The following is a 144,179-nucleotide window of genomic DNA, read 5'->3' as shown; positions in this document are numbered from 1 at the left end:
TACTTCGTTCTCAGCAAGGAAAACCATGACACTTAATCTATATTATTTTAAATCTACCATGTAAACATATTTTTAAAAGCCTTTACATTTGGAATGTAATTGCTACTAGCTCTTGATTACATAGAAGCTACATAATCTATCATTGAATCAAATAATCACTATTACTGCTGGGAAATAGGGAATTATACAAGAGACTAAAGGAGAACTCTACATAGCAGGCAAGAAACAAACAAATCAGGGGTGGGTAATCAATCTTTGTACCATAAAATGCTAATGTTGTCCTAATAAATAAGAATTCTCTTCCATTGCTTGATATGCTCCCTACCAAGCATGTCACTTAGCCTGTGGTATGCTTTAGTTTAGTTTAAAGTGGCACTACCATTAGAGATTTCGGAAAATAATAATAGTTCCCTTTCATTTTCATAAAAGTAATTAAACTTATCAGTTTTCTTGTTAATGCAACAAGCCAACCAATAAATGGGCAAAAAAAAGTTTAATTTGTGGTATTTTCAAATTAGCATCCTATGCACTAGGGCTTATTCAGATATGAGGTTCTGAATTAATGATTTTTATTAAAAAAAAAAAAAAAAAAAAGAGGAAATAAGAGTGACATTGGAGGAAAACCATTCCCGTCAACTCCTGTGTTGACAAAATGGTATTAATTATAGGATAGCTACTAATACTTCATTGCAAGTTCACAATTTCTTTAGATAAACTTAACCTGATGACTCCAGAATGACACAGAAATTTAAATTGCACTTAAATAAACCAATACCTTACCACGGTGAGAAGTGAATTGCATGTTAGGATGGAGTTGAACTTTTCAAGGTGCATTGAATCTAGAGGATACACTGAATGGAAGGATGTGTTCTGCTCATGGAATATAAATTAAAGAGCTTTGAAAGGAGCTGCGCCATGGAATCTGCTCAGAGATATAGCAATGAGTGAAGAGACAAAATAAAACTCTTGGAGAATCTATAATTTACATTGACCAAATTTCTATCCCCTCATGAATACAAATATATATTTTAAAACAAGTCCTAACATGTTACTCAGAGACAGGAACAGAAGTCTCTGCTTGATTTATGATGTTAGGGAGGGAAGAAACAAAAAGATGGGTCGTCCCCAAGACTATTTTGCCCGGGTGATAAGTTCCCCAGTCTGACTTTTAATGTTCAATGTGATGAGATTCCCTGTGCCTTTGAAGGTCAGTTATGCCAGAACAAAACTCCAGCAGGGACTTTCTGCTGATCTTCCAGCCATATGCTAGCAGGCAAAGGGGGACATGTGCAAACTCAGCTGCCTCACTATATAATAGCAAGAGAGGAAAAACAGAGATATGTGTGTTAAACTCCATTGTTTTCACCTCATCACACCATGCTGCCAGAAAGGATTGCGGTTTGGATGTGTTATCCCTGCCCCTCAGCTCACTGGTTATGGACAGGGACAAGGAAGCTGTTAGAAGGAAACCTAGCAGAGTATTTCTGATCCCCAGAGGCTGACAGCAAGGAAGGCTCCTGTGGGTGTTGCCAAATTTTCTGAGTAGCTTCATTTAGACTTTCTGACCCAGGAAAGTGATCAGTGAGGATTTGCACTATAACACGAATTTTATTTTTTTTCTTTTCTCCATGATGCTTTCATAACCTCCTTTAACAAAATATTGTGCCTTATAGTCATTGCTTGACAGTCCAAGATGCTTTATGTGACACAGGAGACACATAGTCCTTGTTTTATTACAGACCCAGTCTTGGACCAGCCCTAAAGGTACATATATGTTCCAGCAACATTTTTAAGTCTACTAGCTTGAAGTACTTCCTCAGTGGTTTCACTCAGGCTTATGTACTTCAGTTGCTTATATATTTGCACAACTGAAAATCTCACAAGATACCTATATTTATCAGCCTGCTTTGCCCTTAATTTCTCAGTATAACAGCTGTCTTTAGCTGATCTTAGTCTTTAGAAAGAGTAGAAAATATCTTCCTCTTTTTATATAGATATGTATGCAGCACAGCATGAGCAGGCAACAGGGCTTCTGTAATAACAGTGAACAGTGTTTCTGCACTTAATGGGATGACCATAAGATTTGGGAGCAAGAAGATTGTCTCTAATCAACACAATTTCTAAACTAGTGTTTCAACTGCACTTTCTGCCTTCATAAACTGGAAATGAACAGATCCTTCTCATTTGGAAACCTGTGACCTTAGCGAATACTGGAACCAGAGCACATCAGATCCTTAACTTTTGAAGATGTTTATGGAATAGGGCTTTGTTTTGACTGTCTGGCCACATCTGATGACAATCTTGCATTTTTATCAATTTATGTTCTTTAATATGGCCAGGAAGACACATAATTCAGCATCTAAACACTTCACTGGGAATGGACACATGAACAGATTTCAAACACAGAAGTTTTCATCTGATTTACTTTCTTATATAAGAGAGGTCATGGTGTTTAGTAAAAGATACCAATTTTCAAGTTCGAAGTTTGTAGCTAACACTTAAAGGAATCTGTTACTCTATTTTGGAGAGATACCGGGTGCAGTGAGATTGAACTTTAGATTCTCCAAAATTCCTTTAATTGCTCAATATGTTAGGATAGCTGGACCTGTGTGACTCATGCAAAATAACACACAGAGCCAGGAATAAAATATGGATTTTGGTACAGTGTTGTCTGTGGAAGGAGTCTTGACTTCTATTAAAACAACACAAACATCTGGGTTTTCCCGCAAGCCTCTGACACCTACCAGGCCAGCAGAAGGGTCGTAACTACTGCCCATACACTAAATCAAAACAATAGAGTGTGCTGTCAAAACAGCACATTTGTCAAAGAAACATTTGAACATTTTACAATATTTTAAGAGAGTGAACAAATCTGTTTTCCAACAGCTGAAGTGATTACTCGCCCCACCACAAGTTTTAATGTCTGTTTAAGCGATAATCTCTGCTGCCTTGAAATACACAAAATAATGAACAGCTGCTGTGGCTGATCAAATGCAGAAGCAAAGTTGAGGTACTAATCTCTCGTAAAAACAGTTTATTTTATGTGAAATACAAAAGCAATAGGGGGTTATTGTTGATGCAGAACAAACCATAACAGCGATAAGAACTGAATAAATGTAGCTTCATCCCTTTTCTGAAATCTGACTATGCTACCTCTGTAACAGACATTTGGATGATGTGCACATCAACTCGGTTCTTGGGAGGAATGATCTGTATTCACTATCTGGTGCTGTGTCTGGATATAGTGCATTTACCTGTCTGCATCATTTAGGCTAGCATTTAGTTACCTATTGGTTATGTTTTTGAAATGCAGGTGAATTATGTCTGCTTTTCTTTTTACCCCCCCATTAATTGTTGTTATTCTAACCAAAGCTTCCTAACTTGGAAGGAGAGGAGTGCGCAAAGAACACAAAAGATGACCTGAAGAGGAAAGAAAAGTTTAGAAGCAGCAATGACTATGAACTTATCCTGACTGTACTCCAGACTTAAAGGAAGTGTAATAAACCTGGCCTTATTCTGACCTTATCCACACCATTTTTGGATTGGGAGCAACCCCATTTGAAATGGTGGAATGAGATCTGGGGAGATATCTTTACCATTAAGGAACAGTAATATTTCATAGGACTGAAGATGTGACATTTGTCAAGGAGGAGGTAGTAAAAAGGGAGCCTTCTCCTCTCCTGAATATTGACTCCTCAAATCTTGCACATTTAGTCTGCAATTTTTTCTTTCAGGCTCCTTGTATAGGAGAAGTCCATCTTCATCTGTGCTGATAACTGGTTCTTCCCCACTTTTTTCTTTTTGGCCTCCTGGGTGAAGAAAGAAGTTCATAAGTCTGCCTCAGTTTGGGGTCTGCAATTCTCCCATACTCCTATGCAAAGAAAATGGTACTGTATATCCACATAAGACCCAAAGTGTGACCCATCCTCATCTGGGGCTTGGTCCTGAATCCCCCATGGACCAGAGTACTGCTGAGAGAGGAGACGTTAAGACAAACACAAGTTCTGAAATGAACGTACTGGCTCATAAAGCTTGTCAGATATTTTCTCGCCCAAATGCAGGAACAGAGATGGATTCTGATTCTTGCTGACGTACGAGGGATTCTCACATTATGGCCAGCTTTCAGCTGGCATAGATATAGCAGAGTTGCTTCCTGTCCTAGCAGTTTGATGGGAAAGGTGGATGTACGAGATGGGCATAATGCAAATTCACCATACGTTTAGCTGGTTTAAGAGTCTGTAGGTGTTTCTTAGTTCATGCTGGCTGAGACCAATCCACTCAGGCAGAGGGGTTGCGACCTCCCCGTGGTGACTTTTCGCCTTTGCTGCACTGAGCAGAAACTGGGTACAGAGACGAATCTGTCTTCTGGGTACCCAACCAGGGCAGTGGAAGTGAATTGCCAAAGGATGACTGCTTTTATTTGAGAACTTGAATTATAAGCCTTTCTGTGCTTTATTGTTTTTAAGAAGATAGGTCACATATAAATCTTGAAAAAGTCATGGATGTTCAGTAAATCATCTATGTACATGATGGGTTATATAAAGAAACAGATACTTTTAGACTAAAGTGACAGTTTAATTTAAGAAAGCTCTATGTGAATATTTTATACACTTATGCCTAATGATTTTATTGAAAACAATTGAAACTGTGTAAGAAAGAGAACAAAATAACACCATGGCTTCTCAGAATAGTCATTGAATAGATAAGATCAAGCAAACACTGTCACACAACAAATTTTATCCAGGGATTCAAACACATCAGGATATAATATTTACTTAAAGAAGGGTCAGGTGAAACACACTCGTGGCTCAAACAGAAGCAGGGCTGTTGCCAAAGGATATTCTCAGGGCTGGTGTGTGGCACGTCACTTCCTAGAATCAATCAAAAGTTAAGACCACAGCAAAACAAGTTCATGTAGCATGATGTTAATTGGCTTAAATTGTTGGGCCAGAACAACAGGTGGTGAAAATTTGTTAAGCTCAGTGGAGATTTTCAGAAACAGGGGATCTGGCTATTGTTACTTGAAGTTTTTTAATATATGGATGCAAATGACAGAAGCATTAAAAATGAAGTACCTGATTGTCTTCTCGCTTATGTCAGTGTTAATCAGGAGTAATTTCACTGAATTTACTTAACACACTTCTTTCTGCCCTCTGGCTTGCTTGTAGTTAGTCCTAATTAGAATTATGCAAATAGTTGTCTGTGTGGGTCATTGTCTAAAAAAATAAGATAAAAAGGAAAAAAAAAAAAAAAAAAGAAAAATCTTAGATTGAATAAGGGAACTCGGATACCATTTGTTGAGCCAAAGGGGGTTTCTCTTGGCTTGCAAGAGAGAAAATGTTTATCTAAGAAACAGAGACTCGAATTTCTTTGAGGCTTGAGTGGTGTAAGCTGAGATCCAGAGAGGTCCTGTCCATACTCCAAGTCAGGTAAGAAGCAGTTTGGATGTGGACTTTCCACATGCTGCAGGATATTGCAGTATCTGAGGTCTATGCAAAAACTGGGAAAACAGTCTCCAGTTTTGTTATTAGTACCTCTTTTTCTAAATCTTGCCTCCCAGATAATGACATGCTATTGTGGAAATGTTAAAACAAAATCTTTCAGTATTCTGAAGAGGTTTTTTTTTTCTTGTTGTAAAAATGATGGTTTGGATCCCTGAAAACATCTTGTGTAGGACAAATTTGGTAGGGTTGTCTTTTTCATTTTTTATTATTTTTTTCCCTCTGGATAATGTTAATTTACATCTGTGTAAACGAGAAAAAAGTCAGACCAATGGGATTATGCTGACAAGTGCCTGGTGTAAGCAGAGGCGAATGGGAGCTGGCGTGTCTGATGGAACCAGACTGTTCCTCTCAGCCCAAGTGAGTAAAGGTCCATTATTCCAGGGCTGCAGCATCAGCAAAGCAATTAAATTAAGGAATTCTAAAGACTTCCCATGTAGTTAAAATGAACGAAAACAGATTGAATTTAGAGCATTACACACCAGGGGAGCAGAATAAGGAGGGTGGGATTAGAAAATGAAAATCCCAGAGTACAAAACAAAGAGAAGTAAAATGCTCAGCCACAGGAAATGTTTATTATGATAGTGAAAAAGAAACATATTACTGCTTGCAAGGATTTGGGTTCTATTTTATGAACCCTGTTTTGTATTTATGACCTTTTGACTTCTCTGTTAAGATAACCGTGCTCAATTCTCCATGTGCCATCAAGTGTTTTATTAGGCCATTCATGTCTGATTTAATCTAATACTAGTTGTAAGACTGGGGATACGGAAATTTCTAGCTGCTCAATAAATAAATACTGTAAGCACTGTCTGTGAGGACTGACCAGCTTTTCTCTTAGAGCTGTGAAGCTGCAAGTGTATGCCTTGAAGTTGCATGGCTCCTTCTGGGACTTCTTTGAATCCAAGTAATCTCCTTGAGCAATGGATTCACTTGATGGTTCACAGTATTGCTGCCAAGAAGAGATTTGTCATATCTTTAGAGTAAGAGGAGAAATTCTGCAGTACTAGCTAACTCCTCTCCACAGGGGAAATCAGCATATTCTGGTTATACTGCAGTCCTATGATCAATATATTTGTTCAAATTTAATGCTACACGTGAAAAACAGCATTCTCATTTTGACAAACAGCTGCAAGAAAATAGTGGCCTATATATGGGATTTGTCTTCTTTCCAACTTTATTCTTAACAGAACACATCTGGAATTAATTGTAAATATCTGGATTTAAAGGTGTCTTGATTTTTGTGGGGGAAAGTTGGCATTTAAATTTTATTCTGCCTAGCTAGTCAATAACAATTTTCTTAGCTTCTGAAACTTGGGCAGATTTATAGCTTCAGCAAACTCTTCACACTGCCATTTTTAAATACGCATCATATACTACACAGAGCTCCTCATCAAAATTTTTAGGCACCACAACATGATTTAGAAGTCTAGAATGTATTTAAACATGATTGAAGAATACAGGAAAACAAACCTCAGTGACTTTCAGTAAGATTTAGACCATCCAGAAGTTAATTTCCAAAACGACACATATGTCTAACGTAAAACCATTAGGTGCTCTGATACCCATGACCAAGGTATTAACCTTAAGATTCCATGTTATTAAACCAGTGAATGACTGAAGTCATTGACAGCTCAACATCTTACTGGAAGAGTCTGTCAAGCCCATATATTTGTGCTACTCAGCATACAAAAAAACAGTGAAACACTGACAGTGCTGGGAAGAGCACAGAATCTCATGGCTAAGTACCATCTGGAGCAATGAGCAAAGCACCTACCTCTAACTTAGCCCAGTGTGGCAGCAGTCCTTACACACCCCCAATATATGGATAAGCAGCAAGAAAAGAGTGTTTCTGTTTTCCCAATAACTTGATTGTATTCAAATGAGGTGTAGAAAGACTGTTTAGGCTCAAATGCCACCACTCTCCGAGAGGGACGAACTTGCAGCTGTCCTGTATGAGGACCACCTGTATGCAACCACCAGGCTCTCTCTCTGCTGAGGCAGAGGAGAGAGAAGTATCAGGAAAGGGATCTCTGAGCTGCTCTTTTGAAAGTTTCTCACTGCATCTGTGACCATTAAAGGATGATGACTGAGGTCAGAATGAAAAGTTGGTGAGGAGTCTTTACCCAGTCATGTAAAGTAGATCTTGACTGAAGCACTCTCCCTACTTGCCTCCGAAAAGATGCTTAAAAATTACTTTGGAGATCAATATCTATTCACAAAGAGATGGAATTTGTGTCAAGGTGCCTCTCATATCTCCATATACTATTTCTAGACTACCAGGTAAAAGATGACCTCCACAGGGGTTTGATTCAAACCCTCAGTCCCACTGTGGAGTGCTGAAGCCAGTGAAACTCTGCTTTAGAGATGACTTTTTTCCTTCTTTCACTTTTCTTTTTTTTCTTTCTTCTTATTTAGGACTTCATCTGATGCAGGGCGGGACTAAGCCTACAGCATGTCTACCTGACATTTTTGTCAGTTCCACAGCAGTGGTAGGAACTGCAAAATGATCAAGAATGTAACATTTCATGCAATCAATGGCTACTGAGGCTTACAGCTCTGGACAAGGCTTTCAAGGATCCAGGGTGTTGACCCTGGAAACTCTGAAAATACTTGAATGGAGCTAGGCATTTAGACCGAACTGCAGACAGTCTCAGTTGCTGCAAAGCTCCTGAAACCTGAAGTGCCTTTTCTGCTGACTGCTCCAGACTCTCAGATCCTGGGAGCCTGTCTCATGGCTTCAAGCCATAAGTCAGCAGTGCAGTCCACCTGAACATTTTAACAAATCTGGCTGCTTTGAAGTCACAAACCCTAGGAAGGCTGGCATATTCAGTCCTATAGGTTTTATCCTTACAGCAGGATGTTTTTGGGCAAAACTTCTGTGGCTCAATGAATACTGAAAGCCTATTCAAATGCCAGGCCCAAAGGTTTATGGCAAAACTGGACTGCAGGTTGTTAAGTTGCAGTGATTTTTAGAAATATTACTTGATGTCTTTCAAACTTTGCACAGTACTTAGACCTACGGAGTTATTAAAAAACTGGAGACACAGTTCTGGAAAACTGACTCTGGGTGACCCTGCTTGAGCGGGGCTGGACAGGATGACCTCCCTGGGTTCCTTCCAACCTCAGTCATTCTGTGATTCTGTGGTCACATAACTATAAGTATCTACATCAGTTGAACTGACTGATGACTGTTCTGTGAAGCTTCAAGATAACTAAACAAAAAACAGTGCTTTTGTCATCAATGCACTGGATTTTATTGAGAACAAGATACTGCAAAAGAAGTGAGATGCTTCATCGTCTAATAACTCAGTTGTCTTCATTTACGTTGACTGGATTCTAGTCTCATAGTCTCATCATACACCGGAATAACATCTGCAGTGTTAGTTGATCCAAAGAAGAGAATTCATTCAAATTCAAGGAGAAATATAACAGCTGAAAATGCTAATTTTCATTTAAATCAATTAATTTAAATCATAATTTCAATCTTTAAACAGAACATTACTTCAGACTTCATAAACTAGCAAGACTTAAATCGAATAGTTGTTCTCAGAGATTCAGGTTTGAAATAGTTTAATACCATAAAGAACATCAGGCGAGTATCTTTTATTATCGAGCATTTCCCTATTTTGAAAGTCTGGTGATTCCCAAATCAGTTTATCCAAAAGCAGAGTTTCATTCAGCTGTTGGAAAAGATCGGATGTTAGTATAGGTTGGTGACATTAAGGTTGCATGCAGTAATTTTTGGGCAGCATTTTCCTCTACCAAATATACTCTCAGAGCGCTAATAAATAAAACTCTCAGTATTACTCGAAGTGAATATCTACACAGATTCCGTTTAGATATCTATTACATATCCCACAGTTTTCATGATGTAGGTGCAAACTTATGTAACTGAGGACCATCATTCACTCACTAAAATGAGTTAATATTGTAGTTCTCTATGATTTCCATACTCAGGTCTTCTGAGTTTGCTCTTAGTTCCTCCTACGAATTATCAGAGGAAAAAGCCTATTCTTGCTAAGAAAATACCAATCTGAAAATGCTTCATAATATTTTGTAGGGAAGGATAATTTCACCTGGGAATGTTCCAAGAAAACTTGTCCTTGGACAAGTTTCACTTTCCAGGGTCAAAAATCACAGTGCAAATCTGTCTCATCATCTAAAATCTAAAGACCATTTACATAAGGATAATCGGGTAAAGGACAGAGCGATCAGGGTTGAAAATGTCTGAAAATAAAGATAAGACCAGATCTGCTGGTATGAGCTTTTTGTGTGGTGCATCTCAGATGACGGAAAGTAGCTGTAAACTGGTACAAGCAGCGTTTGTGATTCTCTGCATCAGTGGAGCAATGCCAAAGAGCTCTGGTGTATCAACAAATCCAGGGCAAGTGGCAGCTGCATCTTTCTAGACAGATAAAGCTTCTTCTACTGAACGTAGTTCGAAGAAAACATTTGTGTATATACAGTAGCGTATTTGTTTGTATGTGTGCATGCATGTGTGCTTACACATACACACGCACAACTCTGTGAGTATGTGGTGGGCCTGGTAGCACCATCTGGTATTAAATTTACCCAACATCTCAGCTGACAAGGGCAGTTGCCTACAGACTTGCTAAATGCTAATCAGAAAGCCTAAGTCTTCCATAGTATCAATAACACTTTTTGGACTCAGGTAGAATAAAGGAGAAAATTTAAAAAAAACCCTAAGAGCTAGATGAGCACATTGGGTCAAAAGATCTGGTGGGACTGGGCATGAGGAGCACAGACTGGAACTGATTAACTCTAGGTGGATGCTGGGACTGGTATGGTGCATAAAATGGCCAAAGAGCCATGAAGGGATGGAGTTTTGGGTAGTGAGACAGTTTGGAAAGTGTTGCAAGCCCATTTGTTGGTGCACAACATGGGGGTAGTATGAGAATCTGGAATCTGGAACATATTTGGGCAGGATGGCTAAGGGCTACAGATCAAAGGGAATAAGAGTGAACATCAAAGTACAAATAAGGAAGACCTTATGGCAGTAGGAGAAGGGTGAATGATGGCAGTTGTCCAGGAAAAAAGGCTGGCCCAAGAGACCAGGAAGGGGAAAAAAGCGTGGGGGTAGGTCAGTGCTGGACACGTCTGTAGTCTGAGAACAGGCTTGAGCTGGGGCTCAGAGATGTGAGAAGGTAAAAAAAGAGGAAAGTCTCAAAGAAGACTGAAGAAGAAGCTGTCTGGCCAAAGAGATGGGAACTGTCTGGGGCATACTTGTTTTCTGTGTGGGAAATGATGGATGGGACACTGATGGGCCATGCTGGGACTGAAGGATGCTGAGGGGGAAGAGAGTACTATTGCTAATTTCAGTTGCTAGGCTCAGAATGATGTCTCTTAAGCATCCACGAACCGAATTCTTTTTCCAAGGCTTGTAATTTGCTCATCTCTTTGTAGATTTTCTTACACTGAGTAGAATGGCTCAAATTTCAAATCCCTCCATAAAGCATCCTAGAACTATCTAATCTTTCTAAGAAAAAAAAAACCCAAAACATTCCATGTGGTTTTTTCTAATATTGAACAACAGTATTCTCAGGAAAGCCTTAGCTCTTTTGATTCAAACAAACTAGTTCCGAGTCTGACTGGATAGTACCAGCATGGAAAATTTTTTAATTAAAATGTTTAGGAAAGTTATGAACAACTAATAAAAGATCCTAAAACAGGGAGTATCGAGCAACACTAATTACAGGAAATGCTGGAATATTTATAGACACATACACACATATTTGTAGAGCAACCTCTAGGCTTTTAACTTTCCTGGATTAATCTCAGCGGAGGCACCCTTTCAAGTAATAACCTAAATATTTTGGTTCAGTATCTTTATAAGCAACCCACGGATTTCCTTGAAAAAATACATGGAGTGAGACACATAGTTGGGGTTACGGCTGACTCTGTCTTATTCACTAGAGAGTGTTTTTTGCTATAAATGCATTCTTTATGGGTTTGGAAATAGTGGCATTTTGACTTTATGATTTTTTGAAAGATAAGGCTGAAGCAATTTTTACAGTCATGTTTTATTGTCTGCCAACACTTCAGCTAGTGCGTAATACAACGATTGCTGAATTTATCTTTGGTTCAGAAACAATTTATTTTCTCCTATTACAAACACTTTGGGGAGTTCTTTTGTAGCAGAACTCAGAGAGGACCCACTAAAAGAAAATTGGGTTTGCTTTATGTTTTTGAGTGTTAGAATGTTTCATACTGACCTAAAAATTATCCAGGATGGTGTATATTGATGAACAAAGTAAAAATACATTCCAAATGGCTGTAATTTCACATTCAGCCATAAAAGTTGCACGTACAGTTTGGTGTATGGTATGAAAACACAAATCACTAGCCATGGAAAGCCAGTGATATTGTGGTGATACTGGACGGTTATTAATAGAAAAGACTTTTACAAGCCAAGAAATTACTTGTATTTTTCCAATTATAATGGAGCTGGAAAACTGTTGTTTTAAAAATTAAAGCTCATTATACATTCCTAACTCTGTGGCTTGCGGATGAAAGAGCCTGCTTTCCTTCTCCACTCCCTTTGCCTTTTGGTATAAATGAAACGATGTTACTCACAAACCCTTAAATCTTGATTATGATGCCCAGCCTGGAAACCCCTACTCAAACATGGGCGGAAGGAAAGATGCCATGTTGATTCATCTGGCTGCAGGTAAGGGCTATATTCCCTGCTCCTATATTATGTTATAGGGCATCCTGTTCGTTACACCTCAGAGTCTGTGCCCCAGGAACAAGCACTGCTGTGTAGGCATGTCTTCAGGCAAATACTCCAGAGTATGATGTTTACTGAGGTGTTATCAGGCAAAGAACACTTAAGACATGAAACCCAGGGATAGGAAAAAATGTCCAATATTCAACTTTATGAAAATGCTCCTTTACACCAGCTGAAATCCTGGACCATGATCTTTTAGAATAAACATCAGTTTCTCTAAATTGCTTGTCGAGGGGAAACACATAACTACATTCACTGTTACTCAGCTAGCAACTATGTATTTATCATGATACCCAGCTTCAGCTGTGTCCTGCTGCTGATAGGCATGATCTTAATGTTGCTTTAACCTAAGAAAAATAACATTGATGTCATCTTTGAGATTCAGTTACAACTGCAGTTGATAGGTGGAAAAAATATACCTTGCAAGCAACCTTCTTAAAAAAAAAAAAACAAAACCAAAAAAACCCCCTACAGCTCTCCTGAATTGGGAACCTCGGGAGAAATTCATTAGAAATAGTTACAAATAGTAGCAGTAAAAATATTAGATTTTGAAAATATTACAGGTCCCTCACTAGTCTTTAAGTCAAACAAATGTAGGAAAGAAGCAGGCAGTGGTGCTTCTTTTTAGTACTTGCATGAGCCATAAAGTAAAATGTTTGGAAAGTACCAATATTTAATGACAAATGCTGTAATTTAGAGCACAAATGATGTTTTATTTATCAGTAGTGAAATAACATAGCTCAACCCTTCCAACTTCTGTACTAATCTGCCATTTTGTTACCTGACGATGGCTTTGGAGTGAGTAGATAAATAAAATATTTTCTTAAAAACACTCAAATTACTTGTTTCAGGGCTCATAAACATTTTTTATGAACAGCAGTTTGATAATATTTAATGTTAAGTAACACCGGTGGTGCTGTAACTAATTTAGACTATGGATACCAAAGAAACAATGTTTATAGGGTTTTTATTAGACTGATAAATTTGTAAAATTATATCTGCTTTGGGGCACAGGAAGCTTGTGAAGCTTGTCTATTTTTTCCAAATTGATGTGATGTTACTGCTGCACATATTGCTTTGGAAGGCACACAAATGCAAGCAAAAAGTTCTTGCACCTTTTGAGGCTTGATTCTTATCTTGCCTATCTATGGACTCAAAGGAGTGACCACAGCAGGCTTGCCTTCCATCCCCAGCTGGTCTGGATTTTCTGGCACCTTGACTATCTGTAAAGCCATTTTATAATCCTTCTTAAAACTGACCTCTGTCATGATGTACACAAAAGCTGATGGTAGTTATGTTGTTTATGTGCTGTGATAGCATACCATCATATTAAATAATAAGATCTCTTTCTTTCTTGCTACTCTGCATTCTCCTCTCCATCTACTGATTCCTGCCTTACATTTTATATTGTACGTTTGTAAATGTCTTTACAGGACTTATCACACTAAGATCATGGTCCATGACTACGTTACCTATCTCAAAAACTTAAGAAAGAGACCTAGCATTGGTATCAAAGCTACTGCAGTGGTTTTGGTGACTTACTGTGCTGGAAAGCCTGAAGCAGAGAACTAGTCTTGCTACCCAAGTCTGGTAGCCTGTTTATGCTGTGGATAGGATTCACCTTATTCTAAGACAGAGATCTATCACAGGAAAAATCAATTACTCTCAAAATGTGTTTTTTGATTATTTTTTTTTTTCCTCTTCTGAATATGAAAAATATCTAGAAGTTTAAAATTAGGGGAGATGTATATTACCTAGGTGCCTCTGGTATCTGCTGTGTCTTGTCATAATTTTTTATATAAAGAGCCACATCTGTCAGGTCCAGAAAACAAGCATAAATAAATAAACAAAGAAATTCATTGCTGTTCTCTGAAACACGCTGGAAAGTTTAACTCAGGCACTTATATTAGTGGTTTGAATGCAACTGCTATGCATTATAGTAACAGAAACTGTAAGTGATAGCAATAACACTGGAAAGCTTTTATCAAATTAAGTGAGGGGTTTGGATCAGCTCCCAGCAGCTATGGCTTCATTTCTCAGAAACCAGAAACTGGCTATCTGCAGCACCTTTTCTTGCCACTGCAGCAGAGTCCTCGTAGCCCGAATGGCTGGTGGGAACTGCTTCTACAGTGTGATCAGTCCTCTGGGTTAAGGCAGTCTCACATGGCTGTGACTGGCTAGTGATTAGTCCTTTCATTGAAATATTGTGATTTGGAATAGGAGTTGTTGATGTTGGTTGACAGTATCTTGGCAGAGAGGAGACAGGCAGTTCCCTTCTCCTCCCTCAGTAGTTCTTATATCTGCTGTTTTATTAAAACAGCTCATCATATTTATAAGCTTCAATGCACAATTCTTAACAAACTCCCACATAAGGATCCATTGAACAACTTGGATTGTCTCAGCTACTTTTGAGGATAAATATTTCTCCAGGCGTGCTCATGAAACCTATAATCATTAAAGTTTCAAAGATAATAAATATCACCTTCTTCAGCCCATTGCAGGAGGCAGTTTCTTTGCTACTTGGGAAGATAATAAAAGTTAGGAGGAATATCATTGGCCTTAAAAACAATGGCAAAAAGGTAGGGTAGCATGCTAGGGCCTTGGCTCCGGAGTGTGGTAAAAACTGTGAGTTCATTCTTGGAAGGGAGAAGCTGGAGCTAAATCCATGCTAGAGGAAAAAAAATAATCAGTTGCTAATCATACCACTAGCCTTTAAAATGAAGGAATCCCCTTTCACTGGGCTTCTTAGGGGTTATTTCTTTTCATACTCCTTAAGCAAAGGCAACACTTATATAAACCAGACAAGATGATTGAAGAGTTTTAGTGGATAATACAGTGAGAATTTACTAAATAAAGATTCTATAGAGATCAATTTCCTGAAGTGTCTTGTTCCCTTAAATTTGTTCCTACTTTAAAATAGAATTTGGGGGTCACTTAGGCTTAGCCTTGCATCTCTAATAAATTGCAGGACTAAGGTTCTTCCATCCCATAAAGTCTATTGCATTCCAGCTGCCTTAGGTAGCTCTAAAGTAATTTGCTTGGTTACAAAAAGCAGTATAGTAGGTTTGCATGGCGGTTTGCCCAGACTAATATAGCTACTTCTAGCTGTGTTAATTAGTCACAGTGGAGTTCCACAATAAAGTTTGTTTGTTCAGCACTTGCTCAGGTATCTTCATGCTGCATTGCTTTATGTCATATAGGTATAGTCTTGGGTGCTTCTAAAATTGTAACCTCCTGCCTAAGGGAAAATTAATGCAAAAATATCCATGCAGATTCCACATTTTGTAGCTTCTTGTTGATTTCCAGATCAGATGGCCTCAGTCTGGCCCAAACCTCCTCTGCAATACTTCACTTCATCAGCAGGGAAGTTTCAACAGGACTAGGTGTGAACTGAAGCACTTTTTAGCCCTTGCCATGATGTTAAAATGTGAGCCATAAACCCTATCCCTGTCCTACATGGCTCTGTTGACATTACAGAACTAACTCTAATGAAGCATAATTTAAACGTGTAGAAGAAAGGTTGCCTTGAATAAATGATTCCCAGTAGAAGCCATAGGAAAAGGACTTACCAGATCCCTTATATCTATGTTGTAATTCGAAGAATGTCTGCAGGCTTCCTTCAGGGCTGTATTCACCGTCTAATTTGGAAAAAGAGTTGCAAATACAGTGGGAAGCTGTAGACACCAAGCTGCATCCACTTATTCTAATTCAGCTCTGTTTGGGATGAGACTATTAGGAGTTCAGCTTCTCTTCCACTGGATTTATGGCCAGAGAAGCAGTAAGTGACCACACAGTTCACTCCTTTCTGCAGCTTTCTAAAGCCTTTTCTGCTGTCTTTCCCCCAGTCATTAAGCTAGGAATGATAATGGGAAATTCTTAAGAAATCAATATGTTGAGAAAGAGAGGGCATTTTGTATTTGGCCCCTTGTTGGATTAGAATTATAGTTCCATGTTTCCTTTCTCTGTGAGTGTAGCACTGCTGAAAGGTGCTAGGCTGACATGCTTGGAGAATGAATATCTCTTTTTATGCACAGTCGGCATCTGAGCACATCAGAGTTTCTAGGCTAGTAGATCTCCCTAATCCCAAGAGATAAATTCCTGAAAGATGCTGTTGGTAAATGTTAATTATTTTCCCCAAAATGGAAGTGAAAGTCAGAGAGAAAGGAGGTAAAGCAATACAGACATGCCTGGTAATTCTGAACACATCACCAGGAAAGGCCTCTCTGCCAGGCTGATAAGGAAATGTCCTGCTCTCTCACTTTATTTTGAATGTGACCTACCAATTTCATATCAAATGCCAGAGACTTTGACAATCCTGCAGTTGACCCATGCAATGCAAACAAAAAGCTGCAAACTCAAAACTTGCAGCTTCTGGTCATGTATTTTCTTGAAGACAAAACAACTGTGACAGTTTTTCTTAAAATGTGAATTTTCTACTCATGAAAAGCAGTAGTTATAACTGGCATCTTTGCACACCAGAGCTGAGAGGTGTAAAGGAATCTGCCAATTAATTGACTAGGGAACTTAAAAATGGAAACCTGTCAGATGGATGTGCCTGGACTGTAGATGGGGGGGAAAGGAAGATGGAGAGCAGTGTGTGTGCTGGCATTTCTACCCAATCATGTAGCTTGGAGTAGGCACTCTGAGCCAGGTGATACTAATGGGGAAGGAGGTATTGCTCCACATCCTCTCTCCTGTGCCAATGTTAAGTGACTCATTGCTTTGGAAATTCTTGGCTAACATATTCATTCATTTCTCACAGAAACTGAGTGTTGCAGCCAGAAATAAAACAGAAGGTGGCTAGTAGCGACATCTCTATGAAGAATTCTTAATGCATGACTTCGCATCTCAGAAACTTCAGAAAAGTTATAATTTATTCCTTTTCCTGCTCCTCAGTATGTCTAATGCCTTTGGTATAAAAACTGCATGACCCAACTGCTTATATTAACAGCAGTATTGAAAAGTGTTTCTCAGTTATGAATCTTTCATTCCAGCATGCACAATACCCAGGACATTGAACTACTAACTGCACACCTGATGGAAGAAGAATGGTCCACCCTTGTAACATCAAGAAATATGAAACCTGACTTTTTTTAGCATCCGTGCCCTTAACATTCCCCATGTGCAGCTCACAGGACTTCTAACTCATTCCTGATTCCTGGATAGGTTTTCTGGGTAAATAGGATGCTCCTGCACTGGCTTTTCAAAATGATGAATGCTTGGACACGAGGGCAGTACCTGTACTGAGCATCCCTGGCTTCCCTCTCTCATGGGAGGTAAAAAGCTGGCATTTAGGTACCTTTCACCACAGTGGTGGAACTACTTTGAGTCTCTCACCTCTCTCGAACCAACAGTTTTCATCAAGTATGAACTCTATCCTTGAACCACTTGTCTTTTGGTAAAATAAATCTGCTTTTGCATATTAGGTTTATAAATTATTTTGAGGAGGTGATATAATGATTTTTTTTCATGTTAAACACTGGAACAGCCTAAAACTATCTTTGGTGCTGGTACGTTGTCTTTCTAGCCCTAAAATCTCCAGCAAAACTGTTTTTCCTTGGAAAACTGACTTTTCAACAGAAGCACTTTACAAAATATTTCTATTTTAGATGGAAAATTTTGATATTGCCTCCAAAACAAGCTCCCTGTCAAACCAAAATATTTTATGGCAGTTGTGGTTGATGGTGTCTGAGTGCAGTGTACCCTTCTTCTCTAGGTCTTCTCTGCTTCAAACTGACTGCATTGCTGACTGTCAGTTCCCATCATGCACAATCCCCAAGAGAACAGGTTTATGATGCCTTATGGGAGTCAGAGTTTGCTCTAAAGAGACTGTCTGCAGAGGAGAAATGGACCGTGAAGAACCAGGGAGTCACCTCCCATAAGGCACTGCAGAGACATTTCCAAGAAAACATTTTATTTTTGCACTTTAAAAAAGTATTTTGATTTTTGGGAGTAGACCCATTTCTGAATCCAACCAGCATATTTTTGGAAGCTTTTCTTATGAATTATTCAGTTTTTCCTGTGCATCCTTCTTGCCAATAAAACTCTTAGATTGGAGACAGATATCTGAACAGTCTTGCAAGGACAGTCTGCAGTGACAGCAAAGGAAAGATGATGGAGTCAGCCAACTCAACCAGCTGTCATAGTGCTGAGCTGTCCACAAACACAGGAGCATGCCAGAGATGGAGTTATGACCGCAAGAGTCTTGCAGTCGGCGTATTGATTTGGTTTTGGGGAGTAATGGATTTGATGCCATATGGTGGAGTTAATCTTGTTATCAGTGCTTCCCCATACATTTGGTTCTTAGTATGGATTATCACACAAATAGCTACTACTGCTATCTTCTGCAGAGCAAGGGACTGGTGTGAGTGGTCTGAGGAGGTCTCAGCAGAAGAGTACCAGTCGGTGACTGAACCAAGACAAGAAAAGTCATGCTTCCTAAGTTACAGCAAAATGCCCAACATGTGACAGGTAAATAACTCAGCTCCGAGACAGATTTCTAGTAGACCTAGCAAACTGTTTACTTATTTCAGCTCCAGACTTTTACATTATAGTCAAAAGACTCTATCACCAAAGGCTTGGCTATAATGAATTTATTGACAAATCCCTATGTATTCATATACAGGGAGTCTAGTCTAATTCCTAAACAATTGCAGGTTTCCTGTTCATGCCTATGATTCTGTTTTTTCGAGGTTAACACCAATCTATGTTTATGCTATCTTACTGTACCAATAACCTGCCTTTGCAGCAGGTAGTGCTATTTCACTGCCCACCTTGGGCATCTAAGTCTGCATGAATTTGATGCTCACCTCAGCCAAAAGCAACAGGGGATTATTAACCACTGACCACAGACATTGTCTGTGAAAGGTTCATGCCTTGAACTATTGACTGGCAAAGTAAATTCTAGACTGAGTGTGGAAACAAGAGACCTTTTCTCTTAGGCTTGACAAAACTTTGAACATGCTCAAAAGGGCCAAATGCCTTTTTGATACAGTCTTGAGTTGGCAGCAGAGTTTCACCCTCTGTAACTTTGCTGGCACCTTTTCATTCTCATGTATTTCAAGAGGTTTATTATTGATTCCAGTGTGAAGTCTGTCTCTGACTCCAATGAGAGCAGACATTTACCTTCTGCCATTCAGTAGCTACTGGAAGAATGTGGGAGGGGAACTGCTAGAAGAAGGATTCCAGTTACCAGTAGCCTGTGTCAGCTTTGTTCCAGCAGGAACCAGTGGATATGGCAGCCAGTTCACTGCTTGAAGTCCTTGATTCTAATGGGTGAACTTGTATGACATCTTCCTTTTCACACACCACCCTGAGTTATGTTAGGAGGACTACGGGGTGCCAGCTTTCTAATGTCTGTGAGAAGCAGAGCAGTGTTCACACTTCCCAATGCATTAGTCATTCAAATCCACCCTCAGTCTTTCTTCTGTCATACATCTGTTTGTGCATGAGCAGGTAAGCTCAGAATGTTAGAATCTCATCTTGGAAAGAAGGAGCCAAATAAGACATTTCTGCACAGGTTTTGTATTAAAAATCTTGCAACTTCACACATGTGTGTTTCACTTCTGTCTCTGGCCTCTGTAAATTTATCAAGATTGTAAGATATTTGGAAGCAAAATCTGTTTGCATGCTTGCGAAATGCTTTTGAGAAATTTCCTCCTTCTTCTTCTTCTACTACAAGAAAGCAGTTCTCCCAATATTCACAAGAAGGGGGGATAAAGTTCAACCATCCAAATCCACCTTCTTCCTTCTGGCCTTCCTGACACCCACTTGCAGTTCACTCCTAAAGCTTAGTTAAATGCTGTGTAATCGTTGCACCCAACACACCAGCTGGAAAAGGGAGCCTGAATAGCTGCTGCTATCTTGTGTCAGGAGAGGGTGAGGGTGGGGAATGAAAAACCAAGAAAAACAAAGTTGGATGAGAAAGACATTTGGTTTCCCCTCCTTACAAACTCTGGTTCTCTCATGTCAAATCCCAGAGAGTGAAAACACAGCAACAAGTTTAGCTCTGTGAGTGCAGTCTGAGAAAAAACAGTGTTGCCAAACCTGCCTGCTTTTCTGTCAGTCTCCACCTTCTGCACGTTTTATGTATATGTATATGTATATGTGTATACATGTGTATGTCCTGAGGACAGTCCACACTTGTAAGAAGCGTGCAAAGCATTCAAAGAATAAATCTCATTATATATTGTCTGGAATTATATTGTTAAAGAACAAGGAGCAAAGTGTCTGCATAATCCCCAATTCTAGCACCAGGTTAAGCATGGGGAGTAATCTTTTCTCTGGCAGTACAGAAATGAGCAGAAAATTAAAGAACGGGGATCAGTACCCTGCAGCAAGAGCAAGTGCTTTGCTGCTTAGTCTCCAGTGTTTGGAAGAAAACAAGTTCTAGAAAAAAATAAATTTATTTTCTCCAAAATTTCTTTTTTTCCCAGCCAGGTGTCCTTCCTCGGCTAACAGCAAGAGAGTGGTCTGATGGTGGGAAAAGGCAACTCCCAAGACCCCTTAGACCTGCAGTCCATGCTAAAAAGGCACTACTTTGTTTGACAAAGCACTCGAAAAATGAACAGTTTTGGTCGGCAACTACTTGTCTCATTCTCCTGCAGATCTTGGACGTGGCTTTGGGAGAGGTTCTGCTGTCACCATGGGTTGAACCAGCTATGGGAGACTAAGCTTTCTCCTTTTCTGAAAATGAGCGTTTGCCTACATCTTTTTTTTAGTTTGAACCAGGAAGATAGTTTTTGAAGGTGATCCTCTGCCCACTTATCATGCTTCACTTCGCATTGGTGGTCTCAGACCATGCCAATCATGTCCATCTTATATGGACCTAAACCAGAAAATGTGCCAGAGGAATATGCTCAGCGTGCTTCAGCCACTAACAGGTGTTCAATCCACAAGAACAAACGGGAACTGATCCCCACCGCACCCCCCATAAATCAGTCTACAGTAACAGAAGGTCTGTAGCATTAAATGTCGCACCTTTCAAATCTCTTCTATAGACTATACTATTTAGCAATGTAGACAGATGCTTCCTTCCTTCCCACCCCTCTGACTTCCTGCCTTCCTGCCCGCCTTCTTTAACAGGAAAATGAGGTAAAATTTGTGTTATGAAAATAGGTCCCTCATAACCTCAGTGCTGTCTCAGAAAAAGCCAGCACCTGACTAACCTGCTGTTCATAGCCACCTCCAAAACCACAGTCCGTTTCTCCAGGGGTGTATCCTACTCTCTGAGACAGGTGTGATCACCAAAGCAACTCTGAGTTACAAGAGAGGCTGCTAGAGGTGTGAGATTAGGAAATTACACCATTGTAGTTGGAGCAACATGAATTCAGCTAGAGACCATGCATGGGAGAAACATATGACACAAGTAAATTTTATTTGTTTATTTGTTCTGCAAATGTAATGCTAAATTAACTGACAAGGCCAAAACAAACCCACAGAAATAAAATGCAACAAAATATCATGACACCTTTATTTTTTTTTTCAAGTTGCACAAAAGAAATGTTGCTGAAAGCTTTGCCAAAAGTTAGGAATATCACTCCACCACCACCCCTGACCCAGACTTGGAGAAATGCTGTAAATCTCGACCAAAAAAAGGTTTACAATTAGATCCTATTTTCTGTGATTAAACTTGGGTGCAGATGCTCATTGTAATTTAAGGAAAACTTATGTTTATCTAGCTTTACAAACCTTGATTCTTTTATGACTAAGAGTGCCCTCGGTTAGTTCATTCTTAAAACTGCCTTCCACTGAGGACTAAGGAGAGTGAAGTTACTTCCTAGTTGTCAAAGACAGTTTTTGTGGGTCATCACCTAGGCCATATCTCCAAGTTTTCAATTACTTATCAGCTAATAAGGGTTTCCTTACAGAAATGAGCTAAAGAGAAAATGCCTGAAACAATGAGCTAAAAAAAGAGCCACATAAATAGCCTACACTGATGTGTAGATCTAATCTTTGTAGGAGCTATAAATTGTGCTCCTAGAACCCATAAACAAAACACAAAAATAGTTCTGGTTAAAATGTTTGTGAAAAGCTCACTTCTACAAGACCCACTGAAACTTTCATCTCCATAGCTAATGGAATTGTCTGTAGGAAAGGAAAAAAAATAGACATTAAATGTGGGATTCACTAACTTCAGCTCCTTGAAATTTAACTGTCTAAATTAAAGCAGTCCTCTTGGCTCTCTATATTGAGTTTTATTGGTTTTGCATGGAAAGATTTTGGTAGCAGAGGGGCTACAAGGGTGGATTCTGTGAGGAACTTCCCCCATGTCCAACAGAGGCAATGCCAGCTGGCTCCAAGACAGACCCACTACAGGCCAAGGCTGAGCCCATCAGAGATGGTGGTAGCACCTCTGGGGTAATACAGTTGAGAAAGGGTAAAAGAAACTGAAACTGCAGCAATTGCAACCCAAGAGGAGTGAGAACACGAGAGCAACAACTCTGCAGATACTAAGGTCAGTGAAGAAGGAGGGAAGGAGGTGCTCCACGGGCCAGAGGAGAGATTCCCCAGCAGCCTATGGTGAAGACCATGGCGAGGCAGGTTGTCCCCCTGCAGCCCATGGAGGTTAACAGTGGAGCAGATATCATCCTGCAAGCCTGGAGGACCCCAGGCTGGAGCAGTCTATTCCTGAATGACTGCCCCCCATGCAAAGGACCCACGCTGGGGCAGTTCTTGAGGAACCACAGCCCATGGAAAGGACTCACGCTGCAGAAGTTCATGGAGGACTGTCTCCCATGGGAAGGAGGGAAGGACCCTATATTGGAACAGGGGAAGAATGTGAGGAGTTGTCCCCCTGAGGAGGAAGGAGCGGTAGAGACAACATGTGATGAACTAACCACAACGCCCATTCCCTGTCCCCCTGAGCAGCTTGGGGGGTGGAAATAGAGAAATCGGGAGTGAAGTTGAGCCTGGGAAGAAGGGAGGGATGGAAAGAAGGTGTTTTAAGATTTGGGTTTTTTTCTCATTATCTTTCTCTGATTTGACTGGTAATAAATTAATAAATTAATTAATAAATTAAATTAGGTTTTTTCCCTAAGTCAAGTCTGTTTGCCCATGACGGTAATTGCTGAATGATCTCTCCCTCATTACCTTGACTCATGAGCTTTTAATGATTTTTTCTCTTTCCCCCTGTCCAGCTGAGGAGGGGGAGTGATAGAGCAGCTTTGGTGGGACCCTGGCATCAAGCCAGGGTCAACCCATCACATAAGTATAGAGTGGGAGAAATATCTTGAGAGAGTAATTAATCTTCTTTCTTTTATTCATCTGTTTTACACATGTATGAGTTGGCTTCAAGAGGTATGTATGCCTCCCCATTAATTGTTGAGCAAATCCAGATAGCCTTAGTAGAACAGTCTTGACCATGAAAGGTCAAGTTGCTCAGTCTCATGGGTCAGAGAATTGGTTGGTTATGCCCAGGGAGAGTGAAAGGCAGTGGTTTGTTTTGACTTTGACAATAGCCTAGGACAGGGCCCAATATGTCTGATATTAAGGTATCCAATACAAAATACTAAGAAATTATAATTTTTCTACTACTGTTCTAGTATACTACATTTTTCTATTTAAATGACGGTGGTATGTTCTTGTAAAATGGTTGTCCTATGAATATGTAAAGAGAAATTCTGAAGAATGTAAATACATGGACATTGGGGTTTTTGATTCCCCTTAACTGACTCACTTCATTATTTAATGCAAGTGGTAAAGCTAAATTCACTGTAGAAACATTCAGTCCTGCGATGTGTTATGGATTTCCAGTGGTGAACTATTAGGTGTTTTGCAATTAGCACAGCATGAAAGAACTATCACTCCTATGGATCTACGAGTTCACACTTTGCTCTAATGAGACCTAAGATAAATTGTTCCGGTTTCGCTGTATTGGCTACCAAATTGACCCTGGTCCATAGCTCACTTCAGGCTTCTGCAATTCCAATAATCTTGTAGTATGTGCAGATCCACCAACCACGAGAGTCTAAAACTCACTCATGCTACTCCAGGAGCTAAAGCCAGAAGGAAAAACATCTATATTCCACTCAGGTTTATACTTTAGCCCTCTCTTTTCCTGTGCATTATAAGACTTGCATCCATGTACACTGGTATTTTCCCCAGAGATGCAACAGGGTGGAACTTGAACTTCAACGTGTTGAAATTATCCTTATTAACAGGTGACACCATTTCTCCTTCTCAAAGTGCAAAATGCAGAGTAAAGAGGGGTGAAGGGCGAGCGGTAACTCTATGTCCACACCGTGTTTAATAAACCTTATCTATAGAGGAGTCTGACGGTGCACTTTCTATTCTGGGTCCATTTGTATATATTCTTCGTAAGAGGCAGCACGTGAATGAGGCTGATTGTTGCTGTCAGCATCTGAGGTGGACGCTACAAAAGAATGGATGAGGATATTTCTCTGCACATCAGCACTTCCCGAAACTCACTTCAGTGACTGCACACTGAAAAATGTTAGTGCTCATGCTGGGTATGTAGCATAAGGTGCAAAATTCCCTGAGCAAAAGTCTTCCTTAATAGGTATTGGATGGGGCTCCGTGAAGTTTGGAGGAGGTGGGTCATAAGTTTCGAAGATCCTACAGAGCAGCCTGGCACTGCTAGATCCTGAACTAATTTTAAAAAAAGAAGTAATCCTACCTGAGTTTCTAGTTCTGATGAGGGCATATGAACTGAGTGTCACTCACATGTCAAAAGATGTGAGCAATGATTGATGTAGTTGTCTGCTTGTGTTCTCCAAGTTGTCTGCTTGTGTATAACACTGGTTAAGGTGCTGGAGAACTACTTGGACATGAGAACAATCCTCTCTGAGTGACATAGCAGTGTTATATAAGTGTTTTTTGGTCACATCAGGGAAAAAGCTGGCAAGATTCTGGAGGAAGGGAATGATGGGCGATTCTATCATTGGTCTTTAATGTCTGATGCTCAGTATATCTCCTTTTAGAGCCACCTGTAAGGGTGCTGAGAGCACTTCTGTCCCTTCAGGAGGTCAGGCTTGCCTGCTGAGGCTTAGAGTGTGCCCCATGCCCCAACATGATAGAGACAAGCCCCCAACAACCTGTGGGGAGACTACATCAGGACCTACCCTGTTCCAGGGCAGCTCTCACCCTCAGCCTCCACCTGACCTCCAGCCCTTGCCACACCACAGTAAAACATTGAACTGTATCAACAGTGCAAATTAAGCAAACAATTAGCAAAAATCTGGCAGAAGAGTTACATAACTTACAGAGAGTATTTTAAAAGCACATGGCTAGTAACTCTATTTTTTTTTTTTTTTGTAAAGTCAGATACTTTATTATTCGTGGAATTCTGAAGCATTTTCATGGGAACTGTACCCAAAGCAGGACTGCCTCAGGGACTGAAATTTGAAGACCTTTAATCAATGACAATCTGCTTGAAAAAAACCCAAAAGTTTATGCTGTATATTTTCCTGTCTTTGTCTTGATGTTTTAAGGTTATATTCTTTGGTTTTTGAGATGCTCTTGTATTCTCTGCCTGGGGTGCACACATGGTGCAGAGGGGCTGGAGATAATGGTCTGATTTGGGATGTAGTGTCCTATCGTCCTTTTCAGCCTGTGGGCTTCACTTGAGGAAGAAAAAAGATCATTGCAGCAGTAACACGATTCCTAGCCAATGTGGCAGAATTTGTTAGGTTCTCTCCTCTCTGTGAATTACAATATACTGCAATATATTCCCACGTATTCAGGTAGCACTGCTGGATGAAGCAAGGTAGGATTCCTTTGCAAAAGGAACTTAATGGGTTAGGAACAATACTGCCTCAGTGTGTAGCTTCCTGCTGATTTACAGTGCTATTTGATTTCTGTCAGGCTGTCGGAATTTGTAAAATTTCTGCTCATGTTAATGTTAATTTCTACTTAATGTTTAAACCCACCAGTGTTCGGCATTTGTGTTCTTAGGATCTAACCAATAGGTCATTGTCCTTTGCACGGTAATGTCCAACAGAAAGGAAACCAAATCTAATCAAACTGAAGTCTGGATCACAAAAAGTAAGATTTTTGCAAAACTATAAGGGTTAGATGCTTGCTTAATGAAAAAAAGAGTGAAGTGTGATAGTTTTTCTTATATGCCTTTAAGGAAAGGGCTTGTATATCACAGCCCATGATCTCACGTTTCATAAATCTTCAAAAAGTAAATCTGGGAAAGACCTTAGTTGGCCTCTTAATCCCATAAACTGCACCGAAAAAGGCAAGTAATGTGTAGTTAGGCCACTTCTAACAGATATTTGCTTTAAGATATCTAGTAAAGGCAATTCTGCAACCCATCTAAGCAACCTGTTCTAGTGCTTCCTTACAGCTTTAGTTAGCAAGGTTTTCTTAGTATCTAACCTAAATCTTTGTGCTGCAAATTAAACCAATTATTTCTTGTTTGACCCCTACTGAACTCTCTCAACAATTGATCACTCTTCTTTACTTCCTTTATTATTACTGTAAAAACAACTACTGGAAGATTGTTGTCATGGCTTCATTTAATCTTTTATAGATTAAATAAATCCAATTATTTTAACTTTTTATTTTAAGATGTGCTTCCTAAACAACTTCTTATTCTTCAGTCTCCTTTGGACTTTCTCTAGTTTTTCTCAATTTTTCTTATAGTCTGATGTGTAAGATCTTGACAGTTAAAAAAACCATGTTTGCCTTACATACAAGTCTTCTAATAATACATTTTAAGTTGCAATATGCCTGATTAAAAATGGTATACATTTTTGCTTCTTAACCTGTTTGTGATTTGCTGTATTCCTTCAGATTTGATACTGTTTTGTGGCAGCATATTTTTATCTCCACACTGGATATCCTTCTTTCAAATGCAGCATCCTTCATTTTTTTTAATTAAATTTCATTTGCTGATTTCAAACCAAAATCTCCAGTTTACTGAGATCACTCTGTATTTTGACACCTGAAAATACTATTTCACAGATGAAATGCCTTCACATACCTCTGTGAAGCACCACTGACCTGAATAAGACTTCATTTGAAGGATATTTTTTATTGAGATTCTGGATCAGGCCCAGGAATGAAGTCATTACACGGTCAATTTTATGCCAGTCTGCCACAACAGTGTTTCAAACACATGTACTGGCACTTTCTGTGTGTGGGAAATAGGAAGAAGAGGAAGAATTTAAAAATACCTAGACTGACATTTCTACTTTTATATAATAATCTAGAACAGTTTCTATATTTCCATTTTTGTTGATATATATAAATGAACTTGTGCACCCAAAATTAAACACGGTCTGTTTATGTTTTTGCACATTTCTGACATACAACAATTCTTCTCCACTAATTGTTCAGGACTTTTTTGGCTGCTCCAGTGGTCTCTTACACTTATCTAACATTTTTGCATATTTTGGTCTTTTTTCCCCTCCCTGCAATTATCTGTTTAGACTAATGCGTACTTGAAAGTGAATTATGTTTGAAACCAATGGAGCTCAATAGGGGTGGTGACTCAGTATTATGTTAATTCAGCTCTTGGGTCCTTTTATATGTTGTCCAGGTTCATTCAGGTTTAAGAGTGAAGAACAGAAGCTTTTTTGTTGCAATGTTTACATAAGTGTTCCCTTTTTATTGAAGTATAGTGGTTGATATTTATGTTTAATGAAGACTTAACTGGAGGTGATACCTAATGTTGGCTCCATTAAGCTTGAAATCTATCCTAGAAGCAAATAAATAGCATCCTGGCTAAGGGAGAAACTAAATAAAACACAGTGATGAATTAAGAAAAAACAGGGAGAAAATATCTTTCACATATCACAGGGTTTTCTCCAGATTTATGGTAAAACTGAAAAGCGCTTTGAAGACAGGAAATTGCAAATGCAGAAACTGTGTCTTCATATGTCCAATATGTATCTCCACATGCTTCAAATGAATGTGACTGATGGAAGTATTACCAGAAAACTGTGGCCAGGAATCAAAAAAGGGACTGCTGAATTTTTAAATGTGTGATTCCTTTTCATGTCATTAAGGCAAGAAATGCATTTTCTTTTTCCTCTTATCTCCCTCTGGCTTTTGAAACTTCTCCACAGACACAGTGCTCTGGAGGCAAGCTTAACCTTTGGTGTGTTTTATCATTCTCAAGCATCTGACTAGGAGAGGAGAGTGATGTGTCTTCTCTCTTTAAATGTCAAAAAGTCATGAGTCGTCACCTCCATGTATCATCTCGGTTTCTGAAGACACAGGGGAGGTTTCCTTCTGAATGTTTTTTCTAGAAAACCTGTGCAAAAATTATTGATTTAAAAGCAAGAAGATATATTTACTCTGATAATGGAAGACAGACAGTTTTGAGAACTTTGACAGTAACAAGTTTGGCAGAGAGTTTTGCCTTCTAAAAGTTCCTGCTTTTCTGAAAATTCTATATCAAAATAAACAGATCCACTTCCAGACAGCTAAAAATAAACATGTAAAATTGAAGCACTGAAAATCTAAAGCTGCATTCAAAATCTTTCCCTTAGATACCAGATTTCAGTCATATCCTATCTGGTGCCAAGGTCTTAAGGCCCATAGTATCTCTGATCAAAATCACTGTTAATAGGACAAGTTTCCTTTGATGGCATCACTGGTTTCTTATGAGCTGAACAATTTACCCAAGGAATTAATCAACAGGTTGACATTCAGCATAAGCTTCTTGGCAGCCTTAAATGAGGGAAATAACTATCAAATGGGAACTACATCCAAATTTGTATTTAAATTCTTAAAATTAATTTTTAAATTAATTTATTTATTAAATTAATAAAATAAATTATTTTTATTAACAAAATTTTGGGTTTTATTTTTTTAGTTTAACATTTATTATATTTTGATCAATATTTTTTTTATTTATTATTTTAATTATATTTTTATTTATTTATAATTGTGTGATGCTAGTGGCAGAGCCTAAGTTTGTGTCAAAGTGTGTATCAAATAATAAGAAACCCTTATAGTGGAAACACAAATCGTCGTTGATTGACTAATCTCTTTGCTGTGAAGTAGAAGATAATACATTCATCTTTGCTGGACTAAGTGAAGATAGTCTTTGTTATTTTGAGCAACCCGAGCAATCAAAAAATCAAATGCAAAAGTTATGAGTAGGAAGCTGCAGACACTAGTCAGCAATGCAAAATAGAATGACACATGTAAATTAAAGTGCATATGGTATTTTTTAAGATCTAAATCAAATTTGTTGGGATAAAAATGGTGAGAAAAAAAATCAAACGGGCTCAAATCCCATCTTATGAATTGACTTGAGAGTCATGAGGCTTGAATCTCATTTTAGGTCACTGAAACTTAAGCAATTGAAGGGCAAAATATAAATGTCATCATCTGTGCATCCAAAAAACTTGAAATGGGGAATCCAGGCTCACCCATGATGTTTCACCATGACTCAGATTAATTTTACTGCTCCCAAGACCATTTTCATGTTACTGCAGAGGGTCTACACTTCTAATGAGAGTCTGTGGTAAGAGTAGAGCTGATCAATATGAGCTGAAAGAGGGCTGACACAAGGAAGCATGTCAGATACTCCATTCCACTGGAACTCATCACACCGTGCTTTAAGTGGGCACCTGGAATGTGTATGGTAATAACAGTTGTCTAGAACATCAATTAAAAAAGTCTTGATTTGGCCCTAAGTGGTCATAACATTTGTTGTAGTCTCTTCAATCACAAAGTTGTCAAATAACTTTGACTCATATTTTGTTCAATGGTCTGTCCAGTGTTGATTTTGGTGAAAGAAGAATAATTAACTATAGTTAAACACATTGGAATTGACTTTGTGGTGGGCTAGTCCTAGTTCTAGTATCCAGAAGGTTAGTGTTTGTTTTGTCTTCATCAATAATGAGATCAAAAGATGTCTAGCCAAAGAACTACTGGGAATTTTAAAAGACATTTAAAGAAGACAGTTGTCTATTTACCCTGAAGTCTCTTCAGTTTGGTCTTAGCATAGAAAATATCAATTACATTTATTTTAAATCACCTTCATAATATCAATGAAATTTCAAATGATTATTAGCTCTGATGTTTCCCTTGTGCAAGAAAAACATAGCAAATTTAATTTACTTGCTCAAATGTGTTTATGATGTTCATTTAGAATTATTTTGATATAACAGTCCTGGAGGCAGTTCTATTCGTATGTAGGGAACTTTGCTACCTTTTCTACTGTGAAGCAGACTGGGTTCTGATGATATTATGATTTTCTTTTTTTTTTTTTTGATATCAGTGACCTATATAAGGTCTGTGTTATTTTGCCACCTATTAAATGATTTGCCCATTTCTATGTGGTGCAGAAACAGCTTTGGAACCTGCAGGCTTGGAGTACTCATACTACTTATCTTTACAGTGGATATTTGCTGAAATTCCATGATAATTACATCCTTTCTTTGGACCTCCAGAATCTTGAAAAAGATTTTCCATCGAGGATGTGAATGGATTTCTGTCTGTTGGATTTATTTTAAGAGCACAGCAATTGAGGGAATGACATAAAGTGAAGAAGCAAAGACAAGAAAGGAACAAATTACAGCAGGTTGGAGGAGTGTGCAGAGAGAAAGTTTAAACCACAAAGTGGCAGCAATAATGCATCAAGAGGGGAAAGGAACCTAAGACAAATACCTTGGGTGGGTGGAAGGTGTCTGGAAGCTCTTGTGAATGATGGTAGACAGCATATTGCGTGTGGGTGTCTACTGTGATCTGCTTCCCCCCAGCAACACACGAACTGTACCTAGTCACAAAGTCATATTTCCTCATAGCTATAGTTCTTCTATGTGCTCTTTATTTTTATGCTCCATGCCCTCCTGAAATGTTACATTTGAAATGGTTTATGGTTCCTCCTGAACATTTTATTCCTAGAAAGATATCAACAGAGGGAATTTCAAGAGGAGTGAGAAAGAAAAGCTGCAGAGCTGATCTTCAGTGAAAGAAAATAGGCACAATAAATAAAAATGGCTAACTGTGATAACTGCAAAAGCTGCCCATTGTCCAGCAGGAATTTCAGCACATGTCCTTAGAAAACACCCTAATCATTGTTATTTTTTAGAAGACCCTCTGATTTCTGTAATAGTATATTTGGGTACTTGCCAAGATATGGAAAGGGCACAGAAGAATGTCTTTAATCTCTGATTGCTAGAGCTTAGAAAGGGGAGAGGGCAGAAGGTAAACTGTTTTAAATGCAAATGTTCAAGATTCCTCAAAAAGAAAGAAAATGTGGGAAAAAATAATTTAAGAAAAAAACTTCAATTTTGAATGTGGAAATACTGTATGAAACATTACATCCAGATTAATGAAGAAAATCAGCTGGATAAGATAAACTCTGAATTCCAACTCTGTAGCAGAAGTATTTAGAGGTTTTACTCTCTCACTTACATATATCATTCAGGCCAATGAATTTGATGGACATTTGCCCTGGTGTCACTGAGATCACATTTTGAGGACAACGGTAGAATTGAAGAGGAGATTAGGTCATGGTTTGGCTAACTGAACCTCTGTTGTCACCGATGCTGTGTCAGAGAGAAAGGCCCACTGTCAGAAACCAAAGTGGCTCTGGGCGAGTGACTGTGAGGGAAAACTTGTTTTCCATTTGTATGATGAGAAAATCAGATCTACAAGTGAGTGAAGCATGATGAGTAGAATACTGCAAATAGCAAAACAATTTTTGTAGATTTACTATTTAGAGTGGGTACTAAAATCCAATACCTAATATAATTGTTATACCTAATAACAATTACCTAATTACCTAAGTAACAATAACAAATACCTAATAATTGTTCAAATCTTTATTGCTTAGACATTTAGTTCCACGCACTTAGAAATTGTCACTGAACTTGTCTGCTTCGATTTCAGAGTATTCAAATAGAAACCAAGAAATCTTCATGAAGTAAGGAACACCTAATCTCAGAACATTAAGTCACAGCAAGATATTTTGATTAGGGCATTCAAATCTCGCAGCGACCATAAAGCTTTCCACAGATTTGACAATATGGACTTTACTCTTACCTAACAGTAGGTTCCCACAGTTATCTTTGTGCTGTTAGTACTTACAGGTGGATGGATTAATTATTACTTCAAGTGATATGACAAACATGAAAATATAGCAAGAAACTAACTTTGATCTTCTGAATTCATACCTGAAAGTGCCACTAGTTTGCTGAGGGTACTTAAGTTGTACAAGCAACCACAGAAAGCAGCAGACAGTAGGTTTGCTCTACTGATTCTTCCAATCTGTGCTTTCACTATCAGTTTCTAAGCCTTTCTTTTAGTATTTCTTCAGAACTTCAGTTCAAGTTCTGCTGCTGCCTATCAAAATAAAATGATATTTCTGGGCAAAACTTACTAAAGCAGTCATTTAGCACTGTCGTCATATATTAGAGAATGAATTTTAATTTGTCAGGTAGCAAACCTGCTTCGAAAGATAATAATGCAATGGGTATGGAAAACAATTTATGTTAAACGATTTGCCTGAACATATGACTATACATTGTGTGAGCACTGGCTGTTTTGTTCCTTTATAGAGTTTTAACTCCCCAATAGATGCAGCCTGTGGCTTGGCAGGTTGTGCATATCAATGTGTAGGACACTTGGATGTCAAAAACAATTAGCTGTGACAATCAGCTAGTCAGCAATCTTGAACACCTTCCAGCTTTGCTCCATTTATGGTCATAAGTAAATAAAGCAGTGTTCTTAAAGCTGTGTTTTCATTTATTTTTTCTGCCAGCTAGTGCCAGGCAACTTAATGGAGCCTCCCAACATCGCTCCCCTATGGAAATTATTTGAATCAACATTGTATTTTTTTCCTCCAGCATAAAATGTTCCTTCTCTGCTTCATACTCCTTTTGCTTCATGAGCAAAACAGCTTCATAGTAAACAAGGAGAGGGCCCTTGTGACCATTGCTATCATTTACTTGGATTTGTTTATGCTTCTTTTTAAATAAATACTTCTATTCAAGGGGGATGGAGGGAGAAAATCTGATTCTACAGCTGTTGGTCCTCAGTTCATCCCCAGAAGAGAACTAATGGTCTCCAGATAAACATTACAGCTGTTGAACTTTTGAAGTGAAATGGGCTTCAGCCTGGTGCTTACAACTTGAACTGGGATTTGAGCATAGTCATTTTTCTAATAGCAAATGAATGCTTTTCTTGCGTGTCACTTTTCTTCTTGTTTTACAGCTAGGTTCAGAAAATGAAGAAGATGACTTCTCACCCCGCTTCTTTTCTTTCCACTTCTTTCAGGAAAAATTACATTTTCCATCAATAAGCATGAACGTTTTTCAAAGAGTCTTGACAGCTGTAATCAAAAAAATAACAACAAGAACAGCAATAACAAAAGCAACAAAAACCCCCAACGACCTTATGGAAAAAGTGCTGAGATGTAGGAGGGAAATCCTATAGATTGTGTCCTGCCTTTCCACATGTGTTTTCACATGTGACTTCAGGCAAATGACTTGATCTCTCCAGTTCTGTATCCGTACTGGCTTAGCAAATATCTTTTACGATATAGATACACAGCAACTAATATTCTTATCACTGCTGCTCTATTCTGTTACAGTTCAGATAAAACTATCATCATAAGGATTTAACAGTGCTTAATACAGAATTGATTTTATATACAAGTTACATTTATTCCATGAAAACAAATGGAAGGCAAAAATACCTGTGAATTTTCAGCTTATCTGGACAAAGACTTTTATTAGCCATTTCCTTGGTAACTTTTTTGCAAGAAACCTTTAAAGATAATTTTGCATTTGGGAGTAGAGAATCTTGAAATAAGACAAAGACTATTGAGAAGTCTTAATACAAAGGCACAATGTTTCCCAAGAAAGCATTCATGCTGTAGCTTTTATGTCTGAATCTCTGAGGAAAAAATACTCTGCAAAGAAAGGCACAGCATGAGAGCAAAGATGGTCAGATGAATTAACACACGAAGATACCAGCATCAAAGCAGCTAGCTCCTGCTTTGTTTTTGTTGTTTTTAGTGTGGGGTTTTTTTTCTGAGACACCACATGAAGCTCAATAGCACTTCTCCAGCTGGGAGAAGCTGGGGTAAGAGGGAACATATTGGCTTCCTTCACAGGAGCATTTCCTAAGTAGATTAGATGCGTCATGAGACATGATAAAGGGTAATTTGTAGAAGGAAATGATGCAATTAACAACCATGTATAGAAAGCAATCAATAAATATTTCTGTTCCATAACTGGAAACAGGTAAGAGTAACGTACTTATACAATGTAAAGATGATAAGTACCTTTCAGTCCACATATTATCTACCAAGGATAAGCAATGAGGAATTTGGGTTGTCGATATAACTTACACATTGCAGACTAAACTGTTGATGACTATGTTGACAAATCCTGAGGAAAACACAGAGGAAACTCAGAAAAGTGTCAACAACCTGTAAGTCTTTAAATGAGATATTTTGTTAACAATATTTCTGCTTTTCCCAGGCCAAAGGAAAAACAATGGAATTTGATTAGTGAAAATCAAAGGCTTGGAATTTAAATAACACCAGTGTATTTTATGGTTAAAAAAAAAAAAAGAAAAAAAAGAAAGAAGTATTTTCCAGCAGATTAGAATTTTTGGGTGCCAAAAGTACCTGCATTATTCAAGTTATTATTAATTGTTACATTACTTAAGCTTTTGTAAGGATTTAGAACCTTCTGACATTCTAATTAAAAATAGCAGTGTTCATTACCAAGAAGGAGCTGATCAACGGTGTAACTGATAAATGTTAAGGAGTTGTTATTCATGGAGAATTTTCATTATAGCTTTTTTGCCATGGAAAATGTACCTGATACTGCTCAAGATTTTTAGCTGTGATCTGGTAGTAAATATATCATCACTGTCAATAAAGTTCATGGTTGGTGCAAAGACTAGAGGAACAGCAAAAAATGGTGAAGTATAGTAGTCAGATACAATGACCAAGCCTCCCTGGTGAACTGTTTTATTCAATCAAGATGCTTTTTCAGTTCAGATAAGTGCAAAGTTTTATCCATGTAAGTATAAGGAATGCAGGTCATTCCTACAGCAGAGGAGTAGGACTCCAGAAGATGATGTTATTTTAAAGGTTTAGGGATCATAGTAAAGCAAGAATCAGTGGATGCTGAAGTGGTTTTCTGCATGAAAAACCACTCATGTCAAGTATTTTATGTGGCAGCCGTTGAAATTAAAAAAAATCTCCTTCTGTAGTACTGATGAGACGGATATTATGATGTTACCTATAGTTCTAAAGTCTACAATTTCAAAGGAATATTACACATTTGGAAAACAAATCTATTATAGTTACTTAAGATCTGTGGATTATGAGCTTCAGCAAATCATACTGGGTTTTTTAGCTTTTTTTTGGTCTAGCAGGAAAAGACCCACTGAGAAGCCTGGACAATAAAGGTTGTTCAGACAGGAAAGACAGTTTTTTAATACAGTGATTAAGCAGTAATTAAATATGAATGCACTCGAGAAATTAACAAAATTGTACTGGATTCTTCTCTCCTGATTTCCTCATACCGGAGATCTTCCGAGAGGATGCGTTTTGGTCACAGACAAGCTGTTAACTCCACAAAGGAGTGATGTGATGAATCATCAGTATCAGAGATACAAAAAAGTTCAGGGTATAGGCTGATATAATGGTGCCTGCTATGGAGAGTGATGGTTATGTAAAGGGGAAGCCTCCTGACAAAAAGCCAACATCTTCAGATCAGATCTTGGCTGTGTCAGCTTTTATCTCAGTTTGAATAGCTCTAGGCTTGTGGCAAGCTTTAAGTCTGAATAGCAGAGTAATAATTCCCAGTGGCCTATCATTGGCATTAAGAAGTGATTTCTATATCAATATGTATAGTATCATAGATATAATAGAAGTTATGTGTACAGAAATTGTATATTACAAGTTCCTCCCTCTCTACTCATTCCATCAGGGTGGGAGCTGTTGGTAGAAAAGCTTTATAGCTATACCAACGGATGATTTTCTCTGTAGAGGTACTGGGTTAAATCCCAGCTAGATCAGCCAGCAGAACAGCTATCACAACAGCAGCTCCTATGTTGGTAACCAGACAATTTTCTTTACAGCACTCCTGAGTATATATTTTATGTACTACGGCTAAAAATATCAACTTAATTCCTTCTTTAGTAACCTCTTCCAGAGATCACGCATCAAATTACACATCGTATTTCATAAATAATTATCTTACAAGGAAATTTAGCTTGGTGTAAAAATAAAATGTCAATCCAATTTTTCTTCTGCAGAAACGTCTTTATGCCAAGGCAAAATGAATCCTTCACCATATGGCTGTAAATGAAACAGAAAATATGTGATCTAATGGTGCTATGTTAGCAAACTATTCTAATTGATTTATTTTTCTTAGCAATTACACTGTTAGAACATATCTACGCTTAAACTGCCACCAGCTTTGCCTAACATCTCCTATTTTAAAAACCAGGCAATGGATGTGAAGAATTTGTCATGTTGTCACAACTGATGAACTAGGGTTTTATATTTCTAATACTGCCTGAAAAGATTAAGTTTAAAAAAAATTATCTTAATTCTAAAATAAATGTAAATATTTGTTTGAGTCTGGTTATTAATTTAAAAGCCCAACATGATAAAGAACAAAGGCAAAGCACTTCCTTTTTTTCTTCTTCTTCTTTTCCTGAATTTCTGAGTATATACAAAGAAGTTTGGTATTGCAGATATCCATACTACTCTTGTTTCAGTGCTGTTTGGGTATTTTTTTGCTGACATGCCTCACCACAAGGGACTGAAAAGCAGAACACACTAGCAAAAATGAACACAAAAGAAAAGGAGAACAAAAGAGGGAGAGAGCAGTGAAGTCACTAGGCAGAAGTTTTTGCTTTCAAATCACTGAGACAGACAAAATTTATCAGATAGGTGACCTCCAGCTTTTGTACTACAGCTTGTCTTTTTCAAGCATTCCTCAGGAAAGCAGAGAGGAAAATCTCTACAAGTTCATGTGAGCATCCATTGTTTGTAAAATCACTGGGATTGCTCTTTAAAATGACAAATGAAATATTAACAAGTTCCATCAGAACAAACACTAATTCAGAATATAATAGATGGTGCAGTTTTATGCCATCCCAGGAGTTAAAGGTTAAAAATAAAAGGTTAAAGGACATTATTCTGCACCCAGTACTTCCATGTTTGTGGAGGAGATAGTGTGGAATGTCACTACCTCATCACCTCATCTGACTACTACTGCCTGCTGTAAAAGTGTCTTTAGGATTATGGTCTACAGAACATAGTTACCCACAGAGCTGGAAGGGTAATTAGTCAGTAATGTAAATACTTAGGCAGTGCCGTGGCTTCATCATAAAACAGCTCTCAGGAAATGTGTTGCAAATGTGGATTATGGCAAAAGTTAGATCTTTGCTGAATACAACCATGATTCAATGCCTATTCAAGTTAGTCTCCATGGACTTTGATCAAGCACTTAAACCCCTGTCAATTTTTGCTACAGCTGGATTATGTTGCTCTTATTTCCCATTATGAGCTTTACTTATTCAAAGGTTAGAAAACTCTTGATGGACTCCTGCTGGAAAGGTTAAATCATATATTCCTGTGTACCTTTTATTGATTATGTTCAATGTGGTGAAAACTGATGGAGAATCACCTGTTGGACAATGTTGTCTAATTGTAACGGTTGGAAAGTCTATGGCCTCATTAAGAACTATCTCTTTCCCATAAATTCCCTTTGTGATATCCAGACAGCTGTGTAACATGACAACAGACTCCCACTTATCAGCCAAGGTGTGTAATTCATTATTCAAAGCAACCTGTTTTAGACATCTGGGAAAACTGTTGTTGCTGTAGACAAAGCAGCAGCAGGAAAAGGATATTTGAAGTTTGCCATGAAAATGACTATAGTAAAAATCAAATGAAAAGAGCAGGGATTAGAGGTTAGCCAACTACTGGTTGTGAATTTTCAATATTTATCCTCCTAGAAGCACCCAATTTAGGAAGGGCGTCTTGAAAACTGTAGTCCCAACGTCCTGCTCAAAGCAGGGCTAATTGCAAAGTTAGATCAGGTTGTTCAGAGCCTTACCCAGCTGACTTGGCACCGTGCCCCACTATCAAACCCTGAGGAATATCACTCATATCAAGCTGGTTAGCTGGACTTGGAATTGTTGACCACCACCTTTTGAGCCCAACAGTCCAGTTTGCTTTCCATACGCTTTTTGGGCCACCCATCCAGCCTTCATTTCCTCATTTTGGTTACTAGAAGTTTATTGGATACCATGTTTAAAGCCCTACTTAATTTGAGGTGAACAATATCTGCTAATCTCCCTTCATTCACAGAGTGAGATGTTTCATTAAAGAAAGTACTCAAGTTGATTAAACATGACTGATCTTAGCAAATCCATAGAGGCAGTTCACATTCACCTTCCTATCTTTCATGTACCTTTCATGAATCATTTTTCTCTCAATGCACTAATACTGGGCCCTTGTTGACTCTCTTCTTTCCATCTCCCAAATTTTTATGCTGGTCCAAAATTTGACAAAATCTTCTTGAGAAGAATAACATATTCCACATTATATCTTCAGACTGTAAATAATTTTCCTAGTGTTTGCTCTTTACATATAAGTGTTTTAACACATTCATGTAGGACAGTATAGCTATATATTAAACAGAATGACAGTCACTGCAACTCTTTAATTCGGAGTTCAAATTGATTAGTCCATAAAGAAATACTTGATATTAGGAATCTAGCTTTAGATGCGTTTTAAGTGTATTTTAACCCTTTGTAAAATTTTTCTCTCTTGAGCATGAAGCATTTAAGTCATCCTTTCTTTTGCCATTTTTACCAAGACTTGCCAAGATATCATGAGCAAATCAGACTTTTAATCAGACTTTTTTCAGACCCGGATATCAAAAATTTAGCACCTTGATCCAATGTCACTATTCAGAGGGCAATCTGATTTTCATGCATTGGGCAGTTCACTTCCGAAAATGTTGTCTTTAATTTGTCTGTCTCTCAGTCAGTTAATTCCCCCCTGATTCAGTAGGAAGCGGACTGAAACTATCGGTGGTTTTTGTATAGCTTACTGAACAGCCAGCAGACAGTAGTTATATCTTTGCACCATGAACAACCTAAGCCAGACATTTTATGTGTAACTTAGCAGTGAAAGGCTCCATATTTCATTAGTAACCCCCAGCACTATTCGGTGTTCCCTGTGCCTTTAGCAAAATGCAAGAAATTACAAGGATGACATGCAGTGCAGGAAAGAGTAACACTATAAAAGGCAATATTTAGAAAGTGAGAAGTGGCAGTGCTCATTTGCTAAGTATTTATATAAATACTCTTGAAGACGAGAGGAATAGCAGCATTCATTATTTTTTTCAAATGCATTGGTGTGTTGCACGTTCTAATTGAAACCTGTGGAGCAGAAAGCTGATCTTGCACTAACGTTTGTGGATACAATTATGGAAATCCTTTGAGCATGATTAAATTATACAGTGTCTGGATATGGAAGTAATTTTTATACTTATGTCTGCAGTGGAGTCAGTGGCAAGGCGTGAGGTGGAACCTTCCTGATTAATCTGTTTAGAAAGAACAGAATATGTAGAAGTTTGTCAGTTAGCAAGTTCTATCAGTGGTAATTAGTAGCCATAAACCAGTCACTTCTGTGTGGTCTGTAGGAGAAATTTGAACACCTATGATGCGAGGCCACCCTTGAAAGATTGCTCAGAAGCAATGATCAGTATAAAATGGGTCATGCAATAGAAGAAATGGCATGTCTTCATATTAATTTGAGTTTGAGGAGGTTTTAGTCAATCATTCATTGCTAGTTCCAGGTCTTTTGGTTACTTTTATACATGTAGGTTTTGGGTCTTGGTACAGTTATTTGTTTGAGATACTCTAATTTATTCACCACAACAAATATGTAGGTTGACTTTGTTCTTGTTGTTCATCTCAAAGAGGCTATTGATTTCTTTTGGTAGGTAAAGAGCATTTTAATTTATTAACTATTGTGAGCAGCTGTGAAAGTGTCCAAAGGTCCAGAAATTGTTCTTAATAAACAAAACTTGAGAATAGAGGAAGAATGTTTTTTTGCACAGAAAAAATGAAACTTGTAACTAGCATGAAAATATATTTATTTTTTTTAAAATAGTGTTTCCTATGAAGAAACTGGTCTGTTCAAAATGATAAAATGTAAGTGCTAAAAGGATTCTGTTTTTATGAAAAATCATATAACTCCAGCTCAATGTAGGTTTTTCTACAATACTTAATCTTCTAAAATTCACCAATAATCTTCAGACTAAATTCTGGTTTCCCATAGCACAGGTACATTCTAGCTGCTTCCTCAGTAGTAGAGACATCGGTTTTTTTAAGGCTGTTACCAGTTTGATCATTTCCATTACTCAGGGCTAGATTTTACCCAGAGAGTGCTGCAATCACTCTTACAACTTTCAGTTCATGGCCAACTCATTTGCTTCTCATTTTGAAAGAGAGTCACCCATGGTTTAAAGACTCTGAATGAAGTCGTATGTTCTATGTCTATTAGTAAACAGTTCAAATGGTTAAGTATGCTCCTGCTAAGAAATTGCATCTCGTTTCCAGTTTGAAGCTTTGGCTCTCAGCCACTGGGTCTTGTTAATATAGATGAAAGAGCCCTCTGATATCAGGCACTGCTCCCTGCGTAGGTGGAATGTTCCCCACGTTGTCCATATTAATCTGATTCATTGCTGCTACTGCATTATCTTTCATCAGTTTTCCTAACTGTCAATTTTCAAAATGTGTGCTACTTTCAATATGCTGACTGTTTTTGTAGCTGAGATGCCATGAAGTAGCTGGAGAAGACTTGAAAGAGATCTTTGTCTGGATGAATTATTACTGATGGAAAAAATATATATCTACATCTTTGAAGGATGTCTTATACTTGGTACTGTAATTTTCTGGCAACTTTCACCACAAAGGACTCATGTTTGCTCTAATAAATGACTGAAATACCTAGAAATTTATTCCTCTATGCCTGGCTCCAAAAACAGAAACTGAAACTCCTGAGTTTGGCACCTTGGGTCAAGTTTTTCTGGCCTCATTTCCAACAAAGTCCCCATGATTCTGACTAGCTACATGCCCTGGCAGTGCAGAGCCAGCCAAGAGTAAACCCAAGGCAGAGGGGTTTACATGGAATTTAGGAAATTTCCTGGTGCCTGGGAAGTTTTAGCCACTTCAGAGTACTCCAAGCAGTAGAGCAGATAACCCTGAGAACCGACTGTAAAACATCTTAATATAGGAGCATGTCTGAAATTCCTCCCCTCCTTTGCAGCTGGACACATGGCTCAGAACTGATGGAAAATGGAAAGATGGATTCAATATCCAGTATCCAGAACATTCTACCATGAAGAAGTCTACAGAAATTTTTTCCAAGAACTCAGAAGAGACTGTAAAAGAGACACTGTTTCCTCTTTTCTCTGAAATGTCTCAGGGGTTTCACACATTTGTCTAGCAAATGAGAAAAGAAGAGGATCTTCTCATTAAATTCTTATGTGCCACCTCCAGAAGGCTCTGTCAGAACCAGGAACAGGGATGAGGTCCTTTTTGGCAAAGGTGTGCAACAACATCCAAGAATATCCCTCACAGATCTCTCAGGTTCCAATTCATTGCTTTTTCCTAAAAATCCAGCAAATGTTTATTTTTATGTACCAGGAAATTGCACAGTCACATTTATTCCCCCCCCCCCCCCCCTTTTTTTTTTTTTAATGTGACTATCTGAGCCATGACAAGTATTTCTTTTTTCAAAATGTAAGAAGACTTTGTTGGCTTACTCAGAAGGAGAGCTTCCTAAAAATTGAAAAATCAAAATAAAGGACAGTGTTGCTCCTACTTGTATTCAAACTGATCAAATACATGCTATGTCCTCATTTTGGTGACACACCTTTCTGCTTTGGGAGAAGCACGTTTTGAAGATAATGGAGAGAAGAGTAAAGAGAGTGGTGTGTCAGATGCTGTGCTTCCAAGCTGTTTGGAAAGGGGGAAAGATTTGGCTGGTTGGTTACCCTGAAATTTTTTTCACAGAGCTTTTTGCTCAGATGAAACAGCAAATAAAAGCTCAATTTGAATACACCACTGCTTGGTTGATCTTAGATTGTCTATTGTGAAATACAGAGGCCTCCCCAGAGGCTTCATTGTGATCTTATTCCTTATGTTGGATTATATGAAAATTGTTATTTACACTTGAAAGATGATATTGAAGAACCAAATAGTTCTTCAATACTATTCTTCAAACTGAGCTCCACCCAGTTCAACTTTTTCCCAGATTCTATCCTTACCTTTGTACATGTCACTGACCATACTGAATATCCTTTAACTCAGAGAGGATTAAGATTGGGAATGTGGCTCAGATAACACATCTATACCTCATCTGGAGCTAGTGGACAATGAGACTCTTCAAGAAGACTAAAGTCTGGGTTTGTACCTCCATAGTGACTTCAGGGAAATGCAGGGAGAAAAAAAAAAAACAAACACAAATCCACAAGATTTGAATGCCCTCCAACACTTGATGATTTGATGATTTTATACACATCTCTGTTTTCAGACTTTGAAGCTGCTCACTAAGGCAGGGAGAAACAGAAAAATTTACAAATAAGTAATTGAAAGAGTTACGGGTGAAAGAAGAGACCCTCTTGGACTGGCAGGATGCTAGGGCCCATAAAAAATTAAAGCATGGTCCTCTAAGTTATCTTGAAAACATGTGAGAATGACCAGAGAACTCAGTTCCTCTTTAGAGATCAAAATAAGTAGCAACATTATCAGGATAATACAGCATTCAGAGTCCAGCCTCAGACAGCATCATGTGAACTGACAGCCCTTCTGAGGATTTTTGAGAATTTGACTCTAGCTGCAGTTGTTTCACACTTCCAAATTTGGCTCCAAATGCCAGTAAGACGTATTTAGTAGAACCAAATATTGGATTGGGTTTTCTGAATGCATATCCATAGGATCATCCTTCTTCCCAGACTGTCATTTTACTGATAAAGGATACACTGAAGACATTTTTGGACACCGTGGTTCAAAGTTAGCATCCATTATCCTGTTGTCAGAAAGAAGGGAAGAAAAATACCAGAGCAAAATAAAAGAAAAGTATCTAACCTGATAAAATAGATGGAAAAGGCAAATTAATAGTGAACGTGTCTTCTGGCAAAGAGATTGGGGGAAATAGCAGAAATATAAACAAGTAAATATGCACAGCATTCCTGAAGGAGAAATGAATAGAGATCCTATTATATCATTTCTTATGCACAGCTTGGAAACTTCACTATAAAAACTGCAGGGAATAAAAATACCCTGCATGCATGCAGAACATCCTTGGACTATTTATGACAATACATGCATGAAATACCCTGAGGTTCCTATAAAATACTTACTATTTACCAGATCAAGCTGTTTGACTTAGCTGTGATTTCTGTAATATTTCCTTCCATTAGAAGAATTGCTATGTTGTTGTTATAGGCTGGAGCGCTAGAGCAGCGTGTCCTAATCTGTTTCAGATTACTAATACGTTTGCAGGCCAGTTATGGTTCCCAGGTATCTTGAAATTTTGCCTGTCTCAGAACTTTTCCTGTAATAGCTTGAATTAGACAAGGGTCTAAACCCACTAATTTTGAAACATTTATCTGGATGGTGGAAAATTATTAACATTCTGTGCAAACAAAAGATGGTGCAGCCAAGAACTGCTCTAGAAGCTCCCTGTTTAGGAGACTTAGAATGATAGAATCATAGAAAGATTTGTGTTGGAAGGGACCTTAAAGACCATCTAGTTCCAACTCCCCTGCCATGGGCAGGGACACCTCCCACCAGACCAGGTTGCTCAAAGCCCCATCCAGCCTGGCCTTGAACACCTCCAGGGATGGGGCATCCACGACTTCCCTGGGCAACCTGTGCCAGTGTCTCACCACCCTCACAGTAAAGAATTTCTTCCTAATATCTAATCTGAATCTACCCTCTTTCAGTTTAAAAATGTTATCCCTCATCCTATCACTACACTCTCTGATAAAAAGACTTTTGCCATCTCTCCTGTAGCCCCCTTTAGTTACTGGAAGATGCTATAAGGTCTCCCCAGAGCCTTCTCTTCTCCAGGCTTTACAACCCCAACTTTCTCAGCCTGTCTTCATAGGGGAGGTGCTCCAGCCCTCTGATCATCTTCATGGCCCTCTTCTGGACGATCTCCATCAGGTCTATGTCCTTATGTTGGGGGGTCCAGAGCTGGACACAGTACTGCAGGTGGGGTCTCCCCTCCCTCGACCTGCTGGCCATCCTTCTTTTGGTGCAGCCCAGGATGTGGTTTGCCTTTTTTGGCTGCAAGTGCACATTGCTGGGTCATGTTAGTACCTGTGGGTGATGTAGTAACTCTATTTAAACCTTAAACATCAAAAAAATTGAAATCTGGTGTATTATCCTTAGTGAATCTTTCTTCTAAACTACAGGTGATCCTGCCTGACAGGTGGATCAATTCTTTGGGTAGAGCAAGGAATATATACCAAAATTTCAATTTCATTTGCTACTCCATTTCCATGGCTGCATATCTCATGTGACAGATTCAAAATGCATTCATTTACCTAGGCGCTGACATATGTACAGAAGTCCAGGATGATCTCTGGTAATTGCAGGACAGAATATAACACTGAGTAAACTCACAGACTTTCATTAAGCAAAAAGCAAGTTTTTTCTTGTTTTTATTTTTTGTTTTAAAGGATTTTCAATCTTGACTCCTTCAATCAGGGAAAATTGTTTAAAAGGACCAAATAGGAAAGGCAAAACAATGATAAAATTTGAACTCTTTGACAGAAGACAAGGAAGTTTTTGATTAGAGGATAGACAAATTGAAAATAATTTCCTTTCCTGAGGCTACACCTACAATCAAAGTAGGATACTAAGTCTGGCAAACCCCTGAGTATAGAAAACAGAAGCACTCTTGGTGACTGGAGTAGGAAAGAAGAAATTCCTCAGACCATATCAGTAAAAGCTTCAAGGGCATAAAGTCTGCACCAAGCAGGGCATCCAGACAGGCTCAGTCCCAAGGACAAATCATGCCAGTGCAGGAGATGGAAGGGAGTATTTGAGTGACGTACTATAGTGTGTGCCCCTTCCTCTTCAGTTAAATTATGCTCTACTGCACTGCTTTGGCAGATCATATTTTCTTCTGTAGGACTGACTTCTCTGCTATTAGCCCCGTGGGCCAGACTTTGGCACACACAGAGCCCACTGAACCTTCTGCAAGACTCAGTGGCTATGAAGCAGCCTGAAGGCTCAGTCACACAAGGGCTGTGTTGGAGGGTCTCACCTTAGAATGGCCAAGTCAGGAGCTTTTTGCCTTTAAGGATGTATTCAAGAGATTCAATAGCTTAATGCCCATGGGAACAGAGTTTATGGGGCATTTTGCTCCAAAGGAAGTCAGTGATCAGGGTTCTTCTCTCTTTTTATTAGGATATTAAGTATTCTCTCAGAGTAAACAATATATTTGATGAATTTCCACTGACTGATACTTAGCTCTGTGAAAGGACAGGCTCATTTTGCCCAAATTGCTTCTGGATTAGGATGTTGCATACCCCATTGCTAGGGACATGGCCTACTGCAGAAAACATTAAAATTTAATGATATTGGTGGCTGCAATATTATTTGTGAAATAAAATTGCCTTATTAGGATATTTAGCCTTCTTAGATCTTTAGAGAATCATTAAACAAAGTAATTCCCTATTACCTCAGTGAAAAGGAATTAATGAAAAAGCAAAGTTATCAGAAAGGTCTAAAAGCAAATGATTATGAGTTAATAATGTTTCAGGAATTAAAATGTACAACCCTGCTAACAATCAGAAGAAATAGCTATGCAGGATCAAGCTATCATGCAGAGCCTCCCACAATGATTTATTCATTAAAGATGAGGAAAATTATTTTCCATTACTCCAAAGACTAATCTCACAGTGAAAAATAAATTGGCATTTATAGTACTTCATCTCTAGCAAGGAACAGGAAAGATATCTGTGACTTGCAAACAAGATTTATTTTTATCAAAAATAATAGAAAAGAAGAATAGTAGTTCAGTTTACTTTCCTGAATGCCTTTTTCTAACATTTTCATACAACTATCCAGCTGTATGATAGCAAAATTATAATCTAATAATTCAAAATAATCTAAAATACTCTAATAGAAAACTTTGTAATTATTTCAGTGTTTTGAATGGTCATTCTCAGTTGCACACAAATTTGACTAAAAGGTCCTGGTAGATAAGTTGGGGTTTAAACCTTCATTTTTGGCAGTGTCTGGTAGCCTCAGACACTGAAGGTAAAGGTATATCCATTTTTTCCCCAGTAGCTACTGGAAATTCTTGGAAGAATCACTGCACAGCCTGATGTCTGCGGTCTCATCACACCTGAATTATCCCACGAACTAATGATCCTTGGATACTGTAGAACACCTCAAACAACACTCAACATTGACCTTCTGGCAACTATATTGAACTTTTGAACTCTGACTCTAGCTGGAGCTTATACACCCAGAACACATGTAGATATTTATATATTGACAGCTGAATTTTGGTCCTAATTAGGAGATCATAAAATCATAGAATGGTTAGAGTTGGAAGGGACCTTAAAGATCATCGAGTTCCAACCCCCCTGCCATGGGCAGAGACACCTCCCACTAGACCAGGTTGCTCAAAGCCCCATCCAGCCTGGCCTTGAACACTTCCAGGGATGGGGCATCCACAACTTCCCTGGGCAACCTGTTCCAATGCCTCACCACCCTCACAGTAAAGAATTTCTTTCTGGTATCTAATCTAAATCTCTTCTCTTCCAATTTAAAACCATTACCCCTTGTCCTGTCACTACACTTCCTGACAAAGAGTCCCTCTCCGGCTCTCCTGTAGGCTCCCTTCAGCTATTGGAAGGCTGCTATGAGGTCTCCTCGGAGCCTTCTCTTCTCCAGGCTGAACAACCCCAGCTTTCTCAGCCGGTCTTCATAGGGGAGGTGCTCCATCCCTCTGATCATCTTTGTGGCCCTCCGCTGGACCCGTTCCAACAGGTCCATGTCCTTCCTGTGTTGAGGACTCCAAAGCTGGACACAGTACTCCAGGTGGGGTCTCACAAGCACAGAATAGAGGGGCAGAATCACCTCCTGCGACCTGCTGGCCACACTTCTCTTGATGCAGCCCAAAATCTGGTTGGTTTTCTGGGCTGCCAGTGTGCACTGCCGGCTTGTGTTGAGCTTCTCATCCACAAACACTCCCAAGTCCTTCTCCTCAGGGCTGCTCTCCAGCCATTCTCTGCCCAACCTGTATTTGTGCCTGGGATTGCCACGTCCCAGGTGCAGGACCCTGCACTTGGCCTGGTTGAACTTCATGCAATTTGCACGAGCCCATCTCTCAAGCCTGTCCAGGTCCCTCTGGATGGCATCCCTTCCCTCCAGCATGTCGACCGTGCCACCGAGCTTGGTGTCGTCGGCAAACTTGTCCATGTCTCCGACAAAGATGATGAATCCCACTTCTCACATGACAGTTATGAATACATAAAGAAAGGAAGGATTCATTAGACAATGTGTAGCCTTTTTTCCAGCTACTTCACAGTGTGTTTACGCATGTGAACCTGTGTGTGTGAGTGTGAGAGGGAGTATGCAGAGATACTAGAAAATACTATGCCTGTTTTAATCTGTCTTTTGAAAAAAACGTCCTTTGACAGTCTTCTGTGCAATCAGTTCTCTGCTATTTGAGTCTCTGAGTAGATTAGAACATGGTAGGCATTGTTTTATTTAAAAATCAGAGGGTGAATAAAATGCTTTTGTTAAAACAACATCAAGGGGTGTTTTGTAGTGAGGATTTAAGACTCTCACGTTCTGAATCTCATTGAAGAAAAGATGTAAAAATGCTGAATATTATTATTCCAATGTAATTTACTCTAATTATTAAGGAAAAGGGGAAAAATCTCTCCTTTGAAAGAGATTTCCTCAGAAAAGCCGTGATTGTTCTTCATATCAAGTTTTTAATTTGAAAAATTGGGAAGAGAGGTGATTTTAGAAGCTTTCATTTTGAATCACTTCTCTAGTATGTACAGAAAGGAATCAGAATGCTTTTCAAGCAGTTTGTCTGACTCATAAACCCAAGAGCTCTGAATGACGGTGCTGATGTTGAACTCTCAATACTAGTGCCCTACCAGAGCTCAACTGTAACTTAAGGCAAATTTGGAAATTACACGGTCTGTACAGCCAAATCTTTCTTTTCCTTTGGTTGATCACCTCTGTGACTGGGTCACTGAGTTGCAACTAATAAATAGTAAAAATTTCTGTGGGTAAAATTCTGCCAACTCTGAGGGATATAAAGGAAACATGAGAAGAGAAATACTTTAGTAGCTGTCTCCTGAAAGGCAGCCAATTTTTTTCCCTGTTGTATAGATAAAAATGAAAGGTCCATAGGTTCTCTCTTCTATCAACCTGAGCTTGTCATCTAGGGCTCCACCGAGATACCTAAATGCAGGCATGTAGTATAATTTGACATGCCCTCATATATCCCTTTTATTTCTAACTGCCACTCCGGAAAAACAAAACCTTCTTGTAGTTTCTGTGTCATCTGTCAGTCCCACACAGATGTCTTGGATCCTCCAGTGTACCTACCATGTCTCCAGACACACCTGTGTAGGCAACTGAATTTAGGCATTTAATCTCCACTCATAGTCACAAGAAAGTGGTAAATAACTCCAGAGTGAAGTTCATGACCTTGTGTGGACATCTAAGCTGCTTTGATGCATTACAGATGTTGTTCTTTTCAGTGGCCAGCTCAGACCAAATCAGTTTCTCCAATCATTATAATGGGAATTTTCATTTCTCATGTTCAAACTTCCCTTGTTCCCCTATGTACAAAGTTTTTTCCATTCCCCATGTCCTGACTCCCATTACAACTGCTTTTTGAATCTATTTGGGGATGACACCTGTCATATACCACATCTTTGCTTTAAGGATCTCGAGGCACCCACACTAGAAGAAAGCTTCTGTGTTTTCTGAAGGGTTTTATGTTGTTGACCATAGGGAGAATACTGAGAGCCTGACTTTGAATGAATCTGCCATAAAGCACAGTCATTTGCCCATAATTGCATACATTTGTGGTAGCTACAGGAGTTAAACCCAAACATTTTCAATTCAGTGCCTTTATCACAAATTCACATAAATAAAGTTAGTTTTCAATTTTGACCTTATCAAGGTCAAAATCTCTCTCTCCTTCATTACCAGATGTTTCTAAATTAACTCAAAGTTCCTTTGGAACAAAATATATTAAAGAGTTTTATGATTATTTTCTTAATAGAGGATGTATCAATGGAAGAATATCACATCAAATATCCCTAACTCTGAGTAGGAAGTGAAAAAAGTTACTAATGGAGAACATGTTCTTTATTATCAAGGCAGTGGAGCATCATCTTAAATAGATTAATTTTAATTTTTAAATCCTGTGAATTACAAGACAGCTAATTTAGAATTTCATATGGATGAAATTATGAGAAGTTTTGAAAGACACAACAGATAATTTTAATTTTAATGTTCACTGGTGAAACTAAAAATGACACACAGTAATTTAGTTTCATCAAAAACAAATATCATTTTGATCCATGATGGAGTTACATTTATAGACTTTTTTAAAAAGGGCAATGAATGAATGTTTAAAAATATCCTTTTGAATTAAAAATACCATTTTGAAAATGTCAGAATGAATTATTTAGACTTCTGCTTCTTTTTTCCTGTCTCTTTTCAATATAAACAATTCAGAAAAGTGAGAATTTCATAATTTAACGTCATTACAACAGCACTTCCCAAAAACTGACACACAAACCTTTTGACAAAAAGGATCACTGAGTTTAACTTTGATCACCTGTAACTCTCAGAAGAAAACAATAGACTGTGATCTCAGTTTCCTGAGCTTATCTCAAGCACTTTCATGGTTGCTAACTTTATTTTAGTAGTCCAGACCATGGGAAGGTCTGTATAAGTGAAATTGCTGAATACTTCTGCAATGCCCTTTTGTGTGGACCTCTTTACATTTGTCTGGCATCACTGGTTTAGAACCAGAAGTGTCCACATCCCAGCCGGATATGGGTTTTATGGTTTACTGCAGGATGTTGTTTGTACAGCAGAGTTGTCACTTCTACCTACATAAAAGCTTCTCAGGCACATTAATAGTGTTTTCCTCTGAGGGTAACTGGCTTTAATAGGTGTGTAAACTGTCATGTAAAGACATAGGTTTAGGCACTGCGGATGAAAAATAACTCTTACTAGTTAAGTGGTTCCCAGTGACAGGACGAGGGGCAACGGGCACAAGCTGGAATATAAGAGGTTCCACTTGAATATGAGAAAGAATTTCTTCTCGGTGAGGGTGACAGAGCCCTGGAACAGGCTGCCCAGGGAGGTTGTGGAGTCCCCTTCTTTGGAGATTTTCAAGACCCGCCTGGATGCAGTCCTGAGTAGCATTCTCTAAGCAATCCTGCTTCAGCAGGGGAGTTGGACTAGATGATCTATATGGTCCCTTCCAACTCTAAAAAAATTCAGTGAAATTCAGTGAAATTCAGTGCATATCACTCTCCTCTTTCATGCTTTGGACAAGAGTGTGGCTGCACGATTCCCTGATCAAGAATCACGGTGTTGCTTAACGTATACCAATGCAAAGGACCAAGGGATATTTCCTCTTGAAGTTCTGCAGGAACAGGTAGTAGCTGCAGCTTCAGGGCTGGCACTGCAATAATAAAGTGAGCCTTAGCGATGCAGCTGATCGGTTCAGCAGAGATGTTCAGATATGATTCACCGTAATTAATTTTTCACCAAAGGCCTACTTTAAAGTGGTGTCACCTCAGAGTTCATTTGAGAGCTTTGGGGAGTTTATGCCTTGCATCCAGTCTAAGAATGTTGTGGAAGATGGTTGCTTGAGAAAAAAAATAATGGAAACATCAATATTAAAATTCAACTCCATTTATGTATATATGTATCCCAACAGGAGAACACCAAATCACCTTGATCTTAACATAAAAGCTAATCCAGCAGGAAAAATGATGGTGGAAAGGATATGACAGATGCAAAGCAGAATGTCTGTGGCAAGTAGGATAGACAGCTACAATGACTGAATACAGAGCAGTCACTCCCTTACACAGTTTCATATGTTTGGGGAATTATCGCCCCACCAGGACATTGAAATTGAGGAAATCTTCAGTTAAATCTTGATCAGTTTCAATATCCACCAAATATTATTCCAAGATCTGCATATTGAATATGACAAGTGCATTTTTTTGTGAAAAAATACCCACCACAATTAACATCTGTGCTGTTAATTGCTGCTTTTGAAAAATGCACAAAAATTTTCCCTTTTGCTAAGCACAGAGGAGATAGCAACCTTTGCAAGCCACTGCGCAACCAACCAAGGAAGGAATTGGCAGCAAAATAAGGAGCTCTGTAGGTACCCCTAGAACTGTGATGTTTCTAGAGTGTAATTTTTTACAGAGGTTGTTGTAATTGTCATTATAGAAAAACATGTATTGCACACATTGCATATCTTTATATTTTCCTATTGTGCATGGTAAATACCATAATCAGTAGTTACCTACCATAATAATAGTAATTACTATGCAGCTTTGATACTGTGGAGATGGCCAAGAATATTTGTCAACATCAAGGCTGTCCTTCTCTTGTCACTGTGAACATAGCGATGTGTTCCCGTCCAAACACTTCAGAAAGAGACAACCTTTGTCCAACTGTGCTCCCATGGGGCTCAGAGATTTAGGTCAGATCCCAAACAAACACGATGCACAAAAATGAGACAATGCTGATGAATCCTAAAGCCTTTACAAACTGGAGTTACAATGAGATATAAGTCCAAAAGCTAGAGATGAAGAAGATAAATTTTATTATTTAGTTAGTATTAAAATGCATTTTAGTTTAATATATATAAGCCTGTGGAAATACATATATACATATATGTATGAATCCACATGTGTTTGCATCCACATCCACCAACAAGTAAAAATGGATGCATATACAGACACAGATAAAAAAGATCTTGCATTAGAGACATTTTAAATTTTCCATTTAAGAACATTAAGCTTGAATGAATAATGGCAGAATAAATTCTTGTTTCTGAGCCTACCACAGTTACTGTATCTTTTCACTGCAGGTCTCCCCTCTCAAATTGTTTTAACACAGATAGGATTACTGCAAACTTGGTCAAGAAAGAAAACTAGTCTTTTATTCCTACCCCCAGTGTTAGTATTATTCACATATGAAATGGCAGTGCTAATACTGGAGGTAAATATGAGTTTGCTGGCTACACTGTAGCTTCAAAAGATCATCATCCTGAGAGAAGAGCCAGTAAAGCCTTGATGCTAATCTTTATTTCCATATACAGTTGCTAAGTATAAGCACACTCTACCAGCTATGCAGCTCTAATCTAAAGCTGTTTATTGCCACACCGAAATAAGAAGTGGACTAGAAAGAGCTTGAAAGCAAACCAGGATATTTCAATGACTGGTGACATTTTGTTGGTCAGTTGTTATTTGTATTAATACATAGCACATGATATTTTGAAAAAAAAAAAAAAAAAAGGAAGAATCTTAAAAAATGCATAAGAGCAGCTGAAATAGGAGTATTCAGGCATTGCAAGGTCATACATGGTAAAGGAGATGGGATAAGCAGATCATATTTTGACAGTAAACAGAACATCAAGACTATGAGTAGAGCAGTAGGAAGAGCTCAGTATAATTCTGTCTTCAAATACTAAATAATGCTACTGCACGGGCTGGCTTAGGTAGAAGTATCCCAGGATGACTTCTGTGAGACTGGGCTACAATTTAAAATACTTTTTTGGAAAAGATTTATAAACTTTTGCTGCTGTTTTGTCTCACTGCCAGCACCTGATCACGCTCAGCACTTTTGTGTTCCCGTGGCAAAAGCTGGGGTGTTGTAGTATGTATGTTACAGGAAGGATCCCTTAACAATTGGGTGACCACACTTATGTTGTATTGACTTTTAAAATTCTGTATCTGAGCTAAAGTAAATATAAAATAACTGTAGCTGGATATAAATGAAATATTAACCAATCTTTCATAGATTTGTTAAAGACATACCAGGTTGTGTTAAGTTGTTTGGAAAAATTTTGAAGCCATTTGAAAGAAGAAAATATATATTTCCTTTCCTTCTCCTGTTGCATAGTTGTCCAGTTATGCAGACTGGACTTTTTCCCACTCAGGCACAAGATCTGAATAGACTAGAGAGCTGGGCAATCACCAACCATATGAAATTTAACAAGAGCAAGTGTTGGATTCTCCACCTGGGACAGGGTAATCCTGGTTATACATACAAATTGGAGGATGAGAGGTTGGAGAGCAGCCCTGTGGAAAGAGATCTGGGTGTTTGGGTGGATGGTAACTTGAATAGGAGTCAATAGTGTGCCCTGGCAGCCAAAAGGGCCAACTGTGTCCAGGGTGGATCAAGCACAGCATTGCTAGCGAGTCAAGGGAGGGGATTGTCCCACTCGACACTGCACTGGTGCGGCCCCACCTTGAGTACTGTGGTGCAGTTTTGGATGCCTCGATATAAGAAGGACATCCAAATATTAGTGTGTGTCCAGAGGAGAGTGACCAAGAGGGTGAAAGGCCTTGAGGGCAAGACCTATGAAAAGCGGCTGAGATCACTTGGTTTGTTCACCTTGGAGAAGAGAAAACTGAGGGGTGACCCCATCACAATCCACAACTTCCTCAAGGAGGGCAGCAGAGATGGAGGTGCTGATATCCTCTCGCTGGTGACCAGTGACAGGAGATGAGGAAATGGAATGAAGCTACATCAGGGGAAGTTCAGATTGGATGTTAGGAAAAGGTTCTTCACTGAGAGGGTGGTTGGTCACTGGAACAGGCTCCCCAGGGAAGTGGTCATGGCACCAAGTCTGTCAGATTTCAAGGAGCATCTGGATGATACTTTTAGTCATATGGTGTAGTTTTAAGTAGTCCTGGAGTTGATGATCCTTATGGGTCCCTTCCAACTTGAGATATTCTATGATTCTAAATCATATGGTACAATCACTATGCTCTTGTTGGGGGTTTCACTACTACTCTGCTGAGGTTCGTTCTTGCTTGTGCACCCAGCATGGTTGTGTTCAGAATTCACTGGGGAGGAAGGCAAAGTTTCTTTCAGCTTTAGTGGTAAAAAGCCCTTGGGACACTGAGATAGATTCAACTTCAGAACTGATTGGGCTGTTTCGATACTTGGCTTCCTAAATATTCACAAGATAAATGCGTGTGTGCATGCTAAGTTCCCCATAGAACATGATCTTGGTCTCAGAGATCATGTTTCACATTTTCTTCCTTACTATTTATGTTCTGCTCTGAAAGTAAATGAATACTAAATTGAATCAGCAATTCGGGCTCGCTACATTTCATTGATCTATGACAGATCAGAGCTTGATGCTGAGCTAATGTGGCCTGAGGCATCAACCTTTACCACTAATATGGTTTTAAAATTCTCAACTCAAGTCTATTTATTATGAATGTAATCCGCTTTAGGAAAGCACCTAAATCTCTGCTAATGATTCATTCAGATGCATGCAGTGTCCTCATTTAAAATGTCCAGGTCAACCCAGCTTTCTCTGATTATTTTAATAGTGCACATTGTTCTATCTTAACTGGTTTGCTTCCAGTCTCGCTCTGTTTCAGATATTTTTTGCCTGACTCCCACTGACGATAGACTGGGCTGCTTTATTTCCTTATGCAACACTCTTGGTATTCTAGTTATTTTTTGCCACAGCAACACTTTTATTATCTTCCTCTCCCAGCAACTCACTCTCTCAGCCACAAGTAAAAATTAGGGAAGTTTTCTGAAATTTCTTATGATGTGGACAGTCAAAATTTTATCTGGGATTCTAGATCTCAGATGATACACCGTTCTTAACTCAAAAGGAATTAGCTCTGGTCCTTGGTGTTCCTCTAATGACTGTCATCCATCAATACTAATAGGGAAGAGAGTGGACTTGGCCTCCTGATATCAGCAAACAAAGTTCAAAAACATTTACATTTGTCACCTGGCTTGTCACCTTTGGTAAGTCTCTTTCTTCACTCCCTGTACTGTCCTTATTTGATCTGCTGCATTCCTTTCAATTTCTCCTTACCTTCCTCACATGTGCTTATTGCTCTTGAGCACAGCGCAGGGGAACAGATGTTTCTGACTATTTATTAAATTGAAGAATCATAGAATCATCGACTGGTTTAATTTGGAAGGGACCTTAAAGACCATCTAGTTCCAACTCCCCCGTTGTGGGCAAGGACACCTCCCAGTAGACCAGGTTGCTCAAAGCTCCTTTCAGCTTGGTCTTGAACACTTAAAAATAAAACTGTGTGTTAAGCTGGAATAGCATTTTGTTTCTTCATCTTAAAGGACTAACAAAAAACCCTCAAAAAATCCCAAAGATGGTTTTGGACTTATCACTTCTTGCCAATCAATTTCACATGATTTCTTTTTACTTCGGGTTATCTTTTTTTTTTTTGTTTTAAATTATTTTTTTCCCTAAAAAGTAGGTAATTTTTCAAATCAAAACTTAGAACTTTGGAACTTAAAAGAACATTTCCTTTAAAAACTACTTTATAATATATTTCAATATTTTGTAATGGAAGTCTTTGTCGAATCATATTGGCCATACTTGGGCTGAATCTGCTTCTCCATATAACTTGAATTCATGAAACAGTGAATTTTTCAGTGAATTTACTGTCCACTGAAAATTTGTGGCCAACTCTACATACAAACAATGAGTAACTATATACTGTTACTCATTATTGATGTATGCTTTGGCTTAAATTTCATATTTTCTTGATAAAATAAATTAAAAATATATTCTGATCTCTGTAAATGCCCATAGTGCTTCTGATGTACATTATATGCAATCACCTTTGAAATTTGAGGGCTTTGGGTTTAATAGGGACATCTAGATTAATTCCATGTTAAATTTATCCATGTAACTCATGGAAATATCACCATTCTCTTGAAATTTCTTATCCAAAGTTTATAAAATAAAGAAGTACGTAATCCTGCAAACTTTCTGACATCTTGAATAGTAGAGATACTTCCAGCCTGCTTGCTCTCCTACGGATTTGTTTCATGACAGATTTCAGGCCCAGCTCAAATTTGTCCTTGAACATAAACTTTATTTACCATTTGGTTGTACACCTAGGTTTTATTTATCTGAGGTACGGTTCTGGTAGGGCAGCTGGTTGTTTCAGAGGAGTTAAAAAAGCACCTGAAAAGTCATGTGCATCGCAGTTGTGCATTTCTTCTGGTTGTCAAGGAAACAGCCCTAGGATTCCAAGCAACAGACTTCATCCCATTCTGTAATGGAAACACCACAGGTATTAGCCAGTCAGTCACCTCCCACTGGGTGCTATTTTCAGAACAAGTCAATAGATCAGATTCTCCTCTTCAGGTAGCTCTGAAGCAACGTGAGGCTTTGTCATGTGCCTTTGTCTCTTTGGGGCTTGGGTCTCCAGTCTGTTTCTCCAGGCAGCGAGCCATAGTACGGGTGAGGTTAGTAGGAGTGCTTGCTGTTAAACACTGCTCTTGAGGTAAAGAAAAACCTTCAAAGCTCTATATTAAAGCTGTCTCTAACTTTCTTAAAGTCTGGAGCGAGGACTAAACATTATCAGGACAAGAGGGTAGCCTTCGTTTCAGGTGGATGTTGTTTCTCTTCATGTGCAAATGCTCCACAAATATGTTCGCATTTACAGCCTTAAAGAAAATAATCACGGTTTACGTATTTGTAGTGGGTACCTATATTTAGTGATTAAATGTCTTGAAGATGTTGACTGAGATCTCCAGACCTGGGCAGGACAGAGCTATATGGTTACAGTTCTGGGCTCTTCTGTGAGTGCTACGTGCAAGCACCCAGACTGAGAGCTAGAGAGTGCCAGTTACCGGTCTGTTTTCAAACTGAATTGGTCCAGGGAGTATGCAGAGTGAAGTGCTTTATTTTTATGAAGAGGAAAGTAAAGCTACATGTGTGATTGGAAATGTTCATAGGAAATGATAGAGCAAGCTGGAAGATGACTAAGGACAAGATAATCGGAAAGAAAGATGAGGGGAGGAGAAGGAAAACTGTGGTGTGTACCTGACATGCATATGTAAAACACAGGGATTGCAAACCTGTGGTGTGGGGATGAAAGACAAATAAGAAGTGTAATACTGGGGAGAAATGGTAGGCATAGGAATTCTGTAAGAAGAACCTTTGATTCATAGTGTGGGACCAAATCTTTTCCTCTGGGAAAATATGAGAGAGCGTCCTGCATCTCCATAGCACAAAATCCCACTGGAAAGGATATTTTAAGGTTAGCAGATCTCCTCCAAGGAGAACTGACAGTAAAACTGAGTTTTGCTGTAGAGTTTCTGGAAACAATTTAAAAATCTTGGTTTTTTTCCTCTTACTGATGAGCAGTTTCTCTTGCAGATAATTATTCAGTGAAAATCTTTCACAGTCTATGGAAGAGCATGTTCATGGTAGACTGGAAAAATTTATGGTATGGATTTGAATTGTACACCTACTTACGCAGTAGCTGGCATGATTAATTTAATCACAAACCAAAACAATGAGATTCTGAAAAGCCAGTATAGCCTCATGCTGATTTCATTGGGAATATAGCTTGGTGCCTATGTGCATTAACTTTGGACTTAGATGTTTACACAAGACTAATCAATGTGGAGCCATGCAGAAAAGAGAAGAATGCAAATGATAGAATAAAGCTGGGACATCTGGTGAACTGCTGTAATCAAATGACAAGAGCCTGAGGAAAGAAAACGGAAACTCTGACATGGCTAACAGCAATACCAAGGAAAAGTAAGTTAGCAACTGGGAATTTACAGTAACTACGATATTGGTATTGTGAGCTTTTTCCTGTGGGATGAAGGGTTGAAAATGCACCACTTCAGTATCAATTTGCAGTTTAAAATACTCATGTGCTATGCAAGGAAGGACCTATCTATGTATTAGGTCTCTTGAACATGTTAGTTCCTTAATTCACTTCCCAAAAACTTTCTCTAGAGAGAATGAGTTCAAACAAAGGTCTGCTCAGGCTGCAGTGCTAGTCAGCTTTCCTCCTCCCTGAGGACTATGCTAGAGAGGAGGAACCCAGTCTGAGACATGGGAGTATCATCTCTCAACTTCTTCCAACCCTGCCCTCCTGTGAAAGCCTGGGCAGGAGCCAAACGCTCCCAAACCCAGGTACCTGGAAGATCTCAGGAAGGTACTGCAAGTCCCAAGGTTTCTTTGTGGCTCCAAAGGAATCCATTTATAAAGAAATCCTCTTCCCTCCCCCAGTAGCCTAGGAGAAGCTCCTCTGTAGACATATTCAGCCTAGCATCCGGTGACACATCATGCATTCTTTGGTCCTCCAACTGAACATTTTGCTCTGCATGCTGAAAAAGCAGAAAAGTACGGTAGTGGTGCAGCACTTTAGATCAAAAGTGATTATAGAAGGAAACAAAGTTAATGAGGGAACTGTGATTAATCATGGTACTATTTGCAAATCGCTGTATGCAGGTCCACAACCTGGTCAGTTCAATGTTTGGAGGAAATCAGTTCCTGGAAGGGAGAGTGAGACAAAGAATCACATTCACCTGAAAGACAGTCATCAAAATATTAAAAACTATAAACTGAATAAGAATAAATAATACCAATTCAAACCTAATTTCCTTCACTACAGAATAAGAGGACGTGGAAAATGTCCTACATCCCATATCTCAACTTCAGGAGTATGTCAAGATAGTCTTCCACAGAAGTTCATAAAAATAGACAAAGTAAAAATGGAAGAGATCAATTTCGTGCACAGTAGACAGAAGTCTGTTTGGAAAATGATATTTTTAACGGTTCAGTGTTGAAGCTAAAGGATGAATTTAATGTTCCTGAAGGACCTATATTGAGTTTGTGGCTGTTCAATATTGTCATTAATGACCTGTTATGAGCTTTGTAATTTTGCAGGTGGCATTGAGTGGAGAGGGCCTGAAGAACTGGAGGGCAGGAATCCAAATGAAACCGGGAGTGAGAACTGAAAAAAAAAAGCTGAATTCTACATGACTGGGATACAGATACTGTTCTCAGGCAAAAACAGTCAGATGTCCTAATATAGGATCATGCAGAAATGGTCGTGTTGCAGGTCTATGGAAAAAGAGTAAAAAGTTTTTGTTGCTCACAAGTGACCATGAAACACAATGACAGGTTGTGGGGGAGAAAAAATTCCAGCCAAATCAGTATAAGCAGGGCTGAGCCACATAACACAACCTATCTCTCCATTCAGAACTGAGGAGACCCCAGCTGGAGAACTGAGTCCAGTTTTCTTGAGCAGCCAAGAGTACACTGAACAAACAACCAAACTGGAACAAGGAAAATGTGGTTCCAACTCAAACTTAAGGTACCACAAGCATATGGGAAAAGGTGAAAACTATGAAAGAGAACAGAAAAACCTGAATCATGCAAAGAGCAATGCAACATGGGGCAGAAGAAGTGGACATTCTTACTGTTGAAATTTGATAAAATCATCACACAAAGACCTGGTGGGCCTTCTTGATTGAAAAGTTAAAATTAGGTGGAACTTTCTATTTAAGAAGGACAGAACTGTCATAAGAAAGGAGAAAGATGCTTCTTTCTATTAAAACCAATGTTCCTTGTTTTTGAATTCTTAGAATTTCAATACTACATGGTCTTGAATGCTGGTAGATCTGTTTTCTAACACAACCCAGGAGGCGACATGTTTCAAAGACGCTAAGTCAAGTTTGTCTGCAAGAAAGGGACTAAACTACATGAAACTTCAGTTTGGGAGACACACAGGATCCTTCATACATAACCCTGAAAAAAAGTGATATTGAAGCCTTTTAATTTTCCATCACAAAAAAGGCAGTACTCATACAGAGGAAAAATCTGTTCTATTGAATATGGATGAATTGGCGCCCTGATTGGCACTTCGTAGTTACATGGTGAAGCAGTGAGCATGACGTAGTTGTGTATGTTAGGCCAACTTTAATGTTTAAACTTGGTGTTTCAAAAGGCCAATAAAAAACACCTAGAAAATACTATGTGAAGTAATAACTGATAGTGACAAGAAGGAAAAAAAAATACAGTTAACATGGTGAAAGAAAACAGAACAAGTTTAGAAAGCTTAGTATAAGAATGAAAGCAATTTTCAGTACTCAAGTAAAAGTCCCTTCTAGTCAAAAAAGGAAGGGAACAGCAGTTGAGCAACTACTGTTATTAACGGCATTAAGGAAAAGCACTAGAAAATCATGAATAGAGAAACCAGTCCTGCCTTAATGTAACCGAAGACAAACTTTCCTGTAAATTAGTGTCTATTCACCTGTAATATCAAGGATTTCTTATGTATAACCTTCTTTTATAAACTAAAGACATGAATTTATACTCTTTTTTTAGTTACCCCTACATCAACTCGTTATTGGTATTTGAAAACTTGAATAACCTCACAGTTTGCTTATTTTCCTCTGCAGATCTGTGTGTTCAGACCCTTATTTTATAGCCCCCTCATTATTATTCCCTCCATCCGTGTCTTCCTACATGTCTCTCTTGAGAGGAGAAAGTTATGGGAATTTTTCCCAAACAGTGGGTTTCACACTAAGAGATGGAGATTTGTTCTTTTAAAAGCTAAACAGAATTTCATGGTTATTAACATGCTGTTTTTCTCAATGCAACTTCCCTGTGTACTTATTCTAGGCAGGGCTGCAGGCATCAGCTTTTATTAAGCTTATTCAAAACTTTCCATTGTAGGACTAGTTTGCTTATAGATTTGAGAAAGCTTTGATTATTTCAACCCAAATTTGTCATGTGCAGTTTGAAGCTGTGATTTTATTTTATTTTTTTAGACTCAAAACTGTGTCAAATGTTGCACAGACATAAGAAGAAATATGGGGAAAAGAATAGCAGGCAGAGAAAACAGTTTCATGTGTATGACCTTCAACTGTGTGGGCCAAGAGGGAAAAAAAGTGTGGTCTGAATTTTTTGTAGGGTAAGGGGATCTTTTTAGAATCACTTAAACCCAGGAAAATTGGCTTGCCACTCTCACTCAAAGCAGGGAGGAATGGCACAGAGGGTCCTATGTGTCTCGAGGTTTAGTGTCCTTTGGAAAGCTGGAGGAGAACCTTCTTGGGTTACTCTAACTCAAGAGAGGCTAAGGTTCCTGAGACACCTTCAGGAGTCCATCTCAGCTATACCACTGGAGATATTTGATAGACTCTAAGCGTGACTTCACGTGTGTTTCTCTGTCAGAGCTCCAAGACCCTGGGCAAAGCATTTAAATTGAATTTTCCATAATTCACTAATAGGAGAATTGATGAGAAGAGAAAAGAACAGGGAACAAAAAGGATGCAGAGGGGGAAGAAGACATATGGTTTATGTCCCATGTTATAAATCTTAATATAATGTTGTTCAGAAGTTTACAGATACTTGTGTCTTTAACTATAGCTGAACACTGATTAATAGAAAAACTGAAAACTGTTTAAATTCTTGTCAATTTTAAACTAAAGTCATTGAAAAAGAGGAACAGGCTAGGTTCAGTCAAAATGATCACAGCCATAAAGCAGAGAATAGCAGGAGTATATTCACGCAGGTTAATGCAAGTCAACTGCCACAATAATGCCAAATGAGCCAGATGGTATAAAGGCACGCAGGAACTTCCATATTAAGTCAGAGAAGTCTAAACTAATCTGATGTGCCCAGCATGGACAGCATCAGTGATATGAGGTTTTTTGTTTATTATGCAATCTGTCTGATAAAAGGATGAAGTTCTTAATATTCACAGAAATACCTGATCTTTTTTAAATCCTTCCATAAGACTTAGCTCCATTATACCTTGTGACAATGACTTGCACAGATTAATTACTTGACTAATAAATGACTTTCTTCTTCTCACTATAAAACTTGCCTTAAAATTGTGACACATCCCACATTCCCCTCTTCACTATCCATCATGATATCTTTTATTTGCCGTCTATTGAAATGTGAATAGCCATAAATTACACTGCTTTGTACAGATCATTTTCCCATAACTCTAATAATCATAGCTGCCATTTTCTTATTTTCTTTACTTTGGTTTGTTTTATTCTTCCATTTCTGCCATATTCTAGGGGCACTTGTGTTTGTAAAAATGGAAACAAACAAGATCCTTAAAAACTCCAGTGAGACAGTGAATCACTGCATCTATAAAGGTCTTCTTCAAACCACAGTCAGTCTTTTCTACAGATTGTACGGTGTGAGCAGCTAAAATGTTCCCTGCAGTTTTATTTTCCGTCTCTCTTGAGTACTTAAAGTTGACTTGCCTTTCCTTGCAGTTTGCACACTAATGTAATGATAGCTTTATTTTCAGATTTGAGTTTTTAAGGTTTTCGGTGCAGATATTACTTTTTTATCTCCTCCTCTTCCAAGAAGTTGAATAATTAAGACCTGTGTCACACTCAATAGCTAAAGTTCATGGCCAAACTTAGATCTCTGTTATTTAAATAACTGACAGAGATAGTGACAGATACTTGTACTTAATACAAAAGTAGCGATAAAAAAATTTACCCTCCCAATAAAGGCTGTAATATCATCAGCTGGTATAAAACTGGTTTACCGCTGGTAGGTCCCAGAGCTAGCTGAATAGACTGTATAGTAAATAAGGACTTCAGAGAAATTATCTTGCATTCTCCCTAGAGAGAAATAAGGGACCAAGAGCAGAAACCTCCATTAATAATTAAAAACTGATTCTATGTCCAATAGTCCAGTCTTACCTTGCATGTATCACATGCCAAAACATTTTGGCCAGTTATTTTGTAGGTTGTAGAAGATAACTCAGAATTCTTTGAATAAAATATCTATGTATTTTAATGCCAGCAATGGTATTGTATTTGACTACAGTGACATAAAAAATGTCTAGTCTCTATTCTCATCTGACTGAGGAATAAAGTGCAGAGCAGTTGGAAGAATTTCCTTGAAGGTCTGATAGAAAAAAAATAAAAGATTTCTAATGTATATAAAAATCTTTTCTAAATCCAGAGTATTAAGCAGCATCACTCAGAAATTTATTAGATATTAAGGTAAAAAGTAAGAAACTTTGCTGAACAAAGCAATACCCCTCAAGTTTTCTAATTCTCCTTCATAGTTTACCGACATGAAGATAAAGTCATTATTTTAATACCCCCTTTTCCAATTAGCCTTATTGTCCATGAAAATTCTCATAAAGACATAGCACTTCATTAGTTTCAAGATGCATTGCTATACAGACTATAAGGGGATGAGACCTGCCCCAAACTATAATAGTCTCCATATGAGTCAGATAGTCCTAAAATTTCATTTTGTTTTATATTAATGCTTCAACTAGTGAACTAGTTAAACATGCATCCCCTTTCTAACCTTCAATGTTTTCTGGATTAATAAATTCATTAACATCACATACTTTCCTTGCTGTCTCCTCAGTGATTAATTGATACAGAACAAAATTTTTAAGTGCTTTTCCCCTTCTATGCAAGTGGAAGACACCACATGATTGACAGAAACTCTCAAGTACTGTCTGCGGTAGGTAAGTTCAATCAGGAACAATGGCAATGCACCAGAGCAAGGCTAGGAAGTAAGTCAGATCTATAATAGCAGGGCACAATTTTATCCCTGTTTCTGAGATGCTATATGAAGGAGCAATAGTAGCTACGTGTTACAGATGGAATAACAGGGGCCCATAATCAGAAAGTAGGATTTATCTCACTTAACTTCTGGTATTGAAGAGCTAAATGCCTAAGTATGAGTGAGTTATGCTTTAGAGTTGGCTGCAAGTAGTAGGCAGTTTGAATGAGCAACTAATCTGAATCATTTTAGATGCCTATTTTGAAGCAGTATGAATTGCATTGGGTGCCTGGGTACTACTAGGTAAGTTGCTTAAATTTATTCACACAATGGCAGCTGCACTAATGTATTGGAAACATATGCAAAGAGCTGGCAGATACATCAGAGCAGCTGTGGTAGGTATGTCTATACAGTAGACATCTAAATTTAAGTATCTTCATCCTTGAGCTGAATCTCACCCTTAAGTTAGATGAAGTACTCACAAAGTGACAACCTAATGTCACTTAGTAGCACAGTTCTGCTTTACCTGATACCTCCCTAAAAGTTAAGTATTTAGCCCAAAGTCAGTGGAAGTAAAGGGTAGCACAGACAGAGGTTTATCTCCTTTTTTAAAATAGGTAGCCAGGACAAGCGAGACTATCCATAGCTGAGTAGGTGATTCTTTCTCTCCATTACTTATAGCTGGAACTCAGGTCATGTAGTGTTTGCAAATACTTAGCTGCAAAAACATAAATGAGAGGAATCTGGTCCAAGACTGAAACAGCAGAAGGGAGCATGGCAGAAGATGCACGATCCACACCAGTCCCACTTAATTCTCACTCACAGCAGCTTTTGCATAAAACTGCTTCTGCTTAGACAGTCGGGAGCAGGTTAAAAGCTGCTCAATCCCTCAAGTTTGTGTTATAACACTGCCTAGTTTTCTACTGGCAAACCCATGTTGTTTTACCTGCTCCATACTCCAGAACGTGATCTGAGTTTTGCAGGCTGTGAATACGTCATGTACTGTTGAACTTGAAAATCAGTCAAACTGTAATAGCATCAGTAAAACCTGTCAACTGATGAGGAGCCAATATTCAAGAGTCATGTAAATGTCAATGTTCAGACTTGATTTTTTTCCCATTTAGCTTAATAGCTAATGAGGCACTTCCATTAGAAACCTACAGAAGGGAGGATAGTTCCAGCTTTAGTGGAGGTTTCTTCAGATCTTAGAGGGCTTAATTTACTCTGTAGGGGTGCTTATCTTTTCACCTAGAATACTACAGAGAGGCTTCTAATTTAAGTGGCTAAAATTAGGTGGGGTGAATCTAAGAGAATTTTTTTAAGATGGTCCATGATGTTTTAGTACAAAAATTGAAGAAAGCACAACGCTCACAGAGGCAACACTAGCAGTTTTCTCCTATTTACCAAAAAGGGTGTAGGGCATTTCACTGACATATTGCAGGTACTTCTCTGGATTAGTTGAAGAGAAAATGAACTGTTCCAGCCACTGGCTACAGAAGCTTGGGTCTTTATCTTAAGCTATAGCATTTCACGTTTCCTATTTAATGTAGTCAGCTATAAACTTAACATTATTAAGATTTCTTCACAAGGGGTAGAAGAAAGTAGAGCTCACTACAGTGTCCCATGTTTCTTTAATTTCACAGCTGAATTACCGGAGACTTACTTAAAGAGGGAAAGCTATGAGAAAACTCAGAGCTACTAGAAACATGTATATGTACATATAAATATGTTCAACCCTTTGGGTGTTATTAGAGTGGAAGTAACATCTAGTATATGATAAAGCTCTGTGTAATGAAGAAAGGGGGTCATGCATTTTTAAATAGGAAATGACAGAGGGTATTTCATCACTGCAGAACCATGTAGTTTTACCTAAGTTAGATTTAAAATAGCTAACTTAGCTGGTAGTAGCGGAGAGCTCAGAACATGCTGAGAAAACTGTGAGCATTTACCTTTCTTCTTAAAGTGTGGCGGGAGGTGTGGCAGCCCCCAGTGAACTCCCTCTGACTGACATCTGAGCCAGCTAATGCTGCTAGCTCTACTTATGACAGAACAGGCAATGCAGACATATTGAGAATTTGCAGGTCAAGCAAAACATTAGTTGCTTGAAGGCTTAAAACATTTGATCCTTTGACCATGAGTCTGAAGCAGTGATCACTTGCATTATTTTTTATTTTTTTTTTTGACAGAGAGATAGTGTCTTAACAGCTGGGACTGGAAACCTTAAGTACGTGAAAGCAAGTGGTGGGCAATGTTTGGGTGCCAGACAGATCATCCAATACACTTGAGGACAGAGTAATGATAAAGACAACATTTAGCTTGCTCAAAGTTCAGGAAACTATAAACAGGATTGATTGTAATGAAAGAAATTCACTTAAAGCATTAAAGAATAGGTTGATTCCTATCTGTACTGTTTTCAAATTCACAGCTAATCTGAGATGATTATCTTCTATCAGCTTCAAAGGATGTATTTGCCATGGCTTCCAAGGCTCAGCATTTTCCTGAGGTAATTTGTTCATAAAAGCAGTGCAGACTGGTGACGAGAATCACTATTCAATTAGCACACACGTGGGCTTATTTCAGTGTAACAGGCAGGATAACATCCATACCCATGACACAGCGACAAGAGAGGTGACAGGGGATCTTTCAAGGGCATTACACTGATTATGGCAGCTAGGGAACTCGCAGGGCCCCACCGACCCCCCAAAGACACTTGCCATGCTCTCCTGGTATGTTCATCATTCCTGGCTTGTGGGTGGGCTTTTTTTTGGCAAGCATATCACGTATCGTACTCATACAGCTACGGTAGTGTGAGAGGTCATAATGTGAAAAAATCAATAATTGCCTCTCAAGGCTGATTTCTAGCATGATATATGCCTCATTACAACATCTGTGATTGCACTGCAATGAGTTGTGATCCAAGACTGTACTAGGAAGAGCCAGACTCCACTATGGTTCCTGCAGAAGAAGAAAACGGTATGTCTCCATGAGAGAGTTTTGCCAGGTCGTGAAGCACTCAATTGGTGCTCCTGAGCTGGCAAAAATGTTCCAAAAGTTGCCTGACCACATTGCTGTGACTCAGCCCAAGCCAGGCTTGCTTGCGGTGCTCACTGCACCCCTAGGGCTTCTGTTGGTCTGGCCACGCAGCTTTTGTGTCTGCTCATGGTAATACTGCGTGACCTACACTTCTTTTCCAGTTTAATGTGTTCATATCTGATTAGGTCCTGGTACTGCTCCTCCTCCTTGCTCTTCATGTATCTTTACTCCTTAACTAAATCTAGACAGCTAGAGTTAAAGGGTCTCATCCTGCCAGTAATGATTTCATTTTACTCAGGGAGTAGCTTTCTATCTGTATCTGGGTCAACATTAAGCTTAGCTTGCAGTGTTAATTTTCATGCTAAATATTCTTAATTTGTTCCTCCTTTATAAGCAGCTCCTTGATCCAGTAAATCTTCTTGTCCCTCCTACAGTGTCTCTAGTTCTAAATTGTCATGATTCAGTGAATCTGCAGAGAAACTATTTTAATTATCCCCCCTTCCTTTCTTTCTGTCTTTCGCTAGGATGTCCAAGCCTCCCGTGGAGGGAACATTCCTATCCTCCTTCAGGTCCCCTGAGGCAATCAGAAATTTTTCATGTCAAGTTATCTTTTTGTCTCCCAAATCACACTGGATCAGCACTTCTCAGTGCTGCGAGGTTGATTTCTGCAGGGAGACTCCAGCTGCAGGGGAAAGAAGACACAAGCTCAGGGGAGACTGACAGAGAAAAAGGATATGTAACCTCATTTATATAAGACTTGGCAAAGCCAGAGAGAGGTCTGATCTGCTGCATCGCTCTCTGGACTTCAAGTGCCATGGATTTTAGCTTGATCCAGTGCAAGCAGAAAAATCACATTTGCAAAATTTGTAGCTGGTAGCTGTTTTTTCTTTTTTTTTATTCTGAACCTCATCATACTTTTGGGCTGAGTGGTGGGCACAGGGAGAGGGATGGAGAATCTCCAGATCCCAGATATGTATTGAATCCAGCCCAAAAAACACAGCTGTCTTTGCTCAATTTCCAATAGCCCTGAAAACAGGTTTCTGGGCATCCCAAGACCTAGGAAGAAAACATCACAAACTTTGCAAACAATTAGGACTTTGCTTCATGCTCTTACTAACAAGGCAATTGCTTAGACGACAGCTCGAGTATTAGTGCAGTTAGTTGAAAAAAAATGACAAAAGCCTGGATAAAGTGCTTCCCTCTCAGGCTCAGCACTGTCAGTCATCCATTCAGGCTTCAGAAGTTCCCCAGTGCTCTTTGTTCAGCAAGAGGCTTACTGGAACCACCACATACTGTGTCAAACTACCAGGAAATCCTTTATCAGTACATCCTTTTGAAACTGTCATTGAACTGTATGGACCTAAAGAGTGATAAGCATTAATAATACCATGTTCTTTTTATCCATGTGTCGCTCCGTTTAGTCTCAGTTGGCTTTATCTTGAACTCGGGATTTTCAGTTTGAGCTAGTCTGCTTCAATTCCCCCCCCCCCACCCTTGCCCTTTAAAAAGTGATGCTTAACCCATCTCATATGGATACATATGGCAGAAAAATATTAAACTAGATCCAATCTAAGTCAGAGGCCTTTTGTTCATAACTTGGACTTCTTTTGGCAAGTGCATGAGCAACCTATGTACCATGGTCCACTTGCATAAACCCCACACGCAACATAGCTAGTCATAGTCTTTAGTTTTCTGTGTCTTGGTATTGGGTTGAGTTTTTTTTTGGGGGGGGGGTTGGGTGTTGTGCAGCTTTAAATTCATACAACAGGGGCAGGAAAAAAGGATCTGATCTGTTTATATCCATGGGCAATTCTGATCTTAGCATCGCCTGACCTTAAAAACATGCATAGAGCCACACCCAGCCATCCAAACAGAAAAGGATCCAGAAGGATCTGCCAAACACCTTAGCATGAAACCCAATCACTGCTCACTCTCCAGTCCAGTTTCACTTCCTAGTGGGTTTATCTTCTCTTTTTGTAGGAAGCCCGAGGAATTAAACCAGCATCCAAATATGTGCATGTCGAAACCATCTTGTAAAGAGAATTCGATCTGCAAACCAAAGGTTTTTTCTTTACATGGTGTGAAGAATTTGGCTATGTTTCAGCTATACATTCCCTGCCATCCATTGAGGATGGCTTTGGGGCAGCTGCCAAGTGCTGATAAGGAAAGGGAGATGTAGTTCCTGGTCCTGGAGCTAATAATAGATGATGTATGGTCTAATCTGAAATACGAGTGTAGACTTAGCCAGAAAATGCTACTCGAGTGAAATCACTCTGTCAAAGATCTTACAATTTTTGGTAAGGCAGCTTGGTTAAATCAGCAAAAGAACACAAAGGTGTAAGTGCAATATTAGGCAACTAAATCCCAAACCTTCAGAACTTCTCGTCTGTCTTCTATATACAGCAACAACTGAAATCTATAGAGCTAACAATGTCCTGAAATTCTGTGGATACCTTGACAGTCTGGAGCAGCTAAGCACCTAAACAAATCCTGCCAGGTGTTGGGCTACCTCTAATTGTTCTTCCACTTACCTTACAAAAACTCTTTCTCCAAATGTACATGAGACACCCTCCTGCAGAAAACACTGGGGCTCCAAAAAATAAAGTAAATAATGCTATTGATATGACCATGACTGTTTGGAATGGAATGGAATGGAATGGAATGGAATGGAATGGAATAGAATAGAATAGAATAGAATAGAATAGAATAGAATAGAATAGAATAGAATAGAATAGAATAGAATAGTTGCAGTTGGAAAGGACCTACAATGATCATCTAGTCCAACTGCCTGACCACTTCAAGGATCAGCAAAAGTTAAAGTAAATTTTTAAGGGCATTGTCCAAATGTCTCTTAAACATTGACATGTATGGGGCATTGACCACTTCTCTAGGAAGCCTGTTCCAGTGTTTGACCACCCTCTCACTAAAGAAATGTTTCCTAATGTCAAGTCTGGACCTCCCCTTATACAGCTTTGAACCATCCTGTCACTGGATACCAGGAAGAAAAGAGCAGCATCTCCCTCTCCACTTCCCCTCCTCAAGAAGCTGTAGAGAGCAATGAGGTCACCCCTCAACCTCTTTTTCTCCAAACTAGTGATTTTGGCACTTCAGTGCTTCAAACTAGCGTAGCCTATGAACACTCATCTCGACCTGCCCATGTCTGTTTCATGGGACTCAAAGCCACATCTTCGAAAAGAGTGAACTGAATCTGAGACCAGTCTGGATGGAGGATCATTCTCTCAATCCTTTACGCTTGTACAATGGTATCATTACAGTAATCGTTTGAGGAGAGTGAAAAAACAGGCAAACTGAATCTAAAGCTGATGGGTTACAGTACTTGCAAGAGGAGACCTGGTGTCCAATTCCTTGTCCATTAAACATACTCCATGGATTACAGTAAAAAAATAAGTAGTGGATTCAAATGAGTCAAAAATGTGATTTTTTTGTTTTTTTTTCAAGACCTGTTGGCATAACTGAGGGCATTGGGAACTCTGCAGTGATTTCACTGCTTCTTTTTTTCTCTTAGGGATAGATTTTCCAGGAGGTGGAATTTATGAACAGAATGAGCACCCCATGGGTCAGCTGAGGGCAAAATGTCTGACAGCACAGCCACACAGTCTCCACCAGCATGTGCTGACATACTTATAGAGAACGGCGTGCCTAAAGGCTTCTTATAATTTATTCCGTCTTTCCTACAGTCCCTGAAGCACAAATAATTAGAAAGCTATGAGGCCTTGCTATGCTCCAGCTCTTTTCTTCCCCCTTACTATATTCCCTAAGGTAAGCATAGGAGCAAAGCGCAACTTCTATAGCTCACAGTCGCATAGGAATTCATTTATACAAGGCTTATTATTGGAGACCCCTGTCTGTCCCCCTTAAGAATCCTGGATACTAAGCATCAGAATATATTTCTGTGCAATAATGCTGAAAGAGTACATCAAGTTCAATGAACTAGATGTATAAATTTTCTCTCCCTGACCAAAAAAAAATATTAAAGGAACAATTCTTTCTTTTTATGCTGTAAAGATTTGTAAAGATATTATCTATCTGGCAAGATTTTATATGTTTAAAAGAAGCTGCTAATAAAATATTTGCTTTAGCCATCACCCTGTTCTGGAAAAAGTGAGTCTTTAGTTTTAGCTACAGTAAAGGTGCGGTCCTGGAACAGTAAAAATATACATGGCAGTATTTCAAGCAGAGGTCAAGAATTAACCAAATTTGGAGGGCTTGTCTCTAACCTACAGTTATGATAATAGATTCATAGATTCATAGGTTGGTCCAGGCCGGAAGGGACCTCCAAAGGTCATCTAGTCCAACCTCCCCACAGTCAGCAGGGACACCCCCAACTAGACCAGGTTGCCCAGGGCCTCGTCGAGCTTCACCTTGAATATCTCAAGGGAAGGGGCCTCAACCACCTCCCTGGGCAACCTGTTCCAGTGTTCCACCACCCTCATGGTAAAGAACTTTTTCCTAATATCCAATCTAAATCTCCCCTTCTCCAACTTAAAACCATTGCCCCTCGTCCTGTCACTGCAGGCCTTTGTAAACAGACCCTCCCCAGCCTTCCTGTAGGCCCCCCTCAGGTACTGGAAGGCCGCTATGAGGTCTCCTCAGAGCCTCCTCTTCTCCAGGCTGAACAACCCCAGCTCCCTCAGCCTGTCCTCATAGGAGAGGTGCTCCAACCCCCTGAACATTTTAGTGGCCCTCCTCTGGACCTGCTCCATCAGGTCCATGTCCTTTCTATATTGAGGGCTCCAGACCTGCACACAGTACTCCAGGCGAGGTCTCACCAGAGCAAAGTGGCAGAATCACCTCTCTGGATCTGCCGGCAACACTTCTTTTGATGCAGCCCAGGATGCGATTGGCCTTCTGGGCTGCAAGTGCACACTGCCTGCTCATGTCCAGCTTCTCGTCCATCAACACCCCCAAGTCCCTTTCCTCAGGGAATCTTTTGCCCATCTACAAAAAGGGCTTCAAAAGAAGCCACCAGGTTCTGAAAGAGAGTTCATTCTAAAAAGCCCTAATTTCTGGATCTTGATTTTGAAACAGAAATAACATCCCATTAGTGTTTATGCCTGTGTGTAAAGATTTACCTACACTATCACTAGACAAACCAACAAACAGTTACTCCATGGTTTGGTATAACATTGATTTGCCACAAGTCTACCACAAAAGGGAAACCTTTGGCTCTTCCATTTAGAAAGAAGATTGGTAGCAATAGCTCATTATCTCCTCCCACACTGCTCAGCACCAGAAGAAGCTGAGCGGTACTGAGGAACAGACAGGTCTTCCTCGGTCATGAAGTCTGTGTTTGGGCCTTCAGAGTGAGCTCTCTTTCTCCCTAGCCACAGCTGACACCATTGCGTCTCTCACCTAAGTCAGATATCTCTTCAGTCAGCTTCTGCTCCATTTTCCTTGATGGATATCCTGCCCAAGTGCCCCCTACCTATCTTGCTATATCCTCCCATTACCCTTACCTTGCCTCTCTCTGTTCATCCCACCCAATTTTCTCCTCTCAATTACTGCGTCCGAGCTCTTTCACGTTTCCCCTTGGTATTCATTCCTGGTTTGTTTTCCTTCATCTAGGGTTCCACCTTCCAGGCCTTTAGTCCTGTTTTACACAGGGAGGTCCCAGTTAATCAGACTAATTTCTCATTATTCACCCGCTCCTGTTTTCATGATTATATGAATTGTGCTGGTCTTGTCACCTCATTGATTCCCAGTCCAGATCTTCGTTATGTCATTTTCCGATACTCTTCCTCAGTCAGACTATAACTCTACTCCACCAACTCTTTGTCACAGTTATTTTGCTTCATACAGCTTCTGTTACTACTCTTCTCTGCACAGTCTCCTTGCTTAATATTATCCTCCTTCTTCAGCTCTCCTCCTTCTTTGCATTCAAATCACTGATCATGGTACATGCAGGGAACCATATTGGTGAGAGAGACTGACTTCATGCTCTCAAACATAGCATGGAAAAACAGCTTCTTCCTTCCAGCCCTTTGTCTGAATAGACAGAATACAGAGGAGTTGGATGTGAACCATCAACAAGGATTTGCTGACTGATATTAATCCTGAGCAAGGTGACCATGAGGACAGTAAAAGGGCTGATATAATAGCCTACTTCTTTGCCAAGTCTCTAATTCCTGCTCCACACTGTAAAGACACTGGATCTCCTCAAATGTTAGTGGAGTTTTAATATGGATAAAAACAACTTCTTTTTTCCCCCCCTAGTTTCATTCTTGGAAACAGCTGAATAAAGTTGGTTATAATTATAAAAAGCAGCCAGAAGCAGATAACAGCATAGAAATGTCATCTTGAACACTCAAATTTAAAAACATTTCTATTAGTAACTGAAAATATGGGAAATATTCTTACAAGAGGAGGTGTCATCCAAACCTAATTATGGATTATGTTTCCATTCTTGATGTAATATGATTTAAATTCATTATCCATCTGTAGTGAGAGATGTATTTTAATTCATATGCCATATCTAACATTGCTGAGTCCAAAAGCTATGATAGATAGCAACGGATTAGAGGAGGTCAGTGTCTCATCACACAGAGGATTTATTAATTATCAATTTGGTGAAAATAAAACCCCTTCAAAATCTTCAGAGAACTCTCTTTTGTAGGAAAATCTTCAAATAATGTCATTATTTCTTGATAGAGACTGTAATTGACTAAATACTCTTTTACTTCCTCAGCTTTTTGTAAACTAGTAGAGGTGTGTGTTATTGCAATATGACAGTCTAAAGAAATAATGTAAATAGATCCTTAAATTCCCCCAGGGTGATGGTCAGATGTATATTTTTCAAGTATAAGAATGGTGTTTGCCAACCTATGGGGTTTAGAAAACTTGGATGCTAAATGCAAGCATGAAGCCTTTGCTGTGGTATATAAATAGTGTTACATTATTTCTCGCTCTCTCACACACATACTTTTGAACTGAATAATTTAATCCAGCTGTTGAAGCCTATTACACTTTCCATTACAAATTATTTCAGAGGTACTTTTAAAACTGGATGAATGCACTAAATGAGACACTGCATTTGCATAAGCTCAAACTCTTATTTATTTTTTTTTTAGCTATTTAAGCTAAGAAGCTTCTTTTCTTGTCTCCCCAGTTCTTCTAGCTCTCCCTCAGTATCAGTTTCATGAGTTGGTTCAAAGCATTAACATGAAAACCAGACTGGACTATAGCAACGCACAGACACCCCTTGGAGACTTTGCAACTTTTGTATGGAATTTGAGTATCAGAATGTGCTACATATAGTCCTGCCTCACAAATGTCTTTTTTTTCCTTTGCAAAAGTCTCTTTTATACAGGTACGCAATATTATGCAGTGAAAATACATGCATGGCACAAACACACATACAGATTTTAATTGCTTTTACACAACATCCTACTAGTGTTTTTCATGAAAATCCATAGGGAAGACAGGACATAGGAACAGACATAAATTCTGTTGTAGATACACTTACATCAGTAGTGCAATAATGATTTGCACTAATTAGGCATCTGACTCAATACTCCAAAGAAAACTTGAATACCCATCTGGAAAAACAACATCAAAAAACCCCACAGTAGTTGGTAGCATCCTTCTTAATATCATGGCAGCATCTTAACACAGTATTTATCTATTTCTGCTAAATAATGTCTTTGGATCTGACCCTTCATTACCTAGTGCAAATAAACCCCTCAGAATTAGTAGCTGTCCAATAATGATCTGGATAAAAACATACAATTAGTTTGACACAGATTTCCATCAGAAACAATTGTCAGGCCTCAAATGATACCAGACAAGTAAGGACTTGATAAAATAAAAGGGAAATGCAGCCAAGCCCTTGTCAATTTAATCAAGTACAAGATGAGGTGAAAGACGCAATATGAGCTAGTTGCTGCTCAATTACTGTTGAAGTTTTGCTAAATGAGTTGACTGCTGTCTTATTTACATAAGAAAATCCCCACTCATGCTTCACTGAGCCTCAGCCAGGCCTTAATTGAGAATTTATGGTTGAGTTCTCAGGGGAGGTGAAGAACTTGAACATTAATTCAAAGTGCAGGGGTTGGCCTGAATTCAATCATATTCATGACACTGATGAGCAGTGTCCATTCACGCAAAAATCCTGTAACAAGCAAAGACTTGAACTGAAATTAGGCAAGGAGTTGTCAAAAGTTTGAAGTCGGGCTTCAGTGCACTTGGATTGCCCTGTATGTATGTATAAAACAAAATTGCATTTTCCTTGGCTTTTTTCTGGTTTATGTGTGAATGCTTGTAATGTACAGAAAGTTTCTTCAAATTAAGTCAGTCCTTCTTGCTGGGAACAGTCAAGTCAGCCACACTTGCCAAAGAAAGAGGAGGATCTTGACTACTGTCTGAAGTGCCACACAGGTTGCCCTTCTCTGCTTCTGTGTTTCATATATATTTAGGTTTGGGGGTTTTTTCAAAGAATGGTGGAAAGAGGACTATTTATCTCATAGTGGACTGTGATATGCTCAGGAGGTTCTGCCCTCATGTTGATAGCTGAAGCACAAGTCGTTTGGGTTCAGTTCTCTGCTGTGACAATCTTTTCTGGATAGTCTTTGGTAAAATATTTCAGACCCAGCACCACACTTCCCCCCCAAAGTAGATAACTTTGAGGACAAGTACCAAAACAGAAAAAAAATCTTTAGGTTTTGAATATGTGTCATAATCTGTTCCCTAAGCAACTCATTGGAGGAATTCAGGTTGAATTTAAGACATCTAAATGTAGTCCTCTACGTACAAGTATCTACCAGTAGGCCAAGCATCTAAGGAGCTGTTACGGTCGAGGGCAACCAGACTGACTTTTTGCTCCCCTGAAGCAGGTGCCTAAGTGGCTGAACCACACTCTCTGGACTGCCCCGGCTAGGGGCTGGATTCAGTTGCCTAAACACAGGCTGAGAGTGACACACGTCACTGACTTTTCTGGCTGTATGGGTTTTTCCACCACAAGTTTTCAGTGGCTAAGGACTGCAAAACAGCAACCACATACGTTATACCTGGGTCCCAGGCAAAACACAGAACAGGATCGTGATGCAGAAGAAAAACTCAGAAGCTCTGGTTGAGGCTTATCGCTTTTTGCTCTGTGACAGGGTACCCAACGCTCACTAGGAAGCCAAGCTGAAGAACGCATCTGTAAATAGGACACAGAGGCCTTTTTTGGAAATTACTGGAGTTAACAAGATCAAATGGCAGAGTAGAGAATATAACAAGGAGGAGAACAGATTCTTTCTATTTAGGGTGAAGCTATTGGACTTCCTGAATGTTCCAATTTTTCACTCTGAGATACCATTTTCTTAGCAAATTTACCATACATAGTTATAGATTTTAGTGCTCCTTATCAGCTGAGGCTAACACTGAATCTACAAACTTTTCCTAGTAAGCCTGGTGGGTTGTTCACTAGAATTCAATTATTTTGATCAGTAGCTTGTTACAGCCCTACAAAAACCATGTCTTACTCCATCTCCTGCCCATATCATCTCGCCCCATGCAACAGTTCATGTTTCTGTGTGAATTACAGGGTCAATCTGTTCTGAGCATACTGGTAGAGATGCTATGGCCCCTCAAAGGCTTGGGTACCACAGTAAAGCTTCAGGCACAGGTGTTCTCTAAGATGACTATTTGCTCATAACAATCAAAGGGAGCAGAGGGAGGAAGAAAGGGTGGACGAAAGCTGCCTTTTCTGATTTCAGCAGGTAAGGGCTACCTTCGACAATGAATAGCTGATATGTGTCTGGAATAAAGTCACATGTAGAGAGACAATTAAGTATTGATTTTTTAGAGCTATTTAATTAAGATTCTCTATTTGCATGTGGCTGATTAAGCGCTATATGATGGACATGGAAGAAATATAGAAACAAATAAATACTCCGCTCCTCCCCAGCAAACTTCTATCGAAGAAATACACAGATAGGACCTTAATGATTTCCCCAACCCTGAGGATATATTACATTATCACTGGGGATACTCTATCCCTGGGATAGCTTACTTAGGTATCCACATTACTCACTGGAGCAGTTCTCTCGAGTGAGGAAGCTGCAATCCCCAAAGGGCTGTACTCCACCTTGCAAGTTCCAGGTCAGGAAAGCTTCCGTATTAATTGAAATATCCCTTGTGTAGTGGGAAGCACATGAGGTTGTGCTTTAATTTTTTGCTCACACATCTTTACTGGGCCTTCCATGCCTAGCTATTAGGTATTGCCAGAGTTTAATTCCTCCTAGAAAAATCCCTACACTTATACAGGGACAGATAGGCTTTCCATATTAAATGTCTTGGTCCTGGCTTTTGAGAGACGCAATATTAGAGTTGAGGGTTTGCACTCAGAGCACCTAGCACAGCGTCCCACCTGGCACAGCTCACCTCACCCAGTTTGGCACTGTTGGGAATCTCACCGCTGCGCTGCATCACAAGCACAGAACAGAAATCCTAATACCATCACAGCCTTTATGGTGGGCTTCACTGAATCACATAGATACCTCAGCTTGCACTCAGAAATGATACTTCTGCTTTTGTGAGGAATTCCATCCACACGATTATTTGCTCAGGTTTTGTAATCGGTTCACCCATCTCTGCACACATGGCATAGACTTTCCTTCCAGTAGCTGAATTTCATACAGAGTTTTCAGAGCCAGTTGCTGTAGGTCTAAATGCAACTGGTCCCTTCAGCAACACAAAGAATTATGCCTGAACATCAAGGGGGTACCAAACTCAAACCTCTCAGACAACTACTGTGTGCCAGGGCATGAGGACCTCCTCTAGAGCTCTCTTTCTTCAGAGCTTCATCAACATCTACTGATGGAAGCAGAAATGTCGCATTTCAGCTACAAGGTTATAAAAGGCAAGCTGCACCTGGGAATTGTTTCACAGGATGTGGTATGTCAGAAGAAGGACACACACACCATGAAGTCACTACCTCTGTGCCTTTCTTTTAATTCTAAGATTTCTACTCCAGTAAGACTTAGTTCTGCAACATCAGCTCAGCACTCACCTAGGTATAGCCTATGAATCTAACACCACACAACTAACACCCCCCATCTTTGATCTTCAAAGGGGTGAAAAACGTTAATGCTTTATATCACATTATTTAGGGGCTTCCTAGAGTTCAATATATTAACACAGTTCACTCTATTCAGCAGTGAACATATTTCCTCTTTAGGAAGGTTATATTCAGCTGTGCAGGAGAGAATGTGAGAAATAATCCCAGTCCTGTCAGGCAATTAAAGCAGTATTATTCCCTGCAATTTTAGGTTTTAATTTACTGTATGAATACCTACACTGTTAAGTCAAATATTTTTATGGAAAAAATCAGTGAGGCACCACACAATAATGTTAAAACCTTCCACCTCCTACATCTTTTTCAGTATGAGAGCATTATGGTCTGGCACACAAACAATATACTTCAATATTTAAACTGAAATTTTGGAAATGAGATGTACTGTTCTTAAACTTATAGATGAATTAATCATTTAATGAGGGTTATTTTAATGATAGAATTTATAAAAGGTACAGTTAAGGTTAAAATGTGATTTTTGTTCTCAGTTTCCCTGCTTTTTATGCTTTTTTTTCTAGTCAGTCATTTGTAACATTTTGAAAATTAAATTGTGAGCTGGAATTTTCCAGTCTTATTTACAGCTCAGCAGCAATTCTGGGGAGGAGTGAAGATCTGAGTAAAATTGGTTTAGATGCTTATGACTTCAGACCAAAAACCTAACTACATTCTTCAGCCTGGCTACTGATCAGAAATTTTTCATGGGAATAATTTAAAAACAGCTGAATATGTTTTGTTCTAACTTGGCTTATGATTTCTTGAGTAGGTTTCTTTAAGGACTTGCTAGTTTTAAGGCTACAGGCATGAAAACATTTTTTCATAGATACACAGTATAATTTTCTACAAGGATTAGTTTTAAAAATTGATTTTAAGCTCAGCTTCAACAATGTGCAGAAGTAAATGCAACTGGTATTTTCTCATTACATGGTTATACATCAAAAAATACGCATTTGTCAAACCAAAGTTTTCAGTGAGAACATATCAATTATGACAAATGTGATTCTCTCAGAGAATCTTCCTCTTGCACTGGTGAGAATTTTCAGTTTAGGGGAAGAGAAAGGCTGTAATTAGCCTCATTAAGAAACATCTTTCCCAAGTGTCTGTATCTGAATGTGTGAGCCTCAGCTTTCTCTAGCCGGTAGAGAGAAACACTACTCCTAAGGTATGAGTCAGGCAATTCAAAAGGAGACATGTAAAAGCACCAATTTCTCATCATCAGTTAAAAAAGGGGGTCAAGTGCTACTAGCTGAGATGGAGGTGTTTAAATGGTATGCGTCTGTGTTGGGTTGGGTACATCTTCCAAAGACATTGTCTGTCATTGTCTGAAAAGTGATTTGAAAAAAAGAGCAGCAGCAAGGGTCCAAGTCCCTGCTTCAATAAACATTTTATGTACAATGAGGAACAGACTGACTAACCCCAAAACAGCTGGATATGAATAATGCTTACATGAGCTAGGGAAGGATGAGGTTAAAACAGAACATGTGTGTGGAGTAGTCTTCAAAGCTTTGAAGGGTGGTGAACTCCCCTGCTTTCTTCTGCCACAAAGCACATTGAGTTTGCACGAGAAGTGGTGGAAATCCTCCCTGATCTTTGAAGGAGAGAAGAGGGAAGAATAGGTTTAATATAATATAAATAAACTCAGGTCAGGTGATACAAACATGTTTTCCAACTACTAGTGATGTATTACAAGACACTGGAAAATGATGTAGACACGGCTTTTCAAGTGCTGGTTTCCCTTTGTGACGTTTATGATGAAATTCTGCAGTTTAGTTTCCTGCTGCGCATAAAGAAGGAAGACCTACAAAATTAATATGCCTGTCATTTTAACTTTGATAGCTGGGAAGATACTACAACAGATTGCTAAATAATCAGTAGATAAGAAACTAGAGGAAAATGCAATGCTTAAAAACTGTCCAGCATGGATCTATCAAAAGAAAATAATGTCAAACCTATCTTTCTCTGATGAATGATCTTGCTTAGCAGATAGAGGAGAAGCAGAAAATGTGAATTATTCTGGCTTTATTAAGGTTCTTGACATTCTACCTCAGCAAGGTAAGGAGTTATGGTCACTGCATATGGATATACTACTGGCTGAAAAATGGCACTTAGAAAGTGCTTTTCAATCCGTTTCCTATCAAACAAGGAGGACATTTTAAGTAGGACACCCCTGAGATATGTGTTGGCCCGAGTTCTGGTCAATCTTTTTATTCGTGGCTTGGATGAGGGAATGAAGCACACGTACAGAAATTCTTGGGTGACAGGTTGAGAAGAGTTGTGTGTTGAGTTCAGAAGAAAGGATCAGAATTCATAACCATCCTGCTAAACTGAAGCACATGTTTGAACCATGAGGATGAAATTCAATAAAGACAAGTGCCATGAATAATAATGTCTGTGGAGGAAACCTGAGGCGCACAAATACAAATGGGAGAATAACTGGAGGAACAGCAGTACAGTAGGAGAGGTCCAAGGTCATCATGGCTCATAAACTGCATACGAGTCGACAAGATAATGCGGTTGCACAAAAGGCAAATCTCATTCTGGGTTATATTAACAGAATGACAAGGGAAGTAATTATTCCTCTGTACTAAGCCACGGTGAGACCTCAGCTGGTGTACTGTCTCCAGTCTGAGAACAAGCATTAAGATAGATGTAAATAAATTGGGAAGTCTCTAAGGGAGAGAAAAAAGACAAGGCATAGAAAGCACAGTTTATGTTGAAAGGCTGGGAAGATTCTATTTATACAGTAAAAAGAAGATCAAGTGGAAATATGATGATATATGAAATGGAATTAATTAGTTTAAAGAGGATGATGGCCATTTTTTCTCCACAGCCTTTGTGTGTGTTGTAAAATATTCTGACTTAATTCAAAGCAAAATATTTCAGGTAGAATTTTCAAAACAAAGTTGTAAACTAGAGATTAGGAAAAATGTCTAATTATTAGATTACTAAGGCCCTAGAACAGATGCTTCGGTAAACTGCTGGATCTCCTGTGCTGAAAGTTTATAATAAATATTGGACATCCCTCAAATACGATCTAGATTTATATTTTTGTGCTTCACAGGGAAGAGACGAGTAAGTGACCACGACATTCTGTCATTCTTATGTTTCTATATAAATAGTACTTTTAAAAATTATTAAAATATGATATTTAATAAGTCTATATGCTTCAGTGTCCACCTAAGAGCATGGAAAATTTGTCATAGCACAAAGAAGATTATTTGAAAATGCTGTAAAATTTTGTAATTTGGGATGTCAGAACAGGATTAAGTTTTAGAAAATGTCAGTGAAAAAAAACCCAAACAAATCCTCTGAGGAGTAAATTGTCTTTTCAAGTAGAAATGTCACATTTCCCAACCAGAATTTAATTTTTTTAATGAAAAGTGAAAACTTTTATACTAACAGAATCAGTGGAGCTGAAAGTACCTTTTTGAAAAGTTTAATCTAAAAATGTTTTGAACAGTTCTATTAGTAGTTTTGAAGCTATTGGTATTTGCAACCGTGATCCTGTGGGGCAATGATTTTATCCTGTTTCTAACCTTGCTGCCTTTGAATTAACAGAACTTTTTGTCCTTTTCTCTGAATATTCAAACTCTGAGATTATTTTTGATTTTACTTCATATTACTCCAAATAATTGTCCCTCTAAATGACAAAAGGAAATTAAAGAAGACAAGTTCAGACAAGAAGATAACAAAAAATCAGGGAACACTTCCACAACAGTGTCTTTGTGAAAGCACTCAGAAACCTGTCCTTCGGTCACAAAACAATCCATCGCTTTTGGCAGAAATGATAACATTAAGGCAGGCAGCCTTGTGGGGTAATGTATTGATCCGAGGCTGTAACGCTCGCTACTACAGCTGCTATTGTTATCCCTGTGTTGGCATTTCCATTATACTCCTCCTCATGCATGAGTTAGAAACTATTTAACATTGAACTTGAATCTTGTTTGTAATGCATATTCTTTCTGGGTTGAATTTAACAGGGTCCTTTCCAAACTGAGTGTGGGTACAAAATGGACTCTCTTCCTCATTCTCATTCAGATTAAGACTACTTGTCTGAAAGCCAGGAGCTAAAGGGCACTTCACTAACACACCTGCACCACACTGACAGCATCTGAAACCCTCTGAGCACCTTCCCTCCTCCTTCTCCCCATCACTCCACTGAGGCAGTGACATTCTCTCAGAAGTTAGGTTAATACATTAAGGATTAAAGTCACAGAAAATCAATGAAACTAAGTTTAGGAAAGGTGGTTGCTAACCAAAGAAGCTCAACTCCTCCTATGTTTGAGAGTAATTCAGAAACAACAGAATGGTTGAGGGTGGCAAAGAAAAAATGCCAGGGAAAGGATCAGAGATGTTGTGCCTTGAGTCACAGAGTAATGGAGCCAGAAGACATGAGTTATCATCTTACTTATAGTCTTAGGATAATTAACTAGCTTTTACATCTTTTACAATTTCACTACTGTCTTTATAATCTCAAACGAATAGCTTCCCTCTTCTACCATACTTCCATAGTAAATTATTTGTGGTAGAGACCATTTTTCCAATATTTTATGACAGTCCCTGCTATAATGGCTCCAGGCTCATTATGAGATCTTTTGGTGCTCCTGTAATATGCATAAATAACTTTGAATATATGAATATATTTAAATTTTCATATAAATATATGAATAAACCTTTATCCCATCAGAGTTGCACTGGCTTGAAGTGGAGTAATGCATGAGTGACTCAATCAGAGACTTATTGGTATCTTGTCTTAACAGCCTCTAATTTGTGCCAGCCCTGTGAGAGACAGTGTTATTGTTTTCATTTTTCCTTTGTCCTTTGTTACACTTGGAAAACCAAGGGGTAGATAGATACTAAGGGAAATCTCTACATTCACCAAAATTACTCAAGGCAGAAAAAGCAGTGAGCCCTTAATGGTGTTAGTGTTTAGCGCTGAACCCTCTTTTTCTCTGGCATTGAATCTTCAACGGGAGGACAATATGCCCTTGTGGCCAAAAAAGCTAATGGTCTCCTGGGGTGCATTAAAAAGAGCGTGGCCAGCATGTCCTCAGTTCAAGACAGACAAGGAACTACTGGAGAGAGTCCAGTGGAGGGCCACAAAGATGATCAGGGGAGTGGAGCATCTCTCTTATGAGGAAAGGCTGAGAGACCTGGATCCGTTTTGCCTGGAGAAGACTGAGAGAGGATCTCATCAATGATTGTAAATATCTAAAGGGTGGGTGTCAAAAGGATGGAGCCAGACTCTTTTCAGTGGGGCCCGGCGACAGGACAAGGGGCAAAGGGCACAAGCTGGAACATGGGAAATTACATCTCAACATGAGGAAAATCTTCTTTACTTTGAGGGTAACAGAGCACTGGAACAGGCTGCCTAGAGAGGTGGTGGAGTCTCCTTCTCTGGAGACATTCAAAACCCACCTGGATGCGTTTCTGTCCAGCCTGCTCTAGGTGGACCTGCTTTGGCAGGGGGGTTGGACTAGATCATCTCCAAAGGTCCCTTCCAACCCCATCACATTCTGTGATTCTGTGACAATAGCATATGTGTCCAGGGGAGTATTCCCCAAATAGGAAATGACCGAAAATATGTTAGTTCAATTCTTCATTTGGACTCTGTCACCATAGGGATTGAGTTTCTTGTGTGTGATCAACCACTAGCATGTTTTAAGTATTAATGAAAAGTAAATAATAATAGTATGATAGAGAAAGGCCTCTTGCAGCCATCAGCAGTTTTCAACCGTCTCAGCTATTGCTCAACTAGAAAAAAATAACAAAGTTAGCCCAGATGCTGGTAATATTTATTTATGTCATTATATTCCTCTCTGACCAGCTCACAGAATGCATGAGGGTATGTCCCAGTTGCTCAGCACCTCAAAAGGATTACATCAGCTTTGAGAGTCTACTCTAACGGAGAATCAAATATTTATACACAGTTCCTATTTACTTTGCATCCAAATATGAAATCTCTCCAGAAAAGTACACACTTAAGTCCACTGTTATTCAGGTAATCTTTTAAAACTTGTTATTCACTTTAAATAGGTCCTTAAGTCTCTTTGATCTTTGATCTCAAAGGAGTTTATACAAATGCTCAAATGAAACATGGTGCAAAGGTTCTTGACTAAAGGGAGCTCTTTTGTAAAATAGTTCTGGCTTTAATTGCTATGCTAAGCCTCTGAAGGCAGGTTTTAGCATCAGTTAAATAATGACAATGTTTTAGCCAAAAGGCCTTGCTCAAGTTTAATTACTTCTCAGCAGATCAAGGTTCTATGAAAGCTGTTTCCTGATTTTTGGAAAGGTGATTTACCATTTGGTTTCATGGTAATACTGTCCTGACAATCTGCACATATTTTATGCTTCTGCCATATTTACATTTCCACATAGCTGATACAGGAGAAAATATTCATTCTAGTGGTTGAGTGATTAGGAATTTTAAAGCATACATCTTCTCCATGAAAAATCAGTCCTGACTTCTGTTCATATTGGTAGGCAACAATTCAGTTTTTAAACCATGACTGCTACTAGCTGAGAGCATAAATTCTTGTTATTACTGATTTTAATACTTCATGAAAACTGCAGCTACTGAGCAATATTGCAAAAAATTATTCAAAATGTAATTCTACAGAAAAACAAAGAGTTTTATCTAGCTGCAAAAGAGCCATCTGATGGCATTCATTCTGTCTAAATAGCAGTTATTAGGCTTTTAACAGTTTTATGCTTTAAAGGATAAAAATCCTAATAAATTAGTTCTCCTGGACCAGTTTTAATAACAGCTAATCATGTATGATTAAGATAATAGATAGCATTTATCACCATAGTAGCTGGTGACAGTAGCTCTTACTGTATTCTGCATTTCCAATATCTATCAAATACTTAGAAAATATGATGAGATAAATAATGTATCATTACACATATTAGAACTTTAGAAAGGTGCTCAATAGTGATATTTCTCATGTCTCCAACACATGTGACTTATTCTCATGACTCACATCTGATATTTTCTGAAAGCCTGAGTTTTCAGAGATTTGGATTCTAAGACACTGGCATTTTTATGCCAGAAAGCTAACAAGCAGAAGGGTAAAGAAAAATCTTAGAAACATAAAATTCATGATAAAAAACAGAAGTAATTTAAAAAATGTAGTATGAATGAATACTAATAAAATATATCATGTTTTTGTGGCTTTAACAAAGACATTAATATACTTATTTTTGCAATAACATACAAAAAACAACAAAAAAATGTTATTTATTTATTCATGTCTAGCATCCCATGTAGTTTCCACGTAAACATAAGTTAACCAGTGTGTACATACTGTAAGGTGACTGAAGACACACTGTTCTGCTAAGTGCATCTTTCATCTATTCAGTTTTGGCCAGGTCTTGGGTAAATGCTGTATTGCAGTACACTACCAGGGCTCAAAGTCTACAGAATGAAAGGATCGCTTTTAGTATTTCAATCTGTGCTGCTATTTTGGGGTGGGGGAAGATGTTAAAATAGTCTAGAGACAGAGAACAGTGTTTGAGGTGATTGATTTTTCTACTTATTTTTTAATAAAAAATAAAAGCAACTTCTAGCAAGTGCATCAAAGCTGCTAACTGCTACTGTTAATTTGCTGTCTCAAATCCACCAGACTTCTCCAGACTTTATTTGCAGTTATCCACTTGATTAAAGAAACCCCAGTACATGTCTCCTGGCACTCAGCAGAGACCTCGCATCTTTGTAATTGATGAGAAAGGTCTAGACAATGGCCATTTATTGTCATATCTTTTTACATAAAGCACTGAAATGAATTCTTCCATAGTTGGGTTAGGTTGGTACAAGCATATTCCGCAGTTGGTCTCTGAGGCAGACACCCTAGTATACATAACTCCATGCCAGTTTTAATCCAACTAGCTCTTTAGACAGTAAGCATGATAACCACAGCAACACAGATATCAGTGCAGCCAGAAAATGCTGCTAAAGGAGCACTGAACATTTTCATGAGGCTGTTCTGTACGCACCCCCACACGGATGCAGCTGGGTTGCCAAAGACATGTTTGGGGACTTTTACCACATGTTGCTCCTGCAGTATGGAAATGTGAAAATGGAGGCACACACTTGTGCATGATAACACCTGGGTTATCCTACTACTAGTGTCTGATTGGGGAATCTGACAAGTATCCCAGATACTTCATTATAGTTTAAAGTTTAAAACAACAACAGCAAAAACCACCTTAGATTCTTCCTATGCAAGGATTCACAGCAAGGCAATCAAGTTGAAGGTTATTTCTCAGCAAAGCTGTGGTCTAGACTGACCAATCTTGTTGATCCCTTTATTCAAGGGTGAGTAAAATTGCCATCATTAACTGATAAATCAACAATCATGCTTCTCTGCAAATAGTATGGCTGTGCTAATGAATGTGGATAAACAAGTTGCCATGGTCAGAATACTGTTGTGTCCCTGTCCCCTTTGTTGCCTTCTGTTGAGGATGGTGTAGGGACATCTAAGCCAGAGAAGGACATGCTAGATCCATGACCAGGAGAAGAATAGACAGGTAGTCACAAAACTATGACCATGTAAATGAGCTCTGATGAGTGTCAGAGGCTTAGGTTCAGGATCATACTTGCATGACACACTGCGTTCAGGTCTGAGTTGGCTTCTGATCATGTAGAGGCTCCAGCTGAGGCTGATGCTGGGTTTGGGAGCTCTGCAGTGTACACTGCTGCTTGGATTCATGCCTTCTGAGCCCATTCCACCAAGCTTTAGGTTTTGGTCCTTCTGCCTCTCTGAGAGGGGAATCTCATGATGTGTGAGCCAAAGCAGGCAGGACACAGGAACAACCACAAAACCACAGATGAAAGGCAAAGAACAAATTTAGTCTCGATACCTCAAGGATTGATACCTCAATGTCCGAAGCAGCAGCCCGGCAGAGGCAGGCAATCAGGGAACACAGGCACCACGGAGTGTGAGAAAGTTCTTATTAGCAAGAGAGTCCTTGTTAGCAAGGGAGTGAGAGAGCGAGAGCTCACACTTGCTGTTCTGGTCTGTATTTCTAGGATTCAGGTGGGCAGAGTTTTCCGCTGTGCTTTGATCTCTTCAACAGCAGGGCAGGAATCTCAGGCATGTTCAATAAGGTGCCCCTGAGTCCATCCCAGGCCTATGTTATCTAAGTTCAGATGTTCTACTTGCTGACCACACAAAACTAAACAACAATTACTGTGATATATGTGTTTTCCAGCACCCCACATGCAAGTCACTTGAGTGTGTTTACAGTCTTTCTCGCCAGTCCTCCATTACTTTCCCACACGTGAGTCTCCCTATCCTGAACTGGAATCAAGGCTTAGATTCCAGTTTCAGTCAGATATGGATACATGGGGCTGCAGTTCTTTGGAAAAAAACAATCAAGAGCTTTCATTGACGAGCACCTATAACAGAGTATTCACAGAGATTTAAAACTCATAAGAACCACTGAAATCCTTTTTTGTTAAGGAAATTGCAGATTCAGTTCACCAGTAAGATCTGGATTCCCAGTCTTGCTTTCCCCCTATCTAGGGGAACTGCTCTGGCAGGGGGTTGGACTAGGTGACCTACAGAGGTCATATCATTCTGTGATTCATTCTGTGATTCTGTAATTTCCATCAACTTGAGAGGTTACTTCTGAGTTGCCTCCCCTGCATTTCAAAAGAAAACAAATTCCTTTCTTTTTCCCGAAATGTCTTATGGGAAGCAGAAGATACCTTTTCTTCCTGCACCCACAGATCAGGGGACTCAGAAAAGTACATCAAAGACTAAACTAAGTCTTGTGGTAGACAGTCAACTACTTGGATATGCCATACCCTTTTCCGGTATACACACTTTAACAAGCCTGCACAGAAATATTTCAACAAACACATCAATCACTACCTTTACAATTCTCAGTACAACCACACAGAGAAAGCAACTTAAACAAGTTGTTGCATATGTCCAAGGATATTAAAGTATTTTTATTGCTTTTGAGTCTTATAATTAGGTCAAGAATTTAATCGGCTGCAACAGGAGAGCAAGCAGTAAAGTTTATTAAGGTGGAAGAAGTAACCTGCTGTTTTAGGGTAAGTCACTGTGTCAAAGTGCTGCTTCTTAGAGCAGGCTAACAGCAGAGCCTGTCTGCCTGCCAAGCAGCCCTGGCTGCTAATGGCAGCCTATGCTCATGGCGACCGTGCTAATGTTGTGACTTATGGGGAACCTGGGAGGAGGCAATTGCCATTAACATCCTGCCCACTCCCTTCCATAGATCAAGGACAAAAGATACATGAATCTAATGGCTATTGTATCTACTGGCTAGTTTCAGCCTCCTTGAAAGATAGTTTTACCTGCCATCCCCATTCAGACATATAATATGCACGGTGTCTGCCTTAAAAATAAGTTTTTCAAATATTAATATAAGTGACGATCAGCCTTTTCATTACATTAGCCATGTGAGCTTCATTACTTCCTGTCCCATTTTTCCTTAGGGCAGTGGTCCTTCACCTTTGCCAGATCATGGAAGCAAAAGAGTTTCCGTTATTTGTTTCACTATATAGCACAAGCAAGTTTTTACAAATATAAATAAGATGGTGAAACTAGAAACATTGACTAATGTATTACCTAGTCTTTCAAGAAAATCAGTATTTCATAGGTTGCCCAGCTGTTAGTTGAGCATGTGCAAGTATCAACTTTGTAAAAATGAGGTAGTCTTAGTCTAATGAAAGTCACAGCAAAATTTCAGAGATTCAATACACATTTCCCCATTGTGTTTTCAACTTTTAAATTGCATCCATTCAAATAAAAACAATATAAAATTTGCCTTTTATGACAGCTTCCTCTGTTGTCATAATCCTGCCACATCTTCAATTGTCCATATTACATCAAAGATTGACTTCACAATTTCCACTGTGTAAAACATCCTGAACATCACCTCGCCCTTACGTACATCCAAGAAAATATTTCAAGAAGTGACCAATGCTCTTTTCAAATAACAGACTAGAAAAACCCTATTTTATTTCCCATTGGGCATTGCCTTTAAAATAAAACCTTGAGTTTTTAGAGAGATTGGGAAACCTCTTCCTTAGGGCCTGTTCTAGTCCTAGAGCTCACTGCAGCTTACTCGATTGCAACACATATGCACCTTGGAATGGATAAGATTTCACTGCATTAAGTTCTAGATTAGAAGTTGTCCAAAGTACCATAAACATGACTCACAGAAAGCAAATATTCTGCAGGAATTGCTCTGAATGCAGCTGCTGTAACTACTGTACTCAAAACTGGCTGGCAGCCGGCAACAGAGAGGTAGCTGTAAAAAAGCAGAATAAGAACTCATATGGCTAAGTTGTATCCTCCTGCCACGACAATTTGAGCTTTTTCATTTAGAGCCAGAACAGATTTGACTACAAGAGCTGCAGTCAAAGAAACACAGAAACTCATATCAGTGTTATTGCTGCTTATGTCCTTCGTGGCATCTCTGAGATCTGGCTTTAGCAGGTCTTGTCTTCTGCACAAATGGGATTCAGAACAAAACATTGTAGACCAGCTGGGCAAAGTATTGGTGCTGTCAACTAGCAACGAGTCACATGCCAAAGAACAGCATGCTCCCTTGGGAGAAAAAGGTGATGCTCTAGAGGAATGTCAGATGAAAGTCAAGTGTGCTGCCTTTCTGGTCTACCAGAGAAACAAAATATTCACCTTTGTGCAGCACAGTAGATATCAAAATCAGGTGGTGGAAGGGAGGGGAGGAGTGTGTGTGAATCTCCTCTTTAACAGAGCTGAATGTGTTTTATAAATGGGTAGGAAAAGCTTCTGGAAAAATCTGTCCTGATTTAACCTCTTTCCTCTCCTCTTTCTCTTCCTCTTTCTCTTCCTCTTTCTCTGGCAGTTTTGTACAATAGGCCAGTTGGGATGGGAATAGAGGGGGGATAATGGACTGCAAAAGTTTCTTTTTGTGGGGGAGAGGAAATGGGTAAGCAGGACTAACTGCATTGGGTGGAAGATAAATGGGGGTTGGGGTAGGCATTCTGGAGAAGCTAAAAAGTGAGTGGAGAGGAGGACGGAAGCACAAGTGGGGTGAGGACAGCTAACAGTGCAGGCACTAACTACTAGAGAAAAGAAGGGTGACTAAATCTAAATTTTTTTATATTATTTAAAGACAGTACGTATATTTTGCCTTTCTTTTTGTCTTGCACAGTTGCAGCATACACATTAGGCAAGTTTATCTAAAAGAACAGGGTTTATTTGATCACTCTTGCTTTGTTTGTGTGTCTGTCCACCCTGACATTCTTTGAACATTTTGGCTAATTTCTGCTTTAGTTGTGAGAAAGGAAGAAGTCCCAGAAATAACCATTATGAAGGTATACGAGAGGTCATTTTCAGGAGAGACAGAAATCTTCGTAGTGTCCTGGAGAGCTCCAGGCTGACTTCACCTCAAAGAAACTGCACTGGACGTAACTCAACAAGAAAAGCTTGAACTAATGCTTGTAATCAGCCTTATCCAGCTTATTCAGTTCTGCTGCTTTTGGTAATATTTGTTTCCTAGTGGGATAGATTTCCCAACCTAATTTGTGTTATCAGGATTTGTTTTTCCTCCTATTACCTTCCCATTCTTTCCGTCCACACAGCAGGTCCCTTTTGTTTGACAACAAGTGATTCTAATTAATCATTTTGTGCTTCTTTTGAATTGTGCAGCTCTGATTAATTTGGGAGACTGAAATACTGGCTGTAGGGTTGAGCTGAAGTGATAGTGAGCTGTGAACACAGGGTCTATTGTCTGCAACAGCACAAAATGCTTGTGCAAAGTGGTTTGAAAATTTAAGGTTGTTTTTTTTTTTTATCTGTAATATGCTATGCTTGCTTAAACCTTTCAAAAGAATGTTCCTATTATGTGCAATCAGAGGCTACCCAAAAGTTAAGAAGATTATTATAATGTAGCACATTACAAGTCAGAGGCTAGTCTATCCATTACTTCAGTTTTGTTGAAGATTGGCATTATTATTGTTATTATTACTTATACATAAAAGAAATTTAAGAATTGTATCATATTCAGGGACTGAATGATTTCATAGATATAATGCTGGGTCCTCTGACTTCCTGCTGTTCCAGTCCAGCAAAAATTGTTTCCTCTTTAAATAGACCTGCCAGGATAACATATTAACATTTGAACTCATATAAGTCATCTAACTCATCTACTGCTAAAAGCTGACCATCAAATTAAGAGGTATGAGTACTTGTAGGAGTAAGGATTATCAGTATCTAAGTTTTTTAGGCCTCAAGTATGCTTATCTAATTCTGCCTACATACCTAAGTGTGCATACACATATATACAACTATGTAAATACACATGTAGAGAAATAACTACAGATAAAAGACTGTTTCTCAAAAGAGATATGAGTTTGATTGTGGAACCATACAGCTATGGGACTGCTACTGAGGAGACTGACTATGGCTAAATTGTGTCTCTTGATGTCCCATTGCTCCCAGCTGTACAGGTGAGGATAAAAGGGAAGGTTTTCCCTGGTAAACCTCCATATCTTCAGGCTCTGTTTTTTTGTGGGGAAGGAGCCTTCTTAAGGTTTTGGTTAGAAATGCCTGTGTTTGTGCAGTTTATTCTGGTGTATAACTGGAACTTCTAGGGATTACTGAAGTACAAACACTAATGAATAATGAACCATGAAAAATGAACAAGACAACTTCAAGATTCAAGAAATCTCTCCAAGTTCCGCTGCAGGAATCTTGCACATCTATGTCAGTATGGAAAATCTCCTTTACTTATTCAGAACACCTGTAGAGTTTAGCCTTAGCTACTGTCATGAACATTAACTTTACATGTTTTCAATTAAAACATAAAAATTATCAACTGAAATGCTTTTCTCCTGGTAAAATGTCGTTCACTGAGGTGAGCAGCTGAGGTGAAGGTAAAGGTGTCAGGCTGACTAGGGATCTAAGGGAACTATGGCAGGGCTGTGAGTCTGATATCAACATAAAAACTTCTGGGATTTTGCTGTCCTGTCAGTTCATGGTACTTTCCTGACAAGGTCAGCAGGCTGGGAGTTTGTTTGGAGACCATGGGCAGAACTGCTGAAAAGCAAAAGGCATCTCTGAGGTCTCACTTTCTTATACCGTTTTTGAAATTATAATTCAGTCTGCAAAGAAACAACTTTTAAAAAAAACCCCACAAAACAGATAGATAGATAAATAGCAAGGACCACAAATACAAAATCTATAAAGCCATTAAGCACAAAATCGTAGAATGAGAGATATTTTTTGAGTATCTAAAACATGGTTTATTTGCTATAAATAATCTGCTGAACACTGCTAGTGTAAGCACACTTAGCTACATTAGGAAATATCTGGAGTGATTTTGTTGGCTTCAATTTTATTACAGGGCTTTACTGCTGGATCAAGAATAGGCTGCTGAGGAATTTGCAGGGTTGCTATTGCACAATGTTAATATAATATTATTAATCTAATAAATATATAAACAAATTAAGTACTTTACAACAAAGCAAGTAAAACCCAAAAGCAACGGTGTATAGGGAATAATAGGATAATGTTGGTTGGAAGGAACCTCTGGAGGTCATCTGGTCCAACCCTTAGCTCCAAACAAGATTAATTGTGATCACGTTAGAATTGGAACACAAGTAAAACATGTTTAGAGTTGCAAAGCAGGTCTGGAGTGAAGTCCAGGAAAAGACACGATTGTAATGGTGATCCCATCGCTGTATGTGGCACTGAGCTCCTTTTGTGCGTGTGGTCTTCAAGCTATTCTTGTCTTGACTGACCCATGTGCTTATAGGTAAATTGGACAGTTGTCAGATGTAAGTACCATGACTGAATGGCTATTTTTCAATTAAACATTTTTGATCTTTAAAATTCCATTTTTTAAGCTGTTTCAGGACCAGGATACAATTACTAGTGGGAGTCTGGTTGAATCATGTAGTCCACTTCAACAGCACTAGGGGATAAGAGGAACAAAGAATAATTATCGTTCCTTGTGTCCCTTAAGTAATTGAAATGAGTAGACATAGCAAACGTTCAGGGAACGAGATCTGTTGAGTAATAACATTTTGAGCTCTTGTAAGTCAAAGGAAAATTTGCCATTGAATCTCCCTCCATTTTATTTGAATAAATACTCATTTCATCCTTAATAAGACTTTAAATTAAACTGTGAATTTGACAAGAATGCGTAAGGTGCAAAATATAGACTCATCTGTTCTGTATTGATGTTATTTGCTTGTCCAAGCAGCAGTTATTTTAAAATTACATTTTCCCATCTGTGAAGAGATTATTAGGGTTCTCTAAAAAATATGCAAGGACTGTTCATATTTGCTGGTTCAGTGGCATTAGTTCAGTCCTAGTTTCACTGAATGTTTGACCAGGATTCACCTAAAGATAATTTTATTCGTCTTACGTTTAATGTGCATGTTAGATGACAATTTCCAGACTACTTAAAAGATTTGAATGTCTCAATCTTTCTAAAATATATATGAAGTGTGCCTCCAAACTTATGTGGGTGATTTTAATATTTTTTTTTTTAATACAGGATATTAGTTATGACTAGGGTGGAATGAAGCAATATGGTTTATAGAGTCTATTGTCTAACAGAGCAGGCAGGAAGCCTGTCCCAGGCAGCACTGGGTAGCCCAATGCAAGCCCCCTCTCTGCTCAACATTCTCTGCAAAGTTGTTGATATTGTCATGCATGGTGTCCATGGGCTTTTTTGCAGACAGACACGGACTGCTGAATTCAAAGCACTAGGGCTCTGAATTACTCTTTAGAAATGTGCCCCCTCCTCTCCTTGGACTATAGCAGTTATTTAGCATGATTACACTCCTAATTCAGGAACCTCACTTAGCTGTCTGAAGGAAAGTGAACCTTTGAGACTACCTAGTGAATGGTTCCAGAAGATGATGGTGATTTTTTTTCCTTTACAGAGGTGACAAAATGGTAAAGACAGTTCTCATGAAGTAGAATTGTATAATCTCTGAAATTAATGAAAATATACCTTTTTTTTTTTTGAAAGGTCAAGGAATAGAGATGTTGTTGTTAAAGAGCCATTATGCTGCTTGCTATAACACTGTGAGAATAATAGACTTTGACAGGGAAAGCAGCATGTAGACTTTTGATAAACACTGTCAAACAGCTTAAGTCTAAACAGCACAAACTAATAAAGATAAATCAACATACTGGTTTCTGGTTGTCAAAAAAACCAACCAAACAAAAAATCCCACAGAGATTATTTTAAATATTGCCCTAAACTGTACTCGAACAAAATACAGCACTGAAGTGTTGCAAAAGAAAACCTCAGAAAGGTCAGTTCATATGGAAGGAACCATTTAATTATTGCAGATGAGGGCTTGGGCTTGCTTCTCCTCAGTTTGACTTCCTAAACAAGCATAAACTTCTTTCCATGAAGAAAAGAAAACCAACCAAATGAAAATGAGATCTTCTCTTGTGAGGCAGGATCTAGGTACACTTAAATAATGAATAGTCCTTGTCAGAACTTGAGATCAGGCAGTCAGGAGGGAAGGGAGAAGGGTGAAAGCAATGGGTACAGTATTGACCAATTAGTTAGGTTTATGATAAACAGCAAAGAATAATTTATATGGGATTTAAGTGTAGGAATACAGGCTTAGCAAATGAGCCCAGAGAGACCAGATGAACAACACATGAGACATACGGGCCTGTAAGAAAGAACAGGGATATAGAATCTCAATATAAGAAGTGGACAATAAAGATTTGATCCTTCTGTATCTCGATCTGAGACTTCATACAATTCTGGGGGGAAAATTCCAATGTCTTTTATGAAGAAGGGTAATTATTTTATAAATGAGGTGTTTCCCTGCTGCATATTTGGATATTCAGAGTGATTTTCCCATGCTCTGAGTTCTCTGAAGTTTCTGGTTTCTGTCTTGCCTCTGACATATAAATGCTCCAAAGCAGATGATCCAGAGCTCAGCCCTGCCATTTACAATCAATCCTCAGAGAAAATCCCTTTGGCTCACGTGGTTTAGCTGCTGCTAAAGCACTGGTAAGCTAACCAACACTTTAAGCAGTAGCTCCTCATCTTTCATTCCAAAAGGTGACATTTGATTGTTCCTTCTTTCAGCCTGAGTGTATAGTCTGCTGCATTAGTTGCCTGCAATTGATGTCTGCCTTTAACATTGTCCAGAATAGCAATAACTAAATGGATTCCAGTCCATGGTAGCAAATACCTACATAAATTAAAAATAATAAGATAGATTTCAAATGATCAAATGGTATTCCAGCTTGACATAAGGGTGATCTAAATTTGACGTTCAGTGCAGCTGGTTTGTATCACTGTTGATGCAGGCAGTGACCCTTTTCTCCCTTGGTTCCAGCCATGCATTTTGTCATCCACTTTCCAAATATCAGCATATGGGTTTGGTCAGTCAGGTCAGGAAGCTGGTGTGTGGCTGAAAGCAAACCAACTTTGGTAAGTGTGGTTTTCAATTGGATAGCCTTCTGGGAAGCCTTGGAAACATGTGGTTAAGAATGTCAGGAAAGGTAGAACCATCTCTTTTTCCAAGAGCCCATCCATAGACTGGGTTAAACTGGTCGTGAAACTGCATCCCAAAAGTGAAAAATCTATTATAAAGATTAGTTAGCGAGCTACTGAGAACTTTATATTTAAAGAAGTCAGATTCTTAAACCCTAATGAACTCCCATGGATTTTGATGAGAATTTAATCAAACTATGCATCTTGAATCTCTTACTCAAATTTATTATACCATTTATCTTTCCTACAAGGCCTGTTCAGATAGATACATTTTATTAAGGAAAATTTGCTTTAATGTATCAGTAAGACAGATTAAAAAATGCAGTGATTAAGTTATTTACAGCTCATACAAATAAATCTAAAACAGAGACTAGGACATTTCTAACCTGTGGGGCATGGGGAGCACACTTAATGTTGATGTAACAATATTAATTCTCATTCTGGCTCTTCAAACAGCCACTGAAAACATATAATATAGTCTAAAGTAACCTTAAATTTGTCAGACTGTCCATTGCAGCAGCTGCAATATAACAAACCAGGCAAATAGAAATATGCTAGCATTTCTGTGTTAGTACCTTTGTTTTGGACTGGCGCTTTCCAGCACCTTGAGCACAGAAATAACACACAATCTGATGGTATTTTACTTTAGCTCCTGAATGCTGGAATACCATTCAGAAATAAGGACATAAATGAATGCATTCTTTCTTCATGTTACATACTGAAAAGACACTAACATAGAAGTACAATTGCAAGAGCTCTGTTTTGGCTTAATTATAGATTCAGAACAGATATGCAACATAATTTGAAAATAATTGAAACCGAACAAATACTCCAAGTAGTTCATGTATGTATGAATAAGATGTGAGTGGAGAGTTGTTATTAGTTATATTCCTCCCGGTTTGGTCTTGGAAACAGACCTGCTGAGTATACTCAACAGAGAATATTCTTATATCTTGGAATAAGAATTAGGTATGAAATCTATACCTGATTGCAAGTTGGAAGCTATTGACAAAGGACCAGATCATCATACAAGGAAAGATTTTTTGACCAGAAAAATACAAAGTATATACAGTGCAAAGTCCTTGATTTGGAGACTCATCATATAACTTGTTCTGTAGTGGCTGGGTGGCAACAAACAAAATTAGATACCCTTAAGATCCCTGTCACTCTTGAGAAGCTATGAATTATGAAGGCAGTGAGGTCATGAAAAGGTATAATGGAAACAATGGGTGTATCAAATTAGGTGGTTTTTTTCACTACAACAAGTAGTATTTTAAGACCACTACATAAAGCTGAAGAAGGCCTGAGGTAGAATCATGTGGGTAGATCAAATATTAAACAGAGACTAAAAAAGTCTCTTTGAGTGATTTGGGAAACAGTAAACACACCTTAAAAGATTAATCAGCAGAACTTGGCTTGTTTAGTCTGGTGAGAGGGAACTAAGTTACTTCATATAAGTACATCTTGGCATGAGGAAAAAACATTTAACAGTAGCAATAGAGTAGAAATATTTATGTTAGAAGATAATTCTGGCAGAAAATCATATAGACAAACTCCTCATAGATATGTTTACACCAAAAATTAACTGGCATCACAAGCATTGAAATAGTTTCCCAAATAAGACAGACAAGGTAAGAATACTGCATCATTCCAACATGAAGCTTGGTAAGTATATGGGGAGAAATGACAGGAGAGGGATGAACATGGAATGAAAAAATTAAGTCTGTGAAAGGAAGTTATGGATTTTTAATATACTGATATTCCCCAAAATGGAGGCAGCAGGATATGAAAGGAGGATAACTGCAATCTCTTGTGATATATTTATGCACAATAAATCAAAATTACTGTTGCTTTCCTCCCAGGGCCAGGAATATCCTTTTTGTCTTCTAAACAACTTGACTGCCATTATTTTTTCCATTCCTCCTTCATAAAGAAGACGAGTGGCCCAACTGAAGAGAAGATATTGAGTGAAGAGTCTTACTCTTTCAAGTGCTAATGAAAAGTGTCTCATGGCCATGACCAGTGAGATTTCTCACAGTAACCCAGTCACTCAAGTGAATTTTCCCACAATCAGATTGTCTTGAGGGTTTTTTTTTGCATTTGTTTTAATGTGGCTCTAGGTTCATCCTACAAATTGCGTGCTGTTGCAGGAGTCTAAAATATTGGAAGTAACAACATAGGAGGCAAACCAAAAGCCTCTTGACAATTTGCCTCTTATAACACCAATGAATGCTTAGAGAACAAGGCATGAAATGTTTCCCTAGCTATGTTTAGGAGTTTTCTGAGGAAGGATTTTTATTCTGTAATAGCTCTAAACGGTTACATCCTCCATGCCTTTAAATCAGGAATGCCCTAGATTTCTTAGGCTATCTTCCAGTGTTGGGATATAGTTTTTTGCATCGCTTGATCTTTTGTATAAGGCTCTGGTGGCTTTGAAGGTCAGAGAGATAAGAAGGACTTGGATTAGATGTCTGAGAGGCCCATTGGACTAAAGATTGCAAGCATGAGGGCTACTGCTGATGATTTATGAGTCATACTAATCTTTTGTTCCTGCATCACTTAAGTCAGTCACTCTTCAGGCCACCAACATGTCTTTGCTTAACATGGGTTAGCAGAAGAAGTAAATAATTAACATAAAGGAAATCAGTTAAAGAAAAATAGTGACACAGATTACTCCTGTATACATGTGGCTCAGATTTAAAACTTGCCCTGTAATATTTTTTTTCTATCTGGCCAAAGACATGCTGTATACAAGAAGTACGATTATAAAACTATTAAGTCGGTAGCTGATGTTGTACCTAATAAGAAGTGATGAAGCCTGACGGCAGCATATCTTCTACATTATCATAATAATTTCTAGACACACTGGCTAGAAAAATGTGTTGAGTTATAAGGCTGCCATCTCTGAGTGAAGAAAGAGTTGTAGGTGTGTTTAAGGGTGATTAGGGTATTTAGAAATCAGTGCTTTTGCACAGGTTGCTCTTAAGCAGCATGAACCAGTATAAGCAAACTAACGGTTGTCATAACTATTAATTTTTCTTCTTTCTTTCTTGCTGAACAGAAATAAATGTGATTAAATATGTACTTAAAGATTAGTCTCTGCTTAAGATGGTGTGCTGCAGTTTACAGGGTAAAAGTTTAGAACACAGCAAAGTAAAAAATTATTTGATTATCTTAAAACCACAGTTCTTCATTTCACCTGCCTAGCACCTTTTTCCCCCATGAACCTCAAAGTGCTGAGGAAAGATAGGAATGTAATGTTTACCAACAATTCACGAGCGAAATGTTTCACTCTGTTGCACGTTGAATGTCCGTGACCAAAACAAGTCTAATGGAAGTGAAATCTTGGCCACTTGTCATTCCAAACACAGGTCAGGTATGGAAGAGCCAGAGAGCAGTAAGGAGGACATATTATCCAGCTCTGACTTTTGCTTACAGCTGTTTTTTTCCTTCTCATTTAGTCTTACACACTGTAGTCTCTTCATTGAGAACGAAGCAGTTTTTAAGCAGTGTTGCCCCAAGTTCTTTTCTCTGTTATGGCTCTGCAATGTGATACAATAAAGTCTTACAAAGAGTAAATTCAACCAGTAGAGTTTTAACAAACAGATTCTGATCTCATTTGTACCCAGGGACGTCCATGTTGCACATCAGTTCTTAGTTCATTTAAAGTCAGGTCCAGGAGCAGCAGCATATGGCTTTTACACCGTTGACGTCAGGGAAGTTAGTCTGTGTTTACACTCATGCCAATAAGGGCAGAACTTGTTCTTAGTATTCCAGAAGTGAAAATCCCCAGACATCCTAAATATCATTTCTATACAAGCCCCGTGTACCTCAGAATGCTTTGTCTCAATGAAACACAAGATGAATTTCAAGAAACGTCAGGTTATCACATATTATAAGTCTCTAAATAACCAGTTTAGGTCACAGCAGTGCTCGTCTCTTAAGTGGGAGTTTCTTTACTAAATTCAAGCGGGTAGGTTTACCATAAGTCCTGTTAACAGATTTAGTAACAATATACGGAACAGATAATAAATCACAGAGCCCTAATTCTCTCTCTGATCTCTCCCATTAGAAGGCTACTTGTGCTGCTGAACAACACCCTAAGAAATTAGCAGAGGCCTTTAACTGGTTCATATGGCTTGAAGAGTTTCATTAAATATATTTACCCAGAAAGCCTATCAACTGGAATACATGCACAAATGAGGCAGAGGATTGCAGGCAGACACAGCAGAGGTTCAGAGAGAGGAAATTTTGTCTTTGCCAGTGCTACAAGGTTACTGTATAATACAAGTCATATTTTAGATCACCTCATCTAACTCCATTTAAAGTCAAGCATCTTGCTTAAACTAGTTATCTAGGTTTCTCTATAGGTAACAGAGAAATGTAGTATCTCTAGTAATGACTTATCTTACCTAGAAGAGGCATCCAAGTTATAATGAATCATGTGAGCGGTGCCTTTGTCCACTGTGTTGTGTCATAAGGTTACTGAGCTTGCTTAGCCTGAACTCCTGACTTTAAGATGGATGAATTAGAGGAAGTGTCTCTCAAGCTTAATCACATCTTTGCACATGTTTCTCACTTCGCTTCAGCTAGAGACTAGAGATATTTTTCATTCTTTTGTGGAAGAGATGAGAATTAACAACTCACAGGAGCTGGTGTTATAACTGAAGCTGATAAGGCCTGTGCTTTGACCATTTAAAATTGCATGTAAATCTGGTTCTATGGGGAAAAAAGTATTTCTAAGTCTTTGGCATCTTTAATTTAGAATGCCCCCAAGTTTGGAGACTTCTTTTTATTTTAATGTTGCAAATTCTGCTTCTGTTAATGAATAACATCATTTCATGTATTGGAGGCTGAGCTGAGCTTTCCAGGAGACAAGTGGCAGAATCACCTTATTGTCATGAGCTGGGTGGGTCCACGTATCCTTGGCAAAGGCTCCCTCAGAAGAGTATGCTTCCGGGACTCAAAGGATACTGGTATAGCCTTTGGTGTAGCCACCATGGATGCAAAGAAGATTAAAGAGCTGTCTACCTTGCCTGACCTCTTGGAGCATCCTTCTGTTGTGGGCTTGCTGCATGTTGAAGTACAGCACTTGCTGATTGCTAGCATGATGGTGCACCAGTGGTGACATGTCATCAACTAAGAAATCCCAGTCAGAGCATTCATTATCTGCATCCTGTAATGTCCCTTAGATCTCTCTCTGAGGTTAATGTCACACTCTACCGTCTCAAGATGTTCTGTATGTGTATAAATTAATGTTTTTAAAGCATTAAATGGTTATTTTTAAAAAAGGGAGGGAAGGAAGGAAGGAAGGAAAGAAGGAAGGAAGGGAGGAAAGAAGGAAGGAAGGAAGGAAGGAAGGAAGGAAGGAAGGAAGGAAGGAAGGAAGGAAGGACGGACGAGATGGAAATAGATACAGAGAAAATTGACTTTATTTGAATGGTATAACTGAAGTTTCACTCCAGAAAAAACAAGGGGCTTGTGGTTTTGACCTCTGTAGATCTAAGGCTGCAGTAGTTATGGCTGAGCATTCAGTTGCAGCAAATAATACTTTGGCTAAATGCCTTAATCATAACACTGTGCAGAGACCTTATCTTGGGCTTGAAATTCTCTTCTTTCCAAAGCAGCTGAACAGATTGTTTCTGACCAGTTCAAATAAATGTCAGATGCCCTGGCTCAGGTTTTTATACCTCCTTTTCTTTATGTTTACTGTATATTTGCTTTGTGTCCTTCCCACGTGCATGGTGATACCATCTAGAGAAGGTATTTACATGTTGCTGTCAATTGCAACCACAGAATACGTCTTCATGAATATATGTGCCCCACATGTGCATGGCTTAGAGTAGCCTATTACTATTAGTTAAAGATGACAGACTGAGTCGCAGAAAGGCTAAATGTTTCCTTCAGAGGGATTATGAACACTGTGGAGAAAGAAACTTGTGTCTTCCAAGCACTTCAGTCAGTGCATCATCTCCTCCAATTCTTATTGCATCTTATCTTTTTATAAGCTTGTTATAGCCCCATTGGGCTGGTTTAGGGATTCATCCCTGCCTCAGTTTTGACCTAAGTTTACAGGCACATGTGTTAGAAAGTGATAGATGTTGGATATTTCATAGTAGGGGCTGACAAACTAGATGTTTGGAACACAGGTATTTTAGAAGATGTATTTGAGAGACATCAAGGTTCCAGGTTTGGCCTGAAAACATGGTGTGCTCTTAAACACTGATTTGAGGAAAATTTGAGGTACAAGTTGTCATATTGTCCATAAAAAATTGCCAGCCTTCGAGCTTCTTTAGTTGTCTTTCAGCCATATGCTTCTATGAATCTGCAGGCAAGTCTGCACTGCTGTGTTGGATCTGTCCTGGAATTCTTCTGCCCATGCTCTGAGATGACTGAAATTGAGCAGACTAAACCATTTAACTTCATTATCACATCCATGTCATATGGAAACTTTAGTCTCTGCCTGTGGTAGTAAGAATGAAATGACTGTACCTGCAAAGGAAACCAAGGATGCAAATTGCTTTTACACAGTGAATTATCTCTCTGAATTTCCTCCATTTTTCTGTTTATATTCTCGGTGAATACTCTCTGCCTTTCACTTTATGTTTCTCTTTTTTAAATTTTCTTCCTAGTAGTCTGAATTAAAGATAATCTGTTGTGAAGATTTGGTGGGTTTCTGCTTCTCTTTTTTGTTAACGTATGTTTGCCTGTAGCATCACCCATTGCAGGCACACATGAAGGCTAATACATCATTATCAGCATATTGAGTGAAGAGGCCTCCTTGTGGAACTGTCTGTGATACGCCTGCTTATTTGCATCGTAATAAGCCCTGATGACAAAAAACCCTCCAGGTCACTTTGTCTGAGTCTTTGCAGAATGTTAATATGGCTGTAATGAATTGCAACTTGTACATAGTACAAATGCAGTTGGATGCAAACCATTCAATTTCTTCAGCAACCTGTAGAAGGCAAACCTCATATGTGTCTTTTCAGAGGCTTTCAGCAACTTCGCTGGGCTTTGAATCAGAGATATATACAATTGGATAACTCTGCTGGAATTTTAAGACTATGTTCATTCAACTAATTGGAATTAATACCAATAAAATTACTAAAGTTGGAAATGAACATCACGCTGAGAAATGCAGTGCTGAGATTAATCTCTTTTAACTTTAAATACGTAGGTTGTCCACAGACACACCTGAGAGAGTTGTCTGGACTCCCTTTTTTGTCAACTACATGAGCATCACTCTTCTCATCTTCTCTTGACAGCTAAAATAGGTTCAACAAATTACACTTTAGAAGTGTCTATTTGTGTCCACTGATTGAAAGGAGCCCAGAAAAACAGCTCTGATTTAGACATATGCATTGAAAACATTTGGAATAAGGTGGGATGAATTCCACTTCAACAGCTTTTGAAAGCCTCAATGAGACTGGCACCTGAATTTTTGCACTTCTGTGGTGTATTACCCAGACCATTCATTCTCTACAATGTACGGGACTCATTTCACCTAACTTTAGACAAGCCTGGTATAGACATCTATGTATAAATGGATCAACCTAGGCTCCTCTTATCACCTGTAGAGTCAATTAGACACTTGTACTGCAGACATTTGTTCAGTCAGATGAATCCCACCCAAGGAGTCTTTATTTGTCTGTTTGATCTGTTGAGGTTGGGCATCCTGGAGAACAGAAAGCTAACGGACATCTAATTTCAGTTTTCCACAACTTAAATGAAGTTCACAGAAAAGATGAAGGCATGCGTTGATGTGCATAATGAAAGGATCAAGAAGAAGTTGTCAAAAGCGGCAGCAAACAGAATCCTGGTTATAAATAAGGAAAAAAAAGATCTTCACTGGTGACATTTATTCTAGTCTGCAAGGTTCACAGAAAATACTTTGTCACTGGGGGTCAGATGAAGAAACAGGTTGCCCAGAGAGGCTGAAAATCCTGTCAAAGCCCTGTTTAGACTAGGAAGTGGGACTACCAGCCTGACTTATTCTGTGACTCTGAGGTATAAACTGCTTTGAAAAGGGAGGGAAGGGGGAAGATGCTTCAATTCTTGAGACATCTCCTCATGGAGTACTCCATTGGTACTTTCCAGTTCTTGAGGACACCTTACACCTGTCACTGAGCTGAGGTGGGATCTGTCTGATTAACTGGGGGAAAAAAGTTAAAAAGCTTCTCTTTGTAGTCAATGAATACAATAATTACTTCACAGCAAGGACTCTCTTTTCCTAGAGCAGACATCTAAAACTGGTTAGATGGGTGCACCTCGGATGCACTCTCTCAATCTTCCTAAGATAAATAAAGCTGTTCACAGAGTCTGAATTCTCCCTGGAAAAATGCAGAGGCTCCAGGAGAGGCAATTGTGTTGTGCCTCAGTGAGTTACCGTGGTATCACTGATGCTCTGCACTGCTGCTTTAATTGGCCTATCGCTGATAGTATGAAAATGAGATGCTCTAAAGCGCATTTATTTCCAGCCCATCCAGTACTTGTTAGATTTATTTTCTGTTAGCACTCTGCAGCTGAAGCTGGAGCTGTTTGCTGCTGGCTCCTGCCCTGGATGCCCCCTCTGCGTACGGAGGGTTGCACAAAATGTGAGCTGGGGCATAAGGTTGCCCTTTGCTTTAAGGGCCACATGAACCTCCAGCCACTGAGGTTCAAAGCAGCATGAACTACGTACAGTGTCGAGAGCTGCTAGCAAGGCAACAGGAGAGTTGTGTGCAGCACAAGGCTTTGTTTTTATGACTTCCAGGGTCTGTTATTCATCAGTGGCCCAGGAGACAGCAACCTCTCCTTTATCTTCTGTTCCTGGATGTTGCAGAGGAAGCAAAAATGGGGATTGGATTTACCTGATGCAGAAAATCTGATTTGTTTATCAGGAGATGTGACAAATGGGGACTGCAATTTGTGCTCTTCATCTAAATGTGCTAGTGTGCAAAGGAGTTAACTAATAAATTTTCAGACTGCATTTTCAATCTCCTCTTACTAAATATGTATGAACTTTTAAATTCAGATGTTTTCTTCTTAAGGGTTACATCTTTAATCAGCTGACAGATCATGATATCCCTAAATCACAAGAATGAAATGGGACCTATTCTTGGAGCAAATACTGTTCAATGTATGAGAGGCTATGAGGAGAGGGCTATGTAGGAGAGGCTGAGATGCAGACACTGGTAAATATCTGACATTTCTTTTACATTTCAAAATAGCATTTGATGACATTTTGATGGAGAGTGACAGCCTGTTAGCCTCCCTGGCAACACTTCCCCATCTACCTCTGACCCACCAGGAGGGAGAAGTCAGGGCTTTTGTTCCCCTGACTGATTTGTCTGAAACTGTAGAGCCTGAGGGAGGACAACTTTTGCCCTGCTCAGTGCTACATGAAATCCTTGTAGGAAACAGTGAGCAACCCATTGTTTTTCACAGAAGCCTCCCTCCTACATAAACCCCTCAATAATTAACCAGCAGCATCTTCAAAGCAGTAATGTGTGAGATAAATAAGAAGGAGCAGGAATGACAAAGTGATAATACCGATGTGTTTTGATGCAGAAATGACATGGTAGTAGTCTCAGAACCGTTCATCATCCTTTATGATCTTGCTGGCGCTTATGCGAGTCTTCAAGCTTCACAGAAGAAACCTTGTCACACATGCATCTTGTTCACTGCATCTTGCTGTTCCTATCACCACATTCTCCTCTCCCCGCTGCCAGAATTCAGGTGAGGGCGTGGAGAGAGGAGAGGACCCTGTTTTCATTTTCATTTTCACCCCTATGGGAGACAAACAAAATTCTCTTACTGCCTAGCTTGTCTTCCAGTTTCCTCGCTGAGATAAGGAATGTACCCAAGGAAACAGGTGCTTGGAACACATTTTTCCTCCATTTTTTACAAGTACAATTTTTACAAAGTTTTACAAAGCAAAAGGAGGTAATATCCAGGCATTTGTGCTCAATGCACAAAAACACACGGCTTCTGAAGCTCTATTTCACATCAGATAACTTTGTCAAAATGTTCATAAGAGGATGGACCACATGCAGCTTCTCTCAGTGGTGCGGGCGAAAAAAAGACATACATTTGGTAAAATAATGCTGCTTAAAATGAATTCTGTGTCTGTTGCTTTTTACTCATATTTCTCTGAAGAGACCATACAGACATATCTAGGCCCATATAAACCATATTTATGAACTGTGTACATACTTAACAAGAGGTTTGACTAGTTTTTGATAGCTTCTAGATCAGAAAATGCAGAGGGCATGGAGTTCACTGAGTTTTTAAGAGGATATTATCTCATTTTAGTATGTAACAATGTTCACAGGTTGTATCTTCCAAATTCAGCACATTTTCCTGAACTCCCTTATCACGGAAAAACATTGAATATTTGTACTCATAGATCAATGAAATATCTTTCTGTATCTTACCTAGTTTACATGTTGGTTTATATTTCTCCTCTCCAGCTCTCAGCTGGAGGTTTGGAAGCAAAATCCATTCTGTACCGATTTAGGGGAGAGGGCAGTCAGATCAATAATCTGTGGTAGCTTCTTGGCAGAAGAAAACCAGGTACATTCACAAAATTATTTATTCTATTAACCCATGTTCCACTGTAAACTGACAATAGGTTAGCTCAGTCACATTTCTCCATTATTTTATTGAAATAAAATTTAAAATAGATTGCAAGGAGTAAGGACGAATCTCAAGGCACCTCAAGAACTTAAAAATCAAGATTTGTGTTCCCCCAAATTACAAGACTGCCTTAAAAAGATTTTGATATCTAGGATTTAGATAAATGGCGTTCTGTGTGTGTGTGTCCTCCGTTTTGAAACCTTGAGGGTTTGCATATGTCACCTTGAGAAGTTTTTCACTGAAACCAGTAGAACTAGAAAAGATTTATGGCAGGCCTAAAACCACACATCAAATCTACACTGGAGTTTGTACATGACTTCCTTCTCTCCAACAAAGTCCGAATCCTCACTCTCTCCTCTGGCTCTTGGAAAATGTTTTCTCCCAGATGTATGTGCTTCTGCCTTGACCTTCTGCTCACGCCCTCCCATTTTCTAAGATAAGGTAAAAATATGTTCTCATAAAGAAATGCAGTGTGTTGCCTTTTGCCATCACCATTTGCTAACTTTCATTATTGCTGTGCCTATTCTTTGCCTGGAGAAATATTATTTTAATGTTCTGTTAAAAAAACCCTTGACGTCCTCTAGGAAAATAAATGGTCTGAAAGACAACAAAGTACATGTGTGCATGAGCATGTAGAAGTTTCTTGGCAGCTTCTCTGCCTCTTGCTTTATCTCTGATCATATCAACATTATTTACCCTTCAAGCAAACAAAATGCTTTGAAGTGATGTCTCCCTTGACACCATAAGGCATTGAAAAGCTGTCAAGAGCAGACAATAGAGAAAAAGGTATGCCTGTCATGTTTGAGGGAGCTGGGACAGTGATGTGCCACAACTTTGGCTATCAGCTGAAACTCACAGGGACCACGTATGTGTGTAAAAGACACAAGTATAATGTTAGTGGGAAGCACTGAACATTTTTAAACAGCCATTGGCTGTATAAAAAATAATCAGTTTACATGTGAAGAAAGTGAAAGGGCTGCAATCAAACGCCTCATGCATTTGGTTTCTATCTAGTGTATGGAAAGATGAAGTTGACATACAGAGAAAGTGGCGATGGAGATGAGAACAGGCTGCTCCAGCCACAGGACAGGGAAGCTGAGACAGAGGGGACACGAGAAGCCCAGATAGCCTGGCTTGCTGCTCCTGGTCGAAGTGATTGGAGCTGTGATGGATATTGATGGAAATGGGCATTAGGAGCAACCAACCCACCTTTCCTCTGGCACTAGCAGTTGGACAAGTCTAGCTGTCCAGACATTTGCATAGCTACTGGCACCATGGCTACTTTACCAGTCTCATTAATCTGTTTTCCTCTGTAACTGTCTACTTTCCTTATGCCTAGAACCAGCCTGGGATCGAAGGTGAAGGGGAAAGGATCATCTAAATCTCACAGTAATATCCTGTAGTAGAAAATAAGAACAAAATGTACCACTACCAATAAAAGTGCTGTAGATTTCTTCCAGGGAGGCTGTCAGAAGGACCCTCACTCATGCTGGTGGTGCTGGCTTTTCCCTGGAAACAGGAACCAGTGTAAGGACATCAGCTTGTGAATGCTGGCAGACGACCACTGGCCATGCTAACCACAGTGGTTAAAAAGGTTACGGTTCTCTTTGCCAGAGGTTAACTTCCCTTACGCCGCAGTACCCAGTCTGTCACAGCAGCTTAAACAACTGATAAAGATGTGTTTATGTTAAAATGGCTGTGCTGAGACATGGGCACATCCCAGCCTGAAGCTTCTGCCTTAAAAGCAGTAATCACTAGTAAGAGGACAGGCAGATAATGAGTGGCAGTAAGGTCCTAAGCCCCTGCAGATGTTTGCTTCAGAGTAGATGAGTCAGAGCACTTATTGTACGTTACTTACTGAGCAGTCATTACATGAGCGGTTTTTGCAGAGTGTCGTAGCCTGCCTGAAAGTGTTTTTCTTTCTTTATGGAGGGTTTATTATATGCTTATTCCCCCAGCTTTCTTTTGTAGCATTGCAATGAAAAAACTGATCCAGAAGTATTAACATTAAAACATATCCATACTAGATTTATCTGACTAAGACACAGATGAAAGACAATTGTATTGCAGTCCTTTGTGTTATGCAGTCTCCTTAGTATATAATTTTTGAGAAACATTATTGGAATGAAGGCTTCCTAACCATGTTGCAAAAATCTTTCATTCTGACTGGAAATGGTTATATATCATATATCATAATCTGCAGTGCATGTGGCGGTGTAGCTTGAAACACGTGAAAGGATAGGAAGGAAGCTTCACGGCACTGATGATTCTGGGTAGGAGTGACGAACGTTTGGCTACTCCATTTTTAACCCCTGTTCCAGACTGCTGGGAAAATATGTACCATGAACTAACAGTAAAGCAACTGCTTTCCAGGAAACAGCCAGGAGCTGTCAGACAGAACATACTGAACAACAGAAACCCACTATTTTTTCAGTCTTTGTCTGGAGCTCAGATACAAGAATTTTCAGCACCCATGTCAGATTGATGTTGTATCCCTCCCCATTTGACCTTTATTTTGGTCTCCAAGAGGTGTGCACTGTCAGATTTGACCCCTTAATACCAGACTTTCAATGATGTTTCAGCCTCTGTAGCCTAAAAGGTAGGTGTTGGCCTTGGAGTTGAAATTTACAGTCAGTACTTTAATCATAGAATCATAGAATTGTTTAGGTTGGAAGGGACCTCTAAGATCATCTAGTCCAAACAGCAACCTAACTGATAAAAATCATCACTAAACAATATCAATAAGCACTATGTCTACCCATCTTTTAAATACCTCCAGGGATGGTGACTCAACCACTTCCCTGGGCAGCCTGTTCCAATTCTTAGCAATCCTTTCAGAGTAACCATTTTTCCTAATATCCAGTCTAAACCTCCTCTGGCGCAACTTGAGGCCAGTTCCTCTTGTCCTATCGCCTGTTACTTGGGAGAAGAGACCAATCTCCACCTCTCTACAACCTCCTTTCAGGTAGTTGTAGAGAGCGATAAGGTCTCCCCTCAAATTAATTCCCATGAATAGGGAATTGAGTACAGAAGTTTGAGATATGGAAAAAGCGAGGCAGTTCACAAATGGCAAAAAGGGCAGATAGGAAGAAATAATAGAGTTGTGATTTTCGCTTAAAACTTATCTGGTGGAGGAGCTGGTGATTCTTACCTATTTCATAGATATGTCACAATTGGAAAGCTTCCTCAGACAGTGGGAAACCTGGATTTTGGGCCAAGAGTGACACTGGAGAAAAATCACACACACAAAAAATTTTATCCCTTTATAATTTATCTTGCATAGAGATTACTGTATTTTCACTGCCTCATTTGAAATGTTAGGCAACTGTCTTTACCAGTGGCTCCTGCTCCTTTCAGAAAAGGTGGTTTGAAATCACCCAGCCATGATGTAGAAGGCTGCCCCTCATGTAAAGCGATGGCACAAAGTGGTGCCACCTCCCTCCGTTTCTGCTGTAGCAGCTGAGCTACTGCTCATGATACTGCACAGAAATGAAAGACTCCCAGGGCAAAAGGGAGGAGAGAGCTTTACACTGCAGTCCCATGTGTTTTATGACTGTAGGAAAAAAAAAGGTATAACATCAGATTTCGTCTCTGAATATCCCCTAGCACCACCACTAACTCTTTCCTTACAGTGAGGTAAATGGGCAGAGGAGAGACTAATCCTGCTGGTCCCCAGGCACTAAGCAGCTTGGAAGTGTCACAGCTTTGAGGAGTATTGCATACCCACCAGCAGCAATGCAGACACCTGAGACATTTCTGCATCATCTCATAGGTCCCTTTGGGCTTGGCACCAGCGATTTTGAGGTTCTAAATTTTGTACTTTCACAGTCCAAGTGACAGGTAGGCATCGAAGCCTCCTCCGAGGCATTTGTTTCTGTGCACTCCAGTTACTTGTCAGCAGCCCTTTCTTCATCTATTTACAAGAGATGATAGGATCTTTGTGCAAGGAAAAGTCTAGATGATATATATATGACTCAACTTTTCACAGAAAGGCATGTAAGTTCAGTTGGTACAATAAAAATAGTATAATTCATTAATTGGGTCAATTTCAACTACTTACATATAGAAAGCTGATTTTCTGCTAACAAGATAAATCCAATTAAAAGATCCTGCCACCTCTCTTTTTTCCAGCAGACATCCATAAATGGGCTTTTTCTGTTATCAGATGTGTGAAGCAACATTACTGTATATTTTCACACCTAGTTGATTACTTAACCATCTGTTCTCTCCAACAGCACAGGATACAAGATGGGAGGAAGAGAAGGGAAGAGAAATAAACAGGAACATTGCTGTGATTGTTTTCTAACCCATCTCTTAATTTTTCATTTGAACCATAAATCACAGGGCATTTTTTATTACAGTGATATGCATGCTGAAACAAGGCCTATATATAAAACAAACCTCTTCCAACTTTTCTTTTTTTTCCCCTTCTCAGAATAATGGAAATGTATCACAACATTCTTCGTATCCTCTCTGTATGACTATAAAATGGAGGTGGAGGGAGGAGAATTTTGTAGGTAGAACATTATGTGCAGTAGATAAAAATCAGTTACTTAGTAGCTCATATTTAAAAATATTCACACTTAATTTAACTCTCTTCATTCTCTGGGAGGGCTGTGGGTGTGTTAATCTTTTGGGTTGATAAAATCATTCAACTGGATGGGCAGGTTGGAAACTGACTTCAAATTTTCAGTTAACTTTGTTGTAATGTGTCCTCTTTGGCTTAAATTTAATTTTCAGACACCATTTAAAATTAGAGGCTTGGATAGTTTTAATTAAAATATATAGTATTCAATTATAGATTTTAAATTACAGATTTTGCAATTACTAAAAAAAACCCCACAATAACCTTATGATATTTTTCCCTTGACCTTTTCACTTAAACACAAAACTAAACTTCCTTCATTTTGATAGCTACGGCAAGAACAAGTATCTTGCCATCCCCCGCTATTTTATTCGTCCATTAAAATTATAGACACAGACAGCATATAGAATTTTGGAAAAAAAAATCAAGATAAGAAATCTAGCAATCACTCAATACACAGGTGATACTGAAAGAGACATTGTGTACCTCTATGGCCATTGCCAACTTCACGAATATCCATTGGTGATGATCCAAACCAAAAGAAGTCTTGTCTGGACAGCTGAGGTAACAAATTTGTGTACAGGTAGCAATTAGTGAAGAAAATATGGAAATAACATGCTAGAAACCCCTCTCTTCCAGAATAAAAAGAGAGTCCTTTGTTAAAAGCCAGGGATTGCTGGGGCCAAGGCAACCCTAAATTAAACCTTTTGTTGACTACAGTGATCATAGAACAGTTTGGGATGGAAGGGGACTTTAAAGGTCATCTAGTCCAACCTCCTCTGCAATGATCAGGGACATCTTCAACCAGATCAGGTTGCTCAGAGCCCTGTCCAACCTGACCTTAAATGTTTCCAGGGAGGGGCATCTAACACCTTTCTGGGTAACCTGGGCCAGCGTTTCACCACCCTCATCATAAAAAATTTCTTCCTTATATCTAACCTAAATCTACCCTCTCCTAGTTTAAAGTCATTACCCCTTGTCTTATTGCAACAGGCCCTATTCGGTCCTTACCTAATTGATTGGATGCCTAGCTCTTGCAGCTTTGGCACAGTAAATCACCATCAGTCAAAGACAGGGAGTAGCAAGTGTAAGGAATGCAAATGGGGTCTCTGAATTGAGTGACTGAGCAAGTCATAACAGAAAAAAATGTCCTGTGAGCTGCAGGTGGCTTTGGGATGTTCAGAGCTGTATGGACACAGTGAAGGTTAACATGACAGAAAGTGCCTACTTTGGTACTTTTTTATTCACAGTTGTTTTCTGTCAACATAAGAAGATCCCTTGGGTGGGACGTTTCTCTTTACCTGACAGGCACTGAGCACATGACGGGAGGAAATCCAGGGAGACTTTAGGTCTAACTGAAAGGATGGGTGGGAATCACAGTGAGGAGCTGGGAAACACAGGAGCTTCCTGAAAACAAGAAATGATCATGGAGCGTTACATACACCTCAGGAAGTCATTACATTAACTGAAAACAATCATGACATCAAAGGTATGTCTTGGGGGACACAGGTGGGTGGGAAAGAGTTAGTTTCCCTGTTAATTTCTCATATTTCTACTTTAGGCACTTCGAGGTTTCTCTGCTTAAAAAGAGAAATATTCCAGTTCTTATGCAGTTAAACCTGGGTTTTGGGGTTTCTTTGAAGTCTCACTGCAGGAAATGGTCTAGGCAAAACCATTTCAAAGTAAATGGTAAATGTGAGGTCTTTCCATAGACCTTTGGACAAACGAGGCTGAGCGTTGGGGGGTCTGGGTGGACAAATATGTACTAGGGGAGGGAAGCAGCTGTGGCAGCAGCGTTGTGGGACCAGATCTTTGTGCTAAAAAGTGTATGATGGGGCTCTCTGCTGAGTACTCCACAGAAAGGATGAGGAATATACTGGAAATGAACATGATCTTCTTCAGCTCAAGCCCAATTTTAGTCGCAGCTTTGTGTTTTAGGAGAGGAATTTGGCTAGTGAGCTTACCTATCATCCATGTGTGAAAATGTCTGAGGTTGCCTTGCATTTCTTCAGGTATCATGTTTTCTTTAAAAATAATGCCTCTATGAGTAATGCCTGGCTTACGCTCTCCAGAAAAGCCCTGCCACAAGTCTGTGGTTTAAAGCTGTAAGTTAGGTTTGCAGTCCGTCATATTTCAGATCGATACACTACAGAGAGATGACACAGATCCTGCACAAAAACAGATTGCACTTTCAAGAGAATTTCATGCCATTTAAAAATGGAATTAACCAAGATGGAAATGCTAAAAATACATGACAGATAAAGTTTAAGTCACTAATGGAAAACTCTGTGTGTCATTCTGCTTATTAAAAGACAACAAACTGCCACAAAATAAATGTTCCCTCCTAATGAGATAATATTTAATCAGCACAGTACTCTGTTCTGAAAAAAAAAGGTGGCCCTTTAAAAAAGTAGATTGAAAAATCAAACACACTATATTTAAATTACTCTGGTTTTCTATCCAATGAAGAAAGAGTGTGCCGTAGTGTTTGTCGTCATTTTCTTTATGACCCCAAGCCCTCAATCTCAAAGAATAGGGGAGAAAATGGAGGTCACACTTTTTCTTATACATGTTGTCATGCAGATGTGTGCTCTTCATACAGAAGTGGAGTTTCAAATGGGGTGTTTAATTCTAAACCTCAAGGTAACATACTTTTTTTTAATAACAATTTCTACTGGCTTTTTTTGCACTCCACAAATGGGAGAGCTGCTGCTTGTCTGGCTGTGTTAGGGCACATTGAATATGGAAGGGATCCACCTGCTGAGTCCTATGAGATGTTAGCACGCTGGGGCTAGGCAGAGTTACCTAGCTGGTGTCTTAGGGCCCTGACTCCGCCAGTAGACTTCTGCAGGAGGAGCTTGGCAATGGAAGAAGGAGACCAAAACACACATTCATGAGAAGGAAGAAGAGTCGGCCAAAGAACTGGATAAACAGTAATAAAACCTGAGGTGTGGGTAGACTGAATTTTGACAAATCACCTTCCTCTTCTGCACCTAGCCTTTTTCCACCTTTTCAGATTTAAAATCAGTGTATCTTTCCAATGAACTTCTGAATATCCAGAAAAGGTCTAATTTCTTATTTCCAGCTGTGAATGGTGTATGAAATTGTATTTCAAACTGTGCAAAAAATCACCACCTGGATAAAATTTACCTGACACCCTCACTCTGCAGTAGATTTTTTTTTTTCCAACAGGCCAAAAAGATAATACTGCTTTCCTCACTCTCAATGGCTTTTGCATCTCCTGTAGCATTTCATCAAGTATGTAAGGGCTCTGGTTTGTTATTTAACCTTTTAATAACGTGCTAGAGACTAAATTAGAAATATTTTTTCCCCACTGACTTCTAAAACACTGCTGCCGCATAGAGTCAGGTATAGAGTGGTCTGCACAAAAAATTACAGATCATCTGCATGTATTCTTGCCTCAATAGTTTCATCATTCTGGATGCTGCTTTTGGGCTGAAATACAGTTCTCTGTGACAGTACAGGACATTTTCTCCCTGCTGCTTCTGTATCTTCTCCTTCCTCCTGGGCAGGCTTCCCTCTTCTGACTGCAGCAAATTTTTATTTCTTCAAACTAGCATCTGACTGATTTTTGGACTGGTGTTTTTCCACTCTTCTGTGAACCACTGGAGGATGTGGCATCTTCTGGCTCTAGTCAGCTTCCTTTGAAAACCAATTATTTGATCCAGAGCACAGTTGTTAAGTTTAATGATTTCCCATTGTATCCAGTCATGGAGAGAGATTATGTTTTGCCTTGTCAGAAAACGCTAAATTCAACATGCTCAGAAAGGAGTCTGGTGATACAGCAGTTTTCATCCAATGTCTTCTCATTAGCATTTAGATTTCTTTGGTTTCACCTAGACAAATTCCTGAGGCTCTTATACCAGTAAGAGATAAAAAGAGGTTATAGGGGCAAAAGGCACAGTGCAATGTATTTGTAATTGGTGGGAAGTTGGGTTCTCATTCCTTTCATGCTCTAGGAGAATAGTTGTACTCTAGTAAAACTGATAGTCACTAGGTCTAACCATGTTGAGGTGATGGTAACAAGCGAGGATCACGGATGTGACAGAGACTGTTCCCTTCAGGCTTGGTTTTGGTGTTTTCAGCTGGAGATTGAAATTCCTTTAAGGAGTAACCGGGCCAAGTAGAACCACCTGGACAGGGAAGATCAGTCCTGTGTTGGGGGAGATATTGAGATTGTTTATGACAGAGGAGGTGCGAGGACTGAGAGCAGAGGTAGCCATTTCAGGTGCCCTAAGAGAACCTGCCTTGCCTCCAACTATTAATCTAGAAGGCCATGGGCCTCCTAGAAGTCTGTTATGTCTGCTGGCTCTAGTTGAATGTCTAAAGTAGCAATAGATGGATGCTTCTGCTTGCATAACGGAAGCCTGTCTTATGTGTCTCCTTTCATAATCTGAAATGTTCCCTAGGCCCCAATTAGATTTCATTAGCTGGATCTCCATCAACTATAATGGAGCTTAAATACTTATCTCGTATACAGACAGCTACCTATAGACCTTTAAATTATGTGTCTAACCTTGTGCCAAATCCAACTCCAAATTAGTGATCCCTAGGAGTGAAAGCAAGAAGTCAGCTATGGTCAGGCGAGGGCTGGGCAAAAACTCTTTCAGTCTTTTCTGTTCGATTTACCTATTGCATGTATTTTTCAATTTGGTAAGTTAATTATTCTAGCCTTTGCTCTAACAGAGCCTGGCTTTTTTAAATTCTAAAAACCTTTCAATCATTTTTGAGGAGCTCTCTGTAGAAGGGGATGTAGACTACTGACTTCAAAAGCTCAGGACAGTCCTGTCACGAGACATGAGATCCAAAGCATTGTGCAATGGACCTGTGATTCTTGTGTTCTCAACTTCCCAGGAGTCCACAAGCACATCAGGGCAGACGCCATTTCAAAGAGAACAGGCTGGGATTCAGGCACTTAATGGACACAGATCACGTCTTGGGAGGAGTGGGGTCTTTGGCCCTTCTACCTGACATTGTCCTTGGCTCTGTCTTATCCCACTAGCCATAGTTACAGCTATTTAGGCTGATCCCAGTTCTTCCTAGAGCTTGCTAGCCCCTGCAGTAGCATGGCTGAGTAAGAGCATAGATTTTATGGAAACAAGTCTTTGCACTGGTGACCTGATATTCTCTAGATAAAAATATTCTTTCAGCCTTTAGATTTTCATATAGACCTGGTTGTTACATTTCTTTTCTTCCCTTCTCTTCTGTCTACTGACTGAGATTTGCTGTATAATCCTGATTGTAATTTTTCTAGTTTATTTTTCAAGTCCACTTTTTTTTTTTTTTTTTTTTTTTAATTCATAAGAGGTTGCCTGGTCGCAAGCTTTCTACCCCTTTGACAGATGATTATAATCTTCAATATGTCACAGTGATTCATAAGCTGTGTTACCTCTTAAATGAATAAGTCAGTTCAGCAAGACTCTTTGCTAAGCAGGGTACCACTCAGTGCAAGTAGCGGGGTTAGAATGGGACTCCTCAAATGTAATTACTACGAAGATAAAAAACAGGGTGTCAGATAAGATTAAAGACCACCTGGAACAAAACCAGGTAATCTACCTAGATGAAGTGTACCCACCTTAGCTCTTAAAAAGGCATAGTTAAATTTCTCTTTCTCAGGTGCTGTTATTGTCCATGCCTGTGTTACCTGATGTTGTGACAAGGACAAGTAAAGAAAGCAGACACAGGTTGCCCTAGTCAACACGTCACCTAGAGACAGACTGAAGAGTAGGGACCTACTAAAGTTCACCCTATACAAGTAAGGAAGAGTAAGAGCAAGCAGATAGGATTCCTCCCAGCTTGCAGTGCTGCATAATGGTACTCACAGCCACAGGCATGCTCAAGTCAGATTTCAGAGGATTAATCTCAGCACTTGTGTTGGTGTCAGAGATCAATAACTCTTGGAGTTTTATTTGTGATCTCTTTACTGAAAAGCTCTGTGGCTCAGCTCATGTTGTTCTGATTTCTGTTCTCTTGTCCCTGTGAATTTCAATTTAAAAGCACAGATAGATATGTTCTAGAGAGGTGACGTGCGTTGAGAGCTCAAGATATCCAGACACTGATTCTGAGCACTAGTGTCCTGTTGCTTTTTTCCTTTAAAATTTGCTTATTTCATTAGATCCATGGGGAACTGGTCTACATTACTGGTAAGCTAGAAGAATATATGGGCATGTGTACAAAAAACATTACACGTGTATGCAATGTTTTGCAAATTCCCGGACAGATCTGAAGAGGTGACAGGCATGCCCCAGGACCAATAGTAAGTGCTACAGTGGAAGGAAAAAGAAACATCTTTAGACAGTGCTGCTCCTGCACCTTTGGTGTTGTAAACACCTGGTTGCAGAAATTCTTTATTTAGACACAGTGGTAAATACAGCAGAGATCTAAAGATGACTTTTCATAAGTCCAATATACAAAGATATTACCTGTTTGCTAACTGGCTAGAAATTGTACTTTTCAATTTGACACACACATATGCTAGACAGTACCAATATCTGTACTGTTTGTATGGCATTCTTGTCACGTTTGAATCTCTTCTGACTTACAAATAACTTTCTGAACTGGATCTTACAGAGTTTCTGTCCTTAAGTTCAGGTTGGGGCAGCTGACCTGCTGACCTACAGATCTATCTTTAGTGTAACTCATGTAAAGACAAATCTCCTGGAGTAACCGATGACTCCCCTATTAGTTATTACTTAGTTTTTTACTTAGTTTTTTTACTTGTTAGTTTTTATGTTTGCATATTGTTTGTAACTGTGCTCCGTATGCTGAAGAAAGGCAACAAGCAATAGTTGCTGAATATGGAATGTGCCCTAAAGCCACACAGAAAAAAATGACTAGATACTATCCAAATGTATTCGGCACAACAGCGGAGGTTGTTGACAGGCTGTAGCAACCCTATTCAACACTTGCATAGGATTTGTACTTCGCAGAAGCTGCGCGATAAGCTCTTGCCTCTGCAAGGTGCTGTATGCAAACAGCTACCTGGGCTCAAGGGATACTCTGTTATCACCATTAGATGATTTTCAGCTACTTCAGTGAAGCTACCTGCAAAGGAATGCTTAAAAAAGATCAGGTTGATAAACAGGATGGCTATTTACAACATACTTACGAAACAGGTCGTGCACAGTTCTTCTGAATGCCAGTGCAAAGTGGACTTCTGCAAAGCATATCTCATTCTGTGAGCTGAGATTGTTTACTCATTTATCCAAAAGCAAAGGCAAAATCCAGACTGGGTAAAACATGCAGCACTGACTTTCCTTTGATTACAGCGGAGCAAGCTCTTCATCTCAGGTGGGTGTCCTGCTACGAGGTTTAGATAAAGGAATTGTTGAGGCATTACTGCAGTATCCACTGGATGACAAGTTGGTTGCTCTGGTAACTCATTATTTAATGTTTGAATGGTGATATAAATAGGAACACAGCACATGTTAGTTGTCATGCATTATCATGATAAGAGAGGTAAGAGATGTCACCCACTTCAGATTTGAGATTTCTACAAAGCACAATACTTTCATATTTGTGTGTGTTAAGAAAGGGCCCAAAGTCTCATAGTTTTTATAATATAATCCCAATGTAAGGGCTGTATAGAAATCTGATCCCATTCAGGGAACACTTTAAAATTCTATCAGAAGAAGTATCTTTTGTACAAGGCTATGAGAAATTATTAAAAAAAAAAAAAGAAAGAAAGAAAAAAGAGAAAAAAACACAAAACCCAGAAACCAAACCTACTTTCCTAAAGTGATTGAAGCTGTTCTTTTAAAGTCACACAAAAACTGCTCTCCAAGTCAATCTGCCTTTCCAGGAAAATAAGCAGTCTAAAAGTTTCATTTCAAAACTAAACCACAAAGAATAAAATAGATAAATAGTACAAATGAGAACCTGAGGTTGTTCACCTCACATGATGGGCACATACCACTGCAAGTGGTTTCAGTAGGATATCTACAGACTTTCTTGTTTTCCTCAATAAATCTGTTTTTTTCCAAATAAATCATCAACCACCGAACTGAGCTTCCCAAACTTCTCTGAGTTTGTGATGAGGGTCCAAATAACATGCTTTGCCATCTGCATGGAGGGTTCAGTCTAGTACAGGAGTTATTAGAGGTTAGCATGACAAAATATGTAGTCAGTTAACATCAAGACATTAGGAAAAAAGTATACAAAGGTAAAGGAGAAATGGCTAGACTAAAATGCCCTAAATATATCCTTAGTGTAAATGGTTTAAAAATATTATTGTGACTTACTGGCGAGTTAGCACAGTTAGAGGGCATCTTTACTCTGTGCACTCATTCAATACTGTTGAGAGGTAATATTAGAAGAAGATGATAGATAATTGAAGATATAGGTATTTCACAGTCCACCTCTTTTTCTAACCTGGTGACCAAGGTGGCTGATGTATCTGAGGTAGTTTTTCATAACTCAGATATTGAGATCAGCCTGGAGTCCAGTGATGCCCAGCTGGTCTTGAAATTACCCAACTTGCCAAGTCTGTTTTGTAAGGTGTGCTGAGATTTTTAGTACCATAATTAGACTCACACAGTTCTCCAAATCAGTTACTTTTAAATTACATTTTGTTACAAGATGTCGTCACATAAATAATGGCAGTGTCACCTTTTCTGCAGTGATGTATTTCAAGTAATTTCAGTGACTAAAACAACTTGTGATTATATTATTGCTTTTCCAGTTGAGTTGCATCCATAGATTTGAAGTGTCCAGCTTCTCTGTCTGCTTCAGGGGGAAAAAATAGTTCTGAGAGGTAAAAATGCTTAAGTTCACTCTTCTCATTTGTTTTGTGAGGATGGAAAGTAATCACAAATTTAAACAGGCGAGTTTATTCCTTCAGCTGCAAAGGAAGGAATTCTTCAGTTTTGCGCACCTACTCCTTCCCACTGTCTTTTGTGCCTCAAAGTGTTAAAGTTAGTAAAAATAAAGAGGATTTAATAGGTTCAGTGTTTCATGTTGACTTTTTTTTATGCAGCAAGTTCTATGAGTTCTTTCGTGTGAATGTGGTGTGAAGGAAAGGCAGCACAAAGGTAATTCACTTAATTAGAGCTGCTTTATTTCCTCTTTAGCTAGTGACAACCTAGAAAATCAGCATCATGTTTCCAACTACCAGGAAGCAAAGGCAAAGCTTGTCAGCCAATTGCAGTTCTATATTTGCTTTCCCTCCCTCAAGTATAGGGAAATAATAAGAAGGAAAACATAAAAAAGGCAATGAGAAGAGTGGGCGGCTGGCTTCCAAGCCATATTCCAAGAAAGCAAGCAGAAAGGCGAGTGAAATAAGAGGATGTAGGCAGGAAGCTGAGCATACTCGAAAAGGCACTGAGCCCCAAGCAGAATCTGTCCCCTCTGGGCAACAAGGCAGACTGTTATTCAGTCAGTGTGGGCCAGATTCACATTTGTATGAAATTACGCTGCTTTAAAAAGGGACACCATATAAATAATTTCTAGCCCCACTAGATATTTCTTGACAAATTTCAGTAGTACTGCTCTTGCTATCCACGTTCATTCCTAAGAGGATGGATTGCACTGCTGTTTGAACTCATAGTTCAACACATGAATGGTATTTTTGGAAATATACACAGAGTTTGCTTGTTTCAGCAATTCTCTTTCTTACTCATTTCACATAGTAACTGGTTATCCATTAAGTGGTAAGATGTTCCATGGGAAAATGTTGTAATTGCACATATTTAAAGGGTACATCATTTACCTTTATTACAACTCTTGTTGCAGCTGTGGTCTCAAAAATTATCCCAGTGTGTACAACCATGCTGGTGCAATTAGGAGAAACTGGTTCTTTGTCTTTATAATCCTTCTCTGGATGAGAAATAGGAACACCAATAGAACAGAGAAAACATTGCACTGTTATAACCCTGCAAGCCAGCCCGGCCCCATGACAGTTCACAGAGAAGTAAATCAAACTTAGAGAAGTTCGAAAAGGGAAACCTAGTTAGAACATTTGCGGTAAATATAAGAACTGATGCGTGGGCGTTGCAGTCACAGATCCTGTTATATGCTAATACAATTTATGCGCATAACTCCCAAACATCGTTATCAGAGTTAACCCCTGTGTACCTGTTGTATTTAAAATTAAAATGAAGTTATCCTATTTGCACTTTCAAAACATTAGATCAGTATTACACACAAACATTTAATATTTTAACTTATTTTTGCTGACTGGATACATTGTCCCAAACCACACTTCTTTCATTTGAATGATGTTTGACAATATTCTTGAATCTGATAAACCTTGAATTCAAATGAACTATCTAAATTGTAATTTCATTTAAAAATAGGAGTTTTAATGCAGGATTTCCTCAGCCAGGGAGTGAACATTACCTTAGGAGACACAGTGTGTTGTATTAAAACCAATGTTTAGCAACAACTTACAACACAATCTTCATTCTGGAATGAATTCTTAGCGAGTGGACATGAGACATCCAAGAAAACCAAGCAAATATGCATTTTCCATTCTAGAGCTCTCTTCAGGGTCATGGTGTTAATGACTGTGTCGATACTGACTTTATACTATGTTCCAGGAGAAATCGTATATATTTTCTGGACCTCTTGTTGCAGAACTGTTTGCTCCTGTACTGCTCATGGTTAATGAATTGGCTTCACCCTCTTTGCATAGCACTTGGAGCAGTCCTTGATCACTGCCTCACAGACCCTTCTTTATGCAATTTATTATTTATACCCAGGCAAATATGTGTGTGCTCCAGTTTCAATAACGAAAAACTTAGTTGATCTGCTACAGACAAAAATCCTGGCTGGTGAATTTGTGGACAACCAGGGGACTGGAGAGTAATCCAACTGCTGGTGTTGACATGCTAATTTTGAACACTTTTGTTTAGACTTTGTTGTTGCAAAGTGTTCCTACTCTATTATTATTCAATACAATGACTAATTCTATTAATTGGGGACTAACCCTCCTTCCTCCTCCAAACTGCTAGTGTTTGCTGAGAAACCTCCTTTATTGCAAAACTGGGAAAAAATGTGTTTGGTGTTTTAAAGACTGCTGAATTCTGGAATCTAAACTCAGCTGAACACAGCCCTGGGAGCAGAAATAATAGAGTTACATATGCCTTCAGCACAATACTCACTCCAAAAAGTTGTATAAGGATAACTATGGTCAGGTCTATCTGACCATTTTAGTATTTTGACTAGTAAAAAAAAAGCTATCTTGAATTAAGAAAGCAGATTTTTTCATTTTGAAAATGTCAAAAGAAAAAAAGTGTCAGCAATTCTGCAAAAAATGTCCCTAAGATCTGTTTGTTTTCCTTGTCTGATTGGAAACAAGATTTCTAAAAACTAACTCTCTCTGAAAAAGTTAATTTTTTTGTTGAGTGAGTATTTTCTGAGGAAAAAAAATAAATCAAAATCTTCCCAGGCATCTTGCCAATTCCTTGATTTTTGCCACTCTAATTTCCATAGGTAAGGAAATGTTAAGAAGGAACACAGAAATTAAACAGCAAACCTATTGCAAGCATCAGAAAACCAGCAATAGCTCTATTTGCCATAATTTGCTAGTGGTTTCTGGAATTACACATAGATATGAGTATTTTTCTTTGTCATCCTGAACTCAGATCAGATGAAAATTCTTGACCTTCCTGTTGTGAAGGAATTTATTTCATTCCATTTAACAACTGCTGTTCGTAACTTTGATATATTTTTTTGATGTGATGAAAGGATTTCCATAGTAACTTTTTGTTAAGCAAGATACATACAGGTTTCTAGAGTTTCTTCTTATTATTATACTCTGTTCAGCTTGAAAACGCCCATAGTAATTAGAGCTTTATTCCACATTTCTTTCTTGATCAAAATAATGAAAGTGATCAAAATACTAAATACTCATCTATTTTCGTGCATCAGACAATAGAGATCTCCTCCGTTAGTGTACATCTTGTACCTTTTACAGGACCCATTAGAGGAAAACTGTGCTGGATTCTCATTAAAATTGCTTAAATGCAACTTAGTATCTCAGAGAACAGTAAAGGGAAGAGTGTAGTGGATTCACACAGGAACAGACTATTTTTCCAAGAAAGGCCAAATTCAACACACCTGACCTTGCTTACATTTTTTGTGGGCTTGAACATGTTTTGAGTAGGAAAATCACAACTGGGTGGAGCCATACTATCTCGGGGAACTAGCATGTGCAGAGCCATCGAGGAGAGTACCAGGAAAAGTGCCATCAAGTCAGTGATGAAGAAACTCAGAATTACTCTCTTTCTCCAGAAATACACATGGGGGTTGAATATCAAGCAGCAGCACTAGCTGCTGTTTCTGTAGACTCAGAAGGAACTGACTGAAAAATCTCACTATTTCCACATTTTTGACAGTTGAGCCTATATGGATGATACTGACCTGCAGAAAGAGTTAATATAAAAGAAAACTGGATTAGAGGAAACTGTAGGGTATGTCAGGATTAAGCCAGAAGAACAGCTCTTCAGGGCTACAAATTGCTTCCACAGAGCAGAATAAGATTGGAATCAACTATAGAGCAACTTCTGAAAATCAAATTAAAAGCTTCTAGCTCTTCACTCTATCAGATGTTACTATTCTATAGGGAAGCAAAAGAGCAAAGATAAGATTCCAGAAGGCCACAGGGAAAGATTTGACTCCTGATGAGGATTTCCAAACCACTGGAAGACTCTTCAAAGGGTTTTCAAAACCAATCACTTTTCCTTGACTGAGATTTCAACACAGAATCAGAAAAATTAAGGCTCCTAGTCCAGTCCGTTGGAACTGGTGCTAAGGTGCTTCTGGTTTTACCTCTGAGGTCCTGTTCTCCACTAAGACAATTGCCACCGATGAGTGGTAAATTAGTTGCACCTCTTGAGTGGGAGGTGTTGAGTGATACCAGAGGTCAGTTTCCTTTCAGAGAAGTTGGGCTTACCTTCTTCCACTTTCATTACTCAAAGTGAAAGACTTAAATTAGACCATGTCCTCTGGCTTCTCCACTGTCTGTCCCTCTAATGAAAGAAAAAGGGAATCGGAAGAGAGAACCCAGTCAACGCCATGCAATAACAAAAACTTGAGAGGAAGATTAATATCTCTAGTCTTCTCTAAAGGAGAATGATAGGCTGGAGAAGAGTACTGAAGAAATGGAAAGCAGATGCAGTCAGTCCAGGAGTTCCAGAACACATAGCTCTGGTCAGGTTGATCGTAAATGCCCAGGTGTTCAGGGGATGAAACACAGGATGAGCCTTTCGCAGACAGTTTCAAAATAATCAGTTTTGTGTTGGATGGTTTTTTTTTTTTCCTATTACAAATGCAGAATAGATCAAATAAAACAAGAGACATACTTCATGAGGTAGAGCTATCTTTCTCCAAATTGTACTGCACCAACACAAACACCTACCTAGCATGTACTATATTAATAGGTTATAAATGAAAATATTTCAGAGAAACAACTTGAACCTAGCAAGCTTCTGATGAAACAGAGACCAAGACAACTCACCCAGCAGGCTGCAGATGAATCCAAGCTGAGCAGTAGGTGCTATCTCTCACAAGTACAGTCTGTCTTCAGGGTTTGGAGAAACAAAACTTTCATGTCCACAACTCCAGGGCCACAATGCAGGCATCTGCGTCAGCAGCCTCAGCCTGGAGCCTTCAGAGGGGCAAGGCTCTCTGTTAAGAAGTTTGCAAAATATTAGGATCACCTGGGACTGAGCTTCCAGCCACACAGGGGTAGTTTGGATACCCCCAGCACTACCACGGAATTGGTCCAAACTCAGCTTCTGAGTTATGCAGCTCTATTTTGGAGCTCTATCAGTCTTCCAGGGCTGATCCAGGTGCCATGACTAAGCTGGAACCGAGTTTGACTTCCTAGACTTAAATTACATTCTTTACAATTTTTTACAACACTTCTTTATTCATTTGTTGTTGTTTTTTTCCTGTAGAAAATTTGAAATTACTGTTTTCTTCTTGTTTTGTTTCTTCTCCCCCCCCACCTCCCGTCCTTCTCCCCACTGAAACAGAACATTTTTCCTATTTAGAATTCCCTATAAGATAGAAACTTAAACATTGAAACAGGTCTACACTTGAGAAATTTAATTCTTACATCACCTCTGGGTTTATTTTTGCTCTCCTTGGTTTTGTTTCATTGTTTAGGGCTTTTTCCTTTCTTTCTCAGTCACATAAATGGCTGAGACAAAGGCAGTAGCCACAATTTGTTGTTTCCTCTGACTTCTGTTTTCACATATGTCTGTGAAGCTAAGTGTTTCCATGGCACAAAAGAGCACTATTCAATTTTCAACACATTTGCTGTATTAGAAACACTCTGAGGTATCTGGGACACCTAGTCTCTGCAACAGCAACTGGAGGCCACATGAGATATTCTAAGGTGTCTAAATTGGAGCTGGATATTTAAGTCTAGAAAACTGAATCCTGAAATCAGATCATCTTGCTGCAAAATCAGAGATTTCTCTGACACATACAGGTGCCATAATCTTCTCAGTTCAACATCACACATTCAAAGATGTCTCAGTCATCAGACCTGAGCCTTCTGGTGTTTTATTGGTGAATGCTGATATGTTTCAGTATCTATTCTTGTGGTACCTGAATAAAGCTGGTTTTGGCCTTTGTCACTTTTAGTTCACAGCAGTGATCAAAACAGCATACTGTAAAAGTTTTAGATTCTTTCTTCCTACAGGCAAGAAGAGATTTGCCACCAACTTCAGCAGAACCATTTTTGGGTGCCACGTTTAATTAACGCGTAATTCAGAGTGTCTAATAGGATTGATGTGTATCTGAATTAAAACTGCAAATAAAATGGTGCTAAGGGATAGAAGCAGAGAATGGACTTTAAATCTCATTTCAGGACTTGAGCACGAATGGCAGAAAATACCATGGGCTTCAGCGACAGAGAAGAACTTGGCATGAGATAAAAGGCTTAAACCAGGATTCATCCAACTTCCAGTCTTGCTTACAGGATGAAAGCATCTGAGATTTGTATATTCAGAGTCTGACTTGCCTGCTATGTATGTGGTGAGCCCATATACAAGGCTTTGACTGCCTCTGGAGATTGTTTTTTAGAGGACACGAGGACAATCGATATCAAACGTTGTTGGGCGAGCAGTCTCCAGGAGGCTTCTGTCTGGTCCGCCAGGCTTCTGAGCAGTCAGAAGGAAAAGGAAAGGACATCAAACATGCCGTATTTAAGACATTTTGGGAGTGAGGGTAGTGCTTTTCCAGATTCACATAATCTCATTTGTAGCTTTCCCTCTGTTAGGATGGAATATGAGACAGACTTTCAAGCCATTTCCTCTCGTGCTAATCTTCCAATGAATATTGACTCATGGGTTTTGATAAACTGCTGAAAAAATGACAGGTCAATGTACATTACTCCCTTCCCTGTCTGTCTGCCCAAGTGAGGTGTGCTCTTCTCCCCAGTGGGGCTAGGTAGGAGCAGGAGAAAAAGTAAAAAAAGAAAACCAAAAAACCCTAAACCAGAAATTCTGTGTTGCTGTTTAAAGTAAGAAGTTTAGGTCAACAGAAGTACTGGCTATTTGTGAACTCTTAAGAAATCCTATTGGTCATGCTGTTATTGTAACTTTGCTGTCTGGACCCAAGCAGGTGGCTGGTGGACCCTGTCACGCATCTATCCTTTCTGTTCTCCCTCATGCCCTAATGTCAAGGTGGGGCATTATGCCCACTCCCATTTTTTATAAATTTGACATTGACATGATAACACACCCCCTCCTGCCCCCCCGCCCCACCTTCCCTGTGTTTTGGAGAGAAGTGGCTGCATTCAACCTGCCTGTTGTCCCTGCAGAGGTGTTGCGCAGTGTCACAGCCAGCCAGGAGCTCCATGCTGCTGGGTGAAGGAATTGTTTCTGCTTGCTTTGGGGCTGAGCCACATTGCCTCTTGCAGAGGTAAAATCCTGATGCTAGGAGAAAACAGCTCTTCCACTGTTGGGGAGAGACAGAAGAAACTACCTGTCATAGGACCATGACCTGAGTGAGTAGGAGGAGCTCCCAGGTGGGACCCAGAAGAGCAAAGAGCTAGGATCAGCTCAGCCCTGGTGTCTAGCCTTTCTTCAGCTCTCAAATTCCTACAAGGCTCAAATTCACATTCCCACTTCGTTTCCCCTCCTCCCTTTGCTCTCTGCTCATGCCTTTTTTATTGATATTGGTATAGGACCTCCACCCTCTCTTTACCAGATGTTAACTGTCATCTGGAAAATGCAAAACTTCTAGCCCTGTGGATAAAAAGTTTCAGTACGCTCACAGGACAAGCAGTAAGTGCTTCTTGTCACAGGGTTGTGTTGTGTTGAGGGTCTGAATTTCTTGTATTGTCTCCCTGGTTTCTTGGTTACTCGGAGGGTGGGGGTGGTGGTATCTAGGCTGTTGGTCAATGGTAAACAGAGAGGTATTAATATCTGACACATTGGCTGAACAAGATCAAGAATCATTATGTGTATTATAAAGAGGTTACTAACGACCAACAACCTTACCGGCAGTCAGCTTTGATTCATACTGACAGTTATTCTCCATGTTAAAACTGCATATTAATGAGTCTCCCTCCCATCTTCCTCCCTTTTTTTCACCTTCTCCTCCCTTTTCTCCACATCTGCTCCCTTTCTCCCCTTTCATCTCCTCTCCTTTCCTTCCTTAGTCCTTGCATCCCTCCTTGCTCTCATTTTCTCCCTCTCTCCTTCTCTCTCTTGGTTTCTCTGTCACTTTCTTTCTTTTTCTCTTTTAAAACTAAAGATATAAAAACCTCTCTCAAATTTTACTTCAAGCACCTTGTTCCTTGTAGAAAATATCCTGAGAGAACAGATTTTAGTCAATATGTCATCAGTACTAGCACTGGACAAGACATTCATTTTCCCAGTATAATATACAATTTGTTATTTTGGGTTGGGATGGTTATTACAGGTTGTATATAATTATTCCTGCTTAGTAATTTTATCTAATAATAGGTGTGAAAAAGAAGAAATATTAATTAAGGAGGCAAAGGAAAGTCCAGCAGTAATGATGTCTGAAGCAACAGCATCTGTTGTATGTGAGGCACAAAACCTGGAGAAGAGTTTTCTTCTCTTCATCACAAGAAACGAGCAAGTATCAGAGAACTGAAATGGGTCAGAGCAGAAGAACCAGTAAGAGCTTAAGGGTGGCGGTTAGTGGTATGACTAATTACGTAGAGAGAAGAAATTAAATAAAGAAGACCTTTCTACAGACTGACAAAGATGACAGAAATAGAGCTGTCATTACAGATGCTAATTAACAGGACTCAGCATTTCTCAGCTTTGGAGTTAATACAGGCAGGAACCCCATGCAACAAGCAGCACAAATTTCATACACCCTGACTTGTCTTGAAGGAATTCCTCATGTCTGCCAGTGGCATAACATTATCACAGACCGCTGTTATCATCTTTGAGAAAATACACTTAAGTATTCAAAAACATCTCAGAGAAAAAGCATATCATTAACTTTTCAAACTATTGAGCACATATATGTAAATCACTAGTAAGTTTACATGTTGTCTATGTCCACCAGGAAATTATATTAGTAAGGCCAGAACTTAATTACTGCATTCATTTTCCGGTAACAAAGCTCAAGTGGTGAGGATACTAAAGACAAGTCTCCTCAGGAAGATGTTAAAGAGTAGTTATGAAAGTTTTTCAACCAGAAAATCCAGGTTCTTGTATCTGGGAGTTTGTTTAGCCAAGAATCTCTCAGCACCATTCATGCTCCATTTTCAATAACCACTGAATAGGAGGATGTTAAAAATATTGTAGGGGCATTAATGTTTTAGCATTGCTTTTAAGGGATAAATGAGATAATAAATTTGCCTTACTGTCAGTCTGATACTGATCTCAGAACTTGAATAGCAAGGATTTAAAGGAGTTAAATAAAATTAATACCAACTAGTATGGAAAACAGATGTTGTTAGACTGACTTTTATATGTTAATAGAGACAGTATTGATGAAGTAGACATAGATATCTGTATTTTTGGCCCAGCACTGCACACTTTTTTGCTTAAGAAAACAGGATGGCATAACTTTAATATGGTACATGTCCAGCAGATTAAACATAAAACAAGTGACAGTCCTCTGAATAAATGTATAAATGGCAAATTAACACTGAACAGGTTTGTTTCTGTGGGACTGCACTGAGATGGGCTATTTGGTCAATATTATTTGTGGTATTTATCAGCATTCAGGAACTAAATGCAGTCCCATAACTGATAAATTTGTTGTTGACTTCAAGGTCAGGAAAGCAGGAAGATGTAGGATGATGGGTGACTGATACAGAGTGATCTAGATCTCCTGGTAAACCGGGTTCATGTGAATAAGGAGTAATCTGCCTTTCTGTGGTCCTCTAGGAGTTTGTGATCAGTGGAGAGCAGTGCACACCTCCAAAGAGTGATTTGTCTCATCCTGGGAGGATGATGACGATAACTATTTTGACCTCATTGATCAGAAAAAAGAACATAGATGTTTAGCCTAAAAGTACAGCAATTACTAGTATCAAGCTGATTAAGGCTCTGAGAGTTATTAAAGGAGAGGACTATACGTACTACTGTTCAATCTACTTACTAAGGAGAAGTTTGAGGGATGACTGTCATATGCATAAAGAGAAGTGATGGCTGATGGCTAAATATGTGTATTTTCAGATTGGAAGCAAGGCGCTCATTTTAACAGCAAATTTCTCAATATTTATTTCTCAATATTTATTTCTCAAATACTTTAAGGACACTTGCTCCAGATCTTGCAGAAGGTTTTTGTTTATCTTAAACAAGACTAATCTTCATTAAAACTAGGATCATGCAAAAAGGAATAAATTCAGTGAAATTCATGATCTGCAAATTATAAGTCCAGCCAGATGTTCACAGCACACTTTTCACTCTGCCAACAACTACCTGTACACATACATTTCTCTCTTTAAGCATTAACTATATAATGAGAGACATACAAGAATGGGGGAGGGAGCAGTACTGAGCACAATCTCTTCAGCAAGACACACTTGAATCGTTTGCTAGGATTTTACTTCATATCATGAAACCAGCTGTAGTTCTTGATCAGCTAGGCAAAATTGGATTTTTAAAAACAATTATTTTTGCATGTACATATTTTCTCCTTGTGTTTCACCAATACAAAGAAGCTTGCCTATGAACTCTGATTTCCTGTTCTGACCATATGTCCAAAAATCAGGCTGTTAGCCAAAATTAATATAGCACTCCTAAATTTCATTTAATCAGAATAATTAATGAAGATATGCAAAATCAATCCAATACCAATCCCTGGGGAACTCCAATCCTACCTTTCTCCAGTCCTTTTAGTTCACCCTGTTGACCCCTCCCTTTTAGACAGGCTCCAAATCTCCTCTCACTCATAAATTTTCCTTATGAAGTAGTTATCTCCCATGGAGTACCAATACTGCTGAAATGATCCAAAATACATTTTGTGCACATTATATATAAAGCCCTGCGATTCCCAAAGAACACATCCCCAGAAGGGTCTAGACAGTGATACAAGCAGGCAGGGGGGCCCATGGCACTCCTCTGCCTCCCACCAGTCTTCAGTGAGCTTACTTTTGTTTCTGCTACTCTGCTGTGATAGCTACAAGCACTAGATCTGAGCACTTTTTCTCATTTTCAGGCAAACTGTTGCAACACAAGCTTGATTTTCTTAGGGAGGATCTGCCTGAGCTAACTCTGGCTCCTTGCCTGGGAGCTAGAGTACTGTTCCAGTAGAGATGAGCTTCCTTTGATAGGAAAGTGATTCGCTTCAAAGGCAGAAGCAAATTACTTTAGCATCTACTAATAACCTCTATTTGTAAGAACCCACAAATTAAAATATTTTATTTATTATGTTCAGCTATTTGTGAGCCAGTACCAAAATAATTCCAAATAAAATGAATATTTTTTACTCTTCAGTTTAGGTCTGGAAACAAATTAGTTCAAAATTAATATTTAAGTGCTGTTGGTTACTTTACATTGGTGAGTATAAGTAGTATTGAAAAGAAGAAATCAGGGCATATATACAAATGTATAGCTTCCATTTCAAAGTCCCTTGAGAAGACTGGATTAGGGTAAAAGATCCTTAGAATGAATTATGCCTGCAAATGAATCAGATGACATTTTCAGAATTGCTTTGGGTCAGATTTTTCAGATATTTTAATTTTTCCTCTGTTGAGTTCTGCCTAAAGGATACTGGGCAGAGCTCCAGAAGACGCTTGTTGTAGCCATTCCTCTGCCAATGTCAGGCATGACCCCTTTGTACAACTTAACTTCTCTGAGGTATCTCTGAGCTTTTCTATCTGTAAAATGGAATCATAATGCTCATAATATACTCAAAATGTGACAATAAAATTCCTATGTCTAGGCTAGAAAAGATCAGTGAGGGTAGCATTTATCTCTCCTGACATCCATGCTACATCTGTGCTACTCTCTCATAGAATGCATTTCATCTGACCACCTAGAGAATCTGCATCTGAAGTAGTCACTTGAAGTCCCTTTAAAAGCAGTGGTGAGAAATAACCAATCCTATATCATATTTCATCTGATTTGAATTAGATGTCTACCTTCAGATAGGCTTATCAAAGAAAAAGAGATTCCTGCAATATAGATGTCTAAAGCTAGAAGATGCTAATACTACCGAAAGTGATTTAGCAGTCAGAGCCTACGGCTCCCAGAGATTCAGATTCCTTTATCCATTTTATATTAAAGAGTTTTATCTGGATAATTTTGCTTCAACCTATATGGTCAGAAGACAATAATAAAAACCTGGGACCTTGAAGTACCCTCACATCACGTCACTTAAACAATTCAAAGGTTGTTTTTCTCCCTTTGGATAAGAAATAACTAAAGAACAAAGATTTAATGAATTCTCATTTGCAAATTGTAACTGCTTCAAGAAACACTTAACATGCATTTCTGATATATATATTTTTTAAAAAAGAGAAAAAAAATCGCAACGAAAGAACAAAACACTACCCACTCCCAGTAACAAGACTCCAATCTGAGTAACAAATAGAGAGGTTGTATAGCCTAATTTTTTTTAGACTCCAGCTTGATACCCAACTAAAATTGTGCAAAAAGATGCCATTAAAAATACAACATTGAGTCATAATGTAGCTGAAATGCATGCATATTATATAATTTATAATAAGATTTACTGGCTGTAATTGCCATGCGCTCTTTATGCCTCCAAGAACTACATGAAGCATAAGGATTTACTAACTGTGCTGAGTTTTAACTCTGTCAGAACTAGGGCTCTACAAACAGGGCAGTGTGTCTTCACGGGGGCTCATCTAAGAGCTTCCTTCTTCTTGGTGTCAAACCAGAGCCTTCCTTTATGTCTCATGTTCTTCAGAAGCCCAAATCTCAAGGCTAAACTCAAGGTCACAGCCAGGGTCCCGTCTTGGTCCCGTTAAAATCCTGTATTTTACCCACAGAGTTCAGAACTTAAGGCTAGGAATGATGTATTGGAAAAGTATCTAGTCTCACCTGCAAAGGGTAAGGGGATTCATCTCACTGGAGTCATTTGAAAGTTGCATGTTTAATTTAACCAAACTATTTAAGCTCTTTTGTAGTGAAAGGAGAGAGAGAGGTATTTCTGAAAAGGCAACTCATCCCATGGTAATGAGATTTCTCCACCTATGTTTCTAAGATAAGCAGGACAAATCATGCTTTGGAGATGCCTGTCTTTGTCGATTGATTAAATTGGGAGCCTAGACAATTAGTTTAGGCTTATCAGCTTTTAAATGGCTCTAGTTAGGTGAGACAAAGGAGATCCGAAGGCTGAAATCTAATGTAGTGTGCACTCCAAAATTATACTTATGGAAGATGTTTAACTCTTACTTACAGGGGAAGAGAAACTTCAACTTTTATCTGAATTGCTCACAAAACTCCGAAGAAAGAGCTAGGATATACTTTTGTGAGTATTGTTATCACAGTTGGCACAATGAAAGCTTTGTAATGAGGTTTGTTTTCCCCTCATAACAATTTCATTGAACTTCTAATGAAGTAATCTATGAGGAAGATATTTTTAAGATAAAGCATTTTCATTTATTACTACTCTCAATATCATATGAGAAGGAAATTGTCAGTTTGTTTCCTTCATTGTTTTCTTTGGAGTTATATGTATTAAAATATGTACTACATTTTAAGTCAAATTTGAGTGAGAGTGAGACCTTTCAATTTTATCAACTAGATGTTTCAGATGAGTTAAGTAATGGCATCTTTAAAATGTATTTTCATGAGAAATGACAACATTTTAAAGTTTCATGGGTATTGCCAAATAAAAATGTAGAAATGTGAATATATATAATAAAAGAAAATTCTTAGTTTTGACCACAGCATTAAAATGAGTCTAGTATATGTTCACATGAGAATTAATACATGGGTATGATGAAAAAAACTTTTCCTGAAAAGTTTGCAAATTAACGACTTAAAAGGGAAGGCATTTCTATTCTCTCTGATCAGCAGATTACTGAGTAAGGTAACAATATAATTCCCCTCCTTTTTCGCTTGTTTTTGATCAATAACAATGATTGTTATCCTTTCCTAATGGGGAGGAAAAGAATTTGCCTTTCTCATCAAGTGACCTGAAAAGAGGCAGAGAGACATCACTGGTGGTGGAGAAAGGAGAAATTCCCAAAATTGATAAGGTGGGTAGGATAAACTGCAGAAACTTATAGAAATGAAAGCAGTAACAGTTCTTTTTAAACTGAAAGTCTGTTGAGAATAAATGCTTTGTTTAGAGCTGGGCTCAGTATAGCCTATATTTGGTTTTGCCTCATCATGGATAGAAACGCGAAGGCCATTTAAAGCCAGCATGGAGCTGCAGCAGAGTTAAAAATGACCTATCACTGAAGAGTAAAAGTACAGCCCATCAAAAGACAAGTTGTAGACTTGTAAAACATTTTATCCACTTCTATTTCACAGGGTCAATATTTACAAATACGTACAAACCTCCCATGTTAACTTAGCCTGCAGGATTTAATTTTTTAGGCTTGGAGGGGAAAGGAAATATATTGAAATTGGCAATTTATTTGAAATCCTGTACACTCTATAGAGTGCTCAGGAACATAACAATCCCCACGTAAGATAGTTTGGCTGTGAAATCAGATGTCATTTACTTGTTATTCCCAAGGTAGGATTAAGCATGGCTCAGTTTCCTTGTGGATTTTGGTTTTATGCTAGCCACTAAAACCCCTAAAAACACATATTCTTTTAATGTGATAGAAATAATAGAAACCAAAATGAAATAAAGTCAGTTCTGAAAGTTTTTATGAAGAAACTTAGGTGATAATAACTTATATTGACTTGATTTTGATCCATTTGAATTTCAGTTATATGTCACTTTGACAGAAAAGTCATGTCTCTGTCTCAGTTAGAAACATCATTCTGAATCTCATTATTGGACAACCGTAAAAGCTGCATGTGAAAAATATTTATCTGATGCAAATAAACTGATGAAAACGAATATCATAGAACTGTAGAAAAAAAGTTTATTTATTTCTTCAAAGATGGTTCCTTTGTTTAATTTCCTGGGAACTGAACTTGTGAATTTTCCATGAAATACACTTGAAAATGTTTCTTCATTTGCTTTTTATTTTCCTCCTTTTTCTCTCTCCTTTTTTTTTTTTCTCTCCTGTCCAATGGCACAATGTCCTTTGAAAACAAGTTTTGTTCTTATTTTTGGTAACATACAATTGCATGAAACAAACATTTTCTTCTGAATATACTTTCGAGAAAAGGAGATTAATAGTCTAAATTATCTTGAATAAATTATAACTTCTTATTTTATTTCATTTTGATCCTACTACATACATGCAGGGGAAAAAAGAACAAAACCACTTCCATCCTGGTGTAGATTGGCTCCCATGTGAGTGTACCACAGACTGAGAAGCATGTGGCAGTGTTTCTAATATCATAAACAGAAACATAACTGTTTAGTCATAGACATTTCGAATTACTACATTTCCTCCTTCAGGTCTTTGGATTCGATTCAAAGCTTGCTGAAGTCAATGGATGTCACATCATAAAATCTGAGGCTTTTATTCATCGATTTAATTCAGAATTTTGCTTATAACCATTCATGGAATAACAATACTTTTGGGTAAATGTATAATAACAGTTGCTTAACAAAATGGCATTTGATTAAGCAGGTTTTTCTTAAATAACTTTAATTATCCAATTAATAGATATTCAAAATCAGAATGAATGAAATTGAAGAAACGCTCAGAAAATGAATAATACCTTGAATGCACCCTCTAATCACTTTAATAACAAAAGCTCACGGCATTTCTAGAAGTTTTGTAAGAAAATTTCTTGGCTATTGTTTCTACTTAATAAGATTTTTGCTATTATGTGCCTTTTCACATCTCCGGGATACTACTCTTGAAAAAAAAAGGTGAACTGGAAAGATAAAGATAATAAATTGGACAAGGGAAGAGCTACGGATGTCATCTATTTTGACGTCTGTAAGGCCTTTGACATGGTTCCCCACAACATCCTTCTCTCTAAATCGGAGAGGTATGGATTTGATGAGTGGACTTCTCAGTGGATAAGGAATTGGTTGGATGGTCACATCCAGAGGGCAGTGGTCAACAACTCAATGGAGATCCATGACAAGTGGTGTCCCTCAGGGGTCCATATTGGGACCAGTACTGTTTAATATCTTCATCAGTGACATAGAGAGTGGGATCAAGTGCACCCTCAGCAAGTTTGCAGATGACACCAAGCTGAGTGCTGCGGTTGACAAGCCTGAGGGATGGGATGCCATTCAGAGGGACCTGGACAAGCTTGAGAAGTGGGCCCGTGTGAATCCCATGAAGTTCAACAAGGCCAAGCACAAGGTCCTGCGTGTGGGTCATGCTACCCCCAGTAGCAATACAGGCTGGGGGAAGAAGGGATTGAGGGCAGCCCTGCTGAGCTGGAACCTGGGGGTACTGGAAGATGAAAAGATGGATGTGAGCTGTCAATGAGTGCTCACAGCCCAGAAAGCCAACTGCATTCTGGGCTGCATCAAAAGAAGCGTGGCCAGCAGAGGGAGAGAGAGGATTCTGCCCTTTTGCTCTGCTCTGGTGACACACCACCAGAGTACTGCATCCCACTGTGGGGCCCTTAGCACAGGAAAGACACAGACCTGTTGGAGTGAGTCCAGATCAGAGCCACAGAAATGATCAGAGGGCTGGAGCACCTCTTCTAGGAGGACAGGCTGAAAGAGTTGGAGTTATTCAGCCTGGAGAAAAAAAGGCTCTGGGGAAATCTTATGGCGGCCTTTCAGTACTTAAAAGGGGCTTATAACCAAGTCAGGGACAGACTTTTTAGTAGGCCTGTAGTCATAGGACAAGGGGTAATGGTTTTAAACTAAAAAAGGACAGATTCAGTCTAGATATAAGGAAGATTTTTTTTTACGATGAAGGAAGATAGTGAAACACTGGAACAGTTTGCAGGTGCCCCATCCCCGGAAACATTCAATGTCAGGGGCTTGATGGTGCTCTGAGTAACCTGATCTAGTTGGAGATGTCCCTGTCCATTGCAGGGAGGTTGGACTGGATGACCTTTAAAGGTCCCTTCCAACCCAAACCATTATATGATTCTATGATAGAGAAAAAAAGATGTAATTTGCTTAAGGATTCAGTTATGAGTCCTGCACATATGTAGTACATAGGTCATGAATTTAGATCCAAGATCTGCATTCAGATCTCCAGATAGTGAGAAGCTGTTCTGCATAAAGCGCATAAATCTCTGCATGCATCTCATATAGAACCCTCTTCATTGAATCATTCTGAAGCAAGTTTCTTCCCACCTCTGGATATACGACTTGTGAAAGCCCACATAAAAATTAGGTTTGTTCCTGATTATGTCTTGAGCATGGTTTGGTGCACCCTTGGCTCCCACTGATTTCAGCGGAAGTTGAAATTTCTCAGCACCTTGTAGAGCAGGGCTCCTGCCCTGGAAGGCCAAGCAAAGGAGACACGGCAATGTTCACAGCTTGTGATCTTGACAGACTACCTGCCAGAAATTTGAAGATTTTCACAGTATTCCTTCCAGATGTTTAGCTTCCCATTCACACAGTTGTGCTGAAGTTCAGCACAGGGAATATAGCTTCAATTTCCTCTCTTTTGGGACCTTCCAAACCAACGCTCTCTTTGGATTTGTGTCTCTAATCTCCCCAGGTTGAGGATACCTGACCAAAGTTTGATCTCTCCAGGAGCTCTCCCTTGGGGTTCACCCTAGGTATTCACTGAACAACCTGCTCCAGGCTGCTTACCTGACTACACAAGGGGATAAGGACTACCAATCCAGCTGGAGTCAGGGAAGGAGAACTTGGGTTAGATCGTCCTTCGGTGTAAATACCTGTTGTTTTTGTGACTTCCAGAGTAAATGTCTACGTGGCGATGTACTCAACATGCATGTTTCAACCATTAAAAATATACCTAGCTGAGGTTTACACACTTGCATTGGAGCGCTCACGAAATCACTTTGATGTTTCTTTTTTTCTTTTTCTTTTTTTTTTTTTCTTTTATCCTGCTACAGCCCTTCCTAAAAACTAATGACCCAGACACTCTCCTCCTGAGCTACACTAAATGAAAGGGAACAAATAAACAGAAAAACTCTGCATCTCCCTTAGAGCCAGTGCATCCTGCAGATATCTCCCAGTGGCTGTCATTAGCCCTAATGGAAAGCAGCTGAGCTCCAGCACAGCTACTTTGGTCTTCACTGAGCAGGTACTTGTGCGTGAAAGAGGATGTATTTGCAAATATTCCTTCTGTGTTACAAGTGTAAGATATTTAACCATGTAGCCTAACTTTGGTGCCATAAGGATAAGCTAAGCCCAAACTTCACTCCAGAAGGTAAACTTGTCACTGCATGAGGAATTTCTCCTTTCCCCTAAAAAATACATGTATAATGTGAGCAACCCTGACAGGCAGATTTATTTACATCTGGCATCTAATATAAGCCAGTTATCTAGGATATGTTTAAACATGGGGAAGATACAAAGGTAGCTCTAGGATAAAACTTACTCCATCCTTACGTAGGCACCTTACATAGGTAGAAAGACTCATTATATAAGGTGCCTTCCTCTCTCCACTAATGGTAGGAAAACTAAGGATGTGAGTCATCTGATCTCTATTAGGTGTCACATTAGACGTGAGAGTAACTCTTCCCCTAAAAATACCTGTTTCTCCAGTAATGACTATAAAAGTAAAGAGGGGTGATGTTCTCAAAGGTGGATATTCACTTTTAGTTAGATGAACGCCATCCTATTTGTCTACATTCTGTAAGACTGAAATTATGTAAAATCAATCCATCTGAGATCACTATGCACCAAGAATGCATTATGTTCCAATTGTTATGATGTCAAGCATTAGAACCGGCTGCCCAGGGAAGTTGTTGAATCACCATGCCTGGAGGTATTTTAAAGACCTGTAGATGTAGTGCTGAAGGACATGGTTTAGTTGTAACTCGGCAGTGTTAGGTTAATGGTTGGACTTGATCTTAAAGGTCTCTTCCAACCAAAACGATTCAATGATTCTACAAGGTCTCCTCACTTTGTTTCTGGACTATTTTTGGTCTTTGCATACACATTGCATGTCATATTAGGCCCTTATTCTTCACTGGGGTTTTGAGTTACAATTCCCATACAAAAAATAATAAAGACATTACTATGGTGAAACCTGAGGGTGCAGCTCTGAAGACTTCTTGCTATTGAGACCATAAAAAGATAAGCGTAGTCACATTGGATCAGACCAACAGTCCATCTCCTGTCTCAAACAACAGACGAGAGAAGATACTTAAGAACCGGGCAAACAGCATTGCCACCAGTTACACTTCCCAAGGCCAAATAGTTTTAGCTTAGACACTTTAAGAGCTGGGTTTTATTTCCAAATAAATTTCAGGCCTTCCTGGAGGTCAGGGTTTAACTTTGAGCTGGATCTCCATTAAAAGCCAATTCTAGCTGACCAAGATATAAATAGGTATGTATTTACTTTCCATGAGCAACAGAAAGTGGCTGGATACACAGGTTACCTTATGGCTCCCCGAGTGTCAGAAGGGAGCCTGTGACAGGGAAATGGGAATGCATTAACTGTGCCAACCTGATTGGGTTGGTTATCTGAATTTGGTCGGGTCAGTGTGCTGGAGAATCAGACAGACCTAAACTTTGTGCAATATTTTATCTCCAGCACAGAAGTGCTTTAAAGCTCAGAAAGTCATTAAACTCCAAGCCGACACAGGGAATGCCTAGTGGGATTAACCTTCAAAAACTAATTACCAAAGAGATCAACAAAAGGCAGCCTGCATCACTACTGTTGTGACAGGATACCAGAGAAGTGAGTGGTGTCAGAAAATGTTGATTAAAAGAATCTGATTCACTGGAGACCGTTTTCCTATGCAGGCACATGTTTCTAAATGTTTACCAAGTAAAGATCAATGAAAGGCAGGTTTCTAATTATAGCCAGGGATCTACGTACAATTACTATAATGATTATTATTATGTTATCATTTTTCCAGTAGTTTCTAGAAAAGTTATTGAATGAGGTACTGCACTGCCATCTAGGAAGGATCAGCTCCCATCCTAAAGAAAAGAGATGGGATTGCCTCACCTTTATTTAGACATCTACAGCTGAGCATATCACCCTGAAGTTCCAGTGATAATCAATGAAAAGGTACAGACATTATGAGTACCTGATTTGTCCGAGTCATCTAAATAAGGCAAACAGCACCTTTAAAAGGCATGTTGTTTTGCCTTTTTTTCCTTTTTCTTTTTAATTTAAAGGGAGCCTGTGATGGCTGCCTTGAATATACAGTGTGGGTTTTAAATGTAATGAAATGAATTCCAGCTGTATGACAAACAGGTAACACAAATAAATGCTGAGCTTATGTTATTATATTACACTTTATATATACATATGCATGTATGTATGTTTGCATTATACCACCACAAACCTGCTCCAGTTTCTGGACACACAGCTTTTAAACTGATTTAAGTTTGACCATTAAAATAAAATCATATGTCTGAAAAAAAACAAAGGTGGCTGTTTTTTTCCCAAATTTCTGCAAACACTATTGGACTAAAAGTCCCTCTAAAACACCAAAGATACTAAAGTGCAGCCTGAACAAAATGTATTGGAAAGCAGAATCCCAAAGTTTACACCAGCGAAAGTAAAGAGTCCCAGCAAGCTTGGGGTCCTGCAGCATCCTACAGGCAGAACACGTTTCCAAAAGCTACTGCATAGCTGATGCTATTATCAGAATTCTGGGAACACACGTTATATAAATATTGTTAAATCAATCTGATGATAGCACTAGTACAGACCAGGCCCTGACTTTAAGAGATCATCAGGGAGGACTCAAAAGAAATGAGTGCATTTAATTACCTTTCTGAAGTTCCCAAATAAAATAAATGTCTATTGAATTTCCCCCCTCAGTTTAAGGCTCTTCACAAATGCTATTACACTTTAATTAAAGTAAACTTGTTTTTCCATTTAGTGGCTATTCTAGCTTGATTTTTTTTTTCATTATTCTTACAATTGAATAAAGATGCTAATTGAGGATTAGCTTGTAATAACAGCTGACAGGCCCTGAGGATCCATTCTGCAAACTAATAGTCTATGGATGCAAAACAATCCATAAGCCAGCATGGGGGAACCAGTCTGTTACCAGAAGTGATCCTCTTCATTCACAACTATAGACTGCACACTGCAATGAGTTTTCTTCTGGTGAGATATTCTTCTTATTTAGAACCTGTGCACTATTGCTTTACAGATGTTGCTTGTTTGCTTTGGCCCAGGAAAATTAGGGACAATTTGGCATTTACCTGGTATATTTAGATGACAGCTCATGTTCTGTTGTCTGGAGATGGATCAGGTTTTGTACAGAAGCACAGTAGCTGAGTGAACACTGACAGCTTTCAAAATGTTAATGAGGACATGGAACTATGCTAACACAGTTGCAAAATATCTGTATAAGAGCAAATGTTTTTGTCTGTTTAAGGCTATTCAGCTAGGCATTTCTAACATTAGCAAGGTTATGCTCAGTGGTCTCAACCTATTCATTTTCAAAAAGTCATTCAATAATTCAACATTGAGTAAACACTGTGAAAGGGAATCATATCCTGTAAGAATTGGAAGTTACTAAAGCTTGAACCACTGAAGATCAGGCAAATCAGAGTACAGATGACCAAGCAACTCTCTTCTGAATCCAAAACAGCAAAGATCTCTAGGTATTATATTAATTCACAATTTTAGTCAGTGCTCTACTAAAGGGATGCAGGTTGATCTCCAGGTCTGCATAAAAATAGAGGTACTACTTGACGATGTTTACTAACATGCTCTAGCTGGAGGAAAAAGGCATAATTTCATAAAATCTTTGACTTAAATGACATGATATTTATACCATATCCTTTCCTGAAGTGATGAAGCAGTACCATATCTCCAGGAAGTCTAACAAAATACATGAATTTTGGCTACATTTAAGAAAAAAAACCAAACACCTTTAAACAGAAAGATGTTTATAGCTTGAACTCACAGATAGACTAATGTATTGTAAGCTTACCTACAAATCTAGAATACAAAATCTCTGCTTCCCAGCTGCCTCTTTATGGGGGGTAATCTTCACTTTTATGAAAATGTGGCAGCCTAAATGTGACAGACGTCTTTGAAGTTTAAATGAGCATAGATGTTTTTCTTAAGACTTTAATCGAATCCAGTGGCAATCAAACTCCTTCTACAGTGTGACCCATGTTTTAGAAGAGATTTCTTCAAGCAGAGTAGGACTGGTCCCTAAACTTGTTCTGCCTTCCAAACTCTATCCCTAAAAGGTTCAAAAATTTTACAAATTACAAGGCACTGTCAGGATAAGACATAAACATTCTGTCTCTATAGTAGATAATATACTGCGATAATATATTGACTGGAAGAAAGCAAGAAACACAGAAGAAGAAATCTTTCATTCTTTAATCTTTTTCTTACTCTGAGCATTTGAACAAGATACCTTTCAGTGATAATGAAACTGAGTTAATTTGTATTTTATTCAGCTAGTAAGGTGGAGTTTGTTATGCTGACTTTTAAGCAAGATTCAGTGTCAACCGTACAACGTAATGAGCTAATGGAATTCTTAACCCTGAGAAATTTGAAGTCAGTATATTTAGCAAGATAATTTTTTTTTTTTTTTCAAATTAAAGCATTTTGCCGAAACTTTGGTTGATAACCTAATAAGGAAATAACAAGAAAAGGTAATGAACTAGATTAAAATACTTTGATATACATGCCAGGCAGCCCTTTATTCTTAAATTGTCCCACTGATTTCAGTTTCACTGCAACAACACTTGAAACACGATACAGAGCTTGTCTCATACAGCTTAAGGAAGGTAAATGTGCTGAGGAAATGTTGCAACTGATTCTGTAAAAAAAGGAGTTAAATGGTTGTGTACTATAGCTCTGCACTGAGGAATGGATTTTCCAAAAAGACCTAAGCATACCATTTCTGTGCCTTTGGAGAATGTCATTGCAGCAAGCAACAGCTATGTGAGACAAAAAGACTCAGTGTGCATTTTTACGTGGACTAAATAGACTCCTTGCAGAGTCTGGAAATGCACATGAGTGGCTAGAATCAGATACTGGTAGAAAGACCTGCTGGAAAGGACCTCTCAGGTCCCCCAGCACAGCACATGGCTTCTGGTAGTACCAACTACACTGAAATCATTGACAACATGTATGTGTCTAATTTGGGTTTACAAATCTCTAAGGATAGAGATAACACAGCTTGTCAGACAGCCTTTTCCAATGTTTAACTGTCTATACTTATCCCGGCTAAGCAAAGCTTGCTGAAACCAGAAGCATATAACTGTGTTACTCAGAAGCGCATGAGTGCCTGGTATACTTTGGAGACACTCACACTTCCACTTGCAGCGAAGACCCAGCCTTGGGAAAATGTTCACACTGTCTGTTGTTGGTCCTGAGCTCAGCCTGGGTGACTGCTGTGGCATGGGTGGTGGAGAGGCTGGTGAGTCATTCAGACCGCCTACAATCCAGTGGAGCTGCGAGCTCTATTTCTGCACGCCGTCAACGGATGGAAGAATTCACAAAAGCTAAATTTGGCAGTCATTACTGGAAGTCTCAGTACGGCCTTCAGTCAATTAAGCAACCCAGTCTTATGAACAAGAATGACTAAGGGCCATTAGCTTATGAGAGCCAAAGAAAGTCAACTTCTTAACCCCAGAGGCACAACAACTCTGTATAGGTTTCAAAATTGGTTTGTCTGAAGTAAGTAATCAAGAAAAGTAAGAAGTGATTTACTGGGGGTTTTAAAATAGAATAGGCTTGCCATCAACAATAGCTTAACTCTCTAGAGCACATTGCGCCCACATTGTACCCGAGACAAGCTTTGCATAATAGAGGAGACTTCACTTCCACATGATTACAGTTATAGACTCCCCGGAGGGAAGAAACTAGCAAAGAGAACAGGCTTTTCATCATAATTTATAAAGACTTTAGAGGTATGTTTAAAATGGTGAAATGCTACTTACCTCCACTGTGTAACTCTTTGAGGTACAGAGCTTTGATGAATACACCATTTAGCTGTTTGGGGTTATTACCGGTTATAGTCTTTCCATTTAGTAACTTGCCCCATTTCAAAATCCTTCATATTTTCCCATTAGCATACTAACTGCAACATTAATTTTTTGATTTCTAACTTCCCCTAATTAAAGTAGCAAAAAGCCATGAATGCAAACATATTTAAAATCAAAGATCACTTTACAAGTAAATTGGAAAAATACAATGCTGGCTCCTCTATTTAAACAGTAAATTTAAAATGAATATTTATGCAGGCTAAATCAACTAATCAAATAATGGGAAAAAAAAAGATAATTAAGTGGACCTGTCAAAGGAGAATGGGAGCTAAATACAGCAACCCTTGCTCCTGGAGAGTAAATCTTAACTTGTGTGCTTAGTTGCTCTGCTTCACTTGGGGAAAGGATTTGTGGCATCACACCCGGAAATTGCTGCTTGATCCTGGAACTCATACTGAATAGTTACATTCCTGCAGCTCTATGATAGATGTAGAAATGCATATATAGGTACCTCTAGAATCAGCAGGATCCAAAATTAGTTATATATGCTATTCAGTGTCCAAATTAAAATTGCTGGTTATTTGAATATGGCATTACTTGCCTCTGGCATGAACTACGACACACTGAATTTCAACATGGAAAGTCTTATTAATTTGCATTGTCCATTGTTTTCTTATTCTATTTTTTGCTTCAGATATATCAGCTGTACTAAAGAGAGTTTCTGGATGCACTCTCTGAATTAGGTGCTGTTCTTTGAGAGACTGTTGCCTGTTACAAGGAGTTCAGAAACATGTTGCACGTTACAGTTTAAGCCACTGGCCTTAGGAAGATTGTGCGATAGTACCATGTAAGTCCATTTGGATTTCACACTCGTAAAGTCAGGTGATCTAGTATTAAGGAATATGAGGGAATCATGCAAGATTTCAACCTGAGTTCCCTCTTCTGTCTTGAAGAATCCATACTGCACTGTCCAGGGGTGGATGTTGATGAGGTTACATGGC

This window comes from Numenius arquata, chromosome 2 (genome assembly GCF_964106895.1).
Source record: "Numenius arquata chromosome 2, bNumArq3.hap1.1, whole genome shotgun sequence".
NCBI lineage: Eukaryota > Metazoa > Chordata > Aves > Charadriiformes > Scolopacidae > Numenius > Numenius arquata.
This window is presented reverse-complemented; position numbering follows the sequence as displayed.